The sequence below is a fragment of the Hibiscus syriacus genome, unplaced genomic scaffold (assembly GCF_006381635.1).
Source record: "Hibiscus syriacus cultivar Baekdansim isolate YM2019G1 unplaced genomic scaffold, ASM638163v2 tig00000340_pilon, whole genome shotgun sequence".
Taxonomy (NCBI): domain Eukaryota; kingdom Viridiplantae; phylum Streptophyta; class Magnoliopsida; order Malvales; family Malvaceae; genus Hibiscus; species Hibiscus syriacus.
Window position 1 is genome coordinate 3,013,914 of NW_024061783.1, and position 144,179 is coordinate 3,158,092.

At 34.5% G+C, this 144,179-nt stretch overlaps 8 protein-coding genes and 5 pseudogenes across 8 annotated transcripts; 7 read left to right on the plus strand and 6 right to left on the minus strand.

Moving 5' to 3' along the window:
* Nucleotides 1-36,576: 36,576 nt before the first annotated feature.
* On the plus strand, nucleotides 36,577-38,334 carry LOC120202788 (beta-amyrin 28-monooxygenase-like). Its single transcript, XM_039203162.1, has 3 exons — nucleotides 36,577-37,573; nucleotides 37,662-37,849; nucleotides 37,916-38,334. The coding sequence occupies exons 1-3, from the start codon at nucleotides 36,610-36,612 to the stop codon at nucleotides 38,222-38,224; spliced, it is 1,461 nt and encodes a 486-aa protein (XP_039059093.1). The 5' UTR covers nucleotides 36,577-36,609; the 3' UTR covers nucleotides 38,225-38,334.
* Nucleotides 38,335-41,594: 3,260 nt separating this feature from the next.
* LOC120189179 (putative E3 ubiquitin-protein ligase LIN) lies at nucleotides 41,595-45,744 on the plus strand. The gene is made up of 8 exons (XM_039192539.1): nucleotides 41,595-41,892; nucleotides 41,940-43,198; nucleotides 43,357-43,636; nucleotides 43,733-44,381; nucleotides 44,513-44,657; nucleotides 44,770-45,027; nucleotides 45,127-45,436; nucleotides 45,623-45,744. The coding sequence occupies exons 1-8, from the start codon at nucleotides 41,595-41,597 to the stop codon at nucleotides 45,742-45,744; spliced, it is 3,321 nt and encodes a 1,106-aa protein (XP_039048470.1).
* A 409-nt stretch (nucleotides 45,745-46,153) lies between these two features.
* LOC120202809 lies at nucleotides 46,154-47,014 on the minus strand (annotated as a pseudogene).
* Nucleotides 47,015-49,354: 2,340 nt separating this feature from the next.
* Nucleotides 49,355-56,075, minus strand: LOC120202798 (tubulin alpha-3 chain-like). The gene is made up of 5 exons (XM_039203170.1): nucleotides 55,732-56,075; nucleotides 55,415-55,629; nucleotides 55,128-55,327; nucleotides 50,220-50,728; nucleotides 49,355-49,847 (listed from the first exon to the last, which is right to left on the minus strand). Exons 1-5 carry the CDS (start codon nucleotides 55,737-55,739, stop codon nucleotides 49,529-49,531), a joined length of 1,251 nt encoding a protein of 416 aa, XP_039059101.1. The 5' UTR covers nucleotides 55,740-56,075; the 3' UTR covers nucleotides 49,355-49,528.
* Nucleotides 56,076-58,184: 2,109 nt separating this feature from the next.
* Nucleotides 58,185-61,242, plus strand: LOC120202820 (annotated as a pseudogene).
* A 7,857-nt stretch (nucleotides 61,243-69,099) lies between these two features.
* Nucleotides 69,100-71,765, plus strand: LOC120189284 (annotated as a pseudogene).
* A 12,555-nt stretch (nucleotides 71,766-84,320) lies between these two features.
* Nucleotides 84,321-87,238, plus strand: LOC120202830 (annotated as a pseudogene).
* A 197-nt stretch (nucleotides 87,239-87,435) lies between these two features.
* LOC120202851 (CCR4-NOT transcription complex subunit 9-like) lies at nucleotides 87,436-93,963 on the minus strand. Its single transcript, XM_039203210.1, has 9 exons — nucleotides 93,622-93,963; nucleotides 92,841-92,912; nucleotides 91,648-91,737; nucleotides 91,375-91,417; nucleotides 90,655-90,761; nucleotides 89,727-89,822; nucleotides 88,602-88,792; nucleotides 88,390-88,459; nucleotides 87,436-87,821 (listed from the first exon to the last, which is right to left on the minus strand). Exons 1-9 carry the CDS (start codon nucleotides 93,808-93,810, stop codon nucleotides 87,711-87,713), a joined length of 969 nt encoding a protein of 322 aa, XP_039059141.1. The 5' UTR covers nucleotides 93,811-93,963; the 3' UTR covers nucleotides 87,436-87,710.
* Nucleotides 93,964-95,101: 1,138 nt separating this feature from the next.
* On the plus strand, nucleotides 95,102-98,040 carry LOC120202840 (annotated as a pseudogene).
* Nucleotides 98,041-108,152: 10,112 nt separating this feature from the next.
* LOC120189381 (lysine-specific demethylase JMJ30-like) lies at nucleotides 108,153-116,027 on the plus strand. The gene is made up of 6 exons (XM_039192703.1): nucleotides 108,153-108,614; nucleotides 110,096-110,307; nucleotides 114,197-114,329; nucleotides 114,426-114,569; nucleotides 115,416-115,508; nucleotides 115,722-116,027. Exons 1-6 carry the CDS (start codon nucleotides 108,153-108,155, stop codon nucleotides 115,911-115,913), a joined length of 1,236 nt encoding a protein of 411 aa, XP_039048634.1. The 3' UTR covers nucleotides 115,914-116,027.
* On the minus strand, nucleotides 108,988-117,607 carry LOC120202863 (histone H3.2). The gene is made up of 2 exons (XM_039203215.1): nucleotides 117,095-117,607; nucleotides 108,988-109,001 (listed from the first exon to the last, which is right to left on the minus strand). The coding sequence occupies exon 1, from the start codon at nucleotides 117,507-117,509 to the stop codon at nucleotides 117,099-117,101; it is 411 nt and encodes a 136-aa protein (XP_039059146.1). The 5' UTR covers nucleotides 117,510-117,607; the 3' UTR covers nucleotides 108,988-109,001; nucleotides 117,095-117,098.
* Nucleotides 117,608-137,772: 20,165 nt separating this feature from the next.
* On the minus strand, nucleotides 137,773-138,474 carry LOC120189478. The gene is made up of 2 exons (XM_039192784.1): nucleotides 138,469-138,474; nucleotides 137,773-138,420 (listed from the first exon to the last, which is right to left on the minus strand). The coding sequence occupies exons 1-2, from the start codon at nucleotides 138,472-138,474 to the stop codon at nucleotides 137,911-137,913; spliced, it is 516 nt and encodes a 171-aa protein (XP_039048715.1). The 3' UTR covers nucleotides 137,773-137,910.
* LOC120202873 lies at nucleotides 137,773-140,899 on the minus strand. The gene is made up of 3 exons (XM_039203226.1): nucleotides 140,470-140,899; nucleotides 138,878-139,161; nucleotides 137,773-138,726 (listed from the first exon to the last, which is right to left on the minus strand). Exons 1-3 carry the CDS (start codon nucleotides 140,879-140,881, stop codon nucleotides 138,481-138,483), a joined length of 942 nt encoding a protein of 313 aa, XP_039059157.1. The 5' UTR covers nucleotides 140,882-140,899; the 3' UTR covers nucleotides 137,773-138,480.
* Nucleotides 140,900-144,179: the final 3,280 nt, after the last annotated feature.

Here is a 144,179-nt window from a genome sequence, read left to right on the forward strand (position 1 = left end):
TACATTGAGAAAGTGTTGGTAAGATTCAACATTCACAAATCAAAGTCGGTTAACACACCACTGGCTAGACACTACAAGATGAGTTCGAAGCAGAGTCCCTTAAGTGAGAACGAAATGGAGGAAATAAAGAAAATTCCATACTCATATGTAGTAGGCAGTGTCATGTATGTAATGATATGAACAAAACCAGATTTTGCCTATACAGTTGGAGTTGTTAGTCGCTTCTTGGCCAACCCAGGGAATGAACATTAGGTTGCAGCCAAATGGATCCTTTGATATCTACGTGGAACTTCCAAAAGGTGTTTATGCTTTGGGAAAGAAAAACTTGTGTTGGAAGGATACACATATGTAGACTTGGCCGGTGATATTGATTCAAGAAAATCAACATCGGGATACCTAACTACTTTTGCAGTGGGGCTGTCTCGTGCCAATCAAAGCTGCAAGAGTGTGTTGCATTGTCCACTATTGAGGTAGAGTACATCGCATCTACTGAATCTTACAATGAGATGTTGTGGATGAAGAATTTGTTGTTGGAGTTGGGAATAGATAAAGAAAGATATGTCTTAAAGTGCGACAATCAAAGTGCAATTTATCTGGCAAAGAATTCAACATTTTAGTCTCGCACAAAGCACATAGACACTAGATATCATTGGATCCGAGAAGTTCTTGAAGAAAAGCTAATACATCTTGACAAGGTTCACACAGATGAGAACTGGTCAGACACGATGACCAAGGTAATACCGACAAAGAAATTCGAAAATTGTTGTCAAGGTGTCAGCTTGCTACTACTTCCCAATTAAGACGAGAATGGGAGATTTGTTGGATCCCTCCTTAATAGGAGAGGTTCTAGAAAATTCTAGAGGTTTCTGGATAAGTGTAGAATTTTCTAAAACATTCCAGAAAACTCTAGAGAAGCGTAGAACTCTCTAGAAGCTTGTGGAAGAGTGTGGAATCCTCTGAAATATTCTGGAGATGTGTGGAACTTTATGGAAGAATATTGAAGGGAGTGGAAGAGTGTAGAGCTTCTTAGAGTGTATGGAGCATTCTAGATAATTAACCTCCACCATTGGATGTAAGTAATCTCCATAATTCATTGTTGAGGTGGAGTAGTATAAATAGGGGTGGGAGACTTCATTCCTAACCATCCAAAAATCCAAAAATACTAAGAGAGTCCACTTCTTATAGTGAGAAACTAGAGAGTTAGAGAGCATCTTTGAGAGAGAAGATAGATAGTTTAGGAAGTCTTTATCCTCAAGCTTGAGTGAGCCACCAATTGTGAGTCAAATTTTGTGAACACATCCTTGCAATCCTACTATTCTTTTTTTTAGTGGAAGAATCTCCAAATTGAAGAATTATACTCTTGTGCTTTCTTTGCTTTCCTGAATCTCCAAGTGTCTATCTTAACTTTACGAAGCGGGAAAGATCATTATTCCCAACAATATTGTCTTAAGAACAATATCAATATTATTTTATTAGCATTGATATTATTTTATCAGTATCAATATTTTATCTTCGATATCAATAATGAGGTGGTGTATTAGATTTTAATGTATCAATATTATTCATGAATATTAATACTTTATGGCAAAAATTTAAATTATTTAATATTTATATAAATTTTATTAAATTTATTTAAAATAAATTTATTCAGTCAATATCTTTATATTTAGGAATAGATTTTTAACCTCTAGAATCGGGTCAATCGCAGTTTGTCGCAACATGAAACTAAAGCCACCGCAGTTAATTACATCAATTCATTCATCTAAAAGGAACAACCAGAAACTAACTCAGTATAACACATAAGTTGAGTATTTATGAGTGGACCAAACTGATTTTACTCGACTATGTTTGAAGAAGTTATTTGGTAATTTTTTTTCTCAAGAATTATATATTTATGTTTAGTTTAAGAATATTCTCTCCAGGAAGTAATTAAATATTTCTTACAGTAATATATTTTTGGATTTTCTTGAGAATGTTATTCCCTTTGTTTTCTTAAGTATTAAACTATTATCTTTTTTAAAATAAAAATATATTTGAAATAATAGAACTGTTTTAAAATGATCCTTTCTTTTGTGCATATTATGTTGATATAAATTTATTTTTCTTTTATTTTTTATTTTAATATTTATTATAAAATAATATGATGTATAATAAAGATAAAAATATTAAATTTCTATTTAATTTTGATGCAAGGATGAATGCAAAATTTTATGTTAGAAGAGCAAACTTCTAAAATTTTAAGAAATGAAAAACTTATAAAATTTCAATGGCACGGAAAAAATATTTTTAATAAAAAACACATAATTGTTTTTAAAATATATGATAATTTTAAATTTTCAAGGGGACGACTGCCTCTACCCGTCCCCTTCAGTCCATTATTGATTTTGACTATTTATTATGTATGCTCTTGATTCAAGTTTTATTTTTTATATGCATTTTATTGCATTTTTTTAGGATTAATTTTCATAAAAGATTTTTTATATTAGTTTTTTTGTATAACTCATACATATAATGTAATATGATAATTTGTTGTACAACTCATACATGTAACATGAACAAATAAAAAAGTGATCAATTAACACATAATTACACCGATATAAATATATACATCTCTCAATATCTTAATACTTAAAACTAAACATATAATTATATTCGTATAGGGATGTTATATTTTCAAAGAAATAAAAAAAAATATATTAAATTATCTGTATAGAAATGTTATTAAAAATATATGATTTAAAATAATAAAAAATATATTTTCTTTGAAATTTCATGTAAATGTTTTGAATTTAATATTAAAAAATATTTTATAAAAAATAAAATATACTCAATAAGACAATATATATATTAACTAATATAATATTTCAATAATGTTATATTCTGTAAATCAAACCACCGTAAATTGTTAATAAAATAGCTAACAATAAATATACGTTACCATACAGTTTCGTTGTCCGAACAGGTGTTTGGATTACATGCTGGACTACTTTACTGATAATAAACCGTCAAATTGTAAGTAAAATAATATGTAAAATAACTTACATTCAAATATTAAAGGGTATAATACATAAACAGTCCCCTAATTATAGGACTTTACTTTATTAAGTCTCTCGACTATTAAAAATTATAAATAATCTCCTGATTATATGACTTTGTTTTGATGAGTTCCTGACTATTAAGAGTTATAAAATAATTATCCGATTATTCATATGTTTGATAAAAAATCATCATTTTTTGTTAAAAAATTGGCGGTCATCTGAGCTAGATATTAATTTGTTTACTAGGATATGACAGAATATGATCCAGAATCGTTTGAGTTGTATTTTTGTTGACCAACTCTTCATTTATATTATATAGTCGAGCTAGTATTTGAAATATTATGTCATCAAGTCAATGTTTAAAAGCGACGACGATGTTAGTAAACATCATTAAAATATGATTTTATCACATCTCAATCAGCATGTTAATGTCCAACGCATGTGACTGTCAATTTTTACATAAAAGCACAATTTTGAAACATATGAATAGTTAGATGACCACTCTATAACTTTTAAATGTCGATGACTGAATAAAACACCATACTATAATTATTTGATTATTTTATAACTTTTAATAATAAGAGACTTAACAAAGCAGCTACATAGACAACAAACCATTTGTATACTTTATCCAATCATAAATTAAACACAAACCAAGTTACTTCAGTGATTCAGATATTATTGTTGTTTTTTGAGATTCTAGGTTCAACACGACTTCTATTATAAAGGTAAATTACACATTTAGTATCTAAACTATTAATTTTAGTACCTAAACTTCAATTTTTTTTTCAAAATCATGCCTAACGTTTAGTTTTTGTTTCATGTTAGTACCCCATTCAAAATTTAACGTTACTTTTTTTTGAAAGTTTAGGTACTAAAACATATCAAAACTAATAATTTTTTTGGATAAGTAATTTCCATTCAAATCTAAAAGAATGTAGATAAAGCTACAATAGTACACCGATTAGAAACAAAACAAACATAAACTAGGAGCCCCTAACCCCAAACAGAACAATGAAAGAAGCATATCCAAAGTAAACCATAAGACAACATCAAAATAGAGCATTCCCAATCAGGATCATCACACTTATCCCCAATCTGCACAAAGCTGCAAATTCACACAATCATGTTTATCCATCTAGCAGCCCTGCAACCTAGAGCACACAATGTCTTTAACTTTCCCATAAATAGCCTCCGAGGACCGCTCAATTCCCCTAAAGAGTCTGAAATTACACTCCTCCCATATACAATACAAGAAGCTAATCCAAGCAATCTTCAAAATACACATAATTAAGTATTTACATTTCAAATTATAAACCACCCAGTCCAACCTCTCTTCCAAACACTGCAAGCATAAGTGCACATACGAAAAATATGATTCCTAGACTCCTCATTAGAGCCACACAATACACAAACACTATCCATAACAATACCCATACGAGCAAGCCTATCCTTTGTAGGGAGCTATCAAGAATGGCCTTCCAAGACAAAATGGAGAGCTTAGGAACATGCAAAGGAAACTAAATTATCTTCTGCCAAGTAAAGTTCTCCCTCTTATCCCTTATACTTCCCCAAATCCATCTACAATTTACCTTCATGCAGTTCACTTCACCTACATAAAGAACCTTAGCCTCCCCTCTCAACATTATGGGTGTATTCAGTTCGGTTCAGTTCATTTTTTTACCAAAAATTGAACCGAACCGAAATAAACAATTTTTCAAAATTTAAATCGAAACCGATTGGTTAAAAAACCAAAAAAATCGAAATCGATTTTTTAAACGGTTCGGGTTTTTCGGTTTGGTTCAGTTTTTCAATGAAAAAATCACTTGAAACTATAATTTTTTTTTTTAAAAATTGCCTATTCGGTTCAATATGGAATAAATGGGTTCCATATAGAAAACCAGAACCAAACCAAATCAATAGAATTGAGACTTTAAACCAACCCGAAAACCGAACCGTATAATGCCAAACTGAACCGAACCAAACCGTTTTATTCGGTTCGTGTCGATTTTTCAATTTTCTCGGTTTCGTTGCTCAGTCCTACTCAACATGATCAATTTCTTCCGGATCCAGCTATTATATGGCTTACAACTCGCAGACTAGTAATCATATCTTGTATGTAAATCGTGTGTCACAAATGGGGAGGATTACATGTATTTATAGTGAAAAACCCAACTATTTTTAGAATCCTATTAACAATAGAATCCTAATGCAACTAGGCTCCTTGCTCGGTTATTGCACGTTTGTTGGTGTGGTTATTGCTTTAAAAGATATGGAGGTGGAAGAGTCCTCTTAGGAGATGAACTCTTGCTAGTTCTATCTTTTAATAAAATGAGTGTCTACAGTAGTAATACAAATTATTGTTCCTGATGCCCTTCATCATCACAAGTGCGCCATATGTGACTTTTAAAACTCCATCTCTCATAGTGACTACTGAGCCTTTGGATTCCAAGGCTCACAACGAGATGAGATTTTTCTTCAAACTGGGCACGTATCGGACATCCGTCAGAACTCTGGTTGATCCATCTTGATTCTTCAATCGAATTGAACCTATCCCAACAGTTTTACAAGCATTGTCATTGCCCATATAAACAACTCCTGCATTTAGTTCCACTAAATCGGAGAACCACTCCCGATTAGGGGACATATGATAGGTGCAACCCGAATCTAATATCCACTCATCGGAATGGAATGTTGTTGATGAAGCAACCAATGATATGTCAGAGTCATGTGCATCATGCTCTGCAACACATGCATCTGGAGCAACTTTTCCTTTCTTCTTCAGCTTCAGACAATCTTTCTTCCAATGGCCTTTCTCATGTCAAAAGGCACATTCATCTTTTCCCAGTCTGGACTTCGACTTTGATCTCCCTCTCTACTTTAGCTTTTGACTTTTCGAGCGACCTCTTGCCACCATGGCCTCCGCTGCTTCATACTTGCTCTCTTTCTTGGTTTTCTTCCTGAGTTCATAACTATACAAAGCAGCAGTTACATATTTAAGGGTAACATTATCCTTACCATGAAGTAATGTTGTCTCAAGGTGCTCAAATTCATCTGGAAGAGATGACAACAACATCAAAGCCAAATCTTCATATTTGAAGGTTTCATCCATTCCCAATAAGTCTTCCACTAGCTCATTGAACGCAGTGATGTGTTCATTCATACTGGTGCCTGGTTGATAATCAAATCTGAACAATCTTTTCTTCATGTGGAGACGATTCTGAGAGCTTTTCTTCAGGAATTTTTCCTCCAAAGCTTTCCACATCTTACTTGCAGAAGTCTCGTTCTTGTAGCCATACTTCTTCTCCCTGGAAATACAAAATCGAATCGTGCTGCACGCCAAACGATTGATTGTTCCCCATTCTTTCTCCTCCATATATTCGGGCTTTTCTTCCTCAATGGCGATGTCTAGACCTTGTTGGAATAAAGCGTCTAACACCTCGCCTTGCCACATGCCAAAATGACCGGATCCATCGAACAACTCCACCGAGAAATTTGCATTTGACATCACCCTCCTCACCGGTCCAGATGAAGAGCTTGATGTCTCAATTGATCTGTATTTTGGCATTTTAATTCTAATGAACAATATTCAATATCATGAACTGTATCTTTTCAGCAACGGAACCACCAGGATAACCTCAACCGAAGCTCTGATGCCAATTATTGGGGAAAACGGGTTATTTCCCACACGAACGTAGTTTTAAAATTGACCTAAAATGCCAAGATTAAAACCACCAAAGGTTGCACAGCGGATAAACCTGTCAAACTATTGAATATTGAAACACAATGGAAAATAACCAAATAAAAACAATAAAGGAGAGAACACACCAAATTTACGAGGTTCGACGATAATATCATCTACTCCTCGGGCACCACACCGGATGATAACTTCACTATATCGCCAATATTACAACAAATGGAATTCTTTAGAATTCCCAAAGTGGGAGAATGAAGAATACAAGAGGAAGATAGAACTTGTTTTTGGGATGATTTCTAATGGAAATACTTAGGCCTATTTATAGTTGAGTTTTAAGAACAATATGTTCAAAGTTTGGCCACTTACCAAAGAATTTTCCAATGTGTACAAGTTAGACACCAAATATGAAATTCACATGTTCAAAGTTTGGCCACCAACCAAGATGAAATTTCCAATAAGTTGGCCACCAACCAAGATGAAATTTCCAACTTGTCAACTTAATTTCTAGACAAATCTAATAGTTGGTCCTAGCAATCTACAAAAATATGATTCTTGTTCATGTGGTGTCAATCGTTTACCATCCGAGATTGTTGCTCACTCTCGTTCCCGAGCTTCATCTTCTTTTCATTCACTGCCGACCATCACTTCATCTCATTCGATGCCGACTACCATTCTGACATATTCAATGCACTCAATCGAACCAGACCATTACTCTTACGTAAACTCTGAACCGATCTCTCTTTTACCATTACTAATGTACAACCTTGTTTTTTGTTATACAGGGGACTTCAACGCCGGATTCTCAATGGATGGACAATCATCAACACATCCCGATTATGTCTCGTCATCTCACTATAATGTTGGGCAACCCTCGTCACCTTCATTCACATCGAGTTCGGGCAATCTTCTAACACTTCCGGGCAGTCCACGAGCACCTCATGTAAATTCGGAATGAAATCAACATGAGCAATCGTACGTTGTCCCCATTGAAGAGAAATTGCAAGGTTTCTTACATCTTGAAAATGAAGAAGATGTTCGGTTCGATTCAGTTCGACATCGACCATTCCGAGTTTGTAAGCATACTCTGACACGTACATTGGATACATTACATTAACGGGATTCTATACATACATGTTTTGTTGCTATTGGTTGGACTCTTTGTTCTCGGATTAAATAAGGTACTTTCAATGAGTTGGTTTTTGAGTTTTATGCCATATTTCAGTTTTAGCAGGATCTACTTATAAATGTGACATCCCTGAATGTTTTATCTTTTCAATTATGTGGACATTACTTTCATATGTCTATTTCTGAATTTAAGTTGGCAATGGGTTTCGTAACTGATGTCACAAATTATGATTATCTGACCGCATTTCTTGAGATGTCTCAGATTTTTAATATTGACGCAACCTATTCGGCCCTTACTAGTTCGGTGGGTCAAACCTTTAATACCAATACAACGAAGGCACTGCACATTCACGATTTGACACTACGGTTGTAACACCCCCAACCCGTATCCGACCCGGATACGAGTCCGAAGTGTCACATTGACTTTTCAAACCTTGACTCTTAAGAAAAATCCCGGGAAATTTAAAACTTTATTTAAAACAAAATACAGACTTTATCAGAGTGCTCGTACTTAATGACTTATTACATGCCAACACTTTATACATAACCAAATACATACTTTGTCAAATATTTCTGATATGATCTTTTGGTAAGGAAACTGACTTGTCTTGCTCCGCATCACTCTTTACTCTTCTCGAAACCTACGTGTGAACAATCACACGCTAAGTCGAAGACTTAGTGATGCATAACAACTTATAATGCACTTTAAAACATATACCGATACATGCATGTTCTGTTCTATCATGTTATAGCAATTCCATGCATTTTTCATATCGTATAAAATCATATCAGATTAATTGCAGTAAATACATACATACACATAATTCATCATTAACAGTTTATCATATAATCACATACTTTTTCAATCAAACACTATACACACACAACATCATATCATTTCTATAGCATTTATCATACCACTAACTTATATTTGTTCATATCTCTGGATTAGCCCATGTACATATGTGAGAACTATCGATATGTGAGTCTATAGAGGTTGTGCACTAATGCTGTCACCACAGCTCGTATAATTGCATCGAAGTGCCGCGTAGAATTGCACCGTAGTGCCATATAATAATGTCCATAAGGACCACATAGAATTCCTTAAGAATCATATACATATGCTAGGGATCAAGTATGTGTCTTTCAAGACTTCACACATGTTCCACAGAATATATATATATCCCGAAGGACCGCGTAGAATTGCACCGTAGTGCCATATAATGATGTCCATAAGGACCACATAGAATTCCTTAAGAATCATATACATATGCTAGGGATCATATATGTGTCTCACCAGACTTCACACATGTTCCAAAGAATATATATATATCCCGAAGGACCGCGTAGACCCTCGACTCTTGGCATGCCAACTATACCCCTAGCTCTCATGACACATAATATGGGCGTTATCATTTATTTCATTTCAATATTCACATAAACGTGTAATTCACTTTCACATATCATGTATCACATAGCTTCTTTTCATATTATCACATAGTCACGTAGTTCACTTACACGTAGATCATTTCCATATAATTCACATGTCACATATGTCATGTTTTCATATAATTTCTATCATTTCTCACCCAATCACCTTTATTCATGTAAACATACTTATCATATCTTGTTCACATAAGATCATATACTTCATATAATATATCGAAACACCTAAAACACTTTCACGTAGCTTATAGTCATAGGTCTTATCTCATAACATATACTTGTTTTCACATATATATTTCATATTATTTCTTATACCCTCATATAATTCATTTAACATACATAACATATTATGTAACATTATAATAGAAATACCTATAAGTCATATCACTTAGAGCACATATATACTTATAGTCACATTGCTTATATCTTAATCTTATGCCTTCTCTTAGACATATATATATATATTCACATGTTCAGGTAATCCACCATTTCATCACATAATTATGTATTCATATAACTCATTTCATTTCATATCTATCTATATATATATATATATCCTCAAGATTTATCTTAATATAAATCATATAGCACTCTTATAATTCATATTCATATTCATCTAGGGCAGACTTATAAACATATCTCACTTCTATTATTTCTTTATATATATATATATATAATCTAATTTGTTTACTTAATTCAATTTCATATAACTCTTATAATCTTCTCATATAGCTTCATAAATTTCTATCATACAACCCATGTGTTATAGTTTTATTTAAACATATGAATCTTTCCCATCTAGCTTATCTTATATGTTCATCTTATCATTTATGTTCAAATCTCCTAGTTAGTGTACTATTCTCACTTCATCCTATAGATCAATATTATCCAGCTTATTTCACTTATCATATAATAATAATTATATTTTACTATGATCACATAGTTTATATCTCATATAATTCATAACCTTTCTTATGTAATCACTTATACTTTCTCACCTAACACATAAAAGAACAGATCAATCCATATAATTAAGCATACATACATGCATATTCAATTCATGCCTTTAATCATGCATTCATGTGTAACACTTCAGGAAATAGACTCATCGCAAGTCTTATTCCTATCGCACATCATATACTATTGAATATGCACTCACCTGGGCCTCGTTGTTTGAATCAATCCTAATCCTTAGTTTGTTCCGGAACAAGCTTTCATTCTATATCTACATAATAATACATTAATACTTATCAATATACTGATTGATATATTCGAAACTATCACTCCTTAGTCTCAAAGAAAAGCCAATTTCATCTTTTAATGAAGGTATGCATCGATGCACTACACCATGCATCGATGCATAAATCCTATTCGATGTTTTCTATTTAATGGGGATGCATCGATGCACTCCTTATGCATTGATGCATAAATCCTATTCGATGTTTTCTATTTAAATTCATGCATCGATGCACTGCATGTGCATCGATGCACCTTAAACAAATTTCTGGTATTTATCATTGATGCATCGGTGCACAATGAATGTGCATCGATGCACATTGCCCAGAACTGACGTTTTAGCACGTAAATCATCAACTCTTCCCTTAATTCTTCTATTCTAAGCCCCTATTTTGACATTAAACTCAATTACCATTACTTGAACCAACTTATATCCATGTAAATCATCTTTAACCTCAAAATCCTATCTTCTTTATGAGATTCAAGAATCATACCAAATTTTCTATATGTTCTAAATCCAATTCTATCACTCCAAATCTCTTAATTTAACCATTGACAAGTCAAATTTAACTTCCAATTTAAGAAATGAATTCTACTTCAAGATTTCACTTTTCTACTTCCTTTCTTTAATTCTTCATCTACTCCTCATCTTATAGTTTTAAGATAATCTAAGCTTTCCTTAAGCTTAGTTATTATCTAAGGATCAATCAGCAACCTTAAATTCATCAAGAATTTGATCCACAAGAAAACTCACCTTTAGCTTGGCTCTCCCACGTATGAAGAAGAAGAAAGGAGAAGAGAACTCTGGATGTTTCTCATTTCCCACGTTTATATTACCTTTTAAAAGAAAGATAAAAATCTTTCTGATCAAATGACCATTTAACCCTTAGCTTCTTTTAATAATTACAAAATAACCTTCATCATATATATTCAATAATCATTGAACTATTTCATTCTTATACTTTAGTCACCAAATTCTGAAACTTTACAATTTGGTCACTAACCCGGTATTGAGGATGTTACAATGGTACATACACCTGTTCTTTGCAAATAACTACTTAGGAAGAAACAGTTCTTCTGCTTCCTTGAGCAAGGTTGATTTTTTTTCTTTGTTGTATGTTAACCGGGAAAAAGGTAAATTTGGGATTTTGGTTCGTTAGAGCCTTTAAGATCGTCATTCGATCATAGAAAAAGAAAAAGTAAACTGTGAAATATCAAAAGTGGATCGAATGATCTCAAAGGTCCTAGCGAACTAAAATCTCAAATTTACCTTCTTATCAGTTAACATACACCAAATAAAAAATTAACTCTCAAGGAAGAAGAAGAATCGTTTCTTCTTGGGTAGTTACATGCTCAGAACCGGTGTGTGTACCACAATGTCGGATTGTGAATGTGTAGTGCCTTCATCATCTTGGCATTATAGGTTTGACCTACTGAACTAGTAAGGGTTGAATAGACTGCATCGTCATTAAAGTCATAAGACATCTCAAGAAAAGTGGTCAGATAATCATAATCTATGAAATCAATTATGAAACCCATTGCCAAATTAAATTCAAAATAGGCATATGAAAGTGATGTCCACATAATCGAAAAGAAACAACATTCAGGAAGGTCACATTTATAAGTCGATGATGCGAAAACTAAAATGTGGCATAAAACTCAAAAACCAACTCATATAAAGTACCACATCTAATATGAAGAATAAAGAGTCCAACCAATAGCAACAAAATATGTATGTATAGAATCCCGTAAATGCAATGTATCCAATGCACGTGTCAGAACAAGCTTACAAACCCGAAATGGTCAATGTCGAATTGAATTGAATCGAATGTGTTGTTCATTTTCAAATTGCCCTAAGGTGTCGGTAGACTACCTTAAGGTGTTGGAAGATCGACCGAACTCGATACAAATAAAGGTGACGAGGGTTGCCAAACATTATAGTCAGATGTCGAGGCATGACCGGATATGTTGATGATTGTCCATCCATCGGTGATTCGACATTGAAGTCTTCTGTATATCCAATAATAGGGTGGTGCATTATTAACGGTAAAACAGAGACTGATTTAGAGTTTACCTAAGAGTAATGGTTTGGTTCGGTCGAGTACATGGAATACGTCATTCAAACTTTGTTTTACTATCAAATAAATTCCTTAATCTCAATAACGGAAATATAGATAGTAGAAATAGTGATAAATAGGGTTGATCTACATGGACTAAGGAAGTTGTTGATGAAGAAGTTTTTTTTATCTTGATCTGGGCAAAAATTAAAGAAAATAAATGGGAGGATTTTGTTAAGAAATTATAAAGAAAGTAATGATTTATTCAAAAGAAAGTAAACAAAATAGTTGATACGAAATATATGTCGTAAAAATAGCCTCAAACTTTCGCTTTGCCTCAAATTTCGTCTATCATTGAATAAGATTTTTCACTTAGGATTCATGTGGGTTAGAGTCTATAGGACCCAACCCCTATAACTTGTTTTTCTCTCAGGTAAACCAATAATCAAAAATCAATTTTTGGATCCCAGTCCTTATGTGGACTAACTGCAAATATCGTTGCTAGCACCAACTCAGTTTAAAGTTTTGGAAAAACCAGACTCAAACTATCTTGTCTCAATGATAATCGAATCTGATCGCAATTTCCCTTACTGGACTGCCACTAAGTATGTTCATAGTAAGTCGAATGTGCTAAGAGTTGATCCTTCCTCCCAACTTTAAATCGAAACAACTATCGACCAACAAGCTCTTTTGAAATGAAAGTATTTTGATTTTAAAAGGATGTCTGATTGTCAATCTTTAATTCCAAAATACTGAGAATATAAAACGAAGAGTATTAAGTGTTTTTCAATTGTCACGATCGGACTTGAGTCATCTCTTCACTCTTTGGATTATTGAAAAAATTAGTTAAGCATGATAGAAATCATACTTAGCATAGTTTAAAGAAAATAAAGAAAATTTGAAAATTAAAGAAAACAAAATTAAAGAAAAGAAGAAATTTATAAAACCAAAGAAAGAAAAGTTGACCCAGTCGTTGAGCGTCGACCCATTCATTCGCTTTGTCTCAAGATATTATTGGATGTTGGATTCAAGTTTGAGAGCGATTGAATGAAGTTTAAATGTTCGATCGGTGGAGTTCGAAAATCGAGGTAATACATTACTAACTTATGTATGGTTTATGGAATATGCAGATATTGGTTGATGCATGGATAAATGAATTTGGTTACATCTGTGTAATTAATAAATTTCTAAACTCAATCCGATTGTGAAATAAAATAAATTAAACTGAATAAGGCTCAGACTACCTATATAGACACAAGAAGACTAATAAGAATGATTTCAAGTTTAACGATTATCTGGAAAAGCAAATAATCTCGGAACCTCAAAATTTTATTTATCCTCATTAAAAAACTTTAATATCGAAACTACCTATTATGAAATTACATAATTGCCCTTGAAGTGTAAAATAACCAAAATACCCTTGAAGTGTAAAATGATTATATTATATGACAAGGTTGAACTGAATGGAAGTATTGTATGTATCTGAATCATTGAAACGACTGAATTACTCTAGAAACTCTGATGTGATCGGGATAAACATGACTACTAAATGACCTAAGTACCCTAAATGACATATAATTAAGCGAATGACTTGTATAAGTATGGAAACACTGATAAACTTATATATTGTACCGTGCATAAGGGTTTTGAACCATAGATCCATCATGTCGACATTTCGTGTTACCGTTGCAATACAGAAATGAAATAAATACCCTTGGAATACATGTTTGCCTCCCTAAGATCTATTCAACGATGATTTTGAAAATGTTCAGTTCTACAAGAGTTGTCAATATTAAAGTGTGAAGATCCTTGAAGCACATCGATTCGACTGGTTGACATATATCACAGTGTTGGGATTTGTTAGGTTCGAGATGACTCAATATACTAATAAACCGACATGAATCTTAAATACCATGAATCATCATTTCAGCCTTATTGGATTAAGCTACTAATAATCCATCAGAAATTAAAATGTCTGAATTATCCATATTTGCCTAAATAATGGAAACGATCATGTTATATCTAGATCTTCAAAAATTCTGATGTAAAGGTTCCTGAGTACCTTTTTAATACAATCAAATTCTTAAATGATTCTTGGAACATCAATTTTCGAATGTTGACTAGATCTGCTAATGAGCAAAACTTTTTTATAGGGACCTCGAATATGAATTCCTTCAAATCTACAGAAGTTATACGTTTATCCTTCCTGGTAACGATCAATTGCCTCCGAAAATTAACTGAATGACTGATGAATTCGTCAGTTATCAAACCCCTTTCTGTATGGATCTTGATTATAAAATCCTATCAATTTACAAAAGTTTCACGGTTCCCTATCTGATAAATACCAATAACCTCCGAAGAATAACTTGATCCTCTAGTGTGTTCCCTACGTGACATGTAATTGTTTTACCTATTTTAAAACGTGATTTTTTGAAATTACGGATTCATTGATGTTTTAATTTACTGTTAATGAACTATGGACACATGATATGTGTTCTCTGATTTCCTATTTTCACTGGAAAATATAATCGTTCCTGATTTATAGAACATGAAATCTACTGGTTTATTAAATATGGTTACCTAAAATGTGTTATATGGTTTTCTGTTTTACTGGAAAATATGATCGTTCCTAATTTATGGATTATGAAATATATTGGTTACTACTTGAACTATTTTACTAGGATATTATGTGGGTATGCTGGAGTATGGAGGTACAGCTCTGATCAAGCTGGTAAAAATTTACAGACCTAAGATGACCCTTGGGTAGACTCCGAGGCCCCGAGAAATTTTATTGGGTAAGCTCTCAGGCCCCAAGGCACTCCCTTTGGTAAATCATGGGACTACATATGGTGTATAGGTGGAGGGAAGTTATATAGTTTATTTCATTGTCACACTTACGAGATTTTACTGGATAACAATTCTGATATTACTATTTACTGTTAAATCTAATATTCACTGAATATTGTATGTGTAGGATTCTAGAGTATGGAGGTTTAACTCTAGTCAAGCTGGTAAATCTGTACGGACTTAAGAAGACCCTTGGGTAGGCCCCAAGGCATTTCCTTAGGGTGGCTCCTTTGTTGTTTGCTTAGAGTAAGTCCTTATGGATGCAGTTCTGGGGAACCGCATAAAGTTGTTCGGTTTGAGGGTTCTACTATGGTTTTATAAATATGTTTTAAATTATTAATGTTTTAAAAATATATGTATCTTTTCACTGGTTTTGGTTGGAACAAACTAGACATCCTATTCCGATCTCCTGAAAACTTGGTACTCTGAATGTTTCCTCTGAACTGAAATTTTCCTGCCTTTTACTTGAAAAAATGTCAAATGAACTTTAGCTCCTCACGAAAATCTGTAGACGTCTGAATCAAAAAAGAAAATTTATGTTTTTCCATTTATATGTATGTCCTTCGGCATCACTTGGTTGTTTTGTATCATTAAGCTTCCCAAAGCTCACTTTTTTACTTACCATTTCAGGTTAAAAGAATCAAACTAATGCAGCTATCAACATCAGTAAAGAAGTTTCACCAGTATTGCTTATAGAGTACGATGCATATGATTAGGAGGTATGTAGGTTGTATTCTGTTTTTGTATCCGATTATGAAATCTATTTTATTTTTTGATGTTGTTAAATTCTACTTTTAATATATAAATTATTTTATGATATTATGTGCTTCAACATATATTTTAATTTTTTCGAGATTTTTATGGTGGGTCACTCTAGTGGCCCTAATGTGACATCTCAGATCGGATTAGGTCACCCGAATCAGTCTATGAGTATTACATTTAGTGGTATCAGAGCTTAGGTTGAGTTTATTCTTCTGGGTAGATAGGTCGATCGACTATCATAGGATGTCTGGTATATACATGCCCCTAGATTATAATTGTACTCTCTAAGCCAAAACTCTGATATAAAGAAATCATTATGTAATAAGTATACCATAGTATCTTATATGTTATTAAACAATCTATGAAAAAAGAGAATTATGTTAGAATTTGTCTTAGTCTTAGAAGTTACCTCGCGAGTATCGTGAGAGTTTATTCATTCGGGAATTTTGGCTTGACTTCTAATGTGAATTTGAGTTTTGTTACTCTGCAAACGTTATGTGGTAATAAACTCGCAACCAAACTTATAAGTAAAATGTTGAGATCAAGAAATGCTACCCAAGTAGATTGGAGAACAAGGTATTCAGTCCAAACCTAAACAAGGTGTTATGCCTCAAAAGGTTTTGCACAGATGTATTGAATTAGAGAATTTTGGAATCATTCTTGTTCTAATTACAAGAAATTGAAACCCAATAGGTGTTGAGCTTTGTTCCTCAATGATTTAATCAATGTGTAATTAAAGGAAAGTTTTCGGGTACTTGGTAAAAGAGTATGCTCGAGGTGATTCCGTCACGTATGAAAGAAATCAGTTATATGTGTATATTGTATTGAAGTTAAGTAAGTAATATTTTGATTAAGTATTGTAATTTAGGTCTGATTGGTTATACGAGGAGAATAATGTTCAGATTCTAGAGTATTGGTCAGGAAGAATTATGATGGGAATGCATACTCAGTTGGTTAAGGCTTAGTAGAGGAATAGTAATCTTGTAAAAGATACATGTGAGGCATATAAATCAATGAAGACTCAGTTTCTGCATCTTTTTGCTTCAGGTGAATTTTGAGGAAGAAATTCTTCTAAGGGGAGGAGAGTTGTCACACCCCAATTTCAAGGGCAAATAAAAAAATTATTAAGTTAATTTAAATTAAATGGGGGATTAAATTGTAAGTTTTTAAAGCTTGAAGTTTGTTTTTGAGAGTTGCTGGAAGTTTGGGGACTTAACCCTAAATTTTATAATTTCTGTCGATAATGAAAAAAAAATAAAAGAATGAAGTTGGTGCTACAAGGGGTCAAACCTATGTCCCCCAAGGGTAAGGCCTCTCACGCCCTTACCTTTTAGGCTAGGGTACTGTTGGTAATATTATATTATATTATATATATATATATTATTTGTTTAAGCCAGACTATACCCAAATTTCTCAAATCCCAAATCCTCTAATTTTCAAATCCATAACCGAGCCAAACCCTAGCCATCACACCCTCCATAATTCTCTGCTCCAGTCACCGTTGGAGTGCCCCGATACCACTAACTGAATCGGCATCCTCTTGTGACCCGACCCCAATCGTAGAAACACCAAAATCGATCACCATTACCGTGAATTAAAGATTGAAGTTCGATCGATTTGATCATCGGCTCACTATACCGCCCTTGTTATCATCATCCTCAAGTGATTTCGACCAAAACCTGACCAATATCTTCGCGTCGTCGTTACTTCGTCGTGTCACTCGTAAGTCACCGTTGGAGAAGTTTAAACATTTTAAAATTCCACCCTCCACCATGTTTATTGAAAAATAACACTTAAACGAGACTCCTGAGCCAGAGATCTAGCAATTTCGAAATTTTTTTCGTCGCTCGATGACCGAAGTAGTCGCATGTGCCGCTCTCTGCGAGTGGGCGTCGTCTGCTATCATGGTAGTGTGTTGGCCGGCTGAACTGGTCTGGACCGAGCTGCCTGGACTGAGTCGAACTGTCTGGACTGAGTCGAGCCTTCTGGGTGAGTCGTTGACCGTTAATTGGCCGTTGATCGTCATTGATCGAACGTTGACCAACTGTTGACTTTTTTTTGGAACACTTATCTTGATGTTTTATTGACGCCTTGAGTCCGTTTCTTAGGTCTGTTTTGCCAAATTTGAACCTGGTAAGCTATTTTTCACTAATTAACCTCCTGATTTGATGATTTTTTTACAATTTAGCTATGTTTCTAATGTAATTTCTGTTGATATGTATCTGAGATATTATTAGACGTTATATTGAAGTTTGATAGCGATTGAATGGAGTTTAAATGTTCGATCAGTGGAGATTAGAAATCAAGGTAATACATTACTACCTTATGTATGCTTTATGGAACATGCATGTATTGGTTGATGCACAGATAAATGAGTTTGGTTACATGTGTGTAATTAATACATTTCTAAACTCAATCCGATTGCGAAATAAAATAAATTAAACTGAATAAGGATTAGACTACCTGTATAGACACAAGAAGACTAATAAGAATGATTTTAAGTTCAGTCATTATCAGGAAAAGAAATAACCTCATAAACTCTAAATTTTATTTATCATTCGTTAGAAAACTTTAATGCCAAAACTACCTGATTATGAAATTACGGAATTGCCCATGAAGTGTAAAATAACCAAAATACCCTTGAAGTGTAAAATGATTATACTATATGACAAGGTTGAATTGAATGGAAGTATTATACTTATCTGAATAATTGAAACGACCAAATTATTCTAGAAACTCCAAAGTGACCGAGATAAACATGAATACTAAATGACCTAAGTACCCTTAATGACTTAGAATTAAGCGAATGACTTGTATAAGTCTGGAAGCATTGATAAACTTATATGTTGTATCGTCCATAAGGGTTTTGAACCACGAATCAATCATGTTAACATTTCGTGGTACCGTTGCAATACAAAAATGAAATAAATACCCTTGGAATACATGTTCGTCTCCCTAAGATTCATTCAACGATGATTATGAAAATGATCAGTTCTATAAGAGTTGTCAATATTAAAGTGTGAAGATCCTTGAAGCACATTGATTTGACTGATTAACATATATCACAGTATTGGATTTGTTAGGTTCGAGATGATTCGATATACTGATAAATCGACATGAATTTTAAATACCGTGAATCATCGTTTCACTCTTATTGGATTAAGCTACTAAGAATCCATCGGAAATTAAAATGTCTGAATTGTCTTTATTTGCCTGAATAATGGAAACAATCATGTTATATTTAGATCTTCAAAAATTCTGATGTAAATGTTCCTGAATACCTTTTTAATACACTTGGTTTCTTAAATGATTCTTAAAACATCAATTTCTGAATGTTGACTAGATCTGATAATGAACGAACTTTTTTATAGGGGCCTCGAATATAAATTTCTTCAAATCTATAGAAGTTATACGTTTATCCTTCTTGGTAATGATCAATTGCCTCTGAAAATTAACTGAATAACTGATGAATCTGCCAGTTATTAAACCCTGTTATAGGGATATTGATTCTGAAATCATATCAATTTACAAAAGTTTGATGGTTCCCTATCTGATAAATACCAAGTATCTCTGAAGAATATACGGATCCTCTAATATGTTCCCTATGTGACATGTAATTGTTTTACTTGTTTTAAAATGTGATTTTCCAAAATTACAGATTCACTTATGTTTTAATTTACTGTTAATATACTATGGAGACATGATATGCGTTCTCTGATTTCTTGTTTTCACTGGAAAATATAATCGTTCCTGATTTATGGATCAGGGAATCTACTGGTTTATGAAATATGGCTACCTGAAATGTGTTATATGGTTTCTTGTTTCACTGGAAAATATGATTGTTTTTTATTTATGGACCATGGAATATACTGGTTACTACTTGAATTATTTTATTGGGACATTATCTAGGTAGACTAGAGTATGGAGGTCCATATCTGATTAAGCTGGTAAATCCTTACAGACATAAGGTGACCCTTGGGTAGGCTATGAGGCCCCGAGAAACTTTCTTGGGCAGACTCTCAAGCCCTAAGGCACTCCCTTGGGTAAATCATGGGATTGTATATGGTGTACAGGTGGAGGGCGATTATATGGTTTATTTCATTGTCACACTTACGAGATTTTACTGGATCACGATTCTGGTATTATTATTTACTGTTAAATCTAATTTCCACTGGATACTATATGGGTAGGATTCTGGAGTATGGAGGTTCAACTCTGATCAAGCTGGTAAATCCTTACGGACCTAAGGAGATGCTTAGGTAGGCCCATAGGCCTCAAGGCATTCCCTTAGGGTGGCTCTTTTGCTGTGTGCTTAGGGTAAGTCCTTATGGATGTTGTTCTGGGGAACTGCATAAAAGTGTTCGATTAGAAGGTGTTCGATTGGAGGGTTCTACTATGATTTTAAAAATATGTTTTAAATTTTTACTATTTTAAAAAGATTTGTATCTTTTCATTGGTTTTGGTTGGAACACACTAGATATCCTATTCTGATCTCTTGAAAACTTGGTACTCTGAATGTTTCCTCTGAACTGAAATTTTCCTGTCTTTTATTTGAAGAAATATCAATGGAACTTCAGATCCTCACGAAAATCTGTAGACGTCTGAATCAACAAGGAAAATTTATGTTTTTTCATTTATCTGTATGTCCTTCAGCATCACTTGGTAGTTCTATATTACTGAGCTTCCCAAAGCTCACTCTTTTACTCACTATTTCAGGTTAAAAGAATCAAACCAGTGTAGCTATCAACATCAGTAAAAGAGTTCCACCGGTGTTGCTTGCGAAGTACGGTGCATGCGATTAGGGGGCATGTAGGTTGTATTCTATTTTTATATCCAAGTCTGAAATCTGTTTTATTTTTTGATATTATTAAATTTTACTTTTAATGTATAAATTGTTTTATGATGTTACATGTTTTAATAGAAATTTTAATTTTTCTAGGATTTTTACAGTGAGTCACTCCGATGGCCCTAATGTGACACCTTAGATCGGATCAGGTCACCCGCTTTGGTCTGTGAGTGTTACAATTTTAGATTTTGATTTATGTTTTCATTTATATTAACCAAACATGTTTTTTTAATTTTCAAAAAGTTAAAAATTAAAATTATTTTCTAAAATCAAAATCAGAAAAAATATATATATAAAATATTTTTTAGAATCATACGACGCTCAAATTTTGAATCTTACTGATTAATTTTAGGAGTATTTTAGTTATTCTTTCAAAATTGTACTACTTAACACTCATTTATTAAGCCTGAGGGGTATTTTGATCTTTTTCACCTCTTAAGGGTATTTGGTCATTTTGTAAATTATAGGGTTTCATGACCTACTAAACTGAACTTAAGACATCTTAGACACATTAGCACTTAAGATTTCAAACTAGACTAAAAAATGGTCCTTTTGGCCGTGGGAGTTCAAAATGGCTCTAAGAGGCCAACCATAACCCGTGATTTAAAAATTAGTGCCAACTTTTATGTCACGTCCCAATTTAGGGGTCAAATTATTAGTTTTCAAAAATTATAGACATATTTAGAAAGTGCAAGAAATTCAGTGACCTAATCCTGAATTTACCCATTTTTGTTGGACAGAGAAAAATAAACCCCTTTTCCTCGTGAAATCCATAAAACCCAAATTTCTCCCTAATTTTTCTCCCCGATCGAAACCTCGTCGTTGAACGGTAACCAAAACCCTCATGGTCTCTCATCGTGAAACGTCTCTCTCCACCGTGAGTCATCATCAAAACCATCTCCCGTCACCGCATGATTTTTCATTCGATTCAGACAGTCTCTGTCGTTATCTCATCTCACCGTCTGTGTCATTAGCATCGCTGTCGTCGGGCGCATGTGACCCAACCCGTGGGTCGAAGCATCACCGTTGTTTTCATCGATCGTCGGTGGGTAAGGTTTTGAATATTAATTTGGGTTTATTTACGTTGTTAGGTATTGAATATTGGACTATTATGGATTGATTTAAGTGTATTATTTCTCAGGGGAGAATCGACCATTCAAGATGACCCCTATCGCTGTCGCACTCACTGCCAGTACTTTTGGGGCTCCTCCGTCGGTCCAGGAAGTTTCAGAACTACTTCAGTCAGACCGATCCGGTCTGAACTGGTCTGAACCGGGTCCGTTTGACCCGAATGAGTCAACCAGGACTGAGTTAACTCATTTGAATTAGCTCATCCAGGTCAACCCGTTGACTTTGACCTATTAATTTTGACAAAAAGTTAACTTTTATTAAAAATGTCTTATTTTATGTTTTTCAACGTCCTGAGTTCAAATTCAAAATCCGTTTTGCCAAATTCGCACCTGATAAGCCATTTTTTAGTGATTTATCTTTGGATTCAAATTGGGTTCTCAATTAAGTTCAGTTTTTGATGTAAATTTGGTTGCTATATATCCGAGGAATTATTGGACATTGAATTAAAGTTCGAGGGTAATCGAATTGAGTTTAAATGGTCGATCGATATGGCAACAAATTGAGGTAATATTATACTACTTTTTTATGTTTTTTGGAACTCATTGATAGATGATAAATGCATGAATGGAATGATTGGTCCATTAGATGTATTTAACTATCATCGGACTCAGACAGAAATTGGAATAAAGACATAACATTATATAAGACTCATACGGTTTGAAAACGAGAAATTGGTAGACCGGTCAGAAACAAATCTAAGTTCAAAGATTTAATCAATCAATCAATCTCATGACTCGTAAACTATGATTAATATAGTTAAATGTTAAATGTCGGGAATTATATGGTTAAGAAATTATCTAAAATATGCCTAAGGGGTAAACTTACGAAAATGCCTTTGTACTGTAAAATACCAAGATTTCCCCGAAAGGTGAAAAATAACTACGAAATGACATACTGGATCAATTATCAGAAAATATGCATAGGATTGAATTAAAAAGAATTACTAAAATGTCCTCGAGCTTCCCAATAACTATAATAATCTCCAATGATCAAAGGAACAAAATACCATGAACGCTAAAGGAACTAGAATTCATTCAAGCCAAATTTATCAAAAGTATGCCACTGACATATTTGAATGAAATGAAAATGATACGCTTAAGTGTTAAGCACAATGTATGGCTATGATAATAGAGACGACCTGAGAACTCATATCTTCATCCACTTGAACCTTGGAATCATCGATTTAAATTCCGGATCTATATTGGAATGCCTTGAAGTGTAAAATAACCCAAAGAAAGTCTAAACACTGAAATAACTAAATACCCTCAAGCTCAGAAATGATTAAATCAACCTCGAATACCAAAATGACTTTATTATATGACCAAGTTGAACTGAATGGAAGTATCGTATGTATTTGAATTTTGGAAACGTTCCAGTTACTCTAGAAACTTCGAAGTGACTGAGATAGATTTAACTAATAAATGACCTAAATACCCTCATGACCTAGAAATAAGTGATTGTTATTGGATAAATTCTGGAAACACCTAGAAAACCTTATTATTGTATAGCCCCTAAAGGTTGGGGGTACAACTCGAGTACGTTGGTCATCTTGAAGACTGTTACAATTCATAAATTAAGCTGATACCATCAGAATAAGTAGAGTTTCCTCAAAAACTGATCAATGATGATTCTGATAATGATCAGATCAAATGGTACAGTCAGTAGTAGGAAGTGAATAATAATGAAATACCACAACCTGAATGATTGACAAGTATTGCAGTGTTGGGATCATTAGTTCAATTGGACTTAAAATCTTGATAATTCAATGCATAATCCTGAATACCCCTAATTGTTTGAGTAATGGAATCACTTTCCATAAATTTGAATCTAGAATTATTTTGATATAAAGATTCCTGAACACCTTCCTGAATGCACATGAATAAAAAGGGGGTCTTAAGGTATAAATTTAAACGGTATAATAGATTCGTTAGTAATCGATCCGTTTTTATAGGACCTCGATCATGGAATTGGATCAAATTACATAAGTTTCATGTTTTCCATTCCCGATAACTACCAAGTGCCTCTGGAAAAAAAAACAATATTTGGATCCTCTAGTGTGTTCCCCACGTACTACATGACTGTCTTATATATTTTGAAATATGTTTCACTGAAATTATTGATTTACTAGCTTATGAACCATGGCTACATGGTATGTGTTTTCTGATTACGGTTTTCACTAAAAAATATTATTGTTCTTGATTTATGTAATCATGGAATTTACTGGTTTATGAACTATGGTTTTCTGTTTTTACTAGTTATACTTGAATTGTTTTATTGGGACAGTATCTTGGTAGGCTGAAGGTTCAACTCTGATCAAGCTAGTAAATCCTTACGGACCTAAGGTGACCCTTGGGTAGGCTCTAAGTCCCCGAGAAACTTTCATAGGTAGGCTCATAGGCCCTAAGGCTCTCTCTTGGGTTAGTCATGGGACTACATATGGTGTACATGTGGAGGGAAAATATATGGTATATTTCATTGTCAAGTTTACAAGATTTTACTGGATCACGATCCAGATATTACGTTTTACCGTTAAAACTAATTTCTATTGTATTTTATATGGGTAGAATTATGAAGTATGAAGGTTCATCCCTGATCCATCTAGTAAATCCTTACAGCCCTAAGGTGACCCTTGGGTAAGCTCCGAGGCCCTGAGATCCTTCTTGGATAGGCCCCAAGTAACTTTCTTGGGTAGGCTCTAGGGCCCCAAGGCATTCCCTTAGGGTGGCTCCCTTTGTTGTGTGCTTAGGGTAAGCCCTTATGGATGCAGTTCTGGGAAATGCATAACGGTGTTCGGTTTGAAGGTTCCCCTATGGTTTTGAAAATATGTTTTAAACAATTAATGTTTTAAAAGACTTATATCTTTTCACTTGTTTTGGTTGGAACACACTAGACACACTATTCTTATTTTCCTAAATGCTTTCTCTGAACTGAAATCTTCATGCCTGTTACTTGAAGAAATATCAATGGAAACGCAACTCATTCTGAAAACCTGTATAAGTGTGAGTCAATAAGGAAATTTTATGGATTCCATTTATTTGCATGTCATGTAGCATCAATTGGTAGTATTGTATTACTGAGCTTCCCAAAGCTCACTCTTTGACTCACTATTTCAAGTTGAAAGAATCAAATCAATGTAGCTTTCGACATCAGAAAAGTAGTTCCACCGGCGTTGATTGTGGAGTACGGTGCATGTGATTAGAGGACATGTAGGTTGTAATTTGTTTTAAATATGAGTCTAAGATTTGTTTTATTTCTTAATATTGGGAAATTTTACTTTTATATTTATAAATTATTTTATGATTTTATATTTTTTAACAAAAAAATTAATTTTTCCGGGATTTTTACGGTGGGTCGCTCCGGTGACCCTAATGTGACACCCCGGATCGAATCAGGTCACTCGCATCAGTATGAGGGGGTTACATTTTAAATCTTTTAGTTCAAAATTGTAGGGTGAGTTTCGAAATTCTTAAACTGGTTTGTATCATGAAATACTAGCTTCAAAATCAGAAGGGTGAATCTCAAAATTCTGACTTAAAAAAATTAAAAGTTGAGTCCCAAATACTTTCAAAGCACCCCAAAACCTCAACTTTAAGCTTTCAAGAACATCCTACACATCAATCACTCACATTAGTGACTTCAAACGAGTTCTACACACAATTTTATAACTTTTTTTTCTTCCATTAACAAGCATCATCAAGCACGCTAAGCACCATGAACAAGACACGCAACATGTTTAAGCAACCAAATCATTTACTACGTACATCCGTGAAATAAAAATTAAGTTAGATGTGTATTAACTTTGTTTTCTTCAATAATATGAGTCTTTTTCCTACACCTCCAACATTTTCTTCTTTCTCTTAGTTTTGGAGGATTATCCAACTTCTTTAGCTTCTCAAAACAAACAATAAATGATTTACAATGCTATCTTTAATACTAATATGTAAGAAATGTTCCTAAGAAATTAAAAAAAAAGGCATGAAAAGATTGTCCTTTCCAATGTTTTTAAAACCGGATCGGACATTGAACCGGTGAAGGTACTGGTTCACTGGTTCAACCGGGTTCAATCGCGGTTGAACCGGATTTTATATAAAATAATATTTTTTTTTAATTTTATATAATATTCAAGGCAATATTAATATATATGTAACACTTTTTTTTAAGTTTACAATATTAAAAGGTATAAAAATATTACAAGTCATAACATATATAAATTAAAAACCATAAAATCAAGTGAAACAAAATGATTCAAATCAACTACAACATAATATTTAAGGTAAAACATATTAAATAATAAATATAATTATATAACTATAATCAAAAAAATAAAATTGGGGTTTAAAAAAAATCATAACAAATGATGTCATTTGGTTTAATTTTTAAAAAAAAAACAATCTCACATGGCTAAGAAACATAGAAGAGTATCCCAAAAGTTTAAAGAGTAAAAATATGAGAACAAAACAAATCCCACATGACTAAGAAACATAGAAGAGCATCCCAACTTACTTCTATAAATAATAGAGGTAATTTGACATTCAAAATCATGGAGCATTTTGGTGAGCATAGAGCGAACTATTCTTTCGCTTCAATTGAGCTCAAATTTTAGGCTTCAATCGAACTTCTAATTTTTTTTTTGAGTTCGAGCCTTTTTGAGTTCAAGTTTTAATATTATATTTTGAGTTCGAGTTGAACTTGATAATTTTTAGCTCGTGAGTTTTTTAGTCGAGTTGAGCTTACTTTTAAAGTTTTCGAGTTCGAGTCGAGCTCAGCAATACTTGAATTTGACTCGGCTCGTTGAACAAACGACGTCGTTTGGTTTAATTTTTTTTTAAAAGAAAAAAAGTGAACATGCGGTTCAAACTGATTTTGCCGGTTTTCAGCCGGTTCACCCCGATTTTATTGATTTTCAGCCGATTCTACCGGTTTTCAGCCGGTTCATTGCCAGTCTGGTTTTGTGAGGTAACCAGACCGGACAGGTCACCGGTTCACGGTTCAACCGGTTGAACCGGTCGGTCCGGTCCGATTTTGATAACCATGGTCCTTTCAAAACCCTACTAAAACCCCTACTATACTATAAGAGCGTCATTGTAGCAGATATCGAGCTCCACTTGAAGCTCTCAAGATGGAGATGAAAAAGTTTATCACTTTAAGTTTTGGGTGTTTAAAAAAATCTGTAGAAAGTTCATACCTTTCTCAAGTTTAGGCTCTAGATATGGTGAATCGATAAGGGAGAAAAGGGGAGGAAAAAATGAAGGAAAATGAGTGATCTCATGAGTTTCAGATCCTTCTCGCTACGTGAATAAAGATGGTATTAACGAGGATGCAACAATTTCTTCAATTTAGGGTCCAATCACACATTTATTCTCTTTTCACTCACAGAACAAAAATCCTATTTTTACATTGGGCTAATTTCTTATAAAAAAAATCGCTCTGATTAATTGATTAGAACAGGGTTTCCATATCAGGGAGCTTCTAAGGAACCCTTTTTTGCTCGGCCGTAGACACATAGTTTTCTGAATGCAAGCCACAAGCCGCAATCGTTTGACATTGCTACGTCAATGAGAAGCTACTGCCACTGCATGTCTAAACACCACGCAGTCATTGGTGTTCGAACTTGAGAGCTCTAAGAATAACAATCATCCCTTTAACCATTAAAATAGTTTGATTCGAGCTGGTCAAATACTTTTAAATAAAAATTAAAGCATGACGATAAATTTTTACTATAATAATATTAACAAGTGTCCTTAATATAATAAACTATATATTTAATCATCCAACTGTTATTTTGATTACTTTTTTAATTATCTCTAACATTACATTTTGATTTTATTTTAATCACATATAAAAAAAGAAAGATAATTTTATGAAAATGCCTGTGAGACCTAAAATCTAAATTATATTATCTACTTTTAATGCATCTTACTTGATCATCAAAAGTATCAATTATCAATCTGAGATAACAATATTAAGGGCGTAAAAAGAATTATTCGCAACTTAAGAATCGCTTACACATACGCAGACTAGGATTGCTATGAATAAATTTCCAGATTTTGTATTAGAAATTGCAAAACCTGTCTACTGCCACTTGCCTAATAGACACAAATTATGGTCATTTTCCCTTTTCTCTTCCCCTGATATTAATTTATTCGAAAATACAACAAATTTGTACTTGATAAGTTTAGTTTGTCTTATGCATTTAAGAAATTAATACGAACCAAATAATTTTGATGATTAAAAGAAAATTTATTATTTTTAAAATTTTAAAAATAATAAATTTGGCCCACCCCACACGTGCCAATCCCTAAACCTTACACTGCCATGCCAAGTCATGGTATGATTATTCATGTCCATTTTAAAATTTAAATATTTTATTAATTGTATTTATTTTAAAATTTTATTTATACATGTTTTATATAATTTTTTTATAATTAATATAAATGTGTACACTACTAACAATATTTTTGAATTTATCTCGAGGCAAAAGCAATATAATACCTACAATAGTGGTGAGTAAAAGAAGACTCCAGATTGTCAAGTAAATTGAACTTGCACATCCTCGTAAACCTTTACTTGTAGAATGGGAGAAGTCGGTGTCACATCCTCAAGATTGTTAAGTTTTATGAAAATATCATCAATAAAATTTTCAATGACACTGACAACTTGAGTATATAAAACAATGGAGGCCTAATATTCAAATGTAGTTGGTTTTATGTGCAATTTTACTGAAATATTATCCTGACAAGAAATAATTACTTGTCAGATACATTTTCTCTTAATTTTATCGATTTAGCACCTTTTCTGATAAGGCACGGGTCGTCATCCTCGTCTTTGCGGTGTTCTTCAGAGTTGGCGCCACGTAATAAAAGGTGTGGTAGGACAAGCGCGAATCGCTATTCGTGCCTTTCTGGGGTTTCTGAACCGCGTCAGTAAGGTGCGGATCACCATCTACGCCTTCCATTATTGGTTCCACCGAAAAGCTCAGCCTTTAAACTATCCCATTGCTTATAAATAACATTTCTTCTATGCAAACATCACCACATCAATTCCTTCTATTTTGTTGTAAGGTAAAATTATTTTAATTATATTATTTTATTTTATATATGATTATTTGAAAAAAAATTATTGTACTAATTATTTTGTATTATTTTTTGCAGTTGTAAAATTGGAAAGTGTGATCATACCTCAATATATTGTTGCCAATACGGTAAAAATATAAAATTATATTATTTAAATTACTGTGAAAATTTCTAAATTTTTTTATTAGTTTTTACTTTCATTCATATACTATTTATTTAATTAGGTGTATTTCAGGTATTGTTTTTACAGATATAAGACTCTCAATCTTTCAAACTCTCAGAATGACGTGTATTTCAGCTATTGTTTAATAAGATGGAGAAATTCGGGAAGATGAAATCGACGTCGTCTTCGCATCAATTCATTCTGTTAAAATATCCTTCAAGAGAAACATAACTCTTGAGGAGCTGATAACGAAAATTTCAAGGAATGTTCATGTTGGAAGTACTAGAAGACTATCCTCACTTCAGTACAGATTTCCAACCGTAGTATTTTTGTTAATATATACATCATTCGAACTATCCGACGATGACGATGTTGATATGATGGCTGATTCTCAAAATCATTATTCATACGCCGATACAGAGATGTATGCGAAATTTGTTGAAGTGAGTTTTGTTTATGGTATGTCATTATCCTCCCACTATGGGTTGGCTCAAAGAGTTGATCAAGTTGATAGCCAAAATCAAGTAATATGTAATGATTTTAACTCGTTAATGGGAAATCCACATCATAGTGTCATCCCATCAGGTTCAATGAGGAGACATTCATCAGCAATTTCTTACGATATGTACCGAGGTGGCTTCACAAACAATCCATATAGCAACATTGCGTCCAGTTCAAGGGGAAGGCATTCATCTGCCAATTTCTTTGACATGAATATGGAGATACCCTCGACACAACAATCTGTGCAATACCCATTTGAAATAATGCCTTCAAGCTCTAAGGGGAGGCATTCAATTGTGAGCTTCTTCGACCTTAATGTCGAGATGCCTTCAAGTTCAAAGGAAGGCATGCAACTACCAGTTTGTTTGACCTAAATGTCGACATCATGGAGGAACCCTCATCTCCATCAGAAGAACCTCTTTGTGAGTCAGTTGTGGATAGTGATGAGACTGAACTATTCGTTCAACCACAATCACCGCAGTTCAACATAGACTCCGATGATGATGATGTAGATGAAGTTCCCATAAATATTGTACACACCGAACCTCCAGCACACATGTATGAAACTGATTGTATTGTAATATACGGGCCAGAATTTACGGATATACTTAATATTTGTGACTACAGATTTAACTTATCAATCAATGATGGTGAGTTATATAAAAGAATGGAGTTTCCATGCAAAGAAGAAGCAATGATGGCAATTAAGAATTACAACATTCATAATTCTGTTCAGTCCAGAGTTGACAGTTCTACCACCGAAAAATATGTCTGTCACTGTGTCCAACATAATAACGGATGTAATTGGATGGTTTGTGTATCGAAGAAGAAGAGGAAAAACAATATATGAGAACTAACGATATACAACAGTCCTCACACATGTTGTGCTGGAGGGATCAACTAGGATCATCCCAACTTGGACTCCGACATTATCTGCCAAGTCATCATGCTCATGGTAAAAGAAAACTCCCATATAACTATTGTTGTGTTGATTTTAGCTATACAATCACAGTATGGGTATACTATCTCATACAAGAAAGCATGGAAGGTAAAGTAGAATACCATAAAAAAAACTTAACGACGAATAGGATGCATCTTACAACGAACTATAAAGTTGGTTTAGGGCAGTGCGCAGATTAAATCCTGGGACAATTATCGACTTCAAAACTTTCCATGCATACCACAATGATCGAATGTTTCACGATCGATGCCAATTCTACCAGCTTTTTTAGACTTACCCACAATTTATTAATGTTGTGAAATACTGCAAGCCTGTGGTCCAAATCGATGGGACATTCTTGTATGAAATATACAAGCAAGTTTTACTATTGGCAGTTGTCCAAAATGGTAATCGCAACATTCTTACAGTTTCTTTTTACCTTCTTGAAGGAGAATATACAGATTCTTGGGTTTTTTCCTTATAAACTTACGCTTACATGTTATCATGAAGGGAAAATTTTGTGCCATTTCAGATCGCGGAGCTGGAATCAAAGCAGCAATGGATTCTTTGGGTCCAATGTGGAAACCACCCTATGTCCAACATCGGTATTGTATCTGACACATTAATACAAACTATCATGGAAGGTTCAAGAAGAATGATGAGCGTCAATTACTTGTGCATATGGATATGTCAAAATGTTTTTTTATTTCTCAATCATTTTCATTTTTTTATGGAATCAAAGTTAGTAAGTTCTATATTTGATGCTCATGTTACGAACTACTATCTGAAACATTTGAGTCCATGCTTCAAGAGTTGCGAGGAAATAACGAGGAATGATACGATTACATTAGCCTCATCAACAAAGAAATGTGGACAAATACATATGATGGTGGATATCGATATGGACACATGAAGACCAACTTGGCTGAGGCTATCAATTCGACCTTAAAGGGGCACGTCCTTTACCAATAATGGCTTGGTAAAAATGACATATTTTCGTTTGGGAGCGTTTTTTGCCAAGCTCGGGGGACAAGCTCAAACTTGGATGCAAAACGATCATGTCTATCACCCAAGATTAGTTACAAATCTACAATAAAGAATTGTTGCATCAAATGGAATGTCTGTAACAAGCTTCTCTAGAACCTATGAATTATTTCGTGTCACAGAGATATCGCAGCCTCTTTAAGGGATTCAAGCTCACTCATTCAGAGTTAATCTACGAAACATATGGTGCAACTGTGGGTTTTTTTCAAGCTCTGAAGTATCCATGCTCTCATGTCATAGCAGCTAGCTCACATACCTGTCAAGACTATAACCATTTTTTGGATCTTGTATACCGACTTTCAGAAGTGTTTAAGGTATATAAATTTGAGTTCCCCCTATAGGTAATGAGAAATACCCTAATGAGATTCATAATTGGCTTCCGATTGTACTAGATCCATCCTTATTGAGGGAGTCTGGTCGTCTAAAATCCACTCGAATTCATTGTGATATGGATATTCGGGAGACGTCCAGAGAAAACAAAAGATGTGGGTATTGTATAAACCTAGGACACAATAGGAAAAAAATGTCCATCTCTTTTGTCATCGAGTAACTGTTGATGTTGTGCTTGATGTAGTTGTTCTTTATGTTATTTAATTTTCATTTAATTTTCATTTACTTTCAGTTAATGTAATTTGAGCATCACCGATTAATTAAACAAGAAAACAATGCAACAAAAAAAATAAAAAAGAACTAAATAATAAAAATAATTCAAACAATTAAGTAATAAAAAAATTAAGAAACAAACTAAATAAAAAATCAATAATTAAATTAAAAATTTACAATTTTTGGTAAACAAAAAAAAATTAAATAAAAAAATAATGAAGTGTATGACTCTATCGATGCTTACGTCTTGAATGTGTTCCACAGGGCAGTGGTTGTCTGTGTCGATGAGGATTTCTTCGTATAACTTGTTCTGACACCTCACTATCTCCATCATCGTCATCATCATCATCATCATCAACATCATCATCTTCACCATCATCAGGAGCAGATAGATTTTGTTGATGAGGGACAAATGACAATGTAGCACCTTCATAGAATAAAGACCCTGGAGGTGTATGACTGACTATTTCACCGCTCACAGAAAACTATGCAAACTGTTAAAAGTGCGAAAATACAGACAACGATGAGTGCAAAAATTGTATATGAGGTGTCTGTGCATGTAGTGAAGTTTCACCCGCCAAATAACTAGCATATGAACCCCAAGTGAGATATGTAAACATGAAACTATAATATTTGCCAGAAAGGGTCATAAAACTTTGTGGCGGTGGCAGCATTTAGTATGGAAGTGGTGGCGTCTAACTTGGCTGCAGTGGCATATAAAATGGCTACGGTGTCACCTGAAATGGCTGCAGAATATACAATGGTGTAGACGGTAGCTGCTGTGAAGGTTTTGATGTTGTAGATAAGGACGAGTCGGAAGCACCTACTCTCTATCCACGAGTCGGGAGACGATGATACTGTGACGGTGGACGTCTTTGTCGACGTCGATGAATGCTCCCGCCTCGTACTTCCAAGGAAAGTATGAACAGTTTCCTGTTCCTGTTGAACCACTCATAATAATCATTCTCAACCGAGTAATGATCCACATATATGGGTTCTATACGGGGAATGCGCCCACGTCGATCATCCCATATCATTACCCACTCATAGTGCTTCAGCAGCCAGTCGACTTCTTTTTTGCCCCGTCTACTGATGATATGCAAATCATCAAGATTCTTAGGTGCTTCTGGAATAGATTGTACAAAACCAAATTCGTGGAGTACGCGATCAGTGGGATGGCACTCAACAATAGTATAACATATCTGAGGGATCACTGCCATCCAGACGTCTAATGGGTCTCTTAAGTGATGTGGGATGCAAATCCTCATCTCTTCAGTAGAATAAGGAGCCCATTGAAACTAAAACAAATATATATAATTCTTATCAAAATAATATTCTAATTATATAACGATAATTAAAAGTATATTTTTTTATTTAAATATATACCTTTGTGTCAGCCTTTTGATCAATGAGTAACCTAATTTCTTTAAACTAATTAGGTAAATCCCGATGATCTTTTCTTGCACTTGACCACCTATTCAATGAAATAATTTTTATTATATAGTAAACAAAATTATTAATATACGAAATTAGTATTGTAATTGCCTCAATAATAGCGAGAAAACCAACGAGTTTTTCACCATGTGACATAAAAAGGGCATGCGATACCACGCCCAAGACTGGAACAGAATGAGACATCCACCAATAGCATTTTTTCAATAGTTAGTAGCTTGACACAGAAATGCCAAAATTGCGGAGCCCCAACTCAGTATGCCAGCATGATAAAAATCGGCGAGGTGACTCAACCACATACAATGAGCTTGGCTGAGCGATTTGTCGGACATCAGAAGCCCTCCTATTAGATGTAGTATGCAAGCCCGTGTATACATTTTAACCTACTCCTTGGAGGTGTCACCACTCAAATACTTGAAAGTTGCATCCAACCAATTTAGCGAAATTCGACAACCGTTGAAATTAGGCAAACACCTCCAAGATACTCCTCGCACAATGAATGTCAGTCACCATGTGCCACCACAGAAATCACATCCCCATCTACCGGAAGCCCCAAATGCATAGAAACATCCTCCAGCGTAATTGTGCACTCTCCACACAGAAGATGGAATATATGTGTCTCCACCACTCAACCAATGCAGAAATAAGGTTGGATTCAAGGTTACAGTTCCCTTCATATTTTTCTACGTAACCGAATACAACCTCAACTAAATACGGCCATACACGGGTAGGTATATCTAACTTAAGATTACGAATGAAGGGATCTAATGTACGATATATCTCCTAATTTAATAAATATTATAGAAATTAAAATATAAACTAATACTAAATAATTAAATAAATAAAATATTAACAATAATTAAAATTAAAATAGAATTTAAAATTATTATCGTATCAGTAAAATGCCTCGAGATATGATGTCCATCTAAATATAGCAAACCGCCTTCCATTTTATAACTGCAAAAAATAATAAAAAGTTAATATAATAAAATTTAATAAAATAATAAATTATTGATTTATTATAATAAAATAAAATTATTTTACTTCCTTAATAGAAAAAATTATACTTAGAATAATGAGAGAATTTGAGTTTTGAGAGGATTTGGATATTTGTGTTTGAATGAAGAGGGGATGGGGGTATTTATAGGAGGGGATGGGGGTATTTATAGGAAGAGATGAGGGGTTAGTCGAATTTCCCATAAATGTGGGAGGTGTGATCGGTCGGGGTATTAATGGAAGTAGCGAATGGTGATTTGCGTCTTACTGACGCATGTCAGAAACCCTAGAAAGGCGAATAATGGCGATCCGCACCTGTCCTTACGTGGCGCCAGCTTGGATAAGGTGCGGATGACCATCCGCGCCTTTTATGACATGGCACCAGCTCGGACGAAACCCCGCAAAGGCGCGGATGACGACCCGTGCCTTGTCATAAAGAGTGCTAGATCGATAAAATTAGAAGAAAGGGTGTCTGACAAGTAATTATTACATATCATGGTGATATTTCGGTAAAATTGTCAAATTTTATTGATGATGTTTTCAATCAACTATTAGATTAATCGGTGAAAATAATACATATTTAAAGTTTAAAAAATTATAATTAGTATTACTGAAAATCTTACTTAAGATGATACAATGATACAATATCTTTATAATAAGGAAATACTTATAATAGCAATAATTGTTTATATTTTTTATAGCAGTATGAGTACGTAACATCGAAACTTTTGGATGCATTAAAAAAATTAGAAATTTAATACAATTAGATTTAAATTTTAAGAAGAAACAAACAATAATAGAATCGTACTTTACTAGTTATATTTATAATTTAATAGAACTATTAATTTATAAAATTAAATATATTATATTTTTATATAAATCTTTTGAAAAACTATTATCTTACTAATTTATCAAAATCATTAATTTAAATTTGAGTTCAAATCAAAATTAAAAAAATTATTATTTTAAAAAATATTAATTTATAAAAATTGTATGGTAGTTATTTTCTCGCCTTCATTTTCCTTCTCGCCTTTCCCAACTGGATGATGCAAGGAACTGGAGGAGCATGTGTACCCTACTGTAGGGGGCAATGTACTAATGTTATCAATATTTGATGATATAAGTTTTTGATATACCAATAATGAAACTAAAATGATCATTCATGTGGCATTAATTGTAAATAGCCCAATGAAGTGGATCATTTGGAGTGTATGAACTTGTGCCAACGTGTTTTGTTCGACATGGTTGGTTAATCTTTGGATAGAGAAACCCTAAAACAAAACAAAGAAATAATAATAATACAAGTTGCATGCCCTCAACGTGAAATTATCTATCAGAGTATACTGGAAGTTATTGACTAATTAATTAAATCAAAGCACGAAAGCTGAATTTTCCACTCTCTACAATTTTTTAAAATGGTTATTAAACTTGAAAACTTCTTCCATCAGCTTAACCTACATGTGTAATCAAGAACGGTACGAAATTATAAAAATTTAAAAGAATAAAATTAAATATTTTTAAAAAAATATATTTAAATTATATAAAAAAATTAAAATCTATGAAAAAATAAAAACCGCATCTTAGCACATATAAATATGTGCGTATGATAATCTCCTTTATTGCATCATCTCAAAAGCCTGGCAACTGAAAATATGGAGTTATTTTTCCTATGTGGTTTCACTTTTTTCATTCTATTTGTCACCTTTTCGCTTTTGGCTCTCTTTTCCTCCACCCGGGAGACCAATGGTTGTTGTTCCAACACAAGGCTTCCAGTAGGCCGAACAGGCTTGCAGTTCATCGGCGAGAGCCTGGAGTTTCTGTCGACGGGTCGAAATGGTCACCCTCAGAAGTTCATATATTATAGGATGGCCAAGTACCGCTCTTTAGTGTTTAAAACATCGATACTAGGAAAGCCCATGGCTGTTTTCTGTGGCGCGGCCGGGAACAAGTTCTTGTTCTCGAATGAGAACAAGCTTGTCACCGCGTGGTGGCCGGACTCCGTCAACAAGATATTCCCTTCCTCCATGCAGACGTCTTCGACGGAGGAGTCTAAGAAGATGAGGAAGCTGCTCCCTAATTTCCTCAAACCGGAGGCCTTGCACAGATACGTAGGCATGATGGATTCCATCGCACAAAGACACTTCGAAACTTATTGGGAAGGGCAATCACAAGTATCCATGCTCCCACTGGCGAAGAACTACACCTTCTGGATGGCGAACAAGGTGTTCTTGAGCATGGAGGAACCCGAACACGTCGCGCGATTGGCACGTCCGTTTAACGTTTTGGCCTCCGGTGTTATATCGATCCCCATCGACTTGCCCGGAACACCGTTCAACCGTGCCATCAAGGCTTTGAACATGGTAAGGCAAGAATTGGGTGCCATTATCAGACGAAGGAAGATCGATCTGGCCGAGCAAAAAGCCTCCCCCACGCAAGACATACTGTCACATATGCTGTTAACGTGTGACGAGAATGGAAAATACATGAATGAAATGGATATTGCAGATAAGATTCTTGGTTTGCTTATCGGTGGACACGATACTGCAACTGCTGCCATCACTTTCGTTGTCAAGTACCTTGCTGAGCTACCCGAGATCTACCACAAAGTGCTGAAAGGTAAATCTCTTAGAAATTTTGGTAAATTTTAATTAATCATGAATATCAAGGGATAAAAGTGTGTTTAATTAAAGAATTACATATGCAGAGCAAATGGAGATAGCAGAATCAAAAGCCCCGGGAGAGCTGCTGAATTGGGAAGACATTCAAAAGATGAAGTACTCATGGAACGTAGCATGTGAAGTAACGCGTCTTGCTCCTCCTCTCCAAGGAGCTTTTAGAGAAGCCCTCGATGAATTCATATATGATGGCTTCGCCATTCCAAAGGGTTGGAAGGTCAGTTCGTGAATTGATTTATCTATCAATCTATCTATCTATCTATAATAACGTTTGTGTATATAGTTGTACTGGAGTACGCATTCAACCCATAGAAGTCCAGAATGCTTCCCGGAGCCTAAGAAGTTCGATCCATCGAGGTTCGAAGGAAACGGACCGGCTCCTTACACGTACGTTCCGTTCGGAGGAGGACCGAGAATGTGCCCCGGGAAGGAGTATGCTCGCCTGGAAATACAAGTTTTCATGCACCATATTATCAAGAGGTACAAATGGGAGAAGCTTCTTCCTCATGAGAACATCATTGTAGACCCAATTCCAATTCCGGGGAAAGGCCTGCAAACTCGCCTCTTCCCTCAAACAACCGCCACAGCCTAAATGGTTTTCACCGTCCATTTTCTCGTTTCTCTGAAGTTTAGTAAGTGCTAGCTGCTGTTGCCTACAAAAACACTGATGCAAAGTGCTTGTACGTGTAAGATGTATGTATTACTGCCCAAAAAGACTGTGGTTTGGCCATTGAATAAACATTAGTTTTAAAAGAACCTACAACTCAATCACATTTACTTTAAGTTGTTGTATTATTTGCTTGCTTGTTAATAATGTTTCATCACTTACCAGTCTTTATATAGAGGTTGCAGGTGATTATTGGACTTAATTAAATACATTCATGGATCTCAGTGTTCATGGATTCTAGTATCATGCATGGCAATTCATCACTTGATCTTGAGTTTTCATAAACCCGAGCTTCACAAGATTTGTAGTCAGAGTTGATTCTTTCTATGCTTCGTCCTCAAACTTTTACAATTTTACTCCACAGTATCAACAAGATTACAATTAAACATATTAAATTTCTTCAACACTTGTTTACATAACCTTCTTGCAAGATGAATATATCACCATCTGATTGTTTCACTTCTAGGCTTAAATAATAAGACATTAGCCTCACGCCAGTTGTAACATATTTGATATATCAAACGACTTAAGTAATAATTAAAAATGTACTTTTATTTAAACTTATATTAAAATAAAAAAAATCAATACTATTAAAATAAAAATATTTTAAGAACGATTCATATTTTTTATTTTCTAAATTTTTTAATAATTTTAGTTGAGATATTGAAAACATATTTTTGTGTATGTTTTCAATTTTTTTATTTTCTTATTTTCATTTTTTAATTGTACAAATAAAAAAATTCATTTTTAAAATTCATATTTTTAAGAGAATAAAGATAAAAGTAGTCTCTATTTTCTAAGATCAAAAGAACTTTATTATTTTCTTTTTTCTTTAGGGTAAATTACACCGTTTCTCACTCAACTATACTCTTTCCTATTTTCCTCACCCAACTTTTAATTTGCTCAATTTGCTCACTGAACTTTACAAATTGAATCATTTTTCTCACTCTTCCGTTAATTATTTAACGGCGTTATGATGTGCAACAAGCATCAAAATGTCGTCGTTTTGAAAAACTAAAATATATACCAAAACGACATCGTTTCGAATCCTATATTGAAAGTACATTGAGTAAAATAGGAGAGAGAGTAAAGTTCAGGGAGGAATTGTGTAATTTACCCTTTTTCCTTCTATTCTTCATTTTCTCTCTATCGGTCACCATGTCATTTTCATTCCGGCCACCATTGTTGATGGTGGTTGTTCGGTCCCAAATTTCATGGGTCGGTTCATCTCGACCTTTTGAGTCGGAATCTGGTGGTTGTTTCACCGGAAAATGTCCCAAGACGCGTGAATTTCGACTTAAACTTTTTGGCTTCCTTATTTTTAATCTCAAATTCGTGGACTTCGGAGCAACTTCCAACAAATGGAGGTCGGATTCGGACTCACGATGTTGAGGTTGAAGCGACCCATGAAATTTAGTACCAAACGGTCACCATTTACGACGGTCAACGTTGGTCGACGTGGCATCCGACCACCTTCTGTTTTCATTTAATATTTTTAACTATTTTATATTAAAAAAAAGTTTGCAACATCATCCAGACGTTAGAAAGAAAACGGGAGAGTGATCAAACTGATTCAATATATAAGTTCAGTAAGCAAATTGAGCATTTTGAAATTTGGATGAGGAAAATAGGAGAGAGTATAGTTCAGTGAGAAACAGTGTCATTTACCCTTTTCTTTATTCTACTTCTTTCCTTCTTGTCCGTTCATCCGTTTCTTTTGATGTTACCTTGAAATTAACCCATTAAGAAAATAGAAATTCATGTAATGCGCACTCGTCATTATAGAATGAATCAAATTCAACAAAATTCCGACACTAAGTATTATTTTTGTAATTGATTGCCTTCAATCATAAAGATACAACCAGAAACTTGGAGAAAACATAAATCTTTGCCTATATTGTTTTACACTCTTCGTTGTCTCTTTCACTATATGGATTTTGCGTATCAAACTCATTACTACAAGACAGACGTAACCTTTTCTTAAAAACATAAAAGTTGCGACGTTCAATTTAGATTTTAGGGTTTATGTATTTTAATAATTTAACCTTCCAATTTCTTTAAGTTTATCGGTGACAATAAGTTTGTGTTCATAATCTGTTGAATGTGTATTCTTTCTTATTTTAATGGAGAGTCGCGAGTAGTAAAGAAATGATTATTGATTTTTATGTGAGAAAATGATAAGAAGATGAAGATAGGTAGAATGTAGAAAGTTCGTCTCTTTTTTCGATACTAGTTTGAGATATTTATAGTGACGTTTAGTGTGTGTGAGAAACTAGACATGTTTTATTTTAATTAAATTAAAATTAATTCTTTTTAATTTTATATGATGCTAGAATGTCAGATTGCAAAAAAAAAATTGTAAAAGTAATTGTTTATAAACAATTTTATATCATCTTGGCTTATTTGTATACGTGTTAAATTATTTATTTAAATATTAATTAAAAATATATGATATAATACATTAAAACCTTTTGTTAAAACAACTTTCATATGCAGGCAAAAATGAAGCCATCAAGGGCGGCAGTTAACTGTTGAAATCATTAATTAACAAACAAAAAAAGGAAATATGGAATATATTAGATACTGTTGACATCGCACACACACAAACGAAAAAGCTTCCATTTTGTCTGCTTTCATTTGTCAGTCTTGAAGCCTTCCACTCTTGCCTTGATACCCACTGTTATCGTTCATATATATATATATATATATATATATATATATATTTATAGAGAGAGAGATATGTGTGCATGTATGTATGTATGTATGTATGTATGTATGTATCCCAACATATATATATTATAGATGAATGTATGTATGTATCCCAATATATATAGATAGATAGATAGATGTATGCATGCATGTATCCCAATATATATAGATAGATAGATGTATGCATGTATCCCATGTCCCCATGGGTTTTCTTCCCTCAGCATCTCCTGCTTATATATTCCATTCTTTTCGAAAGTAAGTATTTGTATCTACTTTTTAGTTACTGCTTATGGTTTCTAATGGTATTTTTCACCATTATGACGCAAAGTATTGCCGATTGGCGTTTAATGCCTACTTTATTATGGTAGCTTAGGTAGTTCCATCATATTTATCTTTGTTGTTTTGCATGTTTAATGAGTACAGTGTTTCTCGTTTGGCCAAATGCATGCATTTACAAGTGAAATGCCCCTCTAATAGTTAAAATGAATGTATTCTCAGATGAACTGAATTTGTATCTATTTCTGGTGCCAGTCTTTCTTTGCAACAGGGTTTAGCATACAAGAGGGACTATTAACAGTATAAAGAAATGGCATCATCTTTGGAGGAGCTTCTTGCAGAGGAAGGGTTTAGAGGAAGGACTTCGGTTACGAGGTCGATATTATCCGTCAGGTTAGAGGCTTCGAGCAAGTCGGATTCGGCGTTTAGTAACAGAGCGAAGACCGAGAGGACGAGGTCCGATGTATCTCGGTACAGCTCAAAGGGCGAATTGTCGAGTAGCGATAGCACCACGCATAGGAGGCCAAGAGATTATCTTGTTAGAAAAGAGACACTATATGCTGAAATGAAAAATGGAAATAAAAACAGGCTTGAAAGAGGCTGTGATAGTGATCGGCGAGAGAACGATTTTCGGGAAACGAGATCATTGAGGTAGGAGTCGAAGAAACTGAGAGAGTGAAGGATGTATTCGCTAATGTCGGGCAGCATAGTTTAGAGAGACGAGATAAAAGGAAGGATAATGCTTCTACTAAATACCTACTCGGTCGAAGAAGCTATAGTGATACGCATCGAAACAACTTGAAGCTGCAGGATGCTGCATTTGACAATGCTAATAGAGGTTCACGGAATCGAAAAAGCCTTAAAGATGGCCACCGCGAAAAGCATGATGATCCGGTACCAACTATTCCTCAACCTGCCCTTGATGAAGTTGCTGTTCAAGCAATTGTATCCATCTTATGCAGCTATATTAAACGCTTTCTCCGAGAAAAGGAATTCCGCAATGTCCTTCGTCTCAAATGTTTCTCCTCCCTCGACTTTATCGGACTAGACGACTATGACATTGAAGACAAAGTCATTCTCAATCTTGAGCAAGCAATCGAGACAGTAGAAAAAGCCGTTACAGAGTCTATCAGTGCAAAAGAACTGAAAAAAGCTTCATTGCAGCTTAGAGTTATAACCGGCTTGAATTCGAATGACTTGAAGGACAGCTTCACGAGCGGTTTTCCGAATGCAGTGCTTTCCTCATGTGCTCATCTTTACCTCAGTGTGATATATAAGCTACAAAAGAAGGACAGGGTTTCGGCTAGGCATCTTCTGCAAGTGTTTAGAGATTCACCTTCTCAAGCACGGACGAATCTCTTGCCCGAACTGTGGGATGATTTGTTTCGTCCACATCTTTCACATCTCGAGGCTTGGTACTATCAGGAAGCTAGTTCTCTATCAGATGCACCAAGCAGGGAGCGGAAACTGAAGCTTATTGAGAAAGTGTACAATGAAACCTTGGATTCTAGCACTTACCAATTAGCTTCTTATTACAAGGATTGGCTCACCGAGGGGATTGAAGCTCCTTCTTTCCCTTCCATCCATGTTCCGTCCGTATTCGTCCAAAAAATTCAGCAAGAGGATTCACTTGCTCATTCTCCAGATCTAGCTAGTACAACTAGTCCTTTCTCACCTCAGCCGATGGTGAGTAAAAAGCTATATGATGCTGTATTCGGACGATCCAGTAAACCCGGACTAGAGGAAACCAGAGATAACGAGTTACATTACTACGATACATGCGGGAAAAGCTCAGGTAGCTCTTCTATTTATGTTAAACAAACATTAACGTGCTCTTCAGAGACGGTGAAATATCCATGCCAACATAATGGCGAAGCTTCCTACAGAAGTCTGCAGGATGATGCATCCTCTCTTGTAAGCAACTTTTAACAAATATAAACCCTCATTTTTTGTTCTTTTCAAACTCTTGTGGTCCATTTTGTCTTGCTTTCAACAAATATTTGTTACCGAGTAGAAAATACGGTTCGTATACCGGTGAGACTCTGATAAGATTTCTCGAGATGCAGAACTAGGCAATTAGAAATGAAGCTTATTTAACTATGGTGCAGGAAGATGGCATCTCCTCAACAGCTGAGGAAGAATGGAGACTGCCAGGACTGAGCATGCTGCAAGAAAAAGAAGCTTATAACGTATGGAAGACAACTGCACACGAGTACGATGAGCTACATGCACCTGTTCCTTTAACTGCCAACGAACTCATACTTAAAAGGTTAGCAAAATCGGCATTTCAGTTGCGACGAACTAAGATCACGGATGATCTTACTCTCTCCGGTCTTCCAAACTTTAGTGGAGGTAAGTTGAAGGGAAAACGTTATGAATGCTTGTGTGGTTTTGCTTTATATTCATGGTTTCAAATTGATTGCTCATGTTGATCTTGTCTCGATGCAGAGTTGTATGAAACTTATGGATGTTCTGATGAAGAATCCTTAATCTCAAGCATACACAAGGACTTTATTTGTCCTCTGACAGGAAAGTTGTTCGAAGACCCGGTGACTCTGGAGACGGGTCAAACCTTTGAGAGAGTGGCCATCAAGGAGTGGTTCAATCAGGGGAAAAAAACCTTTCCAGTAACAGGGAAATCATTGGATTATCTGTCGGTGCCGCATACCAACGTTGTTTTGAAATGTGTAATCGACAGATGGAAATCGGAAAATTGTACCAAAAACTTGGCATTGGCCTTTCATATAGTTGGTAATTCGAAGGAACTTGGGTTACCAAGGAGGGGGGAAACGGCTGTATTCATTTTAGACCAGTTTCTTGCCACTTTAAGCAAAGAAGAAAGAATAATGAATACCAAACACCTTATTTCTCTCGGAGCTTTGCCATTTCTCATTCAAAGGTTTAAACCAGGAAACATGGAAGAGAACGTATGCGGCGCAACACTTCTTTCCTGTTGCATCGAAGCAGATTCAGTCTGCAGATATCAAATAGCGAGAGACATTAACAAACAGTGTCTATTCGAGCTGGTTTGCAGCAAGCAAGTAAATTCGAGGACAAATGCAGTGTTGTTACTGACAGAACTGATATGCTTGAGCAGGTTTGTGATATTTAAATTTATGAAAGCATGGCCTAGTTATGAGTGAAGAATGAGAGATTTCATTCGATATTGATTCGGGTGAGCGCCGTCTGTTCTATCACTGATTCTGGGTCTCGTTTTCACGTTATCAGGAGGAAAGATGTCCCACTACTACTAAGTGACTTGCAGGATGAAGATATAACGAATACTATGCATGCTATTCATGATTATCTCCAAAATTCTCCTCTTGTACAAAGACCCTTGGTTGCCACACTGTTGTTGAACATAGATCTGCTGGTAAGCTTATTAGATTTAGTAGTATATTGTATATGTTGATTCATTTTTTTTCTTCATATTATTGAATCTCTTATTTTCTTTTCATTTTAACTGCGATTAACATGTACTGCAGGTAGATCCTAAAAAATATGGCTTATACAGACATCAGGCTGTTGATGCCATTACAGAAGCACTGGATAGCAGCTTAATCGATGAGGAGGTTCGAGAAAAATGTTGCAGAGCACTACTTATCCTGGGAGGACGTTTTTCTTTGTCGGGGAAGTTATTGACAGAGGACTGGATTCTGAATGTAGCTGGGTTCAAAGATGGCCGTGAAGCTAACTCTATCGAAAAAGAAGCAGATTTAGATATTGGTGACAGTACTCTATCAGTAAGTTTCATCTCTAAGTTCCATTCACCATTATTTCTCCTTTATTCCATAATATTCATATGAGACTGGTGTAATTGTCCATTCTTCTATAATAACCAGGAAGATGAAGAACATGCCATTGCGGAGTGGTTGAGGAATTTGTTGGCATCACTAGTTCGAAGCGGCAACAAGTCATTTTTAGAGGCTATTTCCAGCTGTTTAGGCTCGGGAAACGGGGATTTGGTGACTGCTTGCCTAGCAACTGTAGCATGGTTGACCGGCGTATTACAATCACCAACTGATGATACCAAGTTGCAGCAGACCTTATGCACTCTTATCTCCCAGCTCAAACAAAACCTTGAAAGTGGTGCACAAGTTCACCACAAGATTTTTGCTTCGATGTCTTTGCTGAACTTAAGTAAAATCCCAGGTTAGAAAATATTCTTCACTACGTTTCTTTAATTTCGGCCCTCACTCATGCCCTTAATATATTTAACCATCTTTTTCAAACCAGAGGAATTGGCTTACGGAAACTATAAGTGGTTCGGATTTGAAACAATTAAGTTCAGGCTGTGGTTTAAACGAATAACATGACCATCTATATTATGAGTTGCAGAATACAGGGTCCTGCTAATGACGATTGCAGAAGATATGGCGAGCCCTCTAAGAAGCCTTGCTGATGTAACATGGACAGCAAAGGAGCTACATGGCATAATTTATTGTACTACAGACCTCTAAATTCCAGGAAGAAGATGCTGATTTGTCGCTTCACAGCTTTAAAGTTTCGAATATATTTCTGTTTTTTAAATGTCATATACTGCTGTAAACATGTAGAGAAAGTTTTTTAGTTTTCTAATTGATTCTTAGAACAACTATTTATGGAAATTTCATCACATATTAGGAAAAATACTGTGACATTGTCAAAAGAAGTAATGTCTTTAGTTGTTCTTCTGAACAGTAGACTCATTTTCGAGCAATAATGGATGGATGGTCGCCAGCAGGTAAGTTAGATTAGGTATGCATGGAAAAAATCGTCAAACATTAGAAAAGAAAACAAGAAAATTGAGACTTCAAGCTACCATTATATTCGGAAAAAACAAAAACTCATAGTACAGCAAAATAAACAGAAAAATGTTTTTACCTAACATAAAACATGAGGAAATCATATTCCAGCTTTGCGTAGCTCTTCAGCTCCATGAGCAAAATGACACCTATCACCAAAAGTGCAGGATCCTTTGGAAAAGCTCTAGCAAAGCTTAGTCCTGAAGTTGTTAGCTGAACTCGAGCCACCAATAGTAGGATTCTTCTTGCTATTTCCAAAGGATGAACTAACATTTAAAATGAGTTCTCGAACCATTGCACTAGCTTGATTGATCTGATCAAATGTTCCCTCCAGCTCAATGTTCTTGGAACTAGGATCTGACTCGTTGTCTCTTAATGGAAAACTTAGCTCCCGTAACACAATAAATATGCTTCGAGTTCACACCATTTTTACCAATGATAGCTCCTGCAAGAGATGCATCAATGCTGATCTTGGCAGTGGCAGATGCTCCAAAGCCGGCTGCAGCACCAAGACCCTGTGAGGGTGGCTCCATCCTACCAGCCATCCTTCCTGGCATAGATCCCATAGCACGAGGATCTTCATAAGAAGGACCAATTCGCTTGCCAAGCTCCCACTCCCCATGGGCAAAATGGCACTTGTCACCGTACTTGCAACCTTCAGGGCTGCTGAATTTGTTGTACAAACGGGTTTTCACAGCTGGAGGAGATGAGCCTCGGGGAAGGACAGTGGAACTGCTGTATTTATGGAAGCGGTAGGAAAAGCTGGGTTGCTACCAAGCATCTGAGACGCCACTTTGATGCCACCAGGAACATAGTGCAAGAAGTGACAGCTCACACCAAACGGGCACCCAGAAGTGCTGTGGACAAAACTCATGTATCAGGCAAACATCAATGAAATACAATTTTACTAATGCTATAATATCAAGTATCAGTTATTATATATATAAACACAGTGAAACTTCATAAAATTATGGATTGATCAAGGCTCTTCAAGCATTTCAAGCATTTGTAAACTCATGCAATACTAAGAACATGCCACAACCCTTTATAATTTCCCAGAACCAATCAAATCAATAATCCCATTAAACAATAGCAACTTCGGGAAGAAAAAAGTCATAATTTTGAGACTTCAATCTAGTGGTTATTTCCTCCCCCTACTAAGTTGTAAAACTGGAGAGTTTGATAGGAGAAAAATTTTCAAGATCAGGCAGCCAACAAGTGTAACACTGATAGCTATAACAATAATAATAGCATTATCAAATGTTATCCTCGAAATTTTAGAAGTACCCTTTTCACCAATTCTCCTCAACATCTTGTTAATTGAACTAAATAAAAAGTCAGTGATGTATGTGTGAAAATTTCAACCACAGAATACTACATGATCTAGAGAAAATCAAGATGCATTCTTACTTTCCCTCCAAGAGAAAGATAAAAATCTATCCAGAATCAAATAACTGCACACAAACCAGATTAATATCATCACAGATTATCAATTTATGTACATAAAGGAAATTTAGGTATTGATTATGATGTGCATACTGGAAAATATTAGAATTGACAAAGCTATTGATTTTACAGGAGAAAAAGTTAATATGTATTAATAGTCACAACTCGACAACGGGGAAATCCCTTATCCCTTCCCATATGAACTTGACTTGAAATAGAAATTTTGCACAGACACATAAGAATGCAATGAGGAAATAGAAGTACTAGATAAACACAGAACTCAACCAGTGAATAATATCCAAAAGCATATTCTCAGAATCTAGAGATTATTTAAAGAGGGAAAAAACAGAAACCAAGATCAGAAAAGAACACTGACAATTTAAAAAATAATCTATACATACTAATTATTTATTAATCGAGTAAATGGTTGGGGTACTCTAAAATTACACCATATTCAACAGAAATTTAATAAAAATATTCGACAAGAAAATCCTCAAAAATATATACTACTTAAATTACACCATGTAAGAGTAACGAGAGGATTGTTAACTAAACTTAAAGAAATGGAACAGCTAAGAAGGATTGGGCTTGGTGGACTGACAGAAGCCGATGAGGAGAATTTGTGCATCTCTACTCAATGAATGCAACACCTTCACTACTTATGGTTGACTTCACAGCCTCAGGTTGCACTAAAGCTGGATGCTCTTCCATCAGCCCCTCCATAACTTGATAAGCTCTATCTAGTTGGGAAATTGGGGAAAGTGCCACATTGGTTTAACACCATACTCAACCTCAAACTCTTGTCCCTACAGGGCTCTCAACTGGGCAAAGACGCAATTTCTCACGTCCAGACCTTACCTAATTTATTGCGACTTAATCTTTTGGGAAATGCATTTGTGGGAGAGCACTTACGTTTCGTTGAAGGGTTCAAAAAGCTTATTTGCTTACATTTAAGCGGATTATCTCAGCTGAAGGAGATTATGATAGAGAATATCTGCCCTTGAATTATTGATTGTCTTGAGATGCAATGGGTTGAGGCGATTACCATGCAGTTGGGAACATCAAACTCATTTGAAGACGGTGCAATTTCATGATGTTTCGAGTGAGCTGGTGAAGTGCATATGCGAAAAAGGAACTGACCACCTCCCCACTAAGCCACACATCCTCCTCACCATAATTGGTGAAGATGAAGCAGAAGAAGAATCCAAGTGGGTACATCAAATCCTCAATTAATTGATGTTTGTACAATCCCAGGTACCATAAACCACGACAAAATGCCACTAAATTCTTATTTAACACACGAATTAACAATTAATGATAAATAACTTATTTTCTTTTCCTAACCTTGCAGAAGTACATCAAGATATTCATGGATTGGCTGACTGGTTAAGCTCTGGTTCGAAGAGAATTCAAGCATTTTCCATATATACATGCATTTACTTAATTTGAATAGAGTTTAAACAATTGTTAAACCTGAGTTAATCATATATCTTATGATAACCAGGCAGGCACCGAGTGTTTGAATATTGTTTTATTAATATATTTATTCAAATAATTCTTAAACTTATTATTCGCTCAGATGATGATACGACCATAATAACAAAACTCTATTATTCACTAGGCTATTCATGTGCTTACAGAGCATCTTTCAAAAACAAAGGTACTTCTATTAAAAATAACATGGAACAAAAATCTAAAATAATAAGCATAAAATGGCTTTACACGATCATCTTACAGCACACATAAACAAGAAAACAGAACGATAGCTTACAAGGCTATTTAGGTTCTTATTAAGCCTCTTCACAAGCAAATGACAACAATTTGAACAAAATAACGTGCAAGCTCGAAATTTATTTCATTGATAGCATGAAAAGACTCTACGCATATGACAGGAACAATCTGAAAATCTTACAACAAACAAAAGAAAAAAAAATTAAAAGGATATAGGAAAGAGGTTGGGAATACCCTATTACGATAAACCGATATTTGATACAAATGTTTTGACAGAAGTAGATCAATATTCTTCACCGTCATCTTCATCTTCATCATCTCCACCTTCAGCGCCAACTTCTTCATAATCCTTCTCAAGAGCAGCCAGATCCTCACGGGCTTCAGAGAATTCACCTTCTTCCATGCCCTCACCAACATACCAATGCACAAAAGCTCTCTTCGAGTACATGAGATCAAACTTGTGGTCAATCCGTGCAAACACCTCAGCCACCGCTGTGTTATTGCTTATCATGCAAACAGCTCGCTGCACCTTAGCGAGATCTCCTCCAGGAACAACGGTTGGAGGCTGATAGTTGATACCGCATTTGAAACCAGTTGGGCACCTACACACTCCAAAGAATTTTCAGAAAACAAAGTATTGGGCACAATGGTACATTCAACATAATGTGCTGCAGTAAATTAGCAATTTCTATGCCCGCATTAATCCTTGGACATTCTATAACCTCCTAAGGGAATAAATATCAACGCCTCACAGCATGAGATGCATAGGATATTCGGAATAGTTCATAAAGAATTCAAGCATCCAAAGAGGACAATATAGTTCATAAAGAATTCAAGCATCCAAAGAGGACAATAACTGATGGCGGGGACAATTCGACTTTCGGCACGAGAGATTTAAAAAGTAAAAATCAAAATCATTTTTTCTAGTCATTGAACAACTTGAACTACAAAGCAGAAATAGAAATGTTCTTTACCAGTCAACAAACTGCACAGTCCTCTTTGTTTTGATAGTAGCAACAGCCGCATTAACATCCTTGGGCACAACATCGCCACGATACATCAGGCAGCATGCCATGTACTTCCCATGCCTAGGGTCGCACTTCGCCATCATGCTCGAGGGCTCAAACACGGCATTTGTGATCTCAGGAACTGATAACTGTTCATGGTATGCTTTCTCAGCTGAGATAACAGGGGCGTATGAAGAGAGCATGAAATGGATACGAGGATATGGAACAAGATTGGTTTGGAACTCTGTAACGTCCACATTAATGGCTCCATCAAACCTCAAAGAAGTCGTCAAGGACGATATGATTTGTGATATCAATCGGTTTAAATTGGTGTAAGTCGGCCTCTCGATATCAAGGGATCTTCGGCATATGTCATAAATTGCTTCATTGTCCAAGAGCACAGCCACATCTGTATGCTCAAGAAGTGAATGTGTGGACAGAACGCTATTGTAAGGCTCTACAACTGCTGTTGAGACCTGCAAATTTAACAAGAGAAAACCTTGAGTTTATCAACTTTCATGTGTCAAAAAACTTTTTTTTTTATAGGAATAGTAGGTCTCATTAAAAACCTCCTTCTTAGTAGTCATTTACCATAAGGTTAGAACCGACTAGCGGAAGGAGGAAAAAAGTACCTCAATATATTGATTTCAAAAAATTACAAAAGACTTAAACCACTCGTTGAAGATACATAAGACTTAAACTCACTCATATAACACCCTCGGAATAACACCTCCGAACCTAGTACAACAAATTGAACCACTACCCAATCCCCTCCTTAGCTAGCAAATCTGCCTCGCTATTACAACTTCTCGGAATCCACCTCACAATGACTTCATTCTCAGAAACCGCATCCGCAATATCCTTTACAAACTTACAAAGATAAAGTGGAACTGACTCCTGAAATTTCAACCAATCGACGGCTAACTTACAATCACTTTCAATAATAAGCCTACCCTTCAAAACCAATTCTAATGCCACAAAGATGTCTAAACCTCTTTTGATAGCTTTCAACTCTGCCAAAATGATAGGACTAGAACCTAATTTTTCTGAGAACGACATAAGCTTGACCTAATTCCAATCTCTTAGAATTCCCCCAATTCCAGCTAACATCCCAACAGAACTCACAGCTCCATCCACGTTAAACTTAAAAAAATCGACTGGAGGAGGACTCCAGCAAAGCACAGGCCTGTTAAAATCCATAGTGGCTGAAATTTTATCAGCCAATGAAGGATCCCCAATTAAAGAATCCACTTGGATAGAGAGTAAAGGATACTTAGCGAGGAACCATTTCGCTAACCTTAACCTAACTGTGAAAAACAATGAGGATGTATCCAGCTTACCTCTTTCAAAAATAATTTCATTTCGCATCTTCCAAATTGACCATAAAACAGCCCCCGGGATAAACTTCCACATATTAGAATAAGGCCTTAGAACATACCATGAATTTAGAACTGAAGATGGATCAGCAGGTAAGGCTAATTTGATACCCCAATAACATATGATTTTGTTCCATAATACCCACGAAATCTGGCAGGAAATAAACAGGTGTTGAATTGATTCTTCAACTTGATTGCAAAAGGGGCATTGAATGTCCTCCCCCAAAGGAACCCCCCTTTTCTTCAATTCCACTCTAACCGCTAATTTATTAAGTGATACTTGCCAAAGGAAAACCTCTACTCAAGGAGGAACCAGACCCTACCAAACACATTTAGTCCATCTAAAGGGATCCTCATCAGTTGGGTAGAATGATTTCGTGCAAGCTTTGACAGAATATAACCCCTCACCCACATCGTCCCAAAGCATACAATCCTCCAAAGAATCATTTAATTTGATATCCTTGAGCCTATCCAATAATTCAACCAGTTGCACCACTTCCCAATCACATAAATTCCTCCTAGTCTTAATATTCCACTCCCATCCATTCGAATCAAAGCTGCCAAAATCAGCAACCTTACCCCCTTGATTAAATGAAAGGGCAAAAATCCTAGGATAAAGAACTTTCAAAGGAAAATTCCCTAACCATGTATCATTCCAAAAGGAAATCGAATTTCCATTCCCAGCTTGTAGCCTCGCATGTGATCTAATGCATCCTCCAATGAAATCATTCTTCATGTAGCTATTCACAATACCTCTTCAAATCCAAGAGTCCTTGTGGGATAAGACTTTGTTGACATCCATGGAGTTACAACTAACACTATGTTTAGAACATATGAAATTCTTCCACAATGAATCTTTATCATTTGCAAATTTCCAAACCCACTTTCCCAACAAAGCTCTATTAGTAAGTTTCAAATCAACGACTCCTAGACCACCTCCACTCTTTGGTTTACAAATCTTATTCCAACTCACCCAATGCATTTTCTTCTTCTCCTCCCCTCCACCCCATAAAAAATTCGCCATCAAAGAGTTTAATTTTTGACAAATCTTATATGGAATCTGGAAAATTGAAAGATAAAAAATAGGTAAGGAGGATAATACCGACTTAATAAGCATCAATCTACTAGCCATGGACAAAGAGGAAGCTTTCCATCCCGCCAATTTCTTATCAAAGTTGGCAATTACCGGCTCCCACAGTTTTTCACAATTCCTTTTAGCTCCTAACGGAAGGCCTAAAATATACTGTCGGAAAGGTACCAATAGAGCAGCCAATGTCCTTAGCCCAATTTCCAAGGATGTCCTCCTCCACATTAATACCATAAAGTTTACTTTTAACTAAATTAAGATGAAGCCCCGTCATAACACTAAAAATCATCAACACTCGTCTAACATTTTTAATTTGAGTGATGGAGGCTCGGCAAAAGATAATTAAGTCGTCAGCAAACTGGAGGTGAGTCAAATTGAAACTGTTTTGAATCTTTCCAAAAGAAAACCCTTGAAATAAGCCTAAATCCACAGCTTTAGTTAACATCATATGAAGAAGTTCACCAACCACATTAAACAAAAGAGGAGAAAGACTGCATCCTTGTCGCAAACCTTTCGCAATATGAAACTCTTTTGTAGGAGACCCATTCAGTAAAACAGATATTGATGCTGTGGAAATACACTGCTCAATCCAAGAACACCACCTTTCTCCGAAGCCCATCTCCTTCATAAGCCTTAACAAAATCTGCCAATCCACAGTGTCATAAGCTCTACTGAAATCCACTTTAAAAACAACCCCCTGCAGCCCTTGTTTCCTCCAATAATCGATGCCTTCATTGGCTACATAGGCACAATCCAACAATTGCCTCCCAAAAATAAAAGCGAACTGTGTAGGACTAACAATATCTTTAACACAAGATGACATTCTTTTTTAAAGGACTTTTAGAAAGAATCTTATGCAAGCTGCCCACTAGACTAATAGGTCTATAATCCTCAATACTATCCAGATTACCTTTCTTTGGAATCAAGGTAATAAATGCATGATTTACCCCATGAACCCACTGCTTACCATTGAAGAAATCTGTAAAAAAACTCCATAATCTTCACCTTTAGCAACTTCCAATACTTCTTGTAAAAACCCATGGTGAAACCATCCGGCCCAGGATCTTTTGCACTTTCAGAAGATGAAATTGCTTGCCAGACTTCTTGCTCTGTAAACACCTCCTCTAGGAAATCAGATTGAGATTGAGACAACTGCTTAAAATCAAAATTCAGTCCCTCAACTTCCAGTGTTGTTTTCTCATTGTAGGCATTCTTGAAAAAATTAAACACACTGACTTTTATCTGTTCTAGATCCGAGATTAAATTGCCTTTAAATTTGATAGAGTGAATAGAGTTGATTCTATTCCTTTTCATAGCACTCAAGTGAAAAAACCTTGTATTCCTGTCGCCATCCTTAATCCATCTATTTCTGGATTTTTGAAACCAAATCCTCTCCTCGATCCTTAACAGTCTCCATAATTCCTTTTTAAGTTCAATCAATTGGTCCCATTCCCCTATAGACAAATTTCCACCTTGACACTTTAAGTCCAAACTATTGCTTTTAATTTCCAGCAACGAAATGGACTCTGCCAGTCCTAAATGTCCACTTCCAAACCAGTTCCTGATTTTATTTTTTGCACCATGCAGCATTCTGAAAATTCCACCACTATTATTCTTCTTATCTTCTACTTCCAGAGAATCAGCAACTAAGTCATAAAACCTTGTTCTTCTAACAGAAAATTAAAAAACCTAAAAGGTTTTGGACCCCAATTTGTAGATTTATCCTCCAACAAAACTGGATTATGGTCTGAAATAGATTTCGGTAAAAGAAACTGCACAATGCTAGGGAAATTCTTAAGGAATCTTGCACAGATTAAGAACCGGTCTAGTCTCACCCATGTTAAATCTTCTCTATTGTTGCACCAAGTGAAAGAACCTCCTGACATAGATAAGTTAATAAGGTTGGCATTTTGCACAAATGACCTGAAAATATCGATAGTATGCCAATTTTGTGACTTCCCTATCTTTTCTTCCGAATCAAGATACGCATTGAAATCTCCCCCTAGGCAAACTGGTAAATTTTGAGCTCTAACAAAATTCAACAGCTCCCCATAAAAATCCTCCTTCTCAGCTTCAACTGAAGGCCCATAAACATTGATAACTACAAACTCCATTGTACCATTATTATATTTTCCCACTTATGCTAACTCCATTGAATAATTATAAAGAAAAAGCTGTCTCAACATGCATACATGACTTATTTGCCAAACAAAATCAACTTTAGAATTTCATGCCAAGTAATAACAGCTTGAATTGGTACTGACCGTTCCATTAGAACTACTTAACTAAGTTAGCATAAGTGATCCTATAAATACACCTGCAAAGTTGTTTCAAAGGCTAAATATAAAGTAGATATGGCATACTGAAAATGGAGATGTTCATGAGTTAGCAGTAATCAAAACAGCCAAGTACCTGCGGTGAAGGATAGATGGTGAACCCAAGCTTTGATTTCTTTCCATAATCTACCGACAAACGTTCCAACAACAAAGATCCCAGACCGGATCCGGTTCCACCGCCGACAGCATTAAACACCATGAACCCTTGCAACCCAGTGCAGTTATCAGCTAACTTCCTAACTCGGTCAAGGCATAGATCCACAATTTCCTTGCCAACTGCAAAAACAACACAAAGCCTAATCAATGCAAGCCAACAAACAACAAGAACGAATTTAAGCACAGGGGAAAACGATGTTTTCTTACTTGTATAGTGCCCCCTGGCAAAATTGTTAGCAGCATCTTCCTTCCCCGAAATAAGCTGCTCGGGGTGAAAAAGTTGCCGGTAAGGACCGGTTCTAACTTCATCGATGACAGTGGGTTCCAGATCCACAAACACAGCTCTCGGCACGTGCTTTCCCGAGCCCGTTTCGCTGAAGAAAGTGTTGAAAGCATCGTGCGCCACACCCACCGAGGTATCACTGCAATGCCACTCACAAGATCCAATTTCTTTTTGTTAACAGTGAAATGGGTTCATGAATTTAGATCCCAAAAAGAGAAAAATAAAAGAAGAAGAAGGAAACCCGGGCATGGTTCCATCGGGGTGGATTTCATGTTCGAGACAGTAAAGCTCCCAGCAGGAATTCCCGACCTGGATACCGGCTTGGCCAATGTGGACGCTAATAATTTCTCATCGTTGCTTGTTTTCTTGGTTTAGTCAAAATGAGTGAAGATCTGGGATTAGGTGATCCGATACAAAGGGATCTGAGCTTAATCCGATCGGATCTGATGGGAAAGGGAATGGAACTATGGGAGAAGCAAAGGGATAAGGAGTGAAGTGAACCCAAGGCCGAGAACGTGACAATTATACAAAAAAAAGTCTGCCCTTTAAGTTCGGGAAATTACGAAATGGGCCGGCAAACCGACAAATATTGATCTGTCATTCTTATTATAATTAGGGTTGCAAGTAATAAAAATTGAGAAATTCGAATATTAAATGGTAGGGAAACTTACACATTTAGTATATCAATTATTATTTTCATTTTATTTGATCATTATTTTTTATTTAAAAATTATATTTATTATTATATTTTATTTTCATTATTATTAAGAAATTAACGATGATGTTGATGTGTCATCATAAGTATAATCATATCATCATTGAAATTTTAAAAAAAATATCATATCATTTATTACCTTTTTTTAACTAGGAGTAACCAGAATAAAATTAAAATATAACATTTTAAGTGTGGTTTTGAAAAAAAATTGAGTGATCAAAATGAAATAGCAGTGATAGTTAAAGTACTAAAGTGTAGTTTACCCTAGGTTGCATATAATTGTTCGAACTGATTGTATTTTTTTCTACGTTACATATGATATCATTGAACTTTAGGTGATATATCGTTTATATAGTTGAATTTTTTTTTGTCCTCTTGATTTCAAAACTTCGTTTTGACTAATTCAGACTGAATCGTGTCGCACATCTAATTTTAATGAATGAGTCTTTTATAATTACATATAATATTTAAATAATAATAATTTTAGGACATAGTACATTAAATTATAAATAAGAGACTTATCGTTAAAAATGAAATTGGCGTTAATTTTTTAGTTAACATAAACTTGAATTTTTAATACGAATCTAAGGGAAGTTCATAAGAATTAAATTCATAAAAAATATATAACTTTCTAAATTATAATATTATAATGTCGATTAAGAGTTCATTCTATTGGTATGCTTACTATTCATAAATTAAAATTCAAAACAAGTTTTTTTTTCTTTCTTTTTTTAATATTAAACTATTTTAACTTTCGAGATCATGAATAGTTTTAGGGTAAATTATCTCTAAGACCATTAACTTATTAGATTGATTATACTTTACCCATTGAATTAAAATTTTTATCAATTAAGTAATTATACTCAATTTAGTTTCAATCAAATAATTGACTAGCAAATTTTGTCAATTAGATGACTAAAAGTACTGTCAATTAGGTAATTGAAAATTTCACAGGGGTAATACATGGAAAATTTTCATTATATTGGATATAGATGATCAAAACTCGATTCGACTCAAAAATTATTAATGATTAAGGAGCCAATTGACATTGGTGGTTAAGGAATTGTTATTATTATTTGACTAACTGGGATTTGAGCACCATAAATATCAGAAGTATGAGCATTCAATATCAAATGATTGAAGTTATCTTTAAACATGTACTAATTTATAATTACCCTAGATTAATAAAAAAAAATAACATCATAAATATGTTATGCAATTTTAGATGATATTTGATTTATTAAATATCATTACAAATCTTACTTACACGAGGAAGATTACGAATAAATATTTATGTATATATATATATGATTAGAAAATCATTTAAACTAAAATCCAAAATAAGTAATTATATTCAAATTTAAACAGAAACTAAATAAATATATATAATTTTATTTAAATTTCATAAACCCGATTTGAATTAAACATTTTTAAATAAAATTTAAATTAATAAAACTTTTGTTTGGAAGCAACACTTCTAGTCTGCTTCATTATTACAAATCATCTGTTTATACTCTTGATTTTCACGGACCAGTCACGATCCAAATAAGAATCTATGCGTTGAAAAATGAGAAAGTTCCTATATTTTCCTTTATCCAACAATACCTTTGTTGTGTGATACTATCTGTTTCAATTTGTACATTTTCAATTTCTAGCTCCCAAGCAGCCTCAAGCCCCCAAAGTTCAGCCTCTAGGGTATTGCAAATGCCTATCTTAATCTAAGATACCTTTATTCCTCTTGTTCCATAACAACTAGAGAAACTGACGAAAAAGGTAAACATTTGAAGCTAACTTTTTAGTAAATAAATCCAACTTTTGACTATATATATATATATATATAGGTAGATAGATAATAACTGGGCCTAATGAGTTCTAAAGTCCAGTAGATGAGCACAGCCGAAGTTGTGTTTTGCAGATGGATATCTTTCTTTATTTTGTAACTGGTGGAAACCGTGGAACCCTTGGTTTTGTGTTTTGAAATACAGGCCAGTCAACAGCTTTTTCCTCCATTATTCATTACCCAAACCCAGGTTAGTATGCTTATTCTATTGCACTTTGTTAGCTTTTGCATATCGTATTCCTTTTCATCTTCTTCTTGTTGAAAGCAGTTTTTTATATCATATGTTTTTGAGACGACTGTATAGAAAAATAAATGCATTCAGCTTCGGGATGATTTGAAGACTCTGGTTTAGTGACTCAGATTCATCACCCTGTCATTCCAAAAATGGAGGAGCAATCGTTTTTTGATAGAATGATCACGCACCTCCGTTCATCTTGCAAGTAATATTGTTTTTCGTTTTTCTTTATTTATGCAATTTTTGATTCAATTTTCATTTGAATAACATTTTAAGTTTTGTTAATTGTTTAAAGGTATTATACTGGTTATCCTAAGGATTTTGGGCCGTCACGGGTTATCCATTTCACATCCGAGCGTGAATTTGTGCAGCTCCTTCACAAGGCCGTCCTGTTGTTGTTGCATTCACTATTAGGTTATCTAAAACCCCAAATCCCTTATTTTTTATCACACCTTTTTGTATACATCCCCGGCTCATCCTTTATATCTTTGTTTTTCATATTGCAGGGGGAACTATACAAAGCATCTTGACAAAGTACTGGAGGAAGCTGCTGCTGAATTCTATCCAAATGTTAAATTTATGCGCGTAATTTTTCCTTTTTCCTTCTGATAATGTTACCGGTCATTACTCGTTTCCCTTTTACAATTTCATCGTAGTGCAGCTGTTCTTAGTATAAATACTTGTCCAACATTAGCTAATATCCAGCTACTTTCGACTTTGAAGCTTTGAATTTGAACCTTGGGGATCTGGGAATGGGATTTATGAAATTTGGAAGGCTTATGTCCCCGGATCAAGCCCATTTCTAAAGAGCTTTTATGCACCCAAACTACTATTGCACCTTAGTACAACCCCTAATTTTTGTAGTGATGACTGTGATACAGGGATAGTATTTGTGTTAACTTACTATAGGTTACTTTCTTTATTCTTTCCTTACACTCACATTTTAGTTTCTTGTGTTATTCTCCTCCAGGTTGAGTGCCCAAAATATCCTGGGTTTTGTATAACACGGCAGAAGAAGGAATATCCATTCATTGAAATATTTCATAGTCCGGAGCAAGTATGCTGCTTCTCTTTATTTATATTTTCTCCCTCTACTGTGCTATTTGCTTGTTTTGGTCTGTTGTAACCATTTGCCATTAACTGGTTAAAGCATCCAGAACTTAATGTTGTGTAGTTAGGAGTTGGTCAAGTAGTGCATGATTTTTGTATAACATCCGTAAGCCTAACAGTTGCTAAAACTATAATAACCTGAATAGTTGTTTGCACTTTCTACTACCTTGCTATTTCTGATTCAGTTATGGCTTCTTAACCAGTAGGCCTTTATAGAATCAGAGCACATAGCCAAATCATTGTGGTTTGCTCCTGCAAAGCATTGTTGCTTGTGAAGGTTTTGCATTGCAGCCTTGCTGGTCATGATCATATGAATAACTTATCTGGTGAAATAAAATAAAATAAAATAATGGAAACGAAAGGAAAAGAAAGAAATAGAGGAACCAGAACTCTTTCTCTTTTCCAAGTTTATGAAAAAAATAGTTCCCATATATTCTGTTTTGCCTGTAATTTTGCGAGGTAAATGATGCATAAACTTGGGACAGTGTGTTGGTGTAGGGAAAAACCAAAAGTCAAAAGAAAGAAGGGTACGCTACTGCTGTCAAGTGTTAATGACAAGAATATAGCTGCCACTGCATGATATTCTTTAGTGTCTGCTTTCTGCTAAATTCCAAATTAAAACAAATTTGAAATTACGAACCTCTTATTTCCATCTTGTGGCCAGTAAACCAATATGAATGTATATTTTATCAGTTTGAATATGCTATGGGGTTTGGTTAAGCTGCAGTGAGCAGGTGAGTGACATGATATAGGCAAGATTAGACTTTGTGGAACCATGGAGTTGTTCCCTTTCAATGGTTAGTCCTTGAGAGTGAGTTTTTGATAAATAAAAATGAAACACGTAAGCTGCATTCAAATGAATCTTTCGAGTGCAAAATATGTTTTAACCCATATCCTATGTTGGAGTCTACTATTTGTAATAATGTCAGAGTTCATGCCTACATGTTTTTGAATATTGAATATTGTCAATTTGCAGCAAATGATTTGTTGTAGATATTTATGTCTAAATCTTGCCACATGGTGGCCAATTTACATTGTTATCATTTAAAAAGAAATTCTATTGCAGGCTGTAAACCAAGGAGGGTTGCTGATCCAATATCACAAGATACTCTGTAAAAGTTCTTCCTGTGAGTTCTTTTTTATCCTTTTCCCCTAAAATTCCTTAGCATCACCGGTACCCTCAACGGTTCTTGAATTGTTTGCTTTGCAATATGTTTCCGTATGAAAATTCGGTTGAGATAAACTTTCACACATTTAATCTGCTTATATATAGTTATATACATATATAGATACTGCAAGCAAAGGTTCTTATGTTAATGCTTTTCATATATTAGGTTTGTGAGCATTATGTACATCAAATTGCATACATGTGCCCATTGTTAGTTTCATGTATTTGTCCCTTGGTGTCATAACAACACGAGTGTTATTTCCAGAAAACAATCTAGAATTTCACAATGGTATATGCATATAAATTCTGGTAAACAAAAGTGAGTATACACATGTTTCGCTGAAGCAGTATTCTTTCTTTAGCCATGAGTTCCTTCTCTGTATCATCGTTACTATTCGATATCCTAATAGTTTCTGTTCTTACATCTATGGTATTCAGTTCAATTATGATCTCAGCGCTAATGGATTTAGAGAATTCTTCAAGCGCCACGGGGTTCAGACATCGGATCCGAAGTAAAGACACGGTGACAAATCCCATAACATCATAAATGGTACATGCACTTGGCCGAACGTCGATACTTTAAAATGTCTATTGTGATGCCGGATGTCTATTTGTTAACCCTATAATTTTCAGTAAAACTGTAATATTTACTCCCTCGGGGTCCCAACTATCAAAACCCTCTAAAAAGGCTCTTATTTCTTCCTCCATTCCATCATCCCCTTCTCTCGCAGATCACACTGGTTATATATTGCTCTCTGATTCTCCTCTTCTCCTTTCAAATTACGTATGTATTTTCTACCTTTTCTCTCCATTACACCCACTATAGCATGCACATATATCGTTAAACTTGGAATATTCTTCGTTAAACGATGGTTTTCCGGTTATGTGAAACCAAGTTTTCAGATACGGAACCTGTTTTCCGGCAATAAATTCATTAATATATTATGTATATAGGGGAAATTCAATTATTTTATACATATTAAGAGCATTGACGAGTGAAAATAGACTTGAAATTGACAGTAGTAAATAAAAATATATTCATTAAAGAGTTAATCTTAAGATTTTATTTATTTATCTAACGATATTTGTATAAATTTTTAAAAAATTATATATAAGTGGTTCCTAATCCAGATGCGAGTATATCCTTCTTTGGGTGTATTTTTTTATCGAAGAAAGAGAAGCATTACTGTGGGTTAATTTTTTTGGCATAATATAAAAAGATGTTGTTAGGTGCACTTTACCAGCTCATGACCCTGAACCTGCTTCCCCTTAAACACTCGAGAGTTTCGCTCGATCCAAATGACGTAAATGAAAGAGTTCGAAACAAGCTTCATGATCGTGGTAAGAAGGGATTTTTCCTTTAGCACCTAACAATCCAATCAAACTCCTCATTCCAGTCAACCACATTCATTCGAACTCCACACAACCTTAAGACATCACATCAAATTCTTCCAGAAAAAAGCATAAATAAAAAATATGTGATCTTTATATTCGAGCTCACCCCCACAAAACATGCATTACTCCTCCACTTGTATTATGAACGCACACAACCCGTCTCTTGTTAAAAGTTTCAAAGTTTGGCAACCAACTTTGGAAAATGTTTTTTTCAAAGTTTGGTAAATGTTTCTTTGAAAAATGTTTTTCAAAGTTTGGTAAAATTTTGGTAGATGTTTGTTGAAAATAGGAATGGGTAAATTCACTTTAGTCATTGCACTTTAGGGTATTTTCAAAGATTAGTCCCTAAGTTTCTACTATAAATACCCTTACCCATTTAGCTTCAAAATCATCCCAAAACATTTCTTTCTTCCTATACTAGAGAGCTTTCTTGTGAGTAGTTAGTGTTTTGTAAACACTTGTAAATTTTCTCTCTTAGTAAAAGATCTGCAGCAGTCCGGAGACGTAAGCACAATTGGCTGAACTCCGTTATCAATTTTCGGGTATTTTTTTCCGCTTTTATTTCGCATTCTCACTAATCTGGTTATAGGGAAATTACTTGTACTCGGTTTATTTTCCTAACAACTGGTAATCAGAGCTTTTGGTTGTGAATTTTGTCAATTTTTCTGCGAGGTTACTATTCATTACTATTCACGTGAATAGTGAATTTCGTGAATAGTGAAATTTCGGTCGGCGATACGAGTTTGTCGACGGTGGTGTTCTAATACACTGTGGTTCGCAAGAATTGTCAGAAACGATCCAAAGAAGCCATATTCGAGTGGAAGCGATGGCTGCAGACGAAGGGAAGGTGAAAATTGAAAAGTTCGATGGTGCGGACTTTGGCTTTTGGAAGATGCAGATTGAAGATTTTCTGTACCAGAAAAATCTTATCAACCTCTCTCAAAAGCAACCAGAGGGCATGAAGAATGAAGACTGGGCTCTTCTCGACCGACAAGCCTCGGAGTCATCCGACTGACGTTGTCCCGAAATGTTGCTTTCAACATAGCAAAGGAAAAGACCACGGCGGGTCTTATGGCGGCTCTCCAGTATGTATGAGAAGCCATCGGCCTCAAACAAAGTTCATTTGATGAGGCGATTATTCAATTTACGGATGACGGAAGGGGCATCGGTGGCACAACACCTAAATGAACTCAACAATCACAACCCAGTTGAGTTCAGTGGAAATTGAGTTCGATGATGAAGTTCGAGCTTTAATTCTCTTATCATCTCTACCAGACAGTTGGAATGCTACTGTTAAGCAGTCAGCAGTTCGTCGGGAAACAGCAAATTAAAATTCGACGATGTTCGGGATCTGGTACTGAGTGAAGAAATTCGACGGAGAGAATCGGGTGAAGCATCAACTCCTCAGCCTTGCACACGGAGTCTAGAGGAAGAACTTCAGAAAGATATTCAATCGTGGCAGATCAAAATCCAGACGGGAAAAATCTAGAACGGGAAAGAAAGATTTACCTGTTATAATTGTGGCAAGAAAGGTCACTTTAAAAGAGATTGCCGAGCACTGAAGAAAGATACCGGTGCACAGGAATCTGCCAACGTGACAGAGGAGACAGGTGATGCCATGATTCTAAGCGTCAACAGTCCGATTGAATCATGGATCTTGGATTCAGGGGGCATCTTTCCACTCCACCCCATGCCAAGAAATCATGGAGAACTATGTCAGTGGTGATTTGGGAAGGTTCATCTTGCTGATGATGAAACCTTAAAGATCGTCGGAAAAGGAGACATCCGACTAAAGTTGCCAAACCAGACCACCTGGAAGCTGACAGGAGTGAGACATATTCCTGGCCTCAAAAGAAATCTGATTTCTGTTGGACAGCTTGATGGAGAAGGATATAGCACAACCTTTTCAGGCTGTGAATGGAAGATTACCAAAGGAGCACTCGTCATTGCTCGTGGTAAGAAGATGGTACTCTCTATGTAACCTCAAATTTAGAGAATATCATTGCAGTAGCAGATGCTGATGGAAAATCAAACCTATGGCACCAAAGGCTGGCCATATGAGCGAGAAAGGGATGAAGACACTTTTGTCAAAAGGGAAGCTGTCGGATCTAAAGAATGTAGATGTCGGACTATGCGAGGATTGCATCTTTGGCAAACAAAAGAAAGTCAGTTTTGCAAAGATTGGCAACACCCAAGGCAGAAAGGTTAGAATTGGTTCATACTGATGTATGGGGACCATCCCCAGTTCCATCTCTTGCAGGCTCACTATATTATGTCACCTTCATCGATGATTCAACAAGGAAGGTGTGGGTTTATTTTCTGAAGAAGAAATCAGAAGTCTTCGATATCTTCAGAAAATGGAAGGCCATGGTGGAAAATGAGACTGGTTTGAAAGTCAAGCGGTTGAGGTCTGACAATGGAGGAGAGTACAGAGACAGTAGATTCAGAGATTTCTGCGCAAACAATGGGATCAAGATGGAGACAACAGTTCCCAAGACACCGCAACATAATGGTGTAGCAGAGCGCATGAACAGAACTCTGAATGAACGTGCCAGAAGTATGAGGATACATGCCGGCTTGCCCAAATTTCTATGGGCTGAAGCAATCAACACTGCAGCTTACTTGATCAACCGTGGGCCCTCAGTTCCTTTGGATGGCAGAATACCAGAGGAAGTTTGGAGCAGAAAGAAATAAACCTTTCACACTTAAGAGTGTTTGGTTGTATTTCTTATGTACACATAGACTCTGCTGAAAGAAGTAAGCTTGATGCTAAGTCCAACAAATGTGCTTTTGTTGGTTATGGCGGTGATGAGTTCGGTTACCGGTTTGGGACTATGAAAATCGGAAGATCATCAGAAGCAGAGACGTCATTTTCAATGAAAATGTGATGTACAAAGATAGGTCAACCGCAGAATCAAGTAATACCGAAGCTGAAACAAAGGAATTTGCTGAGTCGAGGAGATTTCTGGAAATGATGTTCAGATCAATCCTGAAGCAGTTCAAGAAGAACCAGGCACACCAGAACTGAGACGCTCCTCCAGAATTCCTAAACCAACCCAACGATATTCTCCTTCTTTACACTACTTGTTGCTGACTGACAATGGTGAACCAGAGTGCTATGATGAAGCAATGCAAGTGGAGGATTCAGTCAAGTGGGAGTTTTCCATGAAAGATGAGATGGACTCGCTATGTCAAATCAGACATGGGAATTAGCTGAATTACCACCAGGCAAGAAAGCACTCCACAACAAGTGGATTTACAGGATCAAAGAAGAGCACGATGGGAGCAAACGCTACAAAGCAAGATTGGTGTCAAAGGCTTTCAGCAAAAGAAGGTATTGACTACAATGAAATTTTCTCTCAGTCGTAAAATTGTCTACAATCAGACTGGTGTTGAAAAATTGTAGCTGTAGAGAATTACATCTTGAGCAGTTAGATGTAAAGACAGCTTTCCTTCATGGTGATTTGGAGGAAGAAATCTATATGAGGCAGCCAGAAGGCTTCATAGAGGCAGACAAGAAAAAACCTGGTATGCAGGTTGAAGAAGAGCTTGTATGGTTTAAAACAAGCTCCTAGACAGTGGTACAAGAAGTTCGATAGCTTCATGAGTAGCAGTGGTTTTCAGATGCCAAGCAGATCATTGTTGCTACATCAAGAGGTTCGACAACAGCTTCATTATTTTATTATGTACGTTGATGACATGCTCGTTGCAGGCTCAGACATGCAAGAGATTATACACTTGAAGCAAAAATTGTCGAAGCAGTTTGCTATGAAGGATCTGGGCGCTGCAAAGCAGATTCTTGGGATGAGGATCAAAGAGACACAAAGTCGGGGACTTTGATGTTATCACAGGCTGAGTACATCAACAAAGTACTCTCCAGGTTCAACATGCAAGATGCTAAACCAGTAAGTACACCTTTAGGTGTTCATTTCAGACTCTCCAAAGACCAATCACCAAAGACGGAGGAAGAACGTGCACACATGGTGAAGGTGCCGTATGCCTCAGCAATGGAAGTCTGATGTATGCCATGGTTTGTACCAGACCAGATATTGCTCATGCAGTGGGAGCTGTTAGCAGGTACATGAATAATCCGGGCAAGGTACACTGGGAAGCAGTCAAATGGATCCTCAGATATCTTCGGGGTACCACAAACAAAGCACTTTGTTTCAAAGGTGGAGATATGATATGACAGGCTATGTAGATGCTGACTTAGCCGGAAATGTCGACATCAGAAGGAGCACTACAGGGTATGTCTATACTCTAGGAGGAACTGCAGTGAGTTGGGTTTCTCAACTACAGAAGATAGTTGCTCTCTCCACAACTGAAGCAGAATATGTCGCTGTTACGGAAGCCAGCAAGGAGATGGTTTGGCTCCAAAGTTTCTTGGAAGAGTTAGGCAAGAAACAAGAAAACAATATCTTGTATTGCGACAGTCAAAGTGCTATCCATCTAGCAAAGAATCCGTCTTTTCATTCCAGGACAAAGCACATACAATTGAGATATCATTTTATCCGGTCTCTTCTGGAAGATGGGATTTTGAAACTTGAAAAGATTAGTGGAGCTCAAAATCCGGCAGACATGTTGACAAAGACGGTGACTACGGATAAACTGAAGTTGTGTTCAACTTCAGTTGGCATGCTAGAATAACAAGACCAGACTGCTGCTGCATTGATCGAGGTGTGAAGACATATTAAAATCAGTCTTCAAGTGGGAGATTGTTAAAAGTTTCAAAGTTTGGCAACCAACTTTGGAAAATGTTTTTTTCAAAGTTTGGTAAATGTTTCTTTGAAAAATGTTTTTCAAAGTTTGGTAAAATTTTGGTAGATGTTTGTTGAAAATAGGAATGGGTAAATTCACTTTAGTCATTGCACTTTAGGGTATTTTCAAAGATTAGTCCCTAAGTTTCTACTATAAATACCCTTACCCATTTAGCTTCAAAATCATCCCAAAACATTTCTTTCTTCCTATACTAGAGAGCTTTCTTGTGAGTAGTTAGTGTTTTGTAAACACTTGTAAATTTTCTCTCTTAGTAAAAGATCTGCAGCAGTCCGGAGAGTAAGCACAATTGGCTGAACTCCGTTATCAATTTTCGGGTATTTTTTTTCCGCTTTTATTTCGCATTCTCACTAATCTGGTTATAGGGAAATTACTTGTACTCGGTTTATTTTCCTAACATCTCTCGTAGGCAGTCGATTTAAAATGGCCATCTACGCGATCATCGAGTGCCTAGAAACATGAAGTGTGTGTCAAACCAACCGATGCTAAATCACCTTCTCCCTCCTAAGTTGAATAGCCTCCCACACCCTTCTCAAAGTCACCTCCGGACCAAGAACAGTGCAACATAAAACGGAGGACTTTAGCTTAAGCAACTTTCGTTAAGCATGATAATGACATGACCGTACTTACAACTGTAAAAAATACTCGGTGAATTATTAGAAATTGTTATATTATGTACTTAATTTAAGATTATGATTATAAATTTTCATTATAATTTGTAATATTTTTAATTTGGAAAAAAATTAGTGGATTCTATATAAAACTTGTCTAATCCTAGCCGTCCAAGAAAAATAAAGAGTTAACTATTTCAAATATCACTCACCTTTAAGCATAGGCTCGTTTATATCACTAGTGTTTCAATTTTACCAATTTTAACACTAATGTTTATGTTTAGCTGCAATTATGACACTTCGTTGTTAATTCATTAACGAAGCAATGACGTGGCATCTTTTTTCTGTTACGGCGATGACATGAGTCCCTCATCAAAACGACATCGTTTTGACACGACCGTTTTGATGTTCAAAAAGCTCAAAACGACGTCATTTTGTTGATGAAAAAAATACTTTTCATGGGATTCAAACCGTAGATCTTTAGTATCCAAAGCTAAATACCCAACCACCAAACTAACTTAAGATCTTGTTACAAACTTAACAAAACTATTATAAATGTTAAATAACAGTTTGAATTTTTAGTTTTTATGAATACAAACTAATAATCTTCATCTCTTTCCTTTCTTCATCAAGAAAACTCCACAAACGGTTATTAGTGTTTTTCTTATTAGTGTTTTTCTTATAAATGTTATAAGGAAGGAGATGAAGATTATTAGTTTGTATTTATGAAAACTAAAAGTTCAAACTGTTATTTAACATATATATAATAGTTTTGTTAAGGTTGTAACAACTTTTTAAGTTAGTTTAGTGGTTAGGTATTTAACTTTAGATTCTAAAGGTTTACGGTTTGAATCCTATGAAAAATATTTTTTTCATCAACAAAACGATATCATTTTGAATATTTTGGACATCAAAACGGTAGTGCCAGAACGACGTCGTTTTGATAAGTGAGTCATGTCATCGTCATTATGAAACATAGATATCAATGACATAAATGAGTCCACACTTAATGAGTGGTATTTAAAGTAGTTAAGCCAAAAATAAAATTTAACACTTCACAAAGCATTACAGTTAGGGGTGTGTAAATTCGGGTACCCGGAACTTTCGGATCGACGATTTTTCGGCCCGTGTCCCGACCCGGATGTTACGGGTACCCGGTAATCGGGTACCCGGATTTTGCGGGTACCCGATACCCGGTTTTTAATTTTTTATTTTTAAATTATTAATTTTAAAAAATATATACACAAATTTAAATATTCGAAACTTCGAATTACATACTATAATATCCGAACATAAAATTTAAAAGTTCGAAATACAAAATATAATAATCTATAATATAAATAATTCATTATATTTATATAATTATATATAAAAAATAAAAAAAATAAAAAACTAACCGGGTACTCGGGTAACCGGGTACCCGGAAAAACTAGATTTTGTGACCCGTCGGGCCGGGTACCCGACCCGGCCGGGTAATTTTTTTTAGAGAATTACTCGGTTTTTTTAAATCTGAATCGACGGGTCGACGAATCGGGTCAATCGGGTCGAGTAATTTTGCACACGCCTAATTACAGCTCCTTGTCTTTTTCTCTTACAGGTTTAGGGTTTAATTGAACCTCGAGCCTTCTGCTTCTCCGTTACCCGACGCCGTCAACGCTGGTTGGTCCGACCCAATCATTTGACGGGTACAAAATCCCATTTTTCTATGGATTTCTCATGAAACATTGTTATTTGCAGAAAAGATATTAAGTATAGAAAAATGGCTTACTTAAGAAATTCAAAACATTCACTCGGGACGTTATTGTACCACACCAGGCTGAACACTTATAATGGGCATGGATACTCTCTACTTGGGCAACCAAAGCAGCCTCCTTTGCTCAATCTACAAACACCAAAGCCACAAAAAATTCTTGCTTGTATTGGGTTTCGAGAAGTTTCAACTCTCAGACATCTTCTTCTTCTGCTGAACAAATGAGCCTTATCAAGCAACTCAGGGAAAGAACAAGTGCTCCCATAAAGGATGTCAAGGCTTCTCTTGTTGATTGCAATTGGGATATTGGTATGGAATATAAAATACCCTGACTTCGTTTTTCTCTGATATTTTGTTTTTACTGTTTGTTTTGCCTTTTGGATTATGGTTTTTGATTGTGTATGCAGAGGCTGCACAGAAAGAATTGAAGGAAAGAGGAAAAGTTTTGGCCATGAAGAAGTCATCAAGGACTGCTACCGAGGGTCTGCTTGCTTTGGCTCAAAATGAGGGCAAGGCTGCTGTAATCGAACTTAATTGCGAGACTGATTTTGTTGCAAAGAATGAAATTTTCGAGTACTTGGTTAGTGGGGGATTAATGATTTTCTTGTTTATGTATAATTGAATTTGAAGTCTATTCTTGGAAGCTTTTGTTTGTATTCGGTTAATTTGAATATTATGCTCTATTTCCCTTGGTTGCATTATTGTTGTTACTTTTATTTGTACTGTGTTATTGCTTGTAATTTACCAATATCATGTTTCATACAGGCTTTGGCATTGGCAAAGCAAGCTTTGTTGGTTGAAAACTCTTCCCAACAGGTTCATGGGGTTTTTTCGTTTGGTCCCGAGTGTTTGGAGGTTAGAAATTTCGATACTAAAAGCTTGTTATTTTATTCTTATTAAACCGGATGAAATCTTTGTTCGTTTTACCCTTTTGTTATGAGCTTGTTCTTGTTTAACTGTCATGATTTCCCCATCAAACCAGTGAGTAAAGAGATTTGGTAGGTTAGGATAAGTTACTCATTTTAGTATTTTATTGAGCATATTTCCAATCTTCCGCGCTTTTGCCACTTTGACTCAAATTGCTGTCTGAAATCCCATGATTATTGCTACCAGGACTTAAAATTAAATCTTGACCATCCAAAAATTAGTGGGGAGACAACCATTCAAAATGCGGTTACAGAAGTGGCTGCAATGATGGGAGAGAATATAAAATTGAGGAGGGGTGTTGTGATGTCAACATCTTCACCCGGTGTTGTTTCTGCTTACCTCCATAGATGTCCTCCTCAGGTACTGTTCTTTTTTTTCCCTTCCGGTTTATATTGCTTGGTAGGCAACATGCTTATAGAGTGCTTTCCCCCCAACATTCAACATGGTATCTTAGTTGTAATGGTAGTGTCTCATAGGAAAAATATAATCTGGGTCCGACAACGATATAATAATTTTTTGTGTGGTTGTAGGTTTAGGTTGAATCGTTGGAATTTTATCTCTCGAAGCTGAGAATGAGATTCCTCAATTGGATGCCTTCCAGAAGGTTGGCTCAGAGCTAGCAATGCATATCGTGGCAGCAAACCGTTATTCTTAACAAAGGAATTCGTGACCTCTGATGCACTTAACAATGAAAGCTAGATTCTAAAATTTCAGGTATCTATAAATTATGGATACTGATTTGTTTTGTATGTGATTATCACATTACATGTATGCCATTCTACAGTGTCAGCTATATATAATTATTTTATGGATAACGACATTACATTGCATGGATATCCTCGCCATAAAAATGTGATCATCCGGTCTTAAAACTTCATTTTTATGAATACTAATTTATTTTGTTTGTCAGGCCGAAAGTACTGGAAAGTCTCAGATGGTCATAGACAAAATGGTCGAAGGTCATCTGTCTAAATACTTTGAGGAGGTTGTTCGTATGGAGCAAAAATATTTCTTGAATGATTCTTTAAGCATTAAGGTATGTGAGGTCCTCTTTATTGTATTTTAAACTTAAATATACTGATGTGAAACTATAGCTCCATCATATTTGCTCTCAGGATTCGGATTTCGGAGTTCGAAGGGCTAATGAGGGATACATTTAGAAGGGCGAGACATTCAAAACTAGTATACCTTTGAGCTTGGTACTCACTACTCACGTTACTCAGACTCAGGTGTTAGTGTCAGACATGGGTATATATATATGATACATGTATGATTAGACTTTTCTAAGGTTTTCCATGTATTTGGAGGATCCTTGGAGGTCATATTCCATATCCATATGCTGGAAATGAGTGTTAGACATGGGGTTTTCAAGAAAAATGATTGTTGACTAGAAACTTAATATACAGATGATTTATATTTTCTAAAGTGTTCATGGTTGATTAAAACTTAATACCCTGCACTAGGTAATGTTGGATAATCTATCGAAGGAAGTCGGCTCACCAGTGAAGATTGGCAACTTTTTCAGAATGGAAGTCGGAGAAGGAATTCAAAGGTAGAGCCACACCTGCAAAAATATATAATTTTTTGTTTCTCATGTGAGTTGCTTTTTCTGTAATAGTAAACTTGTCTTGATTGACTTGAGTAGGGGCCTTTGCCTTTATCAGCCGCTCTCTATAACTCTTGCTAATACAGGGTACATTTTTGTTCATGCTATTCGTATTTTCAGGCCTGAAGCGCCGAGTGCTTAACCTGGAAGCAATCACCATAGAATTCTAATGTTTACTCTTGACAAACAACCAAGCATTTACAGTGTTCCTCATTATTTGGCGAAGGTTGACATGAACAATTCATCGCCATCTTCGAAGCTCCAAACTTCATTTTTGGGCGTGAAACAATCGAAACTTCCGGTGCTGCCGCAACGTCCCAGTATCTTTAGTTCAGTCGGGCAAAACAAAACATAGGAATGAGAACCGACTTGTTCATGATTTTCTTGTTCTCTTGCTACGTGCTATGGCTTTGCTTTAGCGGTAAAGGACGTGCCTGTGATCATAGGCATGCATTGTTAAGATATTTATAGCTGCTGAAATGAACCAGTTTGGTAAAAAAAAATCTCAAAGTAATATTTTAAACCGAATTTGGTAATTAGTTATTTGGGTTTTGATTAATACAAGGAAAATTACTTAAATGGTCACTCAACTTTTAACATGTTGACATTTTGATCACCCAGAAATCCTTTCAATAGTGATTTCTGATAAATTCTAATAAAACAAATAAGTATTAGTAGATGATATGCTTTCTTTTTTTATTTCTTTTACGCTATAACGTAATCAATTTTAAAAATGTATTATTCACTAAATTTAAATTTAATTCTTAATATTTGTAGTTGAATGGAATTTTAATTGTATACTAACGAGCAGTTGGTGTACATTTTTATATTCCATTTTCTAGTAAGATTTACTCTAAAATTTAAAGACTACTTAAATTGGTTTATGCAATTGTATTATCAATTTGAAATGCAATAATAAATAGATTTATTGTATAAATTGATCTCTAAACAGGGACGAAACTACATGGAAGGTGGGAGGGACAATTACCCCCAACTTGATGGTTTAATTGGTTGTAAATTACTAATATTTCGAAATCGTTACATTTAAGTTATTGTTCCTCTCAATTTTTGGTTTAATTATACAATTAAGTTATTGTTTCTTTGACTGACATTAACCGATAATTATTTATTGTTGACCAAGTGTTGATTGCATTGGTTGAAAAATTTTAATTGTTGTTCTTTATTTTTTTTCAAGAATTTTTTAAATTAATTGTACACATTTTCGATATTCATGATTATTTGTAAAAAAATGATTTTTAGAATTTTTAAATTTTATTGAAAATTTTCAAAAAAAAAAAAATCAATTCAATATTAAAAAAATATAAATTCTAAAAATGATCGATTAAAAAATATTTCTTCAAAATGATTAAAATTTTTAAAAAATATGTATAGTTTAAAAAAATTATAAAAAGAAGGTTAATGTTAGTCGCCAACAGTACTTTCCCAAAATAATTGTTTTTTCTTTTGTTCTTTTATGTATTTTTTAAATTTAATGCATAATTTGATCATTAAATTATACTTTTTCTATTTTAATCCTTTTATTATTATTGAAAGTGTTGTGTGATGCTTTTTAACGAGCAACATGTGTCAATCATTCTTTTAATGATAATAATAATAAAAATAATTTAAGAAAATAATAACATTAAATTACGATCCGAAAGAAAAATTAAAAATCCAATCTCATAAATTGTAATTATTATTCCAAAGCAAAGTAGGTCAAGGTGCCCCATTTGGTTTTAACTAAGAATGCGATACTTAGTGTTGACAAACAACCAAGCATTTACAGTCTTGCTCGTTATTTGGCAGAGCTTGACATTTACAATCCTTGGTCATAGCTGCAGCTCCAAACTTGGCATTCACGGCCATGTAACAATTGTATATTCCGGTTTGACCGCATTGTCCCGGTATCTTTAGCTCCGTCGGGCAGAACTTAAGACCCACTACACGCAGTAAAAACAAACAAACGTTCTTCTTCTTCTTCTTCTTCTTCTTCTTCTTCTTCTTCTTCTTCTTCTTCTTCTTCTTCTTCTTCTCTTCTTCTTCTTCTTCTTCTTGTCTTGCTATGTGTTTTGATCATATAAGCATGAGTCGTTTGAGATTTTATAGGGTGCTCAAATGATCAAGGATGGTAACAACGGGTCTTTAAAAGGTAAATATTTGTATTATAACAAATTGGTCGTAAAAAGGAACAACATTAATTGCAATCCTAAAAGTTTTATCTGATATCTCAAGTTTCCAAATGCATGATTGAGTATCCTAATTCTATTTCGAGTTAATTACACTATAAGTCTCTAAACTATATTTTTATTCTAAATTAGTTCCTAAACTTTTGGATGTTATAATTTTATCCCCAAACTATCAATCTCATTCTAAATTAGTCTCAAATTTTGAACATTTCGATTTCAACTTCAACTATGACCCTCATTCTAAATTGGTCCACAAACTTTTTAATGTTCCAATTTCATACCCAAATAAAGCATAAACACTAATTAATGTTGAATTTAAACAAATAATGTTTTAACTTTTAATTTCATTAAATAATGATTTCGAAGGGCATAATATATCATTAACTATCATTTACGCCCCATCGTATTATTAGGCATTACTAGTTTAATAAGCCAAAAAAATCATTTTTTTGGAAGAGTACCCCTACAAGTTTTTTTTTCTTTTTGAAAAATTACTCTCTAAACTGTACACATAGAATTACCTCACGTCCTACAAAAAACGTGTAATCACCTCACGTTCTATGAGGCGCGAGTCTTCTCCAACGTGGATACACTTTTCAGAGAATACAATTTAATATTTCAATTAATGACCTTGCGTTCTGCACATCGCGAGGTTCTCGGGATATTGAAATGTTTTGGCAAATTATCGCATGTGGTATTTTACATACCTCGCGTTTTGTTACATATCAAGTTTCCAACCCAAAGCGCAAGCGTTTATAGGCACGTTCGAGGGGTATTTTGGGTAGTTATTCTAAAAAAATTCATAATTTATAAGATTATAGGCATAATATTGGAATTTATCTTTCAATTGTGGTCAATATCAATCCATATGAGATATTGTAAGTGGGTTAAAAATCGCATTCAAAATGGTTCCAAAGTTTGTTTTGTGCATGAAGAAAATGTTAAAATGATTTGATAGAAATATTCGAGGGGGGTTTTCGGGTAGTTAATCTGAAAATTTTCGTAATTTATAAGATTAGAGGAATATTATTATAACTTATCTTTCAATTAAAGTTAATATCGGCACATATGAGACATTGTAAAAGGGGTAAAAATCGCGTTCAAAATGATTCCAAAACTTGATTTTCTACATGAAGAAGAAGCTAACATGACTTGATAGGCATGTTTGGGGAGTATTTTCGGAAAGTTAGTCTAAAACTTTTCTTCATTTATAAAATTATAGGTGTAGCATTGGTATTTATGTTAGTGTATCAATTCTTGGTAAGCGGGTGTGAGTTATTGTACCAGTCCACCTATCATTGATATAACAAAAAAATCACTTGTAAAACCCTAAAAAATATATAAATATATAAACATAGTTCATTTTTAAATACCTCTAAAGTAGTGGAAATTTAAATGGGGTCGGGTGTATAGGAATCGGTTGTACAAACGACAATCACAACTACGTCCACGATTGTAACAACACCAAATACCCTTCAATAAATTGTTTTCCGGATCAACAACTTTACATAGCCCTGGAACAAAAAGGCCAAACATTGTCGATCCTCAACTCTTGTATTTCGAGCTCTGCAAAACGTGTATATGATACAACCACATCAGATGCAATTTGTTTCGAGATTTATTTGGCATCAAGATCCCCCAATAACTCGTAAAATATGAGCACGAGCAAACCGCTACAAAATAAAAATTGTGCAAAAAATTTAAAAAATCGTAAAAAAACAATAACATAAAATAAAATAAAATTTAAATATTATAAAAAAAATTAAAATAAATAAACCTAGATTTCAAAAATTACTTCTTTAATTACTAAGCAACATTGGCGGGTAACTACGTAAAATTATCGTCTAAAAATTTAATCTTGATCTTCCCTCCATCCATATCATTATTTCTCGGACTAAGTTCGAGCAGTTCCACACACAAGCTAACCTAGTACCCATCGAAAATACCGGTAATAGTCGTTCCGTCAACATTTAACCCAAGATAGAATGCAACATCTTCAAGGGCAATAGTCGTCTCCGTACAAGGAAAATGAAACGTGTATGTCTCCGATCTCCATCGTTCTAACAATATGTTTATCAATGAAGGATGCAACTTCATACCATCAATTATAATACTAACGTAACTTATTCCGACTTCATGTAAATACGGAAGAATATCTTTATTGGAGGTTCCGTAATTTTAGCCATACTCGATTGACGTGGCGCTTTGTGGGAGGTAATAAAACATGAACACAGCAGAATGGTTTACTGACATTTCGGATGAGGCCTTTCCCTTATGCCTCTTTCTCTTATTTGAATATGGACCTAAAGCCGAACTATTCTTTACTTTAAGGCTTGATATACTATTGCACAATTAAATTAATTTTAAGATTTAAATAATTAAAATAGAACTTGAAAATTTAAAAACATAAAAACCATTTGTAAATACACATAATGAGATAGGAGCATATAAGGTTCCAACTTTTAGGATTAGTTCCTTCTCCTTTTAAATTGATTATAAAAAACTATTTATGTAATGTCTAAAAAAATTACCCACTTTTTGTTAACGAATTATCTTATTATAAATCGGCTTCTTAAATTAATTATAATAAGTCATTTATGTCTTACCCACTTTCCATTAACAAACTATCGTATTTATCATAAATTGGCTTCTTTTCATTTTCTAAACCTTTTTCTTCCATCTTTTATATTTCTAGTAGGTGTGTTAGGTTATTCGAAGATCCGGATATTTTGTTCTTTAGATAGTAAAAAAATATTTGTGTTCCGATATCTTAATATCAAGTACCATGTTGATATATATATATAGGCATTTTAATTATAACGTGTAAAACTCTTTTAGTTTTACAACTTTTAAGAATCATTGGATGAGAGGAAATCAAATGCTTAGATTAACGGGTGAAATTATTCATTGGAAGTAAACAATGAGTTAATCTTAGCATTTCATTTCCTCTCATCCAATGATCCTAAAAAAGTTTCAATTTAAACGTTTTACGCTAAGCTTAACAGGGACGGAGCCAGGATTTTAGTTTGGGGGCAAAATATAATTAACAATAGAAAATGAGAAGAAATCAAAATAAATCAAAATTTAAAGGTCTAAATCAATAACTATCCCATTTTTTAATGGTAAAAGTTTTGGGGGCAGTGACCCCGGGACTTACGTGACTCCGTAAACTCATAATAATTAATGGATTAAATATCTAACTCGAAAAAATTATTTAATTCTGATCAAATAATTTTGAATACCCCTGATATTTAACGCGATATTTACGCGAATTAAATATATATATTTTTAACTTATTTTTATGAAAAAACATATATTTTTTTATCCGTTCACCAAATTAAAAATTGATTCGAATCGTTTCAAATTAAAAAGGTTAAGACTTAAAAATAAAAAATAAAAAAATTGCATACTTTTTAATACAATATTCCTAACATTATCGAAAAGATATTGTACAGGTTATAATTCCGTTTGTTTTTCTTTGTTTAAAGAATTTATTTTTGTCAACGAAATATTTGAATTTAAAAATAAAATTTGGTGATGGGGCCCGGCATAGTAGACAGTTGGCTGGGCCCACTTAGGGACGAATATAGTATTTGTTTGAATGTATTGATAATTTCCATAGAACCCGTACCCCTATACTAATTTTAAGATATAAGTAAAAATTCAGTAAAATACAATGAGGTACGCTTCGTACTAGAAAACAGAATAATTATATGTTCTAAAATTAATATATATTTGATTTTTCAGCAACATATATATAAATAAAAATACCAACCAAAGCACTGAACCTGCATAAGCACATCCAAGTAATCACTGTATTTTACGATTGTAACTGGCAGGAGTCTGGAAGATACAAAAACCGACACATGGATCTCCAAAGAATTGAATCCAGGCTTGATAAAGGTGTCTACTCTGAGTGCAGTACAAAGTTCTTCAGGGATCTCCTTCTATTGTTCAACATCATCGGTTTTCACCGGAAAAGTTCACCCGAACGTACTGCTGCTGAACAACTCCGGGCTTTGGTCTTGAAGGAAATGAACCATAAGCTTCCGAAACAAGACGATTCCTCAAAACCCAGCAAATCTTCCACAATGGTCCCATGCGGGAAACGTACTTCTTCCAAGGCAGTAATCAAAGATGGAAAAGAAAGAGTGGTTGAAGAGAAACAAAAGGCGAATGAGAAGAAGATCGATGCTAGTCCTTTTGCCGCGACTAATACGACGCTGTCGTCGGCATAAGGAAGAAAAGAAGTAAAGAAAGAGCGGTTTTCGGGGCGTTGGAACTCATTGAGAACAAGCAGCAAGAGTGGGGATTCAAATCACGAGTATGGTGGTAACGAGCTCAGTTCACATGACGCGGTGGAGCTGAAGGTGGATACCAAGAAAGAAAACAACAAGGCGAGGAAGAAACAAGGAGCAGCAAGTTTCTTGAAAAGAATGAAACAGAATTCCATTTGTAATTTATAAGTTAACAATTTTTAATTATATAATTAAAAATACATAAATATTATTTTACTTATAATTATTTTTTGAATTTTATAGTGTAAAAATCAATATTTTTATGAAATAACCTCACCAATTCAATATTATTACACATCACCAATCAAAACTAAAGAGCCAAAGCCAAAAAACCCAATCACAATATCTCTATATCCCTCTGTCTTTCACTCTTAACCATGTTACTCAGAAACAACAAAACCTTATTTTCTTCAAATCTATCTGTTTTCTCATCTGGGTTTTAACACTTTCCTTCTCCAGCTCATAGCTTTTTAAAGTTTGAAACTTTCATTCCTTTTACAAGTATTTCACTTTCTCAACTTAAAAGTGGAAAAAGGAGAAGTTCTGGGTGTGGTTGCTTTGTTTGAACAGATTCAAATTGATGGATTTCTTTATTAAAATTCATATTAACTTTGGTTCATTTCAGGTTGGTTCCACTTCTCTCTCTCTCTCTCTCTCTTTTATTTTCTGTTTTGAACTTTGAATTATCTTTTGTTTCCTATCTATCCTTTTTGTTGATGTTCATCTCGCTTGAAATTTATATGCACTTTCGTTTGATCTTCATTTTATTTAATTCTTTTTACTTTCTGATTCTTTGTTACTTTATTACTAGTTTCTTATCTGTTCTTCTGTTTGTCATTTGGTATATTTACTAAGTTTGAATTCATGTAAATCTGAGTACTTTGTAGCTGTGAATCCATTGTATTCCCCATTGGAAAATAGGTCTAATTCATTCTTAATACTGGGTATTTTTAAAAACTAGAAACTTTAAAATAAAATAAAAAAGTTACTTTCTCATCTCTAATAGAATTATAAGCCAGGATATGCATCTTCAGATGTTCTGTTTATAGCTTTTAAATGTTTTGGTGATCTGGAAATCGATTCAGCTCTCTCATTAGTGTAACTAGACATTGATATCACTTCAATTTTAATATATTTTGGCTAGATTATAAGTATTTGAGAATCTGTAATGTTCATTTGTGGAAGCTTCTTTTAACCAAGCTCTTTCATCTGTGGATTTATGGTTTGACAGACTGCAACTTGATTTTTATGGTAGCTATTCATTAGTTGGGTTTAAGAGTATGGTAGAGGTAGAGGAAAGGGGAAGAAGTTGACCGTTAGCAACCATGAAGACGTGGGGAGTGGTGAAGAGAGAAAATTACTTTGCAAAAGAGAAGGGGAAGGCCGCAAAAACCGTTAAAAGATGAAACCGAAGAAGAAGTCGAAAAACTTGATGGGGGTGGCAAGAATGGAAAAGCTGATATGACAGCCGATGAGAGAAAGAGTCCCCCTTCTGCCGAGAACAGGAAAAAGAGAAAGCGTACATCGCAGGTGAAAGAGAAGGCCGATTCGATCAAAGAAGAGAATGGCTTAGGCACCAGATCGAGCACTGATGAATTGTCAAAGTCTAATGGTTTCCGGAAAATGGGAGTAGGCGTAAAAGCAAGCCACATCGAGCTGCTGAAGCAGTCGTCGAATGCAAGTGAGGTTGTGGCGGTTATCGCTGTATGTGTCTTCTTTTTCACTTGGCCAAACCACATGATGAGATGAGAAGCGAGGCCTAGTAAATCTGTATATCTAATATTCCATCTAAGTAATTGTTTCCTACCACTTTTAAGCCTCGCTCATAAATCTCTATATGGTATGCATCTATGTGGTTATCTAATATATCTAATATATCATCTGGATTACAATGCCAAGCTCTTCCTTTCACCATTCTAATAAATTTTGATGGCTGGTATAACACCACATAGGTGCATACTATCTACTTCAACTAATAAATGGCTTTTAAGCCTTGTTTTCCCGGTACAAAGTCGCTCTGCTTCCATTTACATTGTGTTCAAGTTCTTTTGTGCTTCTATGTAGCTTCCCTTGTGTTCTCCTAAATGCATCATTTTGCTGTCAAACTCTTATCTTCTTCTTCTTCTTCTTCTTCTTCTTCTCTTCTTCTCTTCTTTTCTCTTCTCTTTTCCTTCTTCTCTTCTTCTCTTTCTCTCTTCTTCTTCTCTTCTCTTCTTCTTCTCTTCTTCTTCTCTTCTTCTTTTCTTCTCCTTCTTCTCTTTCTTTCCTTCTTCTTCTCTTCTTCTTCTTCTTCTTCCTTCTTCTTCTTCTTCTCCTTCTTCTTCTCTCTTTCTTTTTTCTTTTTCCTTCTCTCTTCTTTTCTTTCTTCTTTTCTTCTTCTCCTTTTTCTTCTCTTTCTTCTTCTTCTCTCCTTCTTCTTTCTTCTTCTCTTCTTCTTTCTCTTTTCTCTTCTCTTCTCTTCTTTTTCTTCTTCTTTCTCTTCTCCTTCTTCTCTTTTTCTTCTCTTCTTTTCCTTCTTCTTCTCTTCTTCTTCTTTTCTTCTTCTCCTTTTCTTCTCCTTCTTCTTCTCTTCTTTCTCTTTTCTTTCTTCTTCTTCTCTTCTTCTTCTCTTCTTCTTCTCTTCTTCTTCCTTCTTCTTCTTCCTTCTTCTTCTTCTTCTCTTCTTCTTTCTTCTTCTTCTTCTTCTTCTCTTCTTCTTCTCTTTCTTTCTTCTTCTTCTTTTTCTTCTCTTCTTCTTCTCTTCTTCTTCTTCTTCTTCTTTCTTCTTCTCTTCTTTTCTCTTCTCTTCTTTTTCTCCTTTCTTCTCTTCTTCTTCTCCTTCTTCTTCTTCTTCTTCTCTTCTCTTCTCTTCTTCTTTTCTTCTTCTCTCTTCTTCTTCTTCTTCTTCTTCTTCTTTCTTCTTCTTCTTCTTCTTCGTCTTTCTTCTTCTTTTCTTCTTCTTCTCTTTTCTTCTTCTTCTTCTTCTTTTCTTCTTCTTCTTCTTGTCTTCTTCTTCTCTTCTCTTCCTTCTTTCTTCTTCTTCTCTTTCTTCTCCTCTTCTCCTCTTCCTCCTTCCTCCTTCCTCTCTTCTTCCTCCTCTTCTTCTTCTTCCTCTCTTCTCTTCTCCTTCCTTTCTTCCTCTTCCTTTCTTCTTTCTTCTCTTCTTCCTTCTTCCTCTTCTCCTCTTCCTCTTCTCTTCCTCTTTCTTCCCTTCTCTCTCTTCCTCTTCCTCTTCCTCTTCCTCTTCCTCTTCCTTCCTCTTCCTCTTCCTTTCCTCTTCTCTTCCTCTTCCTTTCTCTTCCTCCTCCTCTTCTTCCTCCTCTTCCTCTTCCTTCCTTTCCTCCTCCTCTTCTCTCTTCCCTTCTCTCTTCTTCCTCTTCTTCCTCTTCTTCCTCTTCTTCTTCTTCCTCTTCTTCTTCTTCTCTTCTTCCTCTTCTTCTTCTTCTCTTCTTCTCTTCTTCTTCCTCTTCTTCCTCTTCTTCCTCTTCTTCCTCCTCTTCATCTTCTTCCTCTTCTTCCTCTTCTTCCTCTTCTTCTTCTTCCTCTTCTTCTTCCTCATCTTCTTCTTCTTCTTCTTCTTCTTCTTCTTCTTCTTCTTCTACCTCCTCCTCCTCCTCTTCTTCTTCTTCTTCTTCTTCTTCTTCTTCCTCTTCTTCTTCTTCTTCTTCTTCTTCCTCTTCTTCTTCTTCTTCTAATCTAATAATCATATATTAATATAAAATCTTTTAATTTTATATTGTGTAACTCGATCTTACCAGATATATAATATACCCACACGGTAAGACCCTTACTTTGTGTTAGCCCACATGATGTAAAAAGGGTACTTGCACGAACCAGGGCCTTAGACCAAAGGGTTCATCAGAGCTCTTAGGAGATTGATTAGTGGACTTTTGGGGTTTGATAGCTCTTTGTATTCAAAAGGGTGTAAATGAACTCAATAAATAAGGTTGTATTGTGTTTGTAAGTTTATTTTTTAAGGCGTTCATGTTTGGTTCGTTTTGCTTTCGCAAACACGTTCGTTTATATATTCACAAACATGTTCGTTTAACGATCATCAATATGTTCGCTTATATGGTTAGAGTCCCAACACACTCTTTTTACTCTTTTATATGAACAATTCATCGAATACTTTATTCACCCGTACGCTTAAATTTTTCGCGAGTAAATGGGGTTTTCTATATAATAAATACACAATGTTTTCCCATATGTCATTGCACGTTGTATTTCAAAGATAAAAAAGCAATAGCAGTTAAAAGTAACTAAGCAAAGCTCAATGCTTCGTATATTTTCCCTTTTCAGAAACTTGTGCATTTAGGAAGAAGATGAATAAGGTGAAGAAATCATAGAGCAAACTTGAAACAATAAAGCCTCGTGCAGAACCTACAAACACTTGGTATTGAATAAAAGCTATATACAAATGTTTTCTCGATTGAATAAAGCTGCAAGTTGCATTGTATATCTTGATTTGAATGTGTCAGGCGAGCTACTATGTATGCAATAGATACAAGATTTTATGTTGGGAATGTGAATTTAAAAATTTATATTAGAGATTTAAAGAGTCTGAAATTATAAAATTTCAAGAATGCGAAATTTGATCATCAATAAAAGTACTTAAATTATATAAGAATTCTAAATTTTTAAAGGTTACGACCGTACTCCTAGCACTACTCGATCCATTCCGTCTGCGTTGCATTGAAGAGGTCAATAATGTTTACAGGTTGAGTGTCCTGAATGGGGAATTAATATTGTGCAGATAGAGCAATGGGCATGGTGAACAGATGATGACGACCACTCTCAACTCCACATGTGCATTTCATTAATCTGTTGATTAATGGCAACATCTCTGAGTTGGCACCTACAACCAAGTATAAATTTAAAATTACAATATATATATATATATATATATATTAAAATTATGTATTTTCTATTACAAATATATTTTTGTTCTTAAAATTTTAAAAATTCAAGTTCTTCTCATTAACATATGTAAATTCATTTTAGGACGGATATGTGGCTACTCTAAAATTTCCTAAAATTCAAAGTTTTCTATTAATATATATATGCACATCTTGAAATTTTATATTCTCCACCATGAAATTTTATCGTATCCACCTGAATATAAAAAATATATATATTATTATTATATGTGTAACCACCCTAAAAAAGATTTCTAGATCGATCACTAATTCACCCCTAAAATTTTCGTTAACATAAAATATTGGGTTAAGCCCTACTAAAACTACTAGTACCACTGCTTTCCACCGTAATCATCTTGTCATTATTTCTTTGATATTTTTTTTCCGAACCTTGATTTCCTGCATTATTTCACTTTCCAAGACTTAAAATACTAGGCTTTTGATTAATGAATGAATTGATACCACAAGGAGTCGTTAGGTAATTAACCCATACTCCCATTAATTTACCACAAAACTTTCTTTAGTTTCCAGTTAAGTTGTCGGTAGAATTCATGTACTCGAAGTACGTAAAAGAATTTGTTGCGAATCGTGAGTCGTGACTCACTCAGTATTCAACCTTCCAAACATAACTTTGCACTGGTATTATTATACACGTACATTATCCAGATAAAAAAACCAAATTTACAACCGATATAAAAATAATAATAAGTCAAATAAATCACATCTTATTAATATAATTATTGTTGTAATATTTATAAAATTAAAAAATATTTTTTAAATCAAAGAATTTAAGGTCTAAATAAATGAAAAATCAAGTGAATTTTGAAATGGGTCCAATGCCAAATCCACCTACACCATCAATGCTCTCATTATTTCCTGAAAAAGACTGAACATTTGTAAATGTTAGTGTAAATAGAGGGGGGAGTTTAGGGTGAATTTATTTCGTCATTCACCTGTTACTTATTTCTGTTACAAATCATTAAACTATTATATTTTTTAAAATTATACATAACATAATATTTTGGTTATGTTTCGACCATCCTCCACTAAAATATTAACATAGGTGTTGATGTATCACTTAAAGTAATGTTATATCAGCATTGAAAAATATTAAAAAAGTTATAAAAGCATCGTCATTAAATTTTTTAGAGCGGATGACTAAAACGAAACCAAAGCGTAACATTAAATATGATTTTGAAGAAAAAAATAATTTAATGACCAAAATATAAAACTAAATAAAATTTGGGAACCAAATTGGTAATTTAGCCTATAAAGAAACAGGGACCTTGAAGACACAAAGTTGGTTCTTTTCTCGCTTTACATTCATACACTAAGGTACCATCTTTTTCTTTGTAAATGCATGCTTTAATTTGAAAAGTTTTGTCTTTGCTATGAGTTAAATTTCTTTGCTTTAGTTTACTGGGTTTTCTTTGCTTTAAATCTGTTCCTGTTCGTCCTTGTGTAAAATGCATTTTTTTTTGTCTTAATGGACATGCTGGTGAATGTTTTCTCTTTTAATGCTGTTTGGTTGCTGGGAAAATGTTTAAATAGCCTTCAAGTTTGCGTCTTTTAATTGTTTAACTGTATTAAATGCTTACTTAGTAATGATTATTGAAAATAATTAATAATGACAGTTCATGTGAATTGTTTTACTATTATTTTTATGCTTTTTTCCCCCTTTGATTTTGCCGTTTCAGAAATCGAATTTTTATGATAGATATTGCTGGTTTTCCTGCTCTACCGTTGAGTGTTGTTTAGAAGCAAAAAAGATGCAGAAGCCTCCGCAATCAGTAGACTTTGCCTTAAAGCAGACCTCGCCCAACATCGGAGCCGGGTCTGTCACCGGCGATAAGCTTTCGAGCACCTATGACCTTGTGGAGCAGATGCAATACCTTTATGTTCGAGTCATGAAGGCAAAGGATTTACCCGGAAAATATGTCACCGGCTGTTGCGACCCCTACGTCGAGGTTAAACTCGGGAACTGCAAGGGAGTAACTAAGCATTTCGACGAGAATAGCAATCCGGAATGGAATCAAGTATTTGCATTCTCCAAAGAGAGAATTCAAGCATCTGTTTTGGAAGTGTTTGTGAAGGACAAGGATGTTGTTGCAGATGATTTGATCGGCAGGGTTATGTTCGACGTCAATGAAATTCCGAGAAGGGTTCCTCCAGACAGTCCGTTGGCACCGCAGTGGTATCGATTGGAAGATCGGAAGGATAATAAATCCAAGGGAGAGCTCATGCTGGCTGTTTGGATGGGAACTCAAGCTGATGAGGCATTTCCCAATGCGTGGCATTCCGATGCTGCATCTGTTGGTCCCGACGGTGTCGCAAACATTCGGTCGAAAGTTTATCTTTCCCCCAAGCTCTGGTATGTGAGGGTGAATATCATTGAAGCTCAAGACTTGGTACTCAGTGATAAAGGCAGGTTCGCTGAAGTGTTTGTCAAAGCTGTTCTCGGAAATCAGGCTTTGAGAACTAGAATATCTCCGAGTAAGACCGTCAATCCAAAGTGGAACGAGGACTTGATGTTTGTTGTTGCTGAACCTTTCGAGGAGCCTTTGGTTCTAACCGTGGAAGAAAGGGCCGGATCGAACAAGGATGAAATTTTGGGAAAGTGTATGATTTCTCTGCAGATTGTTCAAAGACGGTTAGACCATAAACCTGTTAACAGCCGGTGGTGCAATCTCGAGAAGCATATGATGGTGGATGGAGAGAAAAAGGAAACAAAATTTGCCAGTCGGATTCACTTGAGGATGTGTTTAGGAGGGTATCATGTTTTGGATGAATCTACGCACTACAGCAGTGATCTTAGGCCGACTGCAAAACAGTTATGGAAACCGAATATCGGAATTCTGGAACTGGGTATTCTAAGTGCCCATGGGTTGATGCCGATGAAAACGAGAGACGGACGAGGAACAACGGATGCTTATTGTGTGGCTAAGTATGTACAGAAATGGGTCCGGACTAGGACAATTGTTGACAGCTTCATGCCAAGATGGAATGAGCAATACACTTGGGAGGTCTTTGATACTTGTACTGTCATTACTATTGGAGTTTTCGATAATGGGGGATCTGGAGGGACGAAGGATGCGAGAATCGGGAAGGTAAGAATTCGGCTATCGACACTTGAAGCCGGTAAGGTTTATACTCACTCGTATCCACTACTTGTGCTACATTCTTCTGGTGTTAAAAAGACTGGTGAAGTTCAATTGGCTGTGAGATTCACCTGCTCATCGTTGATTAACATGCTGCATACGTATTCGCATCCATTGTTGCCTAAGATGCACTACATCCATCCATTGTCTGTGGTTCAACTCGACAGCTTGAGGCACCAGGCTATGCAGATTGTCTCGGTAAGGTTGAGTCGGGCTGAGCCACCACGGAGAAAGGAAGTCGTGGAATACATGCTTGATGTCGATTCACATATGTGGAGCATGAGGAGAAGCAAAGCAAACTTTTTTTCGAATTATGGGAGTTCTAAGTGGGATGATTGCAATTGGAAAATGGTTTGATCAAATCTGCAACTGGAGAAACCCTATTACAACCATTTTGATTCATATCCTTTTTCATTATATTAGTTCTTTACCCTGAGTTAATACTTCCCACAGTTTTTCTCTACCTTTTCCTAATCGGTATCTGAAACTACCGTTGCCGGCCAATGCACCCTCCTCACATGGACACATGGCTCTCTCATGCTGATGCTGCCCATCCCGATGAACGAGATGAAGAGTTCGATACCTTCCCCACTTCCCGGCCTACGGATATCGTCAGGATGAGATATGACCGTCTCAGAAGTATAGCAGGGAGAGTTCAGACCGTGATCGATGATCTGGCGACCCAAGGGGAAAGATTTCAGTCTCTGCTAAGCTGGAGGGATTGGAGAGCGACCACCCTTTTCGTGACCTTCTGTTTGATTGCCGCTATCATTCTTTATGTTACACCATTCCAAGTCGTGGCTCTTCTCACAGGCCTTCATGTCCTAAGGCATCCCAGGTTCCGCCACAAACTTCCATCGGTGCCTCTTAACTTCTTTAGGAGGTTGCCAGCGAGATCGGACAGTATGTTATGAGCAGGGCTCTTTAGTTTATATTTTTAATGTGTAATTTTCATCTGCCTTTGTTTAGTACATTTCAAAATTCAACTGTAAACCCTGTTTTATGTTATTTCTTGCATATCTGTTGCACTATGCTCTCAATTTCTAGAATTCAACCTTACCATAATTGCATCTTCTATTTCCCAGTTCATCCCATTGATATTGCTTGTCTAAGTATTACAGCATTATCAAAGACTTGAATGGAACCACAGTCGATTTCTACCCGAACTCTTGATCGGTAATCGGTAAACCATAAAACAGACAAGAAGAGATCTCTTCAAGGATAACCCAAACATATTATGAAAAGGAAAATCAATAATTCATACGTGGCAAGAGGTGGTACCAATCAGATATTATTGTCATTCAGAAGCAGTAGCAGCCCCATTGTTATTTTTCGGTATACATTCATCTTGATCAAAACATTCAAAATGGTCAAGTCCAACTAGGCTTTGCTACCGCACCCTAGACCAAGACTTTTACTATTATACTGCTGGATTTGATTTCTGTTTTAAGGTCAAATGACTAATTACAACATCTAATCAAATTAACATACACCAAAAACAAGAGGAAATAAACTAAGTAGACGACTTTAAAAGGAGATTGTACGGTTTTTCAGCTAACCAGCATGTGATCAAATCCAGCACCGGCCTGAAGTGTTGGCATCCGACTCACCCCGACATTGTGAAGCAACTGTTGCAGCCACTTCCTCGTGGTGTGATCTTCCTATAAGCATCATTAAAGATGATATATAATTATTCAAGGAAAAAATGCACTTCACTGTTAAAACTGAATAGATTTAAATAACCTCGTTAAAATTAACAAAAAACAGTTAAATTTTGAACTGCATCAAAGGATAAAATAACAAAGACTCAAAACTCTAAGACGATATGCGAAGGACTTGTATGTAGAAGAGATCATCGATTTCCACAATCGGTAGTATTTTTCTAATATCAAACACAAAATTGATATAACTTATACATTTCCCCAAACGCACTTCTATATATAGGAAAAAAATCCACTTAACATTATTGTAAAACTAAATTAGTTTTACAAACTTGCATAAGTTATGATTAATGTTTTTACAAATTCAACAGTCATAAATAATATCATATTCATGTACATCATACATGTCTAATTTTGAGTAAATTAAAAATATCTAACTATTTGTTCGATGTAAAAAACTTTCAACTGTCATGAAAAATGGAATGCAGTTTAAATAATATAACTTTCATTATAACCAAAAATAATATATGCGTGTGTGTGTGTGTATGAAATAACCACAGGTACTTACACGAAGACATGCACTAAAAGTGGCATCACGCAACATATCTGGAAGGCAACTTCTCAATGCATCACAAGCCCTATATTACAAAGGCAGGCCCAAAAACATGTCAATTTTAAGCATAAACCTAAAATGCAAGTACTGACAAGAAGAAGAAAAGGACAGGGTGAGGTTAGAGCCAAAATTTCATAAGTGATAGCATATCAACTTGACTAACGAACCTTGGGTTATCTGACAATCGAAGATAACATCGAATAATGTGTTTTAAAAGACGTGAAGAGGGTTGCTCAGCAATTGCTGCAACCATATTTGCCAGAACTCGACCAACTGCAAAAAACCGCTCAGCAGTAGTGCAAATATAGTCCAAGCCAACATCATCTAACAGAATCTTCTGAACTATAAAAGTAGCAACCTGCCATAAAGTAATCACTAATCATTCATCATGCTTCGAGGAAGCAAGGCTTACATATAATCCCATGAAACCCTTGATATTCTTGGTGTGACGATTGCAAATTTGGTATAGCAAAATTTATGTTCCTAGCCAACTTAAAACAGGAATCGGAGAAAAAGAAAAAGACAATTAAGAAAAAGCCAACCTGACCCAAGTGACCTCCCAAATACCAGCCCAAACTATATAAAAAAACTCAACACCCTAAACCTATACTCAAATCTGATTCCCACGAATGGTAAACAGTGGCAAGACGCGAATCTATCCTGTGCAATCCAAACTCCAGCAACTTGAAACGATTCCACCCAAACCACAACTTCACCCACCCATCAACCATCTCTGTGATATCAACTGATTATTATTTTTTTTTGATAGGAATAGGAGGCCTCATTAAAAAGATATCGACTGATTATGATCTGGGCAAAACATAAGGGACAATCATAGGTCTCCAGGGCAAGCTATCTCAACCCCAAATTGACTGGAAATATACAGTAAATGACAACACACTTCAAAATGCCAAGTCATAAAAATATAAGCAAAGTTGAAACACTGCAACTACATACGCTGGTGTGCATACGCAGGCCTTTGCCTAGACCAAGTTCAAGAAAAACTGAAATAGGACTTGGGTCAAGTGCTAGTGGAGCCTAAATTTTCATAAACAAACCCATCCATTTTAGCATAAAACTTAGGTCAAGTCCAAAAGATGGACAGCACTAGCATACCTGGGCAGGCTGCCTGTCCAATGGCACCTCCAGGCATGCAATGCCAGTTATCAAACAGTTCCAAAAAAAATTTCACAACATAAATAGCAAACATGTTAAGATGGAATGTATAGGGAAAAATAAAAAGTTAATTACGGAAAAATTGGAAAAGAGAAATTAAATTCAATGATCTCAACTGTCTTTGATAGTTCACTACCCATCTCCATTGTTCGGAGGCATAGCGGAATTATCTCTGTCGAAAGAAGGAAGCTAATAACTTCTGTATCATCAACCTGTGAAAGAATGTAAGCTCATATTATCAGTATCTTTAGAAGCATGATGCAGATAACATTTATGAATAATAACAAAGATAATTTCTGATTGGATCAATATAACTCTCTTTCCTACACATTAAGTGACGCAAAAAAAAAAAAATATTTGTACATGTAATAATTAAGCAAAACCAAAACACAATGCATCTATTGCATGCTCTCAAATTTGTGGGACTTTAAAAGGAAACATAACAGAAAAAGTTATTTCTTTTCTTTCTGATAAATTATTCTATGTTTACAAGTGGGACACCATTACTATCTATCCAGAAAATAAAGGGAGTACATTCCTCTGAACTCAAGAGATGTACAGGAGTGCATGATAATGGTGCAAATCCCTAGTTTCTGAGCTCTTGTAACTCACTGAATAAGGTCCTAATAAACAAGAAATAGAGAATTCTTAATGATAGCTGAGAGTTCAAATGACACATATTTGGCAGCCACACTACAGAAAGGTTTCTACGATACAACAATTAGGGCAAGTCTCATTGACAATAAGTCCGCAAATGCCACCATAAAGTTTATAATCATCTGTTGCAGATTATACAAAGTGCCTCTATTTTATTTATTGCGGTGGGTAAACATGTTTGTTATTCTGTATGTTATGATAATAGATAACATACATAGCCACTTCAATTCTCCTCATGATTTTCCTTTTGACTTTAGAATTCTTTCACACTCTGACTCGATCATGCATTTCCTTAAGACTAACATGTTCTATTAACATGTATGACAACACTACAAAGATCAAAATGCACACAACTCAATCAACTTAAACCAAATAATGAATAATTACCTTCACCAAGGCACCAATGACACCTAAGCTAGTAAGCCTCAAGTACTCAAAAGGCCTTGATTTACTTGTTGTATTGAGGAAAGGATACAGATATAAGGGTATATGAGCTGCAGATGAAAATAATCAGTGAGAGCATCGAATGCATCAATTAAATACATACAATTTTATATTGCTGCTGAAAAAACGATCTTTCGTAAATGTAAATACAAGAAGCAGGAGCAGCTAACAACACGAATGTATAAGCATTTAAAATTTAGCAGAGTTATCATTTAATGGGGAGAAGACAGAAAACGAGAGGGGGTAAAAATAACATTAAGAAGGGCAATGCACAGTGAAACCAAAACTACCCCCCTTTGATGAAGAGCGTTGAATTTAGTTTTATCATTTGTGTTTTATACTATTTTACTTAAGTTTATGTTTTGTATCTTTTATTAAATATTTAATGAGAAATGTGATTAGCATGTGACTTTTAGTAAAAGTTTTAGAATAAATACACTACTAGAGAGTTAATAGGATTATTCTTTATCAAAAAGTTAATGGAGTTTTAAATAAAACAAGGTTTCTGGAAAAATCAGAACCTTAGTCATCTATCCCTCTTCAATTATGTCTTCTATTTCTTTCATTTTCTTAGCTGTTCAGGTTCTCAATGCATCCCTTTCACATGTTAAGCAACAAAGTAAACATATCAAGACCAAACAAACTCGTCAGATAAGAACATACCATTTAGGAATAACATCCTTGTGTCTGAATGAGAAGCTACACACTGTAAACAAAGATGAAACATATGATGCATTAGCAGTGCCTCTGAATTGACAAATACAATAATAAACAAAAATAGCAGAAAACTTTATCTTCTATTCCCCTTCAACAACAATATGAGAAAAAGAGCAAACAAACTAAAAGCAAAACATAACATTAGAGCAATAAGCTACTATTAGTGATGTAAATATTCAATATAACAGAAAAACTAAAAGAAGGCCAGAAACACGTCACCTGAAGTAGAGCAAGGGCATTGCAAACTCGATTTGACTGAGCTGGAGTTAGATTTGGTGGTGAGAGAACAGGGTAAATAGAAACTATCTCCTGTAAGTAAAAATGATTTAGCATCAACTAAACAGAGACAGAGAGAACCCAAAAATGGACTAGTTTTCAAATTCTAATGGCAACTCAATTAATAAAATAATATATAACTAGCATCTGGCAAGTCTAATAGTGTTTATTAGACTCAAAACAACAAGAATTCACTTGTTCTGAACCCAACAAAATCCATGATTTAAAATGTTCCACGTAAAATAACAATGTCCATGTGTATAATTTTTTTTTTGATAAAAGTCCATGTGTATGATAAGAATGTACATAAAACAAAAAATTCAATTACATCAGATGTACACTTAATTTGAATTTTGAAGTAAACTGAGTTGCAGTTTTATTCTCAGTAAGTCATTTCTCATCAGCCAAAAAGCAACAAGTCTAGCCTTTCCATATCCCCTCTTAATACAACCACCTCTTCCAGCTCTTATTATCCCCTTTCTTATTGCCTAGGTCCTAAAATAGGGAATACTACAAATAGAGCTATATGTGAATACACATGTGAAGGAAACTGCACCAGATAATAATTTTGATATGCTACAAACAAAAAGAAATGAAAAAAAAGGAAACCGTAGTTTTATGTTTATAAAGGCAATATTGAACAATGTAAATCTCGTTAAAAAAGCCCGAGTCAAATATGGAAACACTCACTGATACATTAGCAGCAATCATGCAGATGAACAATACCCACAGATCAGGTAAATGAAGCATGTTACCAAGATGCACAAGAATTTTACCCAACTAACAACATAACCACATCATCTTTCATGTTCTAGTTTTGAAAAGATAAATCCATTTATATTTCACTTAAAATACTATGCATATCCTCATTTTCATTGACATGCACGTCCAAACTTACGGTACTAACTCATACCATCCGAAACATGTGAGATATCAACTTGATGGAAGACATGGGCCATAACTAAACCATAGATAATCAACAGAAGTAGTAGCAATAACTCATTTGAAGAAATCAAGTTATCTATCAAGCTAAATTGAAAAGGGAGAATAAGAAATTACAAAACATGCAGAGAAAAAGAAAGGAAGGGAGATGAAAGAAGGGAGAAATTTTGAACTAGCAACTATAAATAGCATACCTGTAAAAGTGCAGCAATAGTACCAAATGAATTCCACAACAATGGAGCCAAATCTTGAAATAATTCTCTTTTCTAAAAACAGAAACAAAAAAAGTTCGTCAGGCATACCTGTATTAGTGTAGCTATAGTACCAAATGAATTCCACACAAGAAAGCTAAATATTTAAATAGTTCCTTTTTTATAAAAAAATAACCAGAGGTAGACACTAGACACTGGTTTATAGTGGTAACAGAGACATGCTGAACATCCAAATCGCAAAACCGGAGAATGAATATAAGAGGAGATTAAGTTGTAGGTATTACAAAATAAACGATAAGCACAAAAATTCCGGAGCTATTTAGCTTACTTATAAACCACTATAAGATAACAGTAACACTGAATCCAAATGATTTATTTTTAAAGACGATGACTCTAGATGATGAATTTCATTAATCAGCCGCCCAAATGTCCATATATATCACTTGCTTCGATGAATTGTTAAATGCTGACAAATTTGCTACTCTCAAAGTAGAGCAAGTATTTTAATTATTAGTCGGAATCATATACTAAGTTTCTTCATTTCAGATTGGACACAGTGATTTTCGTACTCCTATTCCCATCTCAATTTTTCATGGCTTTTAAAAACAAAACATATATAAAAAAGATTTAAAAAAATAGATTTAAGAAATCAAATCAAATTTCCCCAAAAATTTCTACTTTATCTAAGCTAAAACCTTACTTCTTAAACAAAGAAAATAGAAGATGAAAAAGAAGCACCACTTATTCAAATAATTTAAATTACCTTGGATAGTTCGAGAAGAGCGTTTTCTCGGAGATCAGGGCTGCTGAGGTCGAGAACCAATTGCTCCGCCGATGAAATCTTCCGATCCTTCATGGCCGGAGCTCCGGAGGCAGCTGGATTCGAGGCGCTGGCCCCTCCAAAGGGCGCGTTCATCGATAGAGTTGGAGACAGATTCATCATTTGCTTCATTAGAAAGAAATGAAGGAGGGGCACAGAAGAATTTGCTTCACTTCCACTTGCAGTTTTCTTTTCTATAGAATTCTATTACTGTGGTTCGGAATGAAAGAGGCGCGTGAGCGACTGTGATCGTAACATCCACCAGAGTTTTTCTGGTAGGGTAACAGCAGAGGGGAAATTTCTAAAATGAGCTTTCCATGCTGTTAAACTTTAAAGGAAATAGATCCAAATATATATATATATAGGGTAAATTTCGTTTTTAGTCCCTCAGCTACTTAATTTTTATTTTAGTAGATAAAATTCAGTAGTCACCACCATAAAATAATTTAAAATTTCAATCTCCAACATTTATATTATTATCAATTTAGTTATGATTTCGTTTAAATTGTTCCAAGTGGCACCCTTTTAAGCTGTGTTGGGATAAATTTAAGGTACGAGAATAATTTTAACCCTCAATACTTGTAATTTTTGTTATTTTAACTCTCACTTTTACAACTAAATTTTATTTTGAATTTATAACATTTTATATTCATTGTGTTTCAAACTCGTCTTTTCTGTTAAATTTTGATAGCAATTTGAGTTGGACATTAATCTACTGACTAAGATATGATATAATATAAACTCATAATCTCAAATGATTATCGTATCTCAGTCAACATGTTAACATTCAGCTTAAACTACTATCAACTTTTTAACAGAAAAAGACAAGTTTGGAACACAATGAATAGTTGTGTGACCATTTTATAATATTTAATAGTAATGTGACTTAAAAATATAACATCCTATAGTTAGGAGATTATTTTGTAACTTTTAATAGTCTGAGATTTAATAAAATAATAATATATAGTCGATGGATCATTTGTGTACTTTACACCTAAATTAAATTGATCGATGATAATTCATCTTTTTTTATTCAAATAGAGGATTATATTTTAATCTTATATTGTTACTACACATTATATACTTTGATCTCAATATTGTTGTTATGGTCGAATTAAAATACATACGACCATTTATTTTATTTTCAACGTCCTATGTTAATCAGTCGATCTCACTATTATATTAATTAGTTTCATCAGTCCTATTGTTTTCAATCGGTCCTATTATAAATATTTTACCATCGTAAATATTTGATTTACATAAGTAACAATCAAAAGTCAAAATAAATAATTAATATATATATATATATATATATATATGCAATAAAAGACAAAGGAGAAAATGCATGTATTTGGACGCCAAGCAGGAGATCAGCCCTCCTTAAATGGGCATTCCAAATTGTTCTCTTCCACTTCGGCTCCAATTGCCTTCGCCTGCCCTCTCTCTCACAACTTTTTCTGCATCAAAATGCGCAATCTTTTATGAGCAATCAAAACCCATTTTTTACTCTGATTTCCTGTGTTTTTTTCTCCTTTATTTCATTCTCCAAATCCTTTCCTTGACCTGAGAATCAATTAGATCTCCTAATCCTTTTGTCTCGCTATTCAAAGTTAAAAGATTTCGAGCTTCGCCCCCCCCCCTTTTTCCATGGCAGAATTGGAAGATATTGGAGCTGATATTAGGTAAAAGCTCCATTCTTTGTTTTTTACTTTAAGAACAAAAAGTTAAACCCAGAAATTTAGTAAATTCTTTTTCAATATTGGATATTTTTGGAGTATTCGATTTTGGATTTTGTACGATTTGATTATGGATGTAAGAATTAAGGAAATATAACGGGGTGCATTTGTTTTGACATTTATATATCTATTTGTTTAGACTTTAGAGTAACTTTAATTGTTTGTGCCTTTGGACTTTAGAAGCAGGCTCGTTGATGAATAAGGAATGGGAATCTGTAATTGATATTTTACTGAGCAGACTAATAAAATGCTCTCAAATTTTAATCTTTTTTGGTTTGTCAACTTCAGAAAGGGTAGAATTGGGGTTCAAATTTTGGCTTAGGGTTTATGTCCTTTTCGTCCAACAAAGGATTTCAGTGTTGTTTGAACTGACGGGGCATGTTATGATGGTTGTTGATTGTTGGTTGACAGTTCCGACATTGAAGTTGATGACTTAAGGTGTGAAAATATAGCGGAGAAAGATGTCAGTGACGAAGAGATTGAAGCTGATGACCTGGAGAGACGGATGTGGAAAGATCGTATCAAACTCAAAAGGATTAAGGAAAGACAGAAGATAACAGCCCAACAGGCTGCGGAAAAGTAAAAGTCGAAGAAGACCTCTGATCAAGCTCAGAGGAAGAAAATGTCCCGAGCTCAAGACGGGATTCTTAAGTACATGTTGAAGCTAATGGAAGTTTGCAAAGCCCGGGGATTTGTCTATGGCATCATCCCAGAGAAGGGTAAGCCTGCAAGTGGTTCTTCGGATAATCTAAGAGCTTGGTGGAAAGAAAAGGTGAAGTTCGATAAGAATGGGCCTGCAGCCATTGCCAAGTATGAATCAGACTGTTTAGCAATGAGTGAGTCCGGTGATGGTAGAAATGGAAATCAGCATACCAGTCTCAAAGACCTGCAAGATGCTACTCTTGGATCCCTCTTGTCTTCTTTGATGCAGCACGGTGATCCCCCTCAGAGAAAGTATCCGTTAGAAAAGAGAATTCCTCCGCCTTGGTGGCCTACTGGAAACGAAGATTGGTGGGTAACACTAGGGCTACAACGGGTCGAAGTCCTCCTTATAAGAAGCCACATGATCTTAAGAAGATGTGGAAAGTTGGAGTGTTAACAGCCGTGATAAAGCACATGTCGCCTGATACTGCCAAGATCCGGAGGCATGTACGTAAGTCAAAATGTTTACAGGATAAGATGACAGCAAAGGAGAGTACAATTTGGTTGGGGGTCTTGAGCCGAGAGGAAGCTCTGATTCGGCAACCTATCAGTGAAAATGGAACATCTGGCATAACTGAAATGCCCCGAGCTGGACATGGTGATAAGAATCAACCTGCTCTCAGTAGTGACAGTGATTATGATGTTGATGGTGTTGATGATGGAGTAGGTTCAGTCTCTTCCAAAGATGAGCAGAGAAATCAATGTATTGTTGTCGAGCCTTTGGCTTGTATTAGCAACAATGATTCACATCCATTACAACTCAATGAGCGAGTGGAAAACCAAACTAGGAGGAAGAGACCTCGTTTAAGATCAAACGATGGTCATAAAGGACGCATGCCAAACCATGGTGATCAACAACCTATGCCAACCCATGGAGATGAAATACCTATGCCACCAAACCATGGTGAATGTGTAAATGCTGATTCAATAAGCACTTTACCTGACATCAACCAAACCGATGTATCATTCTTGGAATATCATATGCCTGCCACTCAGCGGGAAAATGATGCAAGTTCAGCATTAAGACATGTGGCGGAAAGTTTAGATGTTCAGCCGCATCTACCTGCAAATGGATACTGCCATTATCCTGCCATTCCTTGTGCTACTGAGATTTCCACACAGAGCATGTATGTAGATGGAAGGCCCATGCTCTATCCGTTAGTGCAACATGCTTAGCTGCACCATGGTGCTACATGTGAGTTTTATATTCCATCGGCCGAATTTAGGCCTGGTAATGATGGTCATCAAACTCATATGGAGATGATTGTACCTACGGATATTAGGCCAGAGAATGGTGTTGATGTGTCAGCACCGGGTAGAAATGAACATGAAATTACTGGGGGAGAATTGCATCACCTATTGCATAATGAGCAAGACCGAGCTGTTCATAATCCCTTTGTTTCTCCAACAAATGATCCTTCATTTTTTGGTGGATTCCACAGCCCCTTTGAACTCCCATTTGATGGTACAAGTTCACTAGATGAACTACTTGACGATGACTTGATACAGTACTTTGGTGCTTAGGTTAGGAAATTTGAGATTTCAGAGAATAGATTGCAAGTAAAACCTTTTCTCTTTGACGCCTGTTTCATTTATGAATGATTCATAATCTGGTCTCAAACACTTGTTCGGTGTCAGTTCTGCAGGAACCGCAAACGTATGCATTTATTACTGACTTGGATGGAGGAATTTCTCTTATTAATTTGTCTTTCCTCTACAGGTGTTAAACAATTTGAGCATTCAATGACTGTAAGTCATGCTCATCTTGTTTCAATGTAGGAAAACAAAAACATAATTTTTGTATCATATTCCCAGCTACCCCTCAATGGTAATTGCCATGAAAGGGTTTATGTCAATGTCCGAGTTCTAGAAAGTGTCCAAACCACAAACTAGTGATATTCCTGTGTTTTCGTTGGACAAAATAATTCGTTTAGTCACTTTATATATAGTTAATCATGTTTACAGCCTCAGACTTCTCAACACTTTCGCATCCTGAACCGCAGCATTACTTTACTACTTCAGCTGTAGCTTTTGATTATTTGTGTCGAAACGATTTTTTCTTAAAGGTGAAAAAAAGGTGAGATTTTGAAAACCACATTAATTCTTAATTGTCTCTTTTTATTTTAAAAACAAATGTGATTTAAAAGACATCTCGTTTCGAAAAATTTTGAATTTCCTTTACGATCGAAAAATACGGTTCGAAGAGTCGCCACCAATCTTTGATTAGGGTGTGATTGGGCACCCAAAAATGCTTTGTCATTTTAAATAAAAATTAATTTTAATTAAAACAACAAATTGAGGTATGCGTTACCAAAATCCGAGTTTGGGAGTCGGTAACGTGTGTGGGGAAGGATTAGCACCCCCACAACGCCCTAAATCGGTACCTAGTCGATTAATTAACGTCTTTGCAATGAACTTTACAAATTCGAATTTATTTTGATTTTTGATCCCATAAAATAAAAATGTAAATTTAAAACATTCAAAAGCACTCAAAATAATTAAATTAAAATTACCAAGTCGTTTTAGAAAGATAAAGAATGTTCGATTATTTACAAATATCGAGACCAGATCTTAAAGATATAACAACCTTTTCTCGATATATTTAAATAAACGAACATTTCTTTTTCTCTCGTTCCCAAATTTTAGGTGACGAATCAATTTTTGGTTTCACTTTCGGGATACACTTTTATTTTAAAATCATTAAAAGCGGACCTCAAATCAGTTATGACTGCCCACTTCAACAATTTTAAATTAAAAGGGTATTACCCTTAGTCCGATTATGTAATAGGTCGAGTTATGCACGTGAGGGTATCATACAAGTTGTGCAGAATGATTTCAAGAAAACCTATGCCTAGATAAATACACAAATGAATAAAAATGCCATGTCAAACAAACATAAGAACTGAAATGGAATGAGCCATAAACTTTAAAGTTAAAATCATAAATTCAGCATAAATAAAGTCCTAACATATAAAACCATCACATTCCATGTACCAAATTTGAAATAAATACCTAAACATATGTAGGACTGAAATTAAATTCGTATAAAATAAAGGAACAAAATTACGAACATGAAAAATTCAGTCTAGGGATTCAAACGAAACATGCAAAAACATAAAAGCAAAATGCCTAAAATAACAAGAACTAAATGACACCACATTTGGGACTGAACTTAAATACGCATAAACTACGAAGATCAAATTAAAAATAATAAGATACTCTATTCATGGATTAAAATGAACTAAACCGAATAAATGCATGACTAACTAGGAAATAAATCCACAATTACATGCTGGACCAAAATGTAGATTTACAAAACCGCATAGCAAATGTTCAAACAAATAATAATTCAAAACAACTATGTTCAAGGACTAAAATAGAACGTGCAAACACTTGAAAACCAAATGTGCAAACGAAAGAAAATGTATACCATATCATTCAGGACTAAAATAAAATGTACATGAAAGATGAAGTCCAAATTACAAAACAAACAAGACTCGATTGGGACCAAAATGGAAATCAACGGTAGAGGTGTAGTGACCTTAAAGAAATTATCCCTAAAATTCTAATATAAAACCTACTTTAAACTAAACCTAACCCTCATTCTTCATATTTTCTTCTTCCTCACAGCCGCAATGCTCCCCTCTCCCTATCTCATCCCTTCCTCTCGTCTCACTCTCATCAAGGCGCCGCTCCTCCACTCTTCAAACTCTCAACCTTTTTCCGTTCAACCTTAACAACCTAGTACCTGGAAGCCCCAAACTGATGCTTAACACGACCAAAGGCCCTGACCTACGAGCTACGACCCCTAAGTTCTACAGCCAACGAGACTCCTCAACCAAAGGTAAATGCTTCACACTCTTCTATTTCCTTTCGTTCATATTTTTAGCCGAGTTCTATGGGTTATTCGGTATTATTATCATTTTTTTTAAAAAACAGAAAAAGATGGAATGAAATAATACAATATTCACGCTGAAATCGTTTCAAAACAAAGAGAAATAACAGAAAATAAAATGAAATAGGAAAGTAAATCGAAAACCTTAAAATGTATATCCTGCTTGGTATTGCTTCTCGAAAAATTGAAGGTCGAATCCCCTGTCCCAATCTGATTTTATGGTGTTGACGCAAATGGTTTCCGAATGATGATTTAATGCTCCTGAGATTTGCGTTTTGTATTTGCTGAAAAATGGATGTGATATGAAGAAGGAATTGCTTTGGTTCTTTGAAAAGACCAATGAATTTTGTTTCCTTCGATCTCCAAAATAAAAGTAAAATTCAATACAATGTTCTTTTTCCCGTTTTCCTATTATCTGTCCAAAGTAAAAAAAAAACAAAAAAAATGGAGATCCCCCCCACTTGTTACTCTCAGTTCCTTGCTTATATCTCCCCCCTTGTCTGGTGGTTAATTCCAATAAAAAACTTCCATTTTTCCGTTTTTCCCTTGATCATGGACCTCGTTATTCACCAACTTCACTTTTATGCTTATTAACTCCCCCATAACCGTCTTTATTTTCTAGGGGATTCTCACGTGGAATGGAAGTTACTCTGCTGGATCTTTGGACTTGAACTAGGCCTCCAACTGGTTTGGGTTGCAAGTGATTTCCCATAAACCGGATAAAACGGGTGTCTACAATTTGTTTTTCTCTCTCAATATTTTGCATTAATTTAGGGTTGGTTTAGTGCAGGATTTGTGCTTTTTAAGCTTTGGATTATTGTGTAGTACATAGATGCCAAGATGAATGATGATGATATTCTACAATATCCCAATGAGCTTCACGCAACTAAGTGTATTAGGTCAATGAGGAAATGTTTGGAAAATTCATGCAGCGTAAAGAGGATGATTATAGATTAACAATTTGAGAGTAAAAAACACTCTCAACTATTTGACATTAAACGCTCACATTTCAGATATTTTTGACGTTCGGACCTAAGACATCAAGAAATAACAATTATTTATTAACTATCGAGGTGTTTTTATATAATTAATCAGTTCTTAAATTTAGGGGTGTGTAAAATCATATTTATGGGTTGTTTGTTTACTTCAGAATGTGAATGTGATATGTTGTTTGATAATGGCTTTGAATCATTCAGAATGTACTTTTGTATTGAATCAGTCAGTACTGAATCAGTTAGAGGTGCGAAACAAACGCGTTGAATGCTGAACGGTTTAACATTCAACGCTGAATGGTTGCATTAAGAGGCAAACAAACAGTCTCTTAGTTAACTATTAGTAAACTATGTTGATTAGTTTGTAAGTTTGAGCGAAGTAAGTTTGGGTCGCTCGACTTTTAATTTTAATCATACTTATTAAGTTGCTTAATAAGAATATCGGGTTCAGTCCAAGTAATAATATTTTTTTTATTTTATTAAAATATCAAATAATAACATGATAGAAGATATCAAACTTAAACTTTCTAATTTTTTATACATGAGTAAATTCATTTTATCATATGAATAAGTTGTTTATCTTTATTCCCTCGTATTCTTTTTTTTAAAGTCATTTTTTCTATCTTTTAAGTAATATATTAAGATTAGATTTAAATTTGAAAAATAAAATTCTATTGATACCTAATTAGATTTTTTTATGTTTCAAATCGAAAAATAAATTTATCTAATTGTACAAACATGTCAAATGGTATAGTTTACATTAACATGTTCTTTTAAAAAAATAAATTGCACAAATTATTTAAGAAAAAGTAAAGCAACCAATCATGGAAGGAAAAGTGATAAAAAAAACTAGGGTGAAATATCTAACTAAAAATCCTAAATATCAATTGAGATATTTACACGTAAACTTCACTGGTTAAACACACCCATCATGAATGTTGGTGCTAGCCACTCCATGTTTCGAAACGACTGCTTGATGGTGTCGTGGTTCTGAAAGTAACGAGTCATGCCGAAGCTGGTTCGCCCATGGATAGCGAAGCATCAGCCAATGCCGGCCAGAAGCCTTTTTTGTTGTTGTTGTTGGGGGTTCTCATATTTCGACTCCTCATTGTGGAGTTCAAGCAACAGAGGAAAATGATAGAAAATGACCAACTCCCCTACTTGATTCTGATGGTGAATGATTGATGGATATGATTTTTGAATGATAAGTTAAATATCATTCGTATGTTTAGTTTAAATCAAGTTTGATTTTATTTTTGTTAATGAAAATAAATTAGTTATAGCAACTATCAACGGTTTATTTCTTTTAATTTGATCAGAGAGTTACAATCAATAGAAGAATGATAATCGATCGATGTCAAGATTATGTCTATAAAAAAATAGAATTGAGATGGTAGGAGAAGACAGGTTTCATCATTTCGAGAAAGTTTCATAGAAACCCTTCGAGTTGATCATTATTACAAAGGTAGAAGGGAGATAGTAGGAGAAGATAAATTTTCTCATACTTTTAACACACTGAACTAAATTTAACCGTTGTTTCCAAATAATAAAATGTGATTATTCTTATTTGGAGTTGAGTACATCCATCCATATTGAGAGGTTAATTGTATATGATCAATTGATAGTGAATTTAATTCTGATAAATTACACATGCTTATTTTAAATCATGTCAAGTTGTCGCGATTTATTGAATGATATTAAATACTTGAAGTCCTTCTTTTAGGTATGTTATTTCGAGATTTTGACTATATAAATATTTTTTAAAATTTCGAGGCACTAAACATGCGAAATATCTTTGGTGGAGGTTCAATATTTTTAAATAAAATATTATTAATAAAATTAAGAAATAATAAGTGAACCGAAAAGCAGAGGATGCAGTACGTTGTTTTCTGCAAAGATCTATCCCGTACATGAACAGAAGAAAGAATTGTTGGCATGCTACCCCATTGATTATAAAGGGGCCTTTAATAATGATGAAGATTTTCATGCACACCATGTGTTCGGGAAAAAGACCTGCATGAGGTTGGAGAGACATTGCCACAAAAAAGGATGATATTTACTCTTGTTTTTGTGGTTTAGGGTTCGTCAAGATATTTTCATTTGTGGGTTCATTGGGAGATTGGTCGAACACGTTTGGGTTGGGTTCTAAGTGATTGATTCAAACAATTAGGTTCTGAAAGTTGGAACTTTGTGATTACCACACGGGTGGATTTTCTTTCAAGATTACGACGTCAAATCTAAAGAATTATTAATTAGGTAACTATAGGAAATATCTATTTAAAAATAATTTTTAATTATTTGATATTTAAGTCACAAATCTTTAATATTTTTTCTACTTAAATTTAAAATCGTAAAAATAATAATAATTTTTTACCACATAAATTATTTAGTTCGTATAAAAAACTTAGTAAATTACACGGGAGACCATAAAACTATAGTCAAAAATCATTTGACCACCGAAGTTTCAATTGAATCAATCAGATCACCCAACTATTTAAATTTTTCAATCAAGCCACCGACTGTTAATTTTTAACGGAGGTGGTGACGTGACCGTTAAAATATTTTGGTATATTTCACAATTGATCCCTAAAACTTATATGTTCTTTCAATTTAATCTTAATTTTAATAAATTAAAATAAATTTAACCATCAAATCAAAAGGTACCACGTGTCATTGATGACATCTGTCATGACACGTGTCTTTATTCGATTAGATGACTAAATTTATTTTAATTTATTTTTAATTTAATAGATTTATTTTCTACCAATCAGAGGGTGACGACACGTGTCACCCTCTGGTTGAAAGAAAATAAATCTGCACAAAAGGTAGGTGAGAGGAATTAAACACAAGTTGCTTGGCTGGAATATTAGAAATTAAACCATTGAGCTAAGGCAACCATTTAATATACTTTGAACAAACAAATAATATATATATATATTGTACCATAATATAGAAATGTTTTACTCAAAATTAAAGAATATATTTTATATATCTTAAATTTTAAAATTATCTTTTGTTTTTTTAACTTATTAAATATATTTTATTTTTTTCTTAACTTATTAAATATATTTATTATTATTTAAATGTAAAAATATATATTTTATCTTTATCATCACTTAAAAAATATATTTTTTAAAATATGTTAACTTAAAATATATTTAAATATTTTATTCTTATCTTCACTTAAAAATATATTTTATTTTATTTTAAATTAAAAATATATTTTATTTTTATTTTAAATTAAAAATATATTTTATCATTATCTAAAATTTTAAAAATATCTTAACTTAAAAATGTATTTTAATTTAAAAATAAAATATAATTTAAGTTAAGATATTTAAAAAAAAAAGATATTTTAAAAGTTAAGATAATGATAATAAATATATTTTTATATTAAATTAATAATAAAATATTTAAATATATTTTATGTTAAGGTATTTTGTCAAATAAATTTTAACTGATGATAAATATAAAATATATATTTTAAGTTAAAATATTTTAAATATATATTTTTAAGTGATGATAAAGTTAAAACATATATTTTTACTTTAAAATAAAAATAAATATATTTAATAAGTTAAGAAAAAAAATAAAATATATTTAATAAGTTAAAACAAAAAATAAAAGATAATTTTAAAATTTAAGATATATAAAATATTATTTAATTTTGAGTAAAGCATTTATATATTAAAGTACAATATATATTATCTGTTGTCCAAAGCATATCAAATGGTTGTCTTAGCTTAATGGTTTGATTTCTAATATTCCAGCTAAGAAACCTGGGTTTAATTTCTCTCACCCACTTTTTGTGCGAATTTATTTTCTTTCAACTAGAGGATGATCTAATTGGTGGAAAATAAATCTATTAAATTAAAAATAAATTAAAATAAATTTAGTTCATTCAATTGAATAAAGACACGTGTCATGATAGGTGTCACTAATGACACGTGGAACCTCATGATTCGATGGTTAAATTTATTTTAATTTATTAAAATTATGATCAAATTGAAAGAATATATAAGTTATAGGGATCGATTGTGAATTATACTAAAATATTTTAACGGCCACGTCACCACTTCCGTTAAAAATTAACGGCTGATGACTTAATTGAAACATTTAAATAGTTAAATGTTTGATTGATTCAATTGAAACTTCAATAGTCAAATTGATTTTTGACCATAGTTTAGTGGCCTCCCAATTTAATTTACCCAAAAAAAATTGCGACAATGGCTATTACGGCCACTCTACTGCGGTGTGCCCTTGCTTTTGTAGATATTTTCTCCTGTCCAGTTTTGGACTGTTTGTGTTTAGGTGGGCTCTTTCGTGTATGTTGTTCGACTTTTGCAGATATTTTGATGATGTGATATACTTATACTATTAAAAATTAAACTTAAATAAATAAAAATAAAATATTTTTTAATTTAAAATATTTAAATATTTGAAAATGTGGTTTTTAACGGCGTGCATGTATAAATTTTGTATTTAATCACTTAACAAGAATATATTTAAATATTTAAAAGATACATATATAAATAATATGAGATTTGATCGAAATTAATTGATTTTATACTGTTAAAGATATATCTTAAATCTAATCAAACACATATCAATATTACGAATAAAGATAAATTAACATGAATCTAATCAACTTCAAGACATGTATTTGATAAATTAAAATTAACAAATTTAGTCATAAGATTATCAAATATCGCATTCTTTTTATACAAACTTTTTAGGTGTTTAAATTTAAATATGTATTTATTGAGTGATTCATGATAAAATTTATGATATATGTCATCGCTATCATCTGTTGATTTATACTCGTATAAATACACATTTTTAGTAACACATATTTTACGCGACACATTTTTGTAAAAAGGTTATATTTTTTAAATAAAATGTTAAGATAACATATGTTCAAATGATCTTTTTCTTTAAATTTGTTTTATTAAAAACTCACTAATATTATGAAAGAAAAGATAGAAAGCTATTTGTGTAAGAAAATACACATTCTTTGAGTGCTATGAAGGTCAAATATGAACGTTTAATGTTAAATAATTTAGAGTTATCTTTAAGTATATATTATTTTGTATTTATCTTTAGGGGTGTTCGAAATATTCTGTAATAGTTAACCGGTGTAATCATTAGATTTTACATATTAATTAATCGAACCGTTAAAATTAAACGGTTTCAATTAATCGAATCGCTAAAAATATCGGCTAATGGTTATAGTTTTCGTTAAGAATTTTAATAAATGGTTAACCATCAGTCAACTATTAATACATTACGATTAATTATATTTTTAAAATATAATGAAATTAGAAATACAATCAAAATGGTTCTTTCTTGTTAGTTATCATATTTATTTTATATTAGAACACATTAAATCAAACATAGATAAAAGAAATATATGATTTAAACTTGATTTTAGTAAATATGTTCATTAGCAAATAAATGAATATAAATCATAATATATAAATTTTCTATAATAATTAAAGGTTTAATTATCAAATAAGTGCCTAAACTATACCACTTGTCACAAATAGTTGTCCAAACTTTATTTTGAATCATCCAGGTACCTAATGTTATAAACTTTATCATTTTAGGTGCTCGGACTATAACAACTGCTAAAATTTTTTGTTAAGTGACACATGTCACGTGCTGGTAATTTTTGAATTTTTTTTAATAAAAAGAATTATTATATTTATTGAAAAAAACTAATTTTTCTAAAACTCCAAACCCCTAAAATCCAACCTTAAACTTACTTTATCCTTTGCTGACCACTGCCACCGCCTTGCCATCCCCTTGTCAATCTTCTTCGTTTGTGCCATCGTGGTTTTCGTCGGAGTCATCAGGTTTTCTCGATTGGGGATTTGTTGGGTTGCCTCAATTGAGGGTTTGTCGAGTTTGATTCATCAATTAAGGGATTGTTGGTTGACTGAGTTATCGACTGACTGGGTCGTCGGTAGAGGTTTGGATGGCCAAAGTTTCGACCGACAAAAATAACATCAAAGGGCGACGATCAATGTGGTAAAGGGATTGGAATTAGGTTTTTTTAAAGTTTTGAGTTTTTTTTTTCTTTTTGTTAATATTTCTGACAAATTTTGGGCCTTTATAAACACATTTTTAATTTTTTTTATTTCAAAATTATCCAAACTCAATACGGATCACTTAACGGCAGAATTTATGATCCAAACACCTAACAGGTAACGTTTGTAATGTTAGACACCTGGATGATTAAAAAAATAGTTTGGACACCTATTTAGAACAAGTGATATAGTTTGGACACTTATTTTATAATTAAGCCAAAATAAAATACATCTATAAATAAGTAAGATTATATATATATATATATATATATATATATGTGTTTTTTTAAATTGTATGAAAATTTGAAGCTTTCTTGTAGTTTTGTCTTTATAAAAAAATTTGTTATAGGTTAACTTAGGTTATCCTATAATTGAACCGCTAATGACAGTCAACCGTTAGCGTTTAATCATTTTTTAATTATTAAGTTACGATTAATAAATTTTCTAACTATTATAACAGTTAACAGACTGTTTAGAATAAACAATACGATTAACCAACCATAAACACCTCTAATGCTTTACTTATCTAAATTAATTATTAAAAAAAGAAAATGCACATTCTTAAATTATGTTTAATTTAAAACTTTAAATCGTAAAATATTTTTAGTAACTAATATCGTTTTAGTTTATATTTTTCATCCAATAATTAATTTAAATATTAATTATCAATTTAAATTGAACGTGTTTATTAAAAAAATTAACGTGACATAAAGAATTATAAATTTAATTTAATTAATATATTTTAAATATATATGGTATTATATTTAAATTAATATTTAACGTTAAAATAATTCTAAAAGAACGTTTAAATAAATAATAAACTGTTTTTGTCAAAAAATATATATATAATAAACTAAAAAAAATCACGACATTTTGTCGCATATATTCACAAGAATAAGAAATCGTTAAAAAGTGATTGCAAGAGCATTGAATTGAAGTATAAATATCTCTTCAACTATCTTCCTCTTAAGTCCCAACTAATCATCAAAAAGGGCATACTCACCGAACTATCTCCTCGGTAATACCCCTCTCTGCAAATCTCAACTGCCGTCCTCCGCCCATGTACTCCGCCATCCCAACACCCACGCTGGACTCCGAGTACCCCGCCCTCCTCCAATCCATCACTTCCCGCGGAGGCTACGCTTTTACCCGCATGGCCACATTAGCCGCAGCCGGTGACCAGCGCGCTGCCGAGGTGGCGTGTGAGATGGCCTGGGAGCAGCTTCACTCTGGCCCTTGGCACTCTGTTCTCCCTGTCTGGCGTGACGCTTACTCCATGGCGTGCCTCCATGTGGCCAAGTTCCATTTCTCGAACGGCGAGTTCAGAGACGCTCTTAGGTCTTTGGACTTGGGGATCATAATGGGCGGTCCTTTGCTTAGGAAGGATTTGGACTCCGCAATCGAAGTCGTTTTGGCCGCCAAGTCCAGGCAGTATCATAACGGAGTAGCTGATGATAATAATGGCCGCCCAAATGCAGGGTCTCGATTGCTGGTTCCTCCACGGGAATTCGATAAGTCCGAGGTAAGGTTCGTTTTCTACTGTAAAAGGGGAAAAATTCTTGCTTGTTCTTATGAAATTGGAGTTTTTTAAAGTCCGGTGATATTTCTAGTTAGAAAATTGCATTCAATATATTCACATTCCTTCAATTGAAAATCCAATTGTTATAATATTATTTTGACAAATCATGAATTAATACTAGTGTTTATGATAGTTTAACATAGTAACAATGCTAATTGTTTATGCTAATATATTTTCCTTTTGCATGATAGAATTTTACTCAAATGTATGTTACATTTTCTTTTTAATTGAATAAGATTATGAATTTTACTATTTGCTTTTGCTTTTCATCAACTTCAGAACAAATAAAATTTCACTAGAAAACGCAAAAACCAAATGAAGATCTAATGCCTTTTCCCTCTTCTGGGAATTGATTATAGTGTGAGTGTTCAATCCCCTTGTGGATGTTGTAGAACATATTGCTTCATTATTGTTGGAAGAAAAAGAAAATGCTCAAATGTGGTATCGCTTTTGAGTTTCTTATGCTTATTCATTTGAGTTTAGAGGCCATCCGGTTCGTTGTACTTGTACTACTATTTATAAAATCTTTTTTTCCTTGAGTTTATATTGATGATTTGATTCCTGCTTCATTTATGTTTATTTCTTCAATGAGCTAAAACATTGAGGGTATTATCAATAGGAATTTTCCTTCTGATCTTTGTGGTTAATTTGGATTTGATGCTGACAGTTACAAATCTCTAGATTTTCTTCTGTAACTCATTATTAAACTAATTCTATTTGTTAAACTACTTGACGAGTCCCTGCACTATCGGCTGAAACATTTAATTTTGAAGCAAAGAGGTAAAATTTTAAATGGCGGTAACCTTGAATGTTAAAGAAATGCTAACTTGTGTTTAAATTTTAAAATGCAATGGGAAAAAAGTAAAAACTAAAATTCAGCATTTTGTAACATATGACCTCGTTATGTGCTTCAAAATAAATGTAGAATGACTAAATTGCTAGCTTTTATGTAGAGAGACTGTTTGCTCCAAAACCTATGGTATAGGAATTCATCAGGTAGCTTTACTGATTCTATTATATACTGCAGTCTATTTCTTATTTTTATTTTGTAAAAACTTAAGCATAACTATGATATACAGACACATGTTCACAAGGCAAAGGGCGGAGAGAATCTTTGTAAGACACACTCACACCCGAGAATTCCAAAAGGGTATTCAACTTTTGGAAGTTATAGTTGTCTATTCTTTTAATTTCTAGTATTTATGCATCAAAGTGAAAACAGGGCAACTTGCCCCTTTGTCATTTCTTTAGTTATATATATTCATTGCATACATTACGTCATGTTGTCATGTTGCTAGCTCCTTTTCTTTGTGATTTATTATTTTATGAAGAGGATGGTTGGTATATTTCTGGTAAAGAGAAGCTGGTGTGGTAGTATGATATCTGAATTTAATCACTGATGCTGTTTCCTTTTGATCCTATAGGTACTACAAATTTTGCCAGTAAGGTCGCTTTCTTCCAAGATTGTGGCGAAGAGGTCCGCCCTATCTCTGGAGGCATTTCTATGCGAGTATTTCCTCTCGGGTTCTCCAGTTATAATTACTGATTGCATGGTGCACTGGCCAGCCACGACAAGGTGGAATGATATGGATTACTTAAGAGGGGTTGGTGGTGATCGTACTGTTCCGGTTCAGGTGATTAATCTTCCTTTTCTTTCTTTTTTTGAAAAATCAGTAGAAATCAAATTTGTAACATATGCTCTGTTATATTTTGTTTTCTTGAAATATGCTTTGCTACATATATAGTTTTCTAAAATAGTCCTTTATTTGATTTTTTTCTACATAATTTTTTTATAAGAATTGGAGGTCTCGTTAAAAAACCCCTTCATGCTTCTCGGCTTACTTTGGAGTAGTCCGAGAAGTAGCGGAAGGAGGAAAAGAGTACCTCAGATTTTATTTCAAGATTAAATCAATTACATCAGTACCAAGGTAGATGAAGAACAAAAAACCAACAACCTAAAAACAACAAAATCCTTTCTTAATCTCAAAACACAGAGAGTGGTCCCAGACAGCTCCATCCTCCCCCTTTCTGTTCCTCCTACCCAATCCCCTGCTTCACTAATTCATCTGCTTTAACATTCACACTCCTACCCAAAACCCGTTCTTTTACTATTGCTTCAATGCTTCTAACCAGATTCAAGAAGGATCCAGGACACTTTAAAGGGATTCGTCCACAGCATGATTCATGTACTAAACAATATTGAGTCACTTAACTGAGAATGTCTCTGTTACTGATCTTAATCAGTTGCTCCTAGCAATTAAGCTAATCTTGATAATCTAGTGTGGTTTGCAGCTCATCTTTTGTATTATACATCTTGATAGTTTTAGTTTGATTTTCAAGACAATCTGTGTCATAATATGCCCAATGAGCTACTGATAGGTTAAAGGTCCTTACGCTTTTGTTTCTTTTTGGCCTTGTAATGAATTTACTTCATCTTTAGGCACCTGCCAAGAGTCGCATAGCTGAGAGTTATTACTGATCGTAAGGTTACTGAATGATTGATCTCCGAGTGTATCCCAACTGATTATTATCCTAGGTAGGGCTGTAAATGAGACGAGACAGATCGCGAGCTACTCGAGATCGACTCGATCAAGGCTCGATAAATACTCGAATCGAATGGACTCGACTCGAGCTCGAGCTCGACTCGAGTTCTTAACGAGCCTAAATGAGCTACTCGATATTCGACTCGAAAAGCTCGTGAGCAGCTCGATAAATGTTATATTATAATTTTAGATTTTTTAAAATTACATTATTAAAAATATATTAAAAATACACTATTGATAATTATAAAATTTTAAAAATATATTAAAAATTCTATAATACAACTACCTCAAATTTTAATTAATGTCCTTGTAATGAACCCTAAGCCACAAATCTTAAACTATAAACCCTAAATCCTAAATTACACTTAGTACTTACCTCATAATTTGATACCAAGTCGATTAATTAATGTCTTTGCAATAAACCCTAAACTCTAAATCTTAAACCTTAAATTACAAACCCTAAAACCTTAATATGACTATGTGATAGGGGTTAAGTTATGCACATGAAGGTAACATACAAATTATGCAAAATGATGTTATGTGACTCCTAAATAAATCAATCGCATACTTATACATAAACATATCAACATGCAAAATAAATGTACACAACTAATTAAAGAAAACAATCCTAAACAGAGACTAAATTAAGAGAAATCTAAATGTGAGGACTAATTTAAGCTAAATATACTAACTTTAGAATGATGATTAAATTCACGTAAATGTAAAATTAAACTTACAAAATTGGAATTAAACCAATAACTTAAATACAAAATGTGCATAAACTATAGGGTCTTATATGCAATTGATCCTATTCGGTTTAAGCTAAAATAATATGGAAAATAACATAAATGACACCTGAACATTTAAAACAAATAAGATCAATTCTTTGCATCTTATCCGCAAATTTAGACAAGTTTACCTGGAATTTTTAATATTCAAGGCTGAAGCTACAGCTGGTACAAACTACACTAACCTGTTTGAGTTGGAACAACAAAACAGGATTTTGCTCAAAGAAGATTGGATCTAATGCATTAATTTCCTCCACAACCTCAACAGCCATTCCTCTGCTAGCTAGCTCCTTCATCCGGAGAACAATTTCATATTTTTCTCTTCCACGTTGGTATTTCCACTCCCTTCATAATAAAAACTATTCTATTATAGTAATTTGTAATGCAACTGTTATAAAACTATTCTATTATCAATCAATTATAGTAAAACACAAAAAAATTCCAAAATGTTGTTTTGCTCGACTGTCGTTGGTTTGCCATTATTGGTCCCTCTCATGGTTTTAACAGGAGAAGTATTCAAAGCATGGAATTCATGTTCAGAGGTAAAATAAATAAATAAATTGTAAGACTTTTCACTTTGGGGTAATAATAATTACTCTGTAAAATCTGGGTTTTCATCTTCTTTCTTGCTTGAGCATCATTTATATGTGTATGGCGTGTTGGTCTTTGAAGCCATTGCCACATTCATTGGTCAAGTTTCAGTCCTTTCCTTGATTGCCATTTTTGGTGCAGCCACTACAACAATGGTACATTTTCTCTTATCCATTACTGGTTTGTGGTCATACAATTCTGATACATAGACATACACATATATATGGTGGAAAATAAACGCAGCACATGATGAACTTTAATGCACAGGTGACAACTGCAAGAAAGGCAGTGACTTTATTACTGTCATACATGATATTTACCAAGCCATTGTCCGAGCAGCATGGGACTGGACTTCTACTTATAGCTATGGGGATCACCTTGAAACTCCTGCCATTTGATATCAAACCAGTTTACAAAAGAGTCTCGACCTCATCATCTTCATCTGCAAATGGAAAACCTGGAAACTCTTTTACTGGTGAAATTGAAGAGGAGAAAAACCCCATGTTCTAAACTTTAAGTCGGAAATGCACATCGAACCATCCTGCAAATCCACAGAAGCGAGTGCCCTATCATTCTAATGGCTTCAAGTCTCCTGTTTTAAAAGCTTTGTAAATGTGTGATATGTGGCCTTATATCCCACATCTTTAAGATAGAAGCAAGTGCTCCACAAGTGATCCTATAAATTAAAGCTCAAACTCAATGGTTAATTTGCTGAGCCACGTGGTGAGCACTTGAGCTTGAATCGAGCTCGAGTTTGGTTGAGTTCTTGAATTTTTTTTGAGTTCGAGCCATTTCGAGTTCGAGTCGAGTTTCAATATTATCTTTCGAGTTCGAGTCGAGTTTGAAAATTTTAGGCTCGCGAGTTTTCGAGTCGAGTCGAGCTTACATTTAAAGTTTTCGAGTTCAAGTCGAGCTGACAATACTCGAGCTCGATTCGGCTCGTGTACACCCCTAATCCTAGGTGGATGGAGCCATTATTGCTATTATTCCCAACTTTTTCCTAGCCTAACCTTTCCTTACTGTGAGTTACCATATGGCTTTTCTTAGGTTGTTTTTCTTATCATGTGATCATGTGTAGTTCTCAAGCAATTTTGTGGGAAAAGAATATGAGAAATGGAATTCTTTGCCAGGTCATAAGATTATTCTTAATTATCGTAATGGACAAAAAGCTTCACATCTTTCCTTTCATGTATAAATCTTTCACAGAAGGACCATTGTAGTTGGGTCTATAGGTTCTTATCATTTAAAAGCATTTGGAAGTTTCAAAACAATAAGGAATTGATGTATTAGAAACTTTTTCTGTAGAAAATGATTGGTAACTACCTTAAAAAAAGAAATAGTTAATTGAAGGAACCTGAGGATTGGATTAGATGGTTTCGCCATCCAATATTGGATTTGGGAGCCAAAAAAAATGAAGTCTTGAGAATTGTAAAACTGTTTTTTAACTTCACTACCTAGTTATTGTCACTAAAAATTCGAGTTTGTATTATTGAAAACTATAGTTCCATTTCTCTTTTCATTTATTTTTGGCAATACTAATTGCGGTGAAGACATTTCTTCATATTTTAACAGAAAACTGGTAAAGTTTGGAATGCTTTTCAGGTTGGAAAAATTACTTATGTTCAGATTGGAAGCAAGAGCTTATTACATTTTCCGAGTTTCTTGAGAGGGTTCAATCGAATGGCTGTAGAAGTAAGGTCCCCACGTATCTTGCACAGCACCAATTGTTTGATCAGGTACTAATATCCTCTTTCTTATATTTTATTCTTTGGAAGATCTAATTTCACTTTGTTGTACAGAAGTCCTGTTAATGTTATTTGTTACAATGGCAGATAAATGATTTACGGAAGGACATTTCTATTCCTGAGTATTGTTTTGCTGGTGGTGGGGAGCTGATATCTCTGAATGCATGGTTTGGTCCAGCTGGGACAGTGACACCTTTGCACCATGATCCACACCATAATATACTTGCTCAGGTATCGGCATGAACTGATTATTCCTAACAAATGGTAAGGTGAATTGTGGTTCCATGAAACTGCTTTAATATGTCTTGAGATTGGGGGAGACCTATGAATCTACAAATTTGAGATGTTGAGTTTGTTTTCTGTTTTGGAGCTTAGATCATAATAGATGCAGTAGCTTGTCTCATCTTTCCTATACACCCATGTCTATAGTAGGCATTAAATTGGGAAATGCCTAGAACTGATTTATATTTGTAAATGACTAATTACCATCCTACCGGATGAATCACGAAAAATTTCGTATTCTTTTAGTTAATCATGATTAGCAGCAACTCAAGGATTCCTTAAAATGAGTTGTATTAAAGAGATGACTCAATCATGGAAATCATCTTAATCAGGGAAGTAGTCGTAATCAACATTGTTACAAATTGCTATTATGCTTTAGTTGTGTGCAAAATTGGATGTCCAGACTGCTAATTAAAAGATGTGGTTTGATTTTTGGGTCCTAACTCCTAAGGGGCCTTCAATCTATCATCTCCATTAGGAAAAGGGTAATAGTGTGTGTTAAGTTGGCATGTAGCATTTCTTGAGTTGCGATGTTCAAGAGCACCCATAATTCATTGGTGATCATTGGCTTATGCTTCTCTTCATGAGTATTGACTCGAATAGCTATACTGATTCACCTTTCTACATGCTCGACTCTCACAGACTTCCTTTTTCATAACAAGTAATTGAAACTGTTTTCTGGCATTTTTCATTGCCCTTGTTCTGCATTTCCTATACATTGGTTGGTGGATGATCTACTTTAGTCCTATCTGTTTTGGATTTAATCTCGTTCGATACTCTGCTCCTTATTTTTAGGTTGTTGGTAAAAAGTATGTGAGACTCTATTCTGCTTCATGTTCCGAGGAGCTTTACCCATACAGCGAAACTATGCTCCACAATTCCAGCCAGGTACCTGCTTAACCATTATGAAAATGTTAAAGCTGTAACATCCAAGGCCTCTTCTTTGGACAAAAGAAGGCAGTGAACTATTGGATTTCATCTAGAGCTCTCTGTAGGCCTTCTGTTTATGGAACTTCTTTGCTTGCTTCTGCCCGTCTGTTTTTTCCTGATTCTGTGAAAAGCTTTAGTGATGAGCACTGACAAAAGACGTATCAAATTCAGGTTGATCTCGACAACATAGATGTGGTGGAGTTCCCGAAGGTGCGTGGCTTAGAATTCATAGACTGCATCCTAGAGGAAGGCGAAATGCTTTATATCCCACCTAAATGGTGGCATTATGTTCGATCAATAACGATGAGTTTTTCAGTCAGCTTCTGGTGGAGTAGTGATTCAGGGAGCTCAATGGTGGGTTAATATGTAGTAGTGTATCTTGTAAAATGTTGTTGGAATAGAGAAGAGGAAGTTAAATAATGTGTAATATAAAAACCTTAGCCGGTAAAATTCAAGCAGAGCCAGCCTGAAAGAACATTATGATAGTGTATATGGAGAATTTTTTAGTGCATTTTTAACTCGGTCTAGTTGACTGATGTAGCACGGAATTAAATAGAGCAACGAAAGCTATGGGATGAATGATTTTGCTTTTTTAATATGTTTCGATGAGTCAAATATGCTTACAAGTATTAACTGTTATAAACTATAAAACGATGTTATTCGTATTATTAATTTGAGCAAAAAAGAAAAAATTCCTTCAATTGGTTGAAATAAGCTATCAGAACAAATGTGAGAGAAAAGTTTGAACTTTACATAAATAAGCTATCTTTGGTTGAAAAAGGGCGCCGAGACAATGTACAGTTTACTTAGAGATGGGTATGGGACTCGAATCCGACGGGTTTCAATTCGATTAGGTTAGATTTTTTTTTAAAAAAAAGTTTGGGGTCAAGTTAGGTCGGGTTTTTTTTAAAGGTGATATTTGAGTCGGATTTAGATTTAAGATGAAAAATATCCGATCCAACCTAAGAAAAAATATAATTTTAACTTATATATTCATAAATAATTATAATAATATCTCTCTATATATTATTTTTTCAATTAAGTCACTACTTTTATTGAATAAAAATAACATTTTATTATTATTTCAAGTAAGGTCAGGTTTGAATTCTCTCAAAAAATTGAGTCAAGTTTAGGTATATATTTTTAAGATCAGGTCAGCTATGTTTATCATCATCCTTAGTTCAAGTTAAATACAGAATCATAGGGCACCAAATCCCTAGATGGCACATAACTACCAAATCAGCAACTACAAGAGCACAACAAAGCAATTTGATGCATACATGGCTTTCCATCAATGTGAAATATTGCAGTATTATGAATTTGTTTTATACTGTCAAAATGAATCCAGAATTCTTCTATCAAATTGATTGGATAAATGAGTCTCAAATTCAGAAATGAAATCGAAACAAAGGCATTCAATGAATAACAACAAAACAAATACTCTGATTAGATTCCCCAAGTACATATTTCATCATTCATTCATTTTTTTTAGCAAAACACTGAAATCAGATATTTAACAGAAATAGATAATAAGACACAGATACAGGATTAAGCTCTCTCTCCCCTGATCCTCCTAGCAAGCTGAATATCCTTAGGCATAATTGTAACCCTTTTCGCGTGAATAGCGCAGAGATTGGTGTCTTCGAAGAGTCCAACAAGATAAGCTTCAGCAGCCTCTTGGAGAGCGGCAACGGCGCTGCTTTGGAACCTCAGATCCGTCTTGAAATCTTGAGCGATTTCCCTCACCAGCCTTTGAAACGGAAGCTTCCGGATCAGCAGCTCCGTGCTCTTCTGGTACTTCCTGATTTCTCTCAACGCCACCGTTCCAGGCCTAAAGCGGTGAGGCTTTTTCACTCCTCCTGTGGCTGGAGCCGACTTCCTAGCGGCTTTCGTCGCCAGCTGCTTACGCGGCGCCTTGCCTCCCGTTGACTTCCTGGCTGTTTGCTTGGTACGCGCCATTGATTAATCCGGATTGATGGATTAGAAAACGTAGGAACTTTTCAGGGAATAAGTAAAACGTAAACTGATGATTCGATCGACAGCGAGTGGTGCGATTTAGGGATGGGATCGGGGAGTTGTTTATATTGAGAAATTTTGCGAGAACGAAAGAGAGGGAGCGCGCACGCGGGAACTTCGAAAATTTTGAATTACTAAATATGGACAGTCCGATTAGATTATTACAACTATAAATCGACGGTTTCAAAGGTTGTCACTGTTAACGATCCGTGTGCAATGCGGATGGCCAATAAGATGCGTTTATGAGTGTCGCATGGATTTTGCCAATGAGTTCCACACCATATATTTGTCACATTTCATGTTTTTACTTATTTTTAGGGTAAACTACATAAATGACCACACAACTACAGTCTTGATTTTGAAATGACCATCATCTTTTTTATAATATGGTCACTGAATTATTTAAATGATTTTATTATAGTCACTTGCAGTTAACATTGAAGTGCTTACCTGCCGGTTAATAAAATAGATATAATTAGGGTGTGAGTCCTTATAAAGTTTCGTATGCGCAGTGCTAAACCCCTGCTTTTTTTTCTTCTATTTTGGTCACTACTTGTGTATGATTTGTTTCCTTGGATTTTCATTTGATGCAATTTGATCATGATTCTGTTTTTGATTTGTATAATGCCTTAATTTGAGCATTAACTTTAAAATGGTTAACGCTCAAATTAAGGCATTATACAAATTAAAAACAGAATCAGGATCAAATTGCATTAAATAAAAATCCAATGAAACATATCATATACAAGTAGTAACAAAAATGGAAGAAAACAAAGCAAAGTGCCAGTGTCGTGAATACATAACTTTACAAGGACCCGTACCCTAATTATATCAATTTTGTTAATTGTCATATAAACACTTCCGTTAAACGACATGTGGCTATATTGAAACTACTTAAATAGTTCAGTGATCATATTAAAACAAAATTGAAAATTATGGTCATTTCGAGACCAAGCCCATAGTTAGGTGATCATTTATGTACTTTACCCTATTATTTATAATAATTGTCGTAATCGATTTTCGTCCGGGCACGAATTTATTTGTTTGGCGGGAAAAGTGATGTGAATAAATGGTTTTGAAAATAATTTGGGAGTCGCCATCGGCCTTTTGGGTCAGGTAGGTCGAATACCTAAAAATTATTTTTTTAAAAGAGTTTTAATAAAACACCAATTAAAAAAATAAACTGATCTGCGTTTATAACAAAAAATTAATTCTTTTTAATAATAAAAAGGGATTCGTGGTCGGTTACGTTTAGGGAAGGATTAGCACCCCTACAACGCCCAAAATTGGTACTTTTTAATTATAAATTGTCTCTATTATTAAAATTTTAAAATTTCAAAAATATATTTAATTTATAATTCTATTATTTCAAAATTATAAAAAAAATATTTATTTATTTAAAAATATCCGAAAAGAACTTCTAGGTGCCTTAAGACAGCTCTTTTCTTTGATATTGATAAATATTAATTTAAATTATATTGTTTACTTTTTAATTTTAAAATATCAGAATAGGACATCCAGTTGTATTAAGACTGTCCTTTTCTTCGATATTAAAAATAAATATTTAAGAATTACTATTTATTATATATTTATGAATATAAAAATATTTAACAATATAATAAAATAAAAATACAAATACTACTAAAACAATATATTTAAAAACAATAAAATAAATGAAAACATATAAAATAACTGACTAAATTATAATAAAAATAAAATTAAAAATCTAATTCATAATTAATCAAAATTATAGGGATTTAATATGTTATTTCCTTATTTTATTTATTTGGTGACTAAAATAAAATTATCTAAAATTTGGATATTAGAATCAAATAAATTAAAAATATAAACTAGGGATTAAAATATTATTTATTAAAATTAAGGGATTAAATCTGTAATTTATCCTAAATATATTATTTTAATATGAAGGACTAAAATAAAAGAAATTAAAATTCGAAGACTGAAATAAAAATATTATAAATTTAATTTAGTGACTAAAATGTAAAGTTTACAAGTTCGGAGGACTGCGGACGGGTTTTAACTATTTTATAATTACGTACATAGTCCTTCCCGAAACGACGTCGTTCGGGAAGGACTATATATGGTCCAAACCGGCTGGCCCGAAGGGCCAGCCATTTCATTTCCTTTTTTTTTTCTCTCTCAAGCAGAGAGAGAGCCAGAATTCTCTCTGGCCTCTCTCTAGATTCCCTCACCGGAGGGAATCCGGCAGCCGTCTGCCGCCGTGAATTCTGCCGCCGACCACCGTCTCCGGTGGTCGGAAATTCCCCAAATTCATCTAAAACGTAGATCTAAACACCCTAAGACCGAATCCGACCTTTGTTTCCTCAAAAAGACTCCTAATTGGAGTAAATCTATGAAAATACCTTCGGTATTTTCGGTTCTCCGGCGATGTTTAGTGCTTCCGGCGATGGTCAAGGCTTCTTTGGTAAGCTTCTCTTCTCTCTTTTTCCTTCTGTTTTTGTTTTTGCTGTGTTGTTGTAGACTGGGATCGTTGGTAGTTTTTGTATCTCTCTCTGTTTCTGTTGTTTCTTTTTCTTTCCTTTTTTTTTCTGTCTCTGTGTCTCTCTGTCTCTTTTTTTTTCCAGGTTGGGGTGGTGGCTTTTATAGCCACCACCGGTGTGGCCGTCGGACCGGTCCGAAGATGGGGTCTCGGTGAGTCACCGGACTACCAGTGGTGACTCACCGAGTAGCCATAGCGTGGACGGCTGGTATTCTATCTTCTGGAGTCTTCGGTTGGGACGTGGCAACGGCGGAGGCGGCGAGATAGCAACGGCGGCCGCATGTCCCTAGGGTATCAGACCCTAGGGTTTCCATCTGGGGCAATTTGGACCGTTGGATCTTGCCAGATCCAACGGCTGTGAGCTGAGGCGGCTGGTTAAATTAGGGTTAGGAAACCCTAACTGGAAACCCAAATATTTAGGGTTTCTGGTTGGATCTGGACCGGTTCTGGTTGGTTTGTAACTGGGCCGGTCCAGTTGTAATTGGTCTGTAATTATTATTATGTATTTAATATATTTAATAATAATAATAATAATAATAATAATAATAATAATAATAATAATAGTAATAATAATAATAATAATAATAATAATAATAATAATATTAATAATAATATGGATAAAAAAATTAGTATCTTCAGCTGCCCCTCTTTGCACATTCTTGTGTTAACAAGAATAGGGCAAAGATGAAAAGATAATATAATTTTTTATCCATTTGACTTTACTTTGATCATAATGGAGATATTGAATAAATTCTTCTCTCTCTCCAGATAAGTTCTTCTTATTATGAACTTTCTGCTGGGGATGATGATGACCTCCTTTCTGTGATAGAGTCATTCAAAAGGTTGAATAAGCTCTTGATGAGTTCTTCTCATTATGAACTTTCTCTAGAAATGTTGATGCTAATCTATCTCCTTCTGTGATAGAATTATGCAAAAAGTTGAACAAGTTCTTCTTATTATGAACTTCTTCTTTCTTCTTCAGATGAGTTCTTATCATTATGAACTTTCTCTGGAAAGGCTGATCCATCAAATGATGGACTCAGGTAAAAGGTTGAACAAATTCTTCTCATTATGAATTTCTTCTTCCTTCTTCAGATGAGTTCTTCTCATTATGAACTTTCTCTGGAAAAGATAATCCATTAATTGATGAATTCAGGTAAAAGGTTGAACAAATTCTTCTCATTATGAACTTCTTCTTCCTTCTTCAGATGAGTTCTTCTCATTATGATCTTTCTCTGGAAAGGCTGATCCATCAAATGATGGACTCAGGTAAAAGGTTGAACAAATTCTTCTCATTATGAACTTCTTCTTCCTTCTTCAGATGAGTTCTTCTCATTATGAACCTTCTCTGGAAAAGTTAATCCATCAAGTGATGAATTCAAACAAAAGGTTGAACAAATTCTTCTCATTATGAATTTCTTCTTCCTTCTTCATATGAGTTCTTCTCATTATGAACTTTCTCTGGAAAAGATAATCCATCAAGTGATAGATTTAAGCAAAAAGGTTGAACAAATTCTTCTCATTATGAACTTCTTCTTCCTTCTTCAGATGAGTTCTTCTCATTATGAACTCGAACTGGAAAAATTGATCCATTGAATAATGGATTTAAATCTTCGCTAAAATCTTTGAAATTCCTGTCAGAATTCAACATGGATGAGAATGAATGAAAATGCACCTATTTTTGCAAATGCCTAAATATGATGAATGATTGTTAAGTTATTTGATTTCAGATTGGTGAACTGAATATTTCTTCAGTTGTAGAAACCCAATAAATCTTTCTTCTTCAAATCAGAGAATCTATTCTCTTTGACAAATGTAGAGGTAGATATAATGTCACAAAACCTCTTGAGAATAAAACTCAATGGTATCGGCTCTTGAAAAGCTTGCCTTCATGTGATATGTTGATTCTGATAACAACTCATCTGATTATGAAATGACCTTTCAAGATGATTTCACAGATATCGATAGTTCTTCTAATACAGAGAAATCTTGAATTCTGATTCTGATGAGGAGAATAAACTGTTATACTTGACAAAAATGGGATTCTCAGATGCTGAAACTTCAAATAGCCCTGGGTTATGATTTTTGGGAAAGGAATAAGCAAAAGAAGCTTGAAAAGAAACTTCTTAATGAAGACGATCATGCAGTTCATCTTTTAATTCCAATGATTGGTTCTGTAATTTTTACCAAACCAGATCAAATAACTCAAAGAATACTTCCAGAAGATGCTATTGAGCACATTCATCTTCTAAATTCAATGATTGGTTTTACCAAACCAAATCAGATAATTCAAAGAACACTTCCAGAAGATGCTATTGAGCACATTCATCTTCTAAATTCAATGATTGGTTCCGTCCAACCAGATCAGATAACTCAAAGAATACTTCCAGAAGATTCTATTGAGCACATTCATCTTCTAAATTCAATGATTGGTTCCGCCAAATCAGATCAGATAACTCAAAGAACACTTCCAGAAGATGCTATTGAGCAAATTCATCTTCCAAATTCAATGATTGGTTCTGCCAAATCAGATCAGATAACTCAAAGAATACTTCCAGAAGATGCTATTGAGCACATTCATCTTCTAAATTCAATGATTGGTTCTGCTAAATCAGAACACTTATTTGATGTAGAGCCAGAATTTGTAGATTCGAAGTATTTCCATGCTACTACACTGAAAAGGGCTATATTCATAATTCTGCCAATTAAGAATAGATTTTCTCTTATTATGCTTTCTCCATGTGCTGATGCTTTTCCATTGACAAAGAAATGATGGCTTTCATGGGATCCAAGAACAAAGTTGAACTGTTTATAATCATGTACAGGAAGTGCCAAATTGACAGAAAGGATCTGTAAGGCTTTTGAAGCTTATGACAATGAGCCACCTTCGAGTGTCCAGAAGTATGTTCTTGATGAGTGCTGAAAATGGAATCTAGTATGGGTTGGAAGGAATAAAGTTACTCCACTTGAACCTGATGAGGTGGAAATGCTTCTAGGTTTCCTTAAAAAAACCATACACAAGGATCTGTATAGAGACATATTTCCCAGTGATATCAATGTCTTGTTTCCTTTTGTTGGAATCAATGCTACAAAGATCGCCTTCTACTGTCTTAGTATATCTTTGAAAACAGATGTGCAAGAACTGAATGGTGATCGGTTGAAGCAATTGATGAGTAGATTTGTCGAATTCGACCTTGTTGTCGGTTATATCTAGCATAACAACCTTATTGTTTAAGATGGTGATGATTTGCTTACTTTGTATTCCATGTATTAAAAGTATTAACATAAAGTGATATTCAGAAATCTTTAACTTATTTCAAAATTATGTTAATTCAAATAGAAAAGAATAAATTGAATTTTCAAAAATAAATTGACTCTCAAATAATTTGAACTTGAAATAAATAGAATTGTATTCAAAATTTTGGCAAGCATAAGAATAATAAAAATTCAAATGTCTCAACAAATTATAAGCATAAGTATTTCTAAATTAATCAAGTTGACACAATTTAGAGTAATGATGTAAGCTTTTGTCTGGAAGATCTCAAACGTTGTCAAAATGCTTGTAGATGTGAAGTTTCTCCAAAACTGTCAAAATCTTAAGAAAGTTCAATTGCCAGATGCCTAATATCAACCTGCATTTAAGCCGCCTTTTCAGGTTTTCAACTCAAATCCTCCCTTTGGTTACAAGATGCCCTTTGCGGGTTTTCACCTTGACCCCCTTTTTCTTTTTTCCTTTTTCCTTTTTTTTTCAAGCATAATATTTCTTGACAGAATCCGAGTTTATTGGATTTCTCAGAATTTTTCCATCCATTTCTGCCAAGATCAATGCTCCTCCGGAAAAGGCCTTTTTCACAATGTATGGCCCTTCCCAATTAGGCATCCATTTCCCACGGAAATCTTTATGTATAGGCAAGATCTTTTTTAGTACTAGATCACCCTCTTGGAATTCTCTTGGATGTACTTTTTTATCATGAGACTTCATCATCCGTTTTTGATACATCTGTCCATGGCAAATAGCTTTCAATCTTTTCTCCTCAATAAGGTTCAATTGATCAAATCTAGCTTGAATCCATTCAGATTCATCCAATTTTGTTTCTCTCAATATTCGAAGCGATGGAATCTCAACTTCAATTGGTAAGACTGCTTCCATCCCGTAGACTAAAGAAAACGGTGTTGCCCCAGTAGATGTTCGAACAGTAGTTCGGTATGCGTATAGAGCAAAATGTAACTTCTCGTGCCAATCTTTGTAAGTTTCAGTAGTCTTTGTAATGATTCTCTTGATGTTCTTATTTGCTGCTTCAACTGCCCCATTCATCTTTGGACGATATGCCACTGAATTTGAATGTTTGATCTTAAACTGTGCACAAAGTTCGGTCATCATTTTGTTGTTCAGGTTCAGAGCATTATCTGTAATGATCCTTTCTGGTAGACCATATCGGCAAACTATCTCTTTCTTTATGAATTTGCAGACTGTGGACCTCTTAATATTGGTGTATGAAGCAGCTTCAACCCATTTGGTAAAATAATCAATTGCCACAAGGATGAAACAATGTCCATTCGATGCTTTTGGTGTGATTGCTCCAATGACATCTATTCCCCACATAGAAAATGGCCAGGGTGCTGTCATTACATGTAAAGGAGATGGGGGTACATGAATCTTGTCTGCATATATCTGGCATTTATGACATTTCCTTGCATAATCAATGCAATCTGTGTACATGGTAGCCCAATAGTATCCATATCTCATTATTTTTCTGGCCATGGAAAGACCATTTGCATGTGTTCCACATATTCCGCTGTGTACTTCTTCAATGACATTTCGAGCTTCGCTAGTATTTAAACATCTCAATAGAATTTGATCACTGCTTCTTCTATACATAATCTCTCCATCAAGAAAATATCCAGCAGCCATTCTTCTCAAAGTTCTTTTATCAATTTCCGATGCATTTGGTGGATAACTTTGATTTTTGATATATTGCAGAATATCATGATACCATGGTTTACCATCTACCTCTTCTTCCACACTATAACAATGTGCAGGAATTTCATATACTTGCATTTTGATTGGCATCATATCAACTTTCTTAGTTGCCTGAAACATAGCAGCTAATGTAGCCAAAGCATCTGCCATTTGATTTTCTTCTCGAGGGAGATAATTGAAGGTAACTTTCTCAAATTCTTTCACTAATTCGAGTGTAAAATTTCGGTATTCCAACAATTTGGGATCTTTTGTTTCCCATTCTCCTCGCAATTGATACACCACTAATGATGAATCTCCATATATCTTGAGAAATTTGATTTTTCTTTCTATAGCTGCTTTCAACCCCATGATACAAGCCTCATATTCCGCCATGTTATTGGTGCAAAAGAACTCCAGTCTACTTGTAAAGGGATAATAAACATTTTCTGGAGAAATTAACACTGCCCCAATTCCTCGTCCCAAAGCATTAGATGCTCCGTCAAAATAAAGCTTCCAAGTTGCAAATTCATTATTTGTTCTGACTTCTTCATTCATGGATATGCACAACAGATCTTCATCGGGAAAATTAAAGTTCAAAGGCTGATAATCATTTGATACACGACTGGCCAGAAAATCAGCTATGACACTTCCTTTTATCGCTTTTTGGTTGACATATACAATATCAAACTCAGATAATAACATCTGCCATCTAGCCATTCTGCCTGTCAAAGCTGGTGATTCCATTAAGAATTTCAAAGGATCAAGTTTTGATATCAACCAAGTAGTATGGTATAACATATATTGTCTGAGTCTTCGAGTAGTCCACACCAAAGCACAACATAATTTTTGTATTGGTGGATATCGAATTTCACAATCAGTAAATTTCTTACTCAGATAATAAATAGCTTTTTCTTTCCTTCCCGATTCATCATGCTGTCCTAGTACACATCCCATCGAATTTTCGAAGACCGTCAAGTAGAGAATTAATGGTCTATCAGGCATTGGTGATACTAAAATTGGGGCATTGGATAAATATTTCTTAATAATATCCAAAGTTTCTTGACATTCTTCATTCCAGACTTCAGGATTGTTCTTTCGAAGTAATTTGAACACTGGATCACATTTGTCAGTTAATTGAGAAATGAACCGAGATATATAATTTAATCTTCCCAAAAAGCCTCGAACTTTTTTTTTGTATTGGGTGGTGGAAGATCTTGAATTGCTTTGACTTTATCTGGATCAATCTCGATTCCTTTTTTGCTGACTACAAAACCCAAAAGTTTCCCAGAAGTTACTCCAAAAGTGCATTTTGCGGGGTTGAGCTTTAATTGATATCTCCTCAATCTCTGGAAAAGCTTTCTCAGATTTTGAATATGTTCTTCTTCAGTTCGGGATTTGGCAATCATGTCATCTACATATACTTCAATCTCTTTGTGCATCATGTCATGAAACAAAGTTACCATGGCTCTTTGATACGTTGCCCCTGCATTTTTCAATCCAAATGGCATCACTTTATAACAGAATGTGCCCCACATGGTTATGAATGTTGTTTTTTCCATGTCTTCAGGATTCATTTTTATCTGATTATATCCTGAAAATCCATCCATAAATGAAAACCATGCATGCCCTGCAGTATTGTCCACCAATGTGTCTATGTGGGGTAAGGGAAAGCTATCTTTCGGACTAGCTTTGTTGAGATCTCTGTAATCCACACACATTCGAACTTTCCCATTTTTCTTTGGTACGGGAACAATGTTGGCTACCCATTCTGGGTATTTAGATGCCTGTAGGAAACCTGCGTTGATCTGTTTCATCACTTCTTCTTTGATTTGCAACAACATTTCTGGCCTCATTCTTCTGAGCTTTTGTTGGACCGGTTTATATTCTGGATTGATTGGAAGCTTGTGTATCACTATATCTGTGCTTAAACCGGGCATATCTTGATAAGACCATGCAAAGATATCTTTGAACTCTTGAAGGAGATTTATCAATTCTTGTTTTATCTGGACTGTCAGAGTGGTACCAATTTTCACCTCTTTTATTTCTTCATCTGTTCCCAAATTCACAGTCTCAACCTCTTCTTTGTGGGGTAGAATTTGTTTGTCTTCTTTTTCTACCAATCTTAATAGTTCAGTAGGAATATCACATTCCAGTTCATCCTCACAACCATTGATTTCTTCCAGACATATAGGATGCTCTAAATTTATCACTGGATTAAATTTAGGAATACACATGCTATTAACACGGTGACACCTGCAAATTTAAGTCGGACATATTTCCGAAAGAATATAGTAAATTTATGAAATAAATAAATGTAAAAATGTAAGAAAATGTAAAGAATGATTGCCATCTGAAAATTTTAAAGAAAATTTCTTATATTTAACATAATTTCTTTTACAATATAACAAAAAGTTTTCATATTTTTGAGCTAAACATAAATATTAGTTTTGAATATTACTCTGCATTAATATTAAAAACTATAGGAAGATCTTCAGTGGTCCAATTGGTGAGTGTTTCTCCAGGAAGACATGGACGAATCCTATTCAAGTACTTGCCAGTCTTGTTGTCATTTGTGATCATGTTGACAAATAATTCATTCATAGCTTCTTCAACTATGTCTTGATCTTTCGTCAACTTTTCTTCTTTAAAGGCTTCAACAAGCTGCTGTTCCACATTAATTGTTCCCCCTGATCTGAATGTTGTCTTCAACTGTGGGAAAGACATGTGTTTCCAAAGGATTTCTCCTCCTTTCAATTTTGCCTTTCTGTCTTCACATCTTCTTTTCATCTCTTTGTTCTTTTGCTGAAAATTGGGCTTAAACCCTAGCCCAAAACGGTCTTTTTTCATCTTCATACTGATAGGAACTGAAATCCCTTGAAGATTCTTTCCTAGACCTCTCCCAGCTTTAGCTCCGATGCCTAAAGTTTGTTGTACCGTCATCTTGGTGCAATCAGACAATCTGGGATATGGAATTTTGCTTCCTTCTGCAATAAAGGTTGCATTTACAAATTCAAGAGCTCGAAAAGAGCATTCAAGAGCATCATCATTGGTGTCGATATATGGAACATCGCTTGTTACAGATGCAATGATTTCTTCTTCAGCACTGACGCATATTAGTTGTCCATCAACAACAAATTTCAATTTCTGATGTAATGAAGAAGGAACGGCTCCTGCTGAATGAATCCATGGCCTCCCTAATAGACAATTATATGTGGGGTGGATGTCCATCACCACAAAGTCAATATTGTACACGACTGGGCCGATTAACAACGGTATTTCCATTTTCCCAAGCACTTCTTTTTGAGTACCATCAAATGCTCGCACTACATTCTGATAACTCTTCATGTGTGATTGATCCAGAGGCATTCTTTGAAGTGTGACTAAAGGCATCAAGTTGAGAGCAGACCCATTGTCAATCAATACTCCTGGTAACACATGACCATGACAATGTGTTGTGATGTTCAAAGCTTTTATTGACCCCATTCCGCCTTCTGGTATTTCATCATCCGTGAACGTTATGTAATTGTCAGCGGCTATATGTCCCACAATTCTGTCAAGTTTATTGAGGGATATATCTTCGGGGATAAATGTTTGATTGAGGATTTTCATCAAAGCATTTCTATGTGCTTCTGAATTCATCAAGAGATCAAGAATAGAAATTCTTGCTTGTTGTTTGTGTAGTTGTTCAACCACACTATACTCACTATGTTTCAAAAATTTCAAAAATTCTTGAGCTTGTTTTTCTGTCACAGGCTCATTAAATGCTGGAAGGGATTCATCCTCAAATACCTTCTGAGGTATTGCCATGGCTTTTCCTTTTGCTTTCACTTGTTCTGAAGCATTGGATGTTTCGGGAGAGTAACATCTCCCACTTCTTGTAAAGAAACCGACCTCGCTCACTGCTTCAGACGTCGATGTGGTACTCAGACTTTGTATTTTTTCTTCTGTTTTTTCTAGAGAAACAGATCCTCCTACCATTGAAACATTGGTAGTATAATTCCAAGGTACCCTGCGGGTATCTTTATATGGAAATGGTAGAGGAGTGGTGATAACTACTTTTGGCCTTATTGGTGCAGGAATCACTGTAGATGATTTCACATTAATGATCACAGGATCACTTATTCTTTGATTTGGTTTAGAATCCTCTGATGAGCAAACATTATCTTCTTTTTTCCCGGGTTCTTCTTCAAAGAATTCTATTTCTCTGTTGTTCATCAATTTTTGCACCAAATCCCTAAACTCAGGACATAGTTGAATTTTATGCCCTTTCTCCTGATGATATTCACAATAATTCTTGCCTTCATTCTGCTTTGGCATGAATTGTTGTGGAATTATACCGGCTAAAGAAAGTTGTTGGAATATCCACACAAACGGAGATTTAATTTCAGAAATGTCAGTCTTTGCTTTCTTTTTGTTCTCTTCCTGAATTGCATTTACGTTTTTATCTCCATGATTTGGCAATGGATGATTTGATGCAGATGGTGTATTGAATTCCAACTTCCCAGTGTTGATCAAATTTTAAACCACCCTTTTGAATGCTAAACAGTTTTCAATGGAATGACCCGTAATTCCTTCATAGTAAACACAGTGTGCCTTTGTATCATACCAAGGAGGGAATGGTGGTTGCATGGGAACCAAGGGATAAGGCCGTATAACATCTGCTTTTAACAGCGAATCATAGATCTCTGCATACGGTACTGGTAAAGGTGTAAAAGACAACCTTTCATTTTCCTTTCGAGATCCTCTGGACTCTGTTCGATTAGTGTTTATTTCCTCTTTCTTAACCCTTGGCTGGGTTATTGTAACACTTTTCGATGAATCTTTGCTGTAAGAATTTGCATTGTTGACTTCATTCTCCTTTTTCCGGTACGTAGGTCTTTTGGAACTAGACCCATCATTTGATTCAATCTTGCCACTTTTCAAGACATTTTCAATGAGTTCTCCAGAAATGACCAAATCTGCAAAATTTCTGGTTGCATTCCCCATTAGATGGTTTAAATAAGGAGCTTTCAATGTATGGACAAACATTACTGTGGCCTCTTTTTCTGACAAAGGTGGTTGAACTTGGGCCGCTATGTCACGCCATCTCTGGGCATACTGTCTGAATGTTTCATTATTCTTTTTCTCCAAGTTTTGGAGAGTCCATCTATCAGGAACCATGTCTGTTACATGGCGATACTGTTCTAAGAATGCTTTAGCCAGATCTTTCCAGGATCTAATGTTGGCTTTAGTCAATTGAGTATACCATTTTAAAGCCGGTCCTGTCAAACTATCCTGAAAGCAGTGAATTAACAATTTCTCGTCCTTCACATATCTTGCCATTCTTCGACAAAACATAGTAATGTGGGATGAAGGGCATGTAGTACCGTCATATTTATCAAATTCGGGAGCCTTGAACTTGATGGGAAGGATTAGGTCTGGAACCAAACTCAACTCACTAGCATCAAACCCATAGAATGATTCAGTTATTTCCACGGATTTCATTCGTTCTTCTAAGCTCTTGATCTGTCTGGTCAGTTCTTCATTTACTTTTTGTTTCTCATTCAGCTCATTCAAATCTGGGATCAAATGCTCAGTATTCATATCTCCTATTTTTCACATCTGATATAAGCGGAATTTTGCTTGAAGAGGCAGGATCCACTTGTTGATCTTCATGTGGTTTGGCTTCTTGTAATGCAGATGTACGAGCATTGATTTGTATAGGTATAGTACCAGAGTGATAAATTGGTTCTGGTGGAAAACCTAGAGGATATATGGGTTCTTGGTCAAAAGATACAGGATTTTCATGCATTTTTCCACTGATAGCCTGCCTTTTAAACATGTCCTCTATCTTCTTCATCATACTGTCTTGTGAATTTGCAATACTGGCTTCAATTTTTTCCAGCTTCATTCTCATTTCTTCTTGTTCTTTATGATGTTGTTCCTCAATACGCTGTATTTTATCCTCCATAATTCTCTTTGTAGCTTGTCTAGTACCGTAGTGATGTAGTATTTCTCTTTTGGCCAGAGTAACTGCGATTGAAAAATCTTTTAATATTATTTTTTCAAATTTTAATTAATGAATTTTAACTTAATGAATAAAATAATTCATAGCGAAAATTATGAAATGAATGATGAATGTATGCAAAATGCATGTATGTAAAAAACATTGATCCCAAAAAGTTAACTGTCATAGAACAACTTTCATCGGCATACAAAAGTTTCTTTATAATATTTCATAACTACAGATAAGGCATAGCTTTCCTATTAAGCTCTATAATTTCTTTCATTAACCATGACACCTTCTTTCCGCACTTAGAAACTGGATCAACTTGATGCTCAATTATTTCGGCTTCAACAGCTAGTTCCCCAACATATCTGGCAACTTCGCTCATTTGAACCATGGCCTCGAACACCATATTACTTCTTTCTTCACTTCTTTCCACATAGAACTCAGTTGACTTTTGCCACTGTTCATTCATTTCTCCAAGAGTTTGCTCTAACTCAGTGATTCTGACTTGACAATTGTGCAGAATTTTTCAAGATCTCTAATGCGTCTTCGCAGTGAAGCATTTTCCTCATTACTTTCTTTGAGGTCATTAGGCCCTAGACGAACCTTTTCTTGAAACAACGATTCCTCAAGTTGCAAAATGTAAGCATTAAACTCTGAGTTTTTGTTTCTAGACTGATCCAGATCCTCTTCAAGTTTTGTTCGTGCTTCTTGCGTTCTTTGATTAAGCTTCTGGATTTGAACATCTTTGTTTCTGCATCTTTGCATCCAATTGCTAGCCACTTCCTGCTCTACCTCAAGTCTGGTGTTGAAATTTTTTCTTTCTAATTCCCATTTTTCCTTTTCAATATTGGATTCTTCCATCTTTTGGCCTCTGACTTCAAGTTCAGCAATCAACTGGTTCATTTCAGATTCAAATCCCTTGAACATGCTATTTTTCTCACCTTCAAACTTATTAAAGATGTCATTCTTCATCTCTTCTAAATCTTTGGCTCGATCCCTTTCTCTATGCATTTCATTCATGATCTCGCGGTGTTCAGCCTTGTGTTTTATAATTCGCTCTCTTCTGTCGACCTCATAATCTTCCATTTTTTGCTTTCCTTTCTCAAGGCTTTTGAGTAGACGACTATTCTTTCCTTTCAGATCTTCAACTCGTCTTTTCTCGATGTTCAATTCTCTGGTCATCTGTATTGTTGCTTGGCTGGGTCCTGATGCTTTTCGGGATTTATATAATTCCTGGTAATTTTTCTGTAAGGCTCTGTACTCATCCTCACCTTTTTCTTTATCTTTTCTCAACATTGCACATTGTGATGAATGAAAGTCAATGTCAACCCCCAACATAGCTTTATCTTGTCTCATTTGCTCTAATTCTTTCGACCAGCCTTCTCTTTCTGCTTCAAACTCAGCTCTCAGGATTTCAATCTCTGATGGAACCACCTTAATGCGATCTTCCATAGAAATATCCTCATTTTGATCTGGTAGAGGAATATTTTCGTTTTTCCTGACAGATCTCCATTCTTCATAATCAGGAGTTAGCATTTCTTTTGCTGCTTTAGCTCGGATACAAAAAGTTGTTTTCCAAGCTGTAACGGCTTCCATGATATTTCTTTTATAATTTTTGATGTGGAATGCGAACTCAGATGACTGTAATCCAGCAGTGACAGGTACAAATTGACGACCTTCATATTGTCTTATAACCAGAAGTGGAGCATATCCAATTCCTCCCCATAATCCGAGCAACATTATCCAGTTGTAATCTTCACATCTGTAAAAGAATTCCCTTTGGATTTGCCACGGGGCTCGCCAAACAACGTCATTGCTTTGCAGATTTCGAAAGGCATTAATCCACATATCTTTCTTAATTTCTTTCGGCCATTCCTGCTCTAGAAATTCTTTTAATGGTGAGTAATCCGTATTAAAGCGTCTGTATGAAACCTTTTCTGTCCTCCAAAAATGACTACGAATCCAAACATATAACAACTGGGTACACCCTGAGAATCGTCCACCTCCTAGCCTTCTGCAAGCATTTAACGATCTGAAGGTCTCTGCTAGGATGGCAGAAACAGGATTAATCTTCTTCGGTAGCTGTTCAAACAAGTCTACCACTGCAGCTTCAACATATCCCAATACTTTTGGGAAAATGACCATACCATATATACCCAGAGCAAATAGATCGAATCGTACTTTAATATCTGGATGGCTCTGAATAAGTTCTCTGATGTTGGTCCAAGCAATGCCTTCGCTTTCGCCTTTTTGTTTTGTACGGGCTGCTACCCATTCTTCTCGTACCCCGGCAATCTTTGCTAATTTAACTCGAAAAGGTTGAGTTTTAATTGACTTTGAATAGATTCGATTCTCCAACGCCTCTTCGATATGTAGCAAAGTTGTGTATTCTTCAATAGTAGGGACCAAGTCTTCCTTATTGAGAGTGAAGCAAGTGTACCCTGGATTCCAGAATTGAATTAGGGCTCTGAGTAATTCATCATCAACTTCAACATAGAGCAAATATGGGATGTCTCCATAAGTCTGATAAAACTGCAATTTTTTGTTTGAATCCCAACTTTCCCAAATGCTTCGCAAATCTTGCGTATCATTTCTTTTTAGTGAAACTGGAGCATAACTGGCCAAGTCAGATACATAATCATCCTGCAGACTATCTCCTTCTTGTCTTTGTAAATCCTCAGCCCACTGTCTTACTTCTGAGTTTAGAATTACTTGACTTGAACACTTTTTATCCATAGATGAAGGCTTTCCAATGAGACAATTAACACAAGGATCAATGTCTTTTATCCTGTATGATGCAATGCAAACAGAAAAATAAAGAACACACAAAAAGAAAATAAATTAGTTTACATAATAAAAAAATTTAATAATAACATTTACATAAATATTCTTTATTTAAACATGCTTTTCTGAATTTAAATAATTTAAATAAACATGTAATTTAAACAATAAATAAATTAACAGGAAAGTCAGAATTCATTTCTCCTGTGTGTACACCTATTTTGGACAAAAATTTTGGCATGACTTCTGATCGGAAAAGTTTCTAAAGTTTTTTATATGTAAGGTTTCAGATCTAAGAATCAAGGTACCCGAATTGTCCTTGTTAGTGCCCCCTTAGGCTGCTAACCCTCAATCCTAGTCCATCACAGACTAAAGTAGACCGAGTTCAATTCGAGGGGATACATTTCTCTATGCCTGACACGGAGAATAAATTCTCACGAAGACATAAAGCATATGAACCCCGAAAGTTACTTGCTAGGTCTGACACGGAGAATAAATTCTCACGAAGACGTCGCTTTCACTCCCACTTAAAAGGGACAACTCAATTATAGAGCTTTATGTAATGCAATGCAAGTGTTGTGTGTGAGGAGAAATGTTCAAACCTTCAACAGAGAAATAAATAATGAAATAAAATACTTGCAAATAAAATAAAACATATAAATATTATAAAAATAATAAATAAATAAAAAATTTGAAAAGAAAGAATTAAAAATTAAATATATAAATTTTTAATTTTTTAATTAATAGAGACAATTTATAATTGATTTTTAAAAGTTTGACCAGTGTCCCCAGCGGAGTCGCCAAGCTGTCGTAACCGGTTTTCGTCCGGGCACGAATTTATTTGTTTGGCGGGAAAAGTGATGTGAATAAATGGTTTTGAAAATAATTTGGGAGTCGCCATCGGCCTTTTGGGTCAGGTAGGTCGAATACCTAAAAATTATTTTTTTTAAAAGAGTTTTAATAAAACACCAATTAAAAAAATAAACTGATCTGCGTTTATAACCAAAAATTCATTCTTTTTAATAATAAAAAGGGATTCGTGGTCGGTTACGTTTAGGGAATGATTAGCACCCCTACAACGCCCAAAATTTGTACTTTTTAATTATAAATTGTCTCTATTATTAAAATTTTAAAAATTCAAAAATATATTTAATTTATAATTCTATTATTTCAAAATTATAAAAAAAATATTTATTTATTTAAAAATATCCGAAAAGAACTTCTAGGTGCCTTAAGACAGCTCTTTTCTTTGATATTGATAAATATTAATTTAAATTATATTGTTTACTTTTTAATTTTAAAATATCAGAATAGGACATCCAGTTGTATTAAGACTGTCCTTTTCTTCGATATTAAAAATAAATATTTAAGAATTACTATTTATTATATATTTATGAATATAAAAATATTTAACAATATAATAAAATAAAAATACAAATACTACTAAAACAATATATTTAAAAACAATAAAATAAATGAAAACATATAAAATAACTGACTAAATTATAATAAAAATAAAATTAAAAATCTAATTCATAATTAATCAAAATTATAGGGATTTAATATGTTATTTCCTTATTTTATTTATTTGGTGACTAAAATAAAATTATCTAAAATTCGGATATTAGAATCAAATAAATTAAAAATATAAACTAGGGATTAAAATATTATTTATTAAAATTAAGGGATTAAATCTGTAATTTATCTTAAATATATTATTTTAATATGAAGGACTAAAATAAAAGAAATTAAAATTCGAAGACTGAAATAAAAATATTATAAATTTAATTTAGTGACTAAAATGTAAAGTTTACAAGTTCGGAGGACTGCGGACGGGTTTTAACTATTTTATAATTATGCACATAGTCCTTCCCGAAACGAAGTCGTTCGGGAAGGACTATATATGGTCCAAACCGGCTGGCCCGAAGGGCCAGCCATTTCATTTCCTTTTTTTTTCTCTCTCAAGCAGAGAGAGAGCCAGAATTCTCTCTGGCCTCTCTCTAGATTCCCTCACCGGAGGGAATCCGACAGCCGTCTGCCGCCGTGAATTCTGCCGCCGACCACCGCCTCCGGTGGTCGGAAATTCCCCAAATTCATCTAAAACGTAGATCTAAACACCCTAAGACCGAATCCGACCTTTGTTTCCTCAAAAAGACTCCTAATTGGAGTAAATCTATGAAAATACCTTCGGTATTTTCGGTTCTCCGGCGATGTTTAGTGCTTCCGGCGATGGTCAAGGCTTCTTTGGTAAGCTTCTCTTCTCTCTTTTTCCTTCTGTTTTTGTTTTTGCTGTGTTGTTGTAGACTGGGATCGTTGGTAGTTTTTGTATCTCTCTCTGTTTCTGTTGTTTCTTTTTCTTTCCTTTTTTTTTCTGTCTCTGTGTCTCTCTGTCTCTTTTTTTTTCAGGTTGGGGTGGTGGCTTTTATAGCCACCACCGGTGTGGCCGTCGGACCGGTCCGAAGATGGGGTCTCGGTGAGTCACCGGACTACCAGTGGTGACTCACCGAGTAGCCATAGCGTGGACGGCTGGTATTCTATCTTCTGGAGTCTTCGGTTGGGACGTGGCAACGGCGGAGGCGGCGAGATAGCAACGGCGGCCGCGTGTCCCTAGGGTATCAGACCCTAGGGTTTCCATCTGGGGCAATTTGGACCGTTGGATCTTGCCAGATCCAACGGCTGTGAGCTGAGGCGGCTGGTTAAATTAGGGTTAGGAAACCCTAACTGGAAACCCAAATATTTAGAGTTTCTGGTTGGATCTGGACCGGTTCTGGTTGATTTGTAACTGGGCCGGTCCAGTTGTAATTGGTCTGTAATTATTATTATGTATTTAATATATTTAATAATAATAATAATAATAATAATAGTAATAATAATAATAATAATATTAATAATATTAATAATAATATGGATAAAAAAATTAGTATCTTCAATAATTTTATGTAAATCAAAGACTCAATAAACACGATTTATCATTCTCAGCATGCTGCTCCACCTCATCATCGGCAACACTGCACAGTTTTATTTTTGTATACTCATTACGAAATCCAAAAGAAAAAAAAATATGCAGAAAGGGAATTGAGGAAGAGAAGATACCCAGATGGTTGGCGCAGATCTTGAGAGTCTTAGATTGCCTCATGACAAGAAGAATTTTTCCAGTCTCTTTCTGCTTCAACAGCTCCACAGTGCCGGCGCCTCTCTCTTTCCATTGATTCGTTTCATTATCAAATCGATACAGCTTCGACTTCCCGGTAAATAAAATTATGTATATTCATAGCATTCCAATCTCTAGTCTAGATAAGTCTACGAATATTCGAATCGTAAAAATAAACACAAAGAAAATCACTGACAGATCGAGGATGGTATCTTCATTTTCCTCGTCGGTGCTGACACCTACTTCTTCGAGTTTGGCATAGGAGCAACTTGGGCTCCGGTGTCTTCATCCTCAGCGGCGGGAGCAACTCGAACTACTACTTCGGACTAAATAAATAAAATATTAAGAACTAAACTTTTAAAATCAAGATAAATTAAAATTAAATATATTATTATATTAATTTTATTAACAAATTAATAAAGTATATCAATTTGTTAGTCTTTCAAAAGGATGACCATTTTGTAACTTTTCATAATGTGAAGACTAAACAAAAAATCACCCTATAATCGGAGGGTTATTTGCATATTTTTTCCCAATTTATTTATTATTTTTATTAAGTATATTGTCACATAAATAGAGTTTTGTTAATACTATACTAAACAAATACCATACATGCAAAAAAAAGTTATTCAAAATAGCAAAACATACAAAAAAAAAAAACAAACAGCCACTCAGTTTTGGCCAAAAGAATCCCACTCAATGCCCCAAAGCTCCTGTATGCTATACACACCAAACGATAAATATAAATATATATATATATATATATATATAAGCCCATCTATCAGTTTCTGACTATGGTGCCTGAACTCTGAACTATAACTATCTACGTGTTTATTTTCAAGATCAAGCTGCCTAACATAATGTAACTAGATCCGATCAACGAACTCCTCTACTGGTAAAAGTTTCTGCTATATACACAGTGAAGCAGGGAATGAAAAATTATACCCAGTTGTTAGCAAGTGAAAAATCATGAAATCTGAACGACACCTCCCCGGCAGTGTCCCTCTGTAACCGGTGGTCCGGCTGCTCGCTTAAGGGTATGCTTCCATGTGGTTCATCAGGTGGCAAAGGCAGCATTTGATTGTCGTTAGGTTGGTGTGCTAATCTAACCTCAGGGGGCAATGGTAACGCAGATGTAGAGGGAAACCACTGCCTGACACTGCTAAAACCTCTGGAAACCAACGATTGATCCCACAAGAAGACGTGCATTAGAATCGGCATATTGGCATGCCGGTGTAGTGAGAGCTTTTGACTTACGGAGACGGTATCGAAGCATCGGACAGCTCCGGTTGACGAAACCATCCATGGAAGAACCTTCTGGTTTGATAGTCTTGAGACTACCAGCAGCCTGGATGCGTTCATTGCTTCTCTGTAGAGAGTGGCGAGTCCTGATCTCGTCGAGGGCACGTTTTCGTCGCCATCGATGACGGATGATATGTAGACAAATCCCTGTTGTTAAAGAGAAAACAATGTATAAGCAAATGCTGTCAAATTGACAATCATGGAGAATCAGATGGCATGGCATACCTCTTCTGTGCGGCTAATGGCGAACCCGAGCTTTATATCGTCTTCTTTTAATTTGATCTCGATCGCGATTTCTTCCGCAAGAGGGGCATACCATAGGCGAACCGCCCGAACGACTCCGATGTCAACCCCATGGTAATCCTCAAAACCATATAGACTTGCATTGGCTAGGTTTGATAAATCGGATAATGACCCAGCACTCACAGTAGCTGAGGCAGTTTCTCCAGAGATCTGCTCAAAAAAATTACAGAGAAATAGTTCCAATAATCAGATGAAAATGAACCATTTAGCCTGTCCTAGGGTCTAAAATGGTCGCCAGCTAACATCAGTGGTGAACAATTTCCAAATACTTCAATTGAAGATTAAGGCTTTGGCATGGTACCTTAGTGAGCAAGGATTCAGTCTGGATATTCATGAAAACAATGGGGACCCCTGAGGCCTGAGATGCAGTAAGCCAAGCGTTTGCTCGAGCAAGGGTATCCTCCAAGTCGTTGTATCGAGAGGCCAATCGATCCGAAGCCTTCGGAAGGAGCAGAATAGAAAGAAAGCCACTTGAATTGGGAACTGATAGCACCTCCTGCATCCTCCTCTCCCACGGATATGAGACGTATCCATCCTGAAGCCTTGACCTTTCTAGCTCACTGACCATCCTGGAGCTCCTTGAAGCTGTAAACTCATTGTTTAACATCGGATCAGAAACTAGGGGAAAACTGAAGGAAAAAGAATCCAATTATGGATCAGTGCAGAACATTCACTTATGAAGAACTTCTATGAAGAGATTAAAGAATACCAATTACCAAGGAGCAGACAGTTAATTATTCTATTAAGAAGTATAAATCCAGCAATAGTTATTACTGGATATGTAGAAAACAGTGGCCTTTAAGTGGCATTAAACAAGGATAGAGGCAAAGTATGTGTGCTTATTTAATGCTTATACAACTATACTTCGTAGGCTACATTGAGTTAACACACTAGGATTTAGAACGTCCTTTTCACCGTTGATGCCAAAAGGAATGGACTGAGAGGGACATGTGAAGGCAGTTGTCTTCTTGAAATTCTAGATCTCTTTCGTGTATATTCTATTGATGATCTATTTTCGTTTTTTAAAACTTTAAAGGTTCACTTCCTTCTAAAATTTTATAAGTTTGCCTTCTAACCTAAAATGTCTTGGACGTAAAGAATGGTAGCCAATTTAGAAATGGGACAAAGATGTACGTTGTACTTACTGCATTAGACCAAGTAATAACTACTTTTAAGTAACTACACCCAACATTAAGTCCATAAAGAACCATTGATCAGTGGTTTGCAAAACCCAAGACAGAGAGAAGACCCAATTTGTTATTTGGGTTGGGGAGCAAGCTTTCTTCAAGCTGGTATGCTTTCAGTCTGAACACTAGAGCCAACCATGAAAAATTAAAAGCTAGAGTTGAAAAGTAGGCGAGCATTAATGGTTGTAATGAAGCAAAAGGCAAGAATTAGGTCAATTTACATAAAAATACATCATTCATCGAGAAAACTATGTCTTGGATGATATTGACAGATACACCACCCCAAAAAATTGACTTCTGAAGATACTTTTAGGATTTTTTTAATATAAAATGATTTTTTTTAATTTTTAGATATTTAAATTTTGTTATAATTTTATGCATATTGCTTTTGGAATTTTAATTTTAAAATATAAAGTTTTCACATCAATTGCAAACACATTTATTGCAAGCAATTTGCAAATAAAACCATTTCTAAATTTGATATATATCATCTTACTTTAATCACAGGAAAAAAACCCTTGAAATAGAACTAAAGGGCATTTTATTTGAAAATATAAATAATAATATATTAAAAGAATTTATTATGACGCGTGTCTGACGCAACATTCGGTACGGAATAGAAACACGGGAGAATCAGAAATAAGGTGCAAACAAAAAGAAAATAAATCATCACTCGACTCGGCGGCGAAAAAATATACTAACTCACCTTGCAACTCGAAGCACTCGGACTCAGTCCGATCCAAGAACCCGACAGCGTAATTTGGATCCGATATAGACCTCAACATGTACTGCTTTCTCCCGCCGGACTCATTAGGCACGATGCACGCTTGCAGCTGAGCGAACTGGTCGTTGCCTCGCCTGACTCGGACGAGAATCGAGGTCTCCTTGTTTTTGTAGGAGCTGTGAAGGATCCTCTGCACGCCGCTCTTGCCGCCTTTAAAAGGCGCCTTGTGAGTCAATCCTGAGCCGGATCCAATACGAATCTCCTCAACGATATCGCCGGTCTGGAGCATGTCTCCGGCCCATTCGTCGGCCTTCGAGCTCCCCTTTAGACACTCAATCGAGAGTACGTGCAGCGATCTCATGCTCTCCGATTGTAGAGATCGGTCCATGGGCATTTTCTAGGTTGGGTTAAACTCTACACAATTCTTGCAAATATATTATCGATGATCAACACATAATATTCAAGATGAGAAAATCAAAGAACTGAATTGAGAAAGTTGTCGAGAGACAATTTTTAGGAGAAAAGATGGGAATATTATTGAATTGACTATAGAAGACAAAGATGGTATGTTAAAGTCAATGAAAATTCTAAGGAAATCTATATATATTAAGAATATTTTAGAATAATATAGAAGGAAGATACGTAAAAGTATCTATAAAATAAAGTACATATTTAATATTATATCTAGAAGGTTTAATTATAAAATAAATATTCAAATTCTATAATTTTTTAGAAATTAGTGTCTAAATTATTTTTGAAATGATTTAAATATATAACGTTACAAATGTTTTAGGTACCATCCATCATGATGTAATGATAGTTAAATTTCACTGTTAAAAGAAATATGTCATCTTTAAAAAATTTTAAAACTTCATTTAAATTAAAAAAAATTATTATATTTATTTAAAAAACTCTAAATTTTTAATAAAAAATCCAAATACCTATAATCTCTTATTCTGATCTCTTTTATTCCAACCGCTGATCATCTTCGGCCACCCATCTATTGACTACAGACCACACATACATTGTCGACCACCCATTGACATGTCGTAACCCTTGTTATCATCTCAAAACTCAAAATTCAAAAATTTCTACACTTCAACACCTAACCCCTAATCCTTTGAATTTATTTGTTCGATCATAGTACTTCATCTTTTATCCGACTACAGTAGTCAACTATTTGGCCATTTGGTCGGTCGTTTGATCGATCATTTTCCCTTTGGCCGTTTGATCATGGAAAAGCAGGAGAGGGAAAAAGGGACACATGTTGAGGAATAATATTTTTTTTTTAAATTTTATTTTTTAAAAAAAATTAAATTCTAAAAATGTGATATGTGTCACTTAACAAGATTTTTTAACGGCCGCTACATCTCGGACACCTAAAATAATAACGTTTGTAACGTTAGACACTTGAATCATTCAAAAAATAGTTTAGTCACAAATTTTTGAAAAGTGGTATAGTTTGAACAATTATTCTATAATGAAGCCTATCTAGAATTATCTATTGAATAATCTAGATATTTGTAATGTTAAATTGCTAAGATATTAACATATGTCAACAATCCAATAATTACCGAAAGCTATAAATAAAGGTGAGTTTTACCATAGTTGTAAGAGTGAAAAAGATGGAAAATAGTGCTAAAAGCGTGAGTAAGTGAGTGAGTGAGAAACCTGAGAGGTAAAGAAAGAAGATAAATTTCGTAGGGTAAGTATGTAGTATTGTAATTATTTTTTCTATTAATAAAAGTGTTATTTTCTCTTAAGTTTTTCAGTTAAATCTTGATCGTCGGTTTGGAGCGTATCTCCAGCTCATTCGTCGGCCTTCAAGCTCCCCTTTAAACACTCGATTGAGAGTACGTGCACTAATCTCATGCTCTCCGATTGTAGGGTTCGGTCCATGTAAATTTTTTAAGTCGGGCAAAACACTATATAATCCTTTCAAATATCAACACATAATATCCAAGAGAGAAAAAAATCAAATAAATAAATTGAAGATGTTGTTGAAAGAGATTTTTCCAAATAAAAAGTGTGAATATTATTGAATCAATTATTATTTTTGGGTCTCGTTAAGAATTCCTCTTATTGAACTTGCAAAGGGAAAAGAGAATATAATAGAAGACAAAAATAGTACAACAATACAAGTTAAAAATTGAAAGAAAGATGAACCAAAGGACGACAAAATCATGGATAAGGACAAATAATTCAAAACTAAAGGAATAATAAAATATATTATTTTGTTGAAAATAATATTAAGATATAAAATCATAATAAACTTGAAATACAAAATAGTGATTTCGAGCAATTTTCTGCAGTGATTTCTTAAAACATATTTTCGTTATAATATAATTTTCTTTTAGATTTCTTTCGGGTAGCAAAATCAATATAAATTTAATATAAGCTAGTATTTATATTTATAATAACATATCCTATTACTTATTATAAAATTATATATTAACTAAATATCATGTACCAAATTGTTTTATATAAATAAATATGATATATAATACACATAAATAATCATATCTATTATAATTTGTATAAATATCTAATCCCAAATACATGTTATAAACATGTTGAATTTACTTAAATAATAATTATTTTAATTATACAACGAAATAACACCTTAAAATTATTTTTAAAATAATATAATTTATTTATAATAAAATAAAAAAATGTCACGATAGTCGTATCTTACAGGGCAACATGGTTGTCAAAATTTGTAAAAGAAAAAAAGAAAAAAAGTTATATATAAATATGTATGATACATATAAAAAATATATGTTAATACAAGTTCAAGCCAAGTAATAACAATGATATGTATAGATCATGTTTTTAGTCATTTAATGAATGTGCGTTCGAAATATTGTATATCTTTTAGAAATAGTTTATGATGACTATAAGATTAGTGACAGATCAACAACTTGGTCAAAGTAGGTATGTGCCCACCTTGAAATTTGAATTTTCTTCAATTACTTAATCATTTTATTGATAGTGTCCATCCTGAAATTTTTCATTCCCACCCTGAGTTCTGAGTTTTCTTCGATTAGTTACTTATTTTACTAACGGTATCCACCCTGAAATTTGAGCTTTTTTTATTAGTTATTTGTTTTAGTGACATTATTCTCATTGATTTTTATTTGCACTTATCCCATTTAAAAAAATATTGTTAAGATATATGTGCTTACTCTCAAAAATATTTATGGATTCGTCACTGTATAAGACAATATATGTTCATAATCTTTCTTAGTCATTTACAATTCATGCACCCAACATATGTAGTTTCTCGAAACCAAAACCTCTAGGGAGAATAACACTCTTCTTAACTACTAAGGTCACTTGATGAACTCTAAAAGACTATTTAAACAATTGAACAAATCAATATTTAAATAATGTAAGATCTAAGAATTTCATGACCAAAATTACTAGTTTTCAAATATCAAAGACACGTTATAAACATTGAATATAAAATTTGAACACACGCTCTTACTGCTCAGTTTGTTTTAATGCTAATGTATATTTTTTATACGAATCATGGTTATTTCTTCATTTTACATAAAATTCGTGTTTTTTTTGGTATACTATTTTATCTCATTTTCATTTTGACCTTTATCTTAAGTAATCTATGAAACCTCATATTATGTAAGTAAAGACGCGTCTTCTGGAAAATATAAATAACAAAATGCATATTTGCC

Coding starts and splice junctions, on each gene's coding strand:
- LOC120202788 (XM_039203162.1), top strand. CDS start 36,610: ATGGAGTTATTTTTCCTATGTGGTTTCACTTTTTTCATTCTATTTGTC. Junction 37,574..37,661: donor CTACCACAAAGTGCTGAAAG/GTAAATCTCTTA, acceptor TTACATATGCAG/AGCAAATGGAGATAGCAGAA. Junction 37,850..37,915: donor CCATTCCAAAGGGTTGGAAG/GTCAGTTCGTGA, acceptor TTGTGTATATAG/TTGTACTGGAGTACGCATTC.
- LOC120189179 (XM_039192539.1), top strand. CDS start 41,595: ATGGCATCATCTTTGGAGGAGCTTCTTGCAGAGGAAGGGTTTAGAGGA. Junction 43,199..43,356: donor AGGATGATGCATCCTCTCTT/GTAAGCAACTTT, acceptor ATGCAGAACTAG/GCAATTAGAAATGAAGCTTA. Junction 43,637..43,732: donor TCTTCCAAACTTTAGTGGAG/GTAAGTTGAAGG, acceptor GTCTCGATGCAG/AGTTGTATGAAACTTATGGA.
- LOC120202798 (XM_039203170.1), bottom strand. Junction 55,328..55,414: donor TGCCAGGGGGCACTATACAA/GTAAGAAAACAT, acceptor TTGTTTTTGCAG/TTGGCAAGGAAATTGTGGAT. Junction 50,729..55,127: donor CCATCTATCCTTCACCGCAG/GTACTTGGCTGT, acceptor TTAAATTTGCAG/GTCTCAACAGCAGTTGTAGA.
- LOC120202851 (XM_039203210.1), bottom strand. CDS start 93,810: ATGAAGCAAATGATGAATCTGTCTCCAACTCTATCGATGAACGCGCCC. Junction 91,418..91,647: donor ATGCCCTTGCTCTACTTCAG/GTGACGTGTTTC, acceptor CTTTGTTTACAG/TGTGTAGCTTCTCATTCAGA. Junction 88,460..88,601: donor CGATTGTCAGATAACCCAAG/GTTCGTTAGTCA, acceptor TTTGTAATATAG/GGCTTGTGATGCATTGAGAA.
- LOC120189381 (XM_039192703.1), top strand. CDS start 108,153: ATGTACTCCGCCATCCCAACACCCACGCTGGACTCCGAGTACCCCGCC. Junction 108,615..110,095: donor GGGAATTCGATAAGTCCGAG/GTAAGGTTCGTT, acceptor TTGATCCTATAG/GTACTACAAATTTTGCCAGT. Junction 114,330..114,425: donor AGCACCAATTGTTTGATCAG/GTACTAATATCC, acceptor TTACAATGGCAG/ATAAATGATTTACGGAAGGA.
- LOC120202863 (XM_039203215.1), bottom strand. CDS start 117,509: ATGGCGCGTACCAAGCAAACAGCCAGGAAGTCAACGGGAGGCAAGGCG.
- LOC120202873 (XM_039203226.1), bottom strand. CDS start 140,881: ATGCCCATGGACCGATCTCTACAATCGGAGAGCATGAGATCGCTGCAC. Junction 139,162..140,469: donor CGAGTGCTTCGAGTTGCAAG/GTGAGTTAGTAT, acceptor ATGAGTTTACAG/CTTCAAGGAGCTCCAGGATG. Junction 138,727..138,877: donor CTGAATCCTTGCTCACTAAG/GTACCATGCCAA, acceptor TTTTTTGAGCAG/ATCTCTGGAGAAACTGCCTC.